Raw genomic sequence first — 142443 nt, 5'->3', positions numbered from 1 at the left:
TCACTTCTGGTGACAATTTTAAACAGCACATATAGAAGGTAGGGAGGGCCGAGAGCACTGAGTTGACAAGAATGAGTTTCCCATTATAGGACATGAATTTGCTGATGCCAGCCATTCTTCTTTCTGTTCTGCAGATGAGGGGACTAAAGTCTTGAACTGTGGGCTTGGTTATCCCTAAGGGTAACCCTAGATAGGTGAAAGGCATACTGCCAACTTGGCATCCAAATGTATTGGCTAGATGAAGTGCTTTCTCAGTACTCATATTGATAGGTACCAGAAATGACTTTGCAAAATTGACATGCAGCCCTGTTGAGTCTGAGAAGCTTCTTAGTAGCCCTTTCAGGTTGAAGAGGGTTCTGGCGTCCCCTGGCAGGATGAGAAGGGTGTCATCCGCATATTGGATGATTGGAAAATCTTCCCCAAAGTTGTCGCAAAGTGGATGTTTCAGGATGCCTCTCTGCCATGCCATGTTTACTATGCTTTGTAATAGGTCAGCAGCTAGGACAAATAGAAGTGGAGAGAGTGGGTCTCCTTGTCTCACCCCTCTCTTACACTGAAAAGTCTTTCCTGGGATGCCATTAAGGAGAACCGAGGAGGTTCCTATGCTCAAGATGTTTTTGATCCAGCCTAGCCACTTTTCTGGGAATCCCTTATGTTTGAGAACTTCTAGGATAGTCTGGTGCTCTATCTTGTCGAAAGCCTTCTCAAAGTCTAGCTTCAGAATAATTATCTCTTTTTTGGAGTGGTGACATAAGTGTAAGAACTGGAATGACCAGGCAAGACAATCTTGGATAGTTCTACCTTTTATGAAGCCATATTGATTTGCATGTACCAGCTGAAGGATGACATTTTGGAGTCTTGTGGAAAGAATTTTTGTGATGGCTTTCAGAGAATAGTTCAGCAGAGAGATGGGTCTGTAATCGTTGACGCCTTTAGGGTTTTCCTTTTTTGGGATCAAAGTAATCACTGAGGAATTGATACTGCTCAAATCGATATTATCGTTGTAAAACTCATGAAACAACCTGAAGAAGTCTTCTTTGATTGTACCCCAGCAACTTTTAATGAAGTACCCATTAAAGCCATCAGGGCCTGGAGCGTGGCTGTTAGGCAGAGCTCTGATGGTCCTTTCGATTTCATCTATACTGAAGCTTTCATCCAATGAGGGCAGCTCATGACTTGTCAGTAAGTCAGCTAGGTTATAGCTTATTCCTTGGAAGTTGCTAACTCCCATTCTTTCCTTGAAGGCATTCCAGAGGATGTTTGCTTTTTGTTCATGGTCATAGATAAGATTATGATCAGAGTCAGACAGGGATACTATATAATTTCTTTTATGGGCAATGGTGGCCATAGTATGGAAGAAATGGGTGTTTTCATCCCCAAGCTTGACCCATCTGACTGTATTTCTCTGCTGCCAATATTTTCTTTTGGATTCTAATAGATCGTTCAGGTGACTTTTGACCAGTCTCCTGAAGCCCGATTCTAAACTGGAGAGGATCCTTTGTTCCTCTAGTCCATCTAAAAGAGCTAGAACCCAATTGCAATTGAAGATCAATTTGTTTAGGTAAGAAAGATTTTTGCTCCAAGTTCTTAGACCACTTCTAACCTGTTTGAATTTGCTGGACAGGTGTCTTGCTGCATTGGCGTAGAAAGGGGAATTATTCTAATGAAGGGTCACTGTTTCTGCAAAACCGGGGTGGTCCACCCAATAATTCTCGAATCTAAACATATTCGATTTAGGTATGGTTGTGCCGATGTGTAGGACATATGGAATGTGATCAGAGATTGGTTTTGATAAGGGTTGCACAAAAGTTGCTGGGAAAGAGAGAGGCCAGCTGGAGGAGGTGAAGACCCAGTCCAGTTTGACCAGCAGAGGGTCGGCCTGCATGTTGCTCTATGTGAAGTTTCTGCCACTGAAGGGGATTTCAAAGAGATCCAAGTCTGAAATGAGATTGTTGAACATGTTCATTTCAATGGTGTCCCCTCCTGGTTTATTTCTATTTTCAGGGCTTCTGATCAGATTGAAATCACCACCTAGAACCCAGTCATCAAATCCATTGGTGTCCAGGTTTGTGAGCCAGGTGATAAACCCATGTTTCTGCCTGGGGTTGGAAGGCCCATAAGTATTCGTGAGGTGAAAGGAGCTATTATCAATTCTGCATGAAAGCTTGACAGTGAGGGCATAAGAGTTGCTCTGAACCAAGGTTCCCTCAAAGATGCTACTGTTCCAGATGGTCAAGAGGCCTCCCGAGTTTCCAACAGAAGGGGAGAAGACAAATTTGTCTAGAGATCTCAGACAGAATTTTCTGATGTAAAAATTGTCAAAAAGTTCTATTTTTGTTTCTTGGAGGCATAGGACTTGGCAGGCACTTTCATTGATTTTCATTCTTATGGCATCCCATTTGTCTTGGGAATTAATTTCTCTTATGTTCCAAAAGAGAATTTTACTCGATCTGTTGTTGCTGGTTTGATTCATGGGTGTAAACGAGGTAGAGGAAGGGCATGTTCACACATCCAAGTGGCGAACAAGATATGCAGATACCAAGAGAACTATACACAGCGGGTTTTAGAGAATCATAGGGGAATTTGATCAGCATACAAAAGTAAAGCGAAAAGCACACATGGATATAATATGCCAAAGTATTACCAAGGTTCCAAAGGTTGTAGAAGCAACTATTACAGCACTTATTAAGCCAGTACAGACACTGGATACGAAGACAAGATAAAAGATATAAGTTCTCAGTCACCCTAAACGGGCCAGGTGCTGAGCCAGGGCCAGAAGCTTTCTTAATCATCAAGATCACTGTTGTCAAAGAGTGCAGCAGAAACCGTCACAGACGGGATCTGCAGGAATCCATGGCCAATTCCTTCAATAACATCCCTGGGGAGGTAAGGTGCCACTTCTGGAGCAGTTGGTGGAATCATGGCCAGAGGAGTTGCATCCATGAGCTCGGAAGAAGCTTCTTCTGGGTTCACTTGGTTCTTGATTTCTTTGTTCTTCTTAACTTGCTTAGTCCTCTTGGATATCTTCTTTGCTGGTGTTTTCTTTTCTGGGGAGAACTGGCATTTTCCTTGGACTTGTAGCCAGCAAGCTTCTTTGAAACTCTCTTGCTGCGCCTAAGGAAGGAATCATCTAGCTGCTCTTTGACTTTAACCACCTTTTTCTTTTTTGCAGTTAGGAACACCTTGGGAGTGGCATCTAGCAGCTCTAATTCATCGTCCGATTCCTTTGTTTCACTTTTCCCTATGTCATGCTGTTTGGTCATCTCCTTTTCAGTCTCCATCCTCTCTATTTTCATCCTTTTCTATGACAATTTATGGGTCTTCTTCTTCATCCTCATCAAGATAGTCTCTGGTGATTTTCTCTAGGGCCTGTCCGCCCAGCTGAGGAGGAAGTAAGAATGCAAGATGGATCAGGAGATTAGTGTCATTGAAATAAGAGGGAATAGGTGTATCATAATTAATATCAAGAGTGGAGATGAATCTGAAGGAGGTAGGGAAACTTGATAGAGGTACTTGATTAGTTACCTGTTTGATCAGATCCTGATGTAGAGCGAGTAGGAATCTTTCCTTTTGCCCGACCGGATGTAGAGGGGCCAGTAGGAGGAGGGGCAGGAGGAGAGTTCTGTTTCAACCCTCTTGATGCAGAGCGATGAGAAGCAGGAGGAGGAGGAGGTGGAGGTGGAGGTAGCAGAAGAGCCTGCTGAAGAGGGGAAGTCTGGTGACAAGGAGGAGGAGGAGGAGGAGGAGGAGGAGGAGTCTCTTCACGAGGGGGAGAAGGAGCCATCCTCAGGGGTGATGGCAACTGAGAGTTATGTCATCTGCTTGAAGATGTTGAGCGGTGAGGCCAGAAGTCACATTCGTCCTCTTCGTCCAAGGACAACTCATGGTCAAGCTTAATAAGCCGCTTGTGCCAGGCCACATGAGCTCCCTTGTTTTGGACAAGTCTCGTCCTGTCTTGCGATGTAGGGTGCTCGATTAATATCTTCTTGTACTTCTTGTCAAGTATCATGTCGATGGTCACTTTGGCGAACCCCTGTGGAATTGGGCTTCCATTAATGGTCCCATCTCCAGCAGGCCAGGCCTAGCCGAGCGCTACCTTGTCTTTCGCCCATTGCTGTCGGACGTATAGCTTGACACTGACCGGTTCACTGATGTTGTCCAGCGGATGAGGCACATTCATGTCTTCTTTGCCAAAAGGGGTCGAGCCACAACTGCTGCGACCCCGATTATACTATGCAAGGTCCAGTGCCTTCTCTAGTTCCTGAGACGCCAAAGCTTGCTTGACTTTAGATCAAAGAAAAAAATTGCGGGCTATCAAAAATAGCGCTGGCTGATTCTGGCCGCTATTTTCCGCTATAACGCCGCTATAGCTCCGCTATAGCGACCGCTATACGACGTAGCGGTCGCGCTATGGCGCCGCTATAGCTCCGCTATAGCGCCGCTATAGCCCGCTATTTAAATACAGCACACACCAGATGAAAAGTTTAAAACTAAAATCTCACAAGTGACAAGTAACTCACAAGTCACAACCCATGATCTAATAGTCTATTTATTACAATCCAAAATTCCAAATTCAAAAGCAAAAGGCATAAAGCCACAAGTGCCATAGTTCGACAAGCAACTGAAAGTATGAAACATAAATGAAATGACAAGCACTAAGCACACAAGTTACTGCATCTCTTCATCAGAAACAGAAATGGAATCAGAATGCATCATAGTGTCATTTTCTCCATCAGAAGATGAAGCAAATAACTCATCATCACTAGTAGGAATCAGTCTCTTTCTCTTCCTGCTCTGGTTACCTCTCTTCCTTGGTGGTGGTGCAGCTACAACCTCTTGTGAGGTACCTCCAGTTCCTCCTTCCTCATCCTCTTCCATTTCTGTTTGCTCAACACCAGTGATCCACTCATTGTCTTCATCTTCTAAGACATCACTAACAGGTTTCTCAAGTGGATCTCTATCCTTGTTGTCCTTCTTTTGTCTCAGTTTTGAGTTGAATTTGACAAACACAAGATCCCTCATTCTGTCATGCAGCAACCTATTGCGTCTCTTGGTGTAGACCTACATACAATTGGAATCAGTAAGAGACTAAGAGTCTAAGAGACTAAGAATGTAAGAGTAAGAGTGCAAGACCAGTTCTTACTTGTTCAAATGAACTCTAGCATCTCTCACAAGCTGATGAACTGCATGTCAAACTGATAATTCTAGCAGCTAGCTTTCTGAGGGTTGGTGCACTACTTCCATGATTCAGCCACCACTTAGCTACAATACAGCAAAGAAGTGGAAAATAGAGGACAATGTAAATTATTTGCCAACAAAGAAATTTATTTGCTAGAGGTAGAGGACAATTTTTCATACCAGGATTAAAATGAATATTTTTGCACTGCCTTTTAGCAATTTCTTTGCCAAAGGATCCTTCAGCATCTTGGAACTTTTGAAGCTCTTCAATAATCTTGTCCTGAGTCTCTATATCTGGAACAAGCTTTGTAATGCAAGTTATGACACCATCTCTAAATGTTTCATTGTCCTCTATAGCCACCTTGTTTTGATAATAGTAGAAAGGGTTGAGGTAGTAACCAGCCCTATGCAAAGGAGTTTTCAGCTTACTGTCCCACCTCTTGTCAATGAACTGAAAAACTTCCTTGAACTTTCTCCTGTCATTATTGAACCTCTTAGAGATCTCATTCTTAGCCTCCTATAGATACCCATATAAGAAACCCATTGCTGGCACATCACTGTCCATTCTCCTCAAGACATGAGCTAATGGCTCAAAGTAAATAACAGCAGTCTCAACATCTCTCTAGAAAGTTTCAGATTTGGCAACCTTCTCTGCTTTCTTCCCTTTGGCACTCTTTAGGTAGCCTAGATCATGGAGCTCATCCTCCCTAAAAAGCCTTTGCAATTGCTTCTTGTTTTCTAGCATGCTTTTCAAGTTGAGATAAGCTGTAGCAAACCTTGTAACACCACACCTCACCAACTCTCTAGAAAGGTACTTCCTCATCAGGTCCAAAACTCTAGTATGGGCATAAAGAAAAACAGTCAAGCACTTTGCTTTGATAATTGTTGCAGCAACTCTGGGCATCTTTCCTATACTTTCCAACATTAAATCAATGGTATGGGCTGCACAACCATTCCAGAAAATAGAGGGGTGCTTTGCTCTCAACAAACTAGCCGCTGCCTCATTTGGTCTTGCATTGTCAGTCACAACTTGAACTACATTTTGCACCCCTATTTCCTCAGTACACTTATCAACCAACTCAAAAATGTATCTGCCATCTTTCTTCATAGCTGAGCAATCCACAGAATCAAGAAAATAAACACCATATGCACTGTGAACTACCAAGTTCATCACACCTCTACCTCTCTTATCTGTCCAAGCATCAGTCATAACTGAGCATCCATGTAAGACTCTTTGCGAGCCTTTACTAATTCTTGCACTTTCCTCTTCTTTTTTTGCAAGAATTTCCCACTCATCTCATATGGAGTTGGACCTCTCAAGCCCCTGCCAAAGTCTCCAATAGCCTCAAGCATGAGCTCAAAGCTTGGAAGTGTCGTCACATTGTGTGGGATGCTAGCATCATAAAAAAAATTACAGATGTACTCACATGCTCTGTCCCTCTTCTCTTCCCTTTTTTCAGTTGATATCTTGGATTGAACCTTCTCAGAAAGAACACCTTTGCCCTTCCTTGCAGCCACTATTTCTTCTGTTGTTAGTCTACAGAATTTATCAATAGGACCTGAATGACCTTTGCTACTCATCTTCTTCCACAATAACTGAATTTCCTTCTGCATCACTGTGTTCCTCTCCTTCAGAATGACTCAAATCAACTACAACTCTATCTTCTTCTTTCTCCTCAGCCTTCTTTTGCTTGTTATCTGACTTTATGGCCAGCACTTCAAGGATTTCTTGTTGCACATCAGATGGAACTTTTTTACACTTTGCAACATTGGATTTAGGAACTTTACCAAGGTAGTACTTGATTCTTGTTATTCCACCATGATAGATGCCGCTACAGAAGGTGCACTGGAGAGAACCTTTCTTGTTCACACCTGGCATTGTGCAGTACTTCCAAGCTGGGTCAGTTGGTTCATTTGATTCAATGCCCGTGGATGCAGTGCTAGATAAGCCTACAAAGTGGACATAACAGGGATAATAAATGCTTGCTCATTGTAGGACTAACTGAACTGCAGTAGAACAGGGGAGATTCGGGAACTTGCCTACTGTTGGCGCTGGCGGTGCACTTCGCTCAGGGCTTCGATCGTTTGCACCTGGGGTATTCATGGCGGAGTCAGTCTGCATCCTCGGTCGTGCTGGGTGGCGAATTGGCGATCCTTCCTCGATCCGGCTGGGTGGCGAAGGGCGCTCGCGCTGGGGCGATCCGGCTGGCGGTTGCGCTGGACCCCGCGGTCGCGCTGGAGCCGAGGCAGAGCCGACTGGCGGTCGCGCTGGGGCGATCCGGCTCGCGATCGTGCTGGGCGGAGGCCGCGGGGTGCGGGGGGCTCGCGGTCGCGCTGGGCGGAGGCCGCGGGGGTGCGGGCGGTCGCGCGGGGGGGGGGGGCGGGCGCCGCCGCGGTGGGGTGGAGTCGGGGGAGGAGTTGGGGGAGCAGAGTTACTGAGTGTTGGATATCAGGTTAGGGTTACGTTTTGGGCTCCAGTTTGGGCTAAAGTTCGGGCTCAATTTCGGCCCAAATGCCACTTCAGGCTTAGCCGATATAGCGGTTTAGCGGCGCTATAGCGGAAAATAGCGGAGATAGCGCTGATAGCGGGAAAATGACTGATATCGTCGCGGCGTTTTAAATATCCCGCTATAGCGGAAAAATAGCCCGCTATTTTTCTCGGTGCTTTAGAGTCAATGATCGCATTAATGTGGCATTCAATCTTACTTCCGTCTCCCTAATCAACCTCCTCGTCTCTTCCTCTCATGCCTCTTTACCCCTTTTGCGGCTTTGGTAACTATCGGCCTCATCCAGTAATCCTTGTAACCAATTAACAACACCAATTCCTCTGGTGCGGTCAGCGTGCTCCTTGTTCCCAAGTGCTTGGGTGAGCACGTCGTTCTCCCTATTAGAAGTGTGAGTCCCTTGCTTCACCTCATCAGTTATCTAGGAGATCCTCTGGATGATGGCGCTGACCTTCGGATCATCTTCATTGTTTCCCTGTGCAACATTCACACCAACCTTCCCATGCCGACACCATACAACATAGTTTGGCATGAACCCCCTCATAACCAAGTGTGATCGGATAGTCTCAGGATTCAAAATCTTTCTAACATTGTTGCAATCTTTGCATGGGCAGAAGATCACGTTGCCAACCCTAGCATGAACTTTTGCAGCATCGATAAACGTTTTGACGTCTTTTATGTATTGGATGTCTGTTAGAGACAGATTCATCCATTCTCGATCCATCTGTGCTCAAAAAAAATGTAGAGAAATTAATAAGTAGTGGATTAGCTTCATGAGCAATATTATACACTAATTATGCAAAAATTGAAATGGGTAGCTAGCTTATAGCCATATATAAATTGAAAACCATATATAGCAATGTGGATCCAAAGAATGTGTCCACTAATAGCCCCATGTAAATAAAATTATTGTAAACTAATAAAAACATTATTCTACTCAATGGAACTAAAATTGGAGACACTATTATACTTAAGTTATCTATATCAAAAATTAAATTGGAGACTTGATCAAGAACACCATTGTAGCTCCAAACAATATGTCAACACCTAATAATATTGTAAAGTAATCTACTCTACTCCTAACATGAACTAATTGGAGCATCACATACTAACAATCATCTTGATCAAACCATAAAATAGCCTAAGATTTCAAACTAGGTGATGATATTTAGACACCAACGTAGCTTCTTGGATGATGGATTCCCCAAAAAGAGCTTGGAAGCCTTGCACAAAGTCCCCACCGAAATTGCTCTCTAGGATGGAGGAAGAACAAGAATGAGAATCAAGCAATATAGCCATCAAAACAAAGGTAATTAAGCAACAAAATCAAAGGAATGGATGGTTGTGACTAACCTTGAAGCAAAAGAATCAAGTCATTCTTCAAAATTAAAGCTTTAGCATTGTTCCTGCTCGAGACATCACTACCGGCTCGAGACACGACCCGGCAGTGATGTGCATCAACACTACGGGTGCCTGCACTCCCTAATGCAAGTCTTGTCTGTTAGTGAGTGGCACTAGCAGTGAAGACTCATCACTGCTGGTTTTGCCATTTTCGGCAATGATGAGGTGGGCAATGATACAACAATGTAGTAGTGACATTGTTCCATTAGATTTTGATTGTGCCCTGGCATATGCAAATTATGGACAATTTTATTTAGTGACAAATTATGTAGTAGTGACATTGTTCCATTAGGTAGTTTATAGTTGACAACTTTTTCATTTGAATCCATCTTGTCATGCACAACTACGTTTGAATTTTAAAAATTGAAAATTCAAATTTTATAAACTACCTCAGATGGAGAAACTTTCTAAATGAGAAGTGTATATCTTAAAAAATTATGAAACTTTGTAGTTAACAACTTTTTTATTTGAATTCGTTTAGGGCCTTAAATAAGCAATTTACACTCGGTTTAGTATAATATGCAGGAAACTGAAATGACTTATAGACATATGTGGGTGTGTCTAATAAAAATTTGCGGTGCATGATAAAATTTTTTAATAAGACGAACGATCAAACAAAAAGTCAAAAAGTTAAAACGACACTTTCAAGGGAGCAAGTAGAACTTTAGATCACTTTAACTCATTTTTGTGGTCTAATAATATAGTTTAACATATTTTGAAGGTTTAGCTAAAATTTATGTCTAATTTTAGACAGGGTCTGTTTGGTTTCTTTTACCAAATTTTAGCTAACTAAAATTATTTGAGCTACTCTTGAATAGCTAGTGGAATAAACTATTTTAATTTTTTTTAGTCAATGTGTTTAGAAGTTTAGCTAAAAGTGGCTAAAGTTGAGTTCACCCAAAATTTAGCATGCTTGGAGACTTCTCAGCGATGAGGCTATAGTTGTTTAATGTAGCATCAACTATTTCGAGTACATAGTGGTATCTGAATCCATTATCTCATCTGAATCCATCCCTACTTCCGCCGGGGCTCGGGGTGCAAATCTTGGTTTCTTGGAGTTGAAGCCGCTGTCCGCGGGTCGGCGGGTGACCGTCAGCCAAGCTGTTCCTGTGTTGTGTCCTGCTGTCTTCATAAGAGTAGGGCCTAGGCCTGTTCGGAAACGGAGAGGAGAGGGATTCTTTTCGCACGTCGCTAGGTCAGCTGCCCGAAATCCCAGCGAGGCGGCGAGTTACGGGTCTTCGCGGACCGGTAGAGATCTCTCCACAATCGGAGTCCCAGGGACCAACTTCGCAGCTACACCCTCTCGCACTCCCCACTGCTCATCGGCATCGTCCCCAGCGCCAGCGAGTCCCCCTCCGACCATGAATCTCGACGAGACTGCACCAGTGGAGCTCTCCTCAGGGGAGAGGGAGATACAGACGATAAGGGAGCTGGAGATAGACAAGGAGACTGAGGGAGCGGTGACAGAGGCGGCGGCGGTAGCAGAACAGTTAGTGACCCCGTGGGAGGTGTCCGCTCCGGAGGGGGGCGTCGACTACGACAAGCTGGTTGACAAGTTCTCGGGTGCCAGCGCATCGACGCCGCGCTCGTAGACCGCATCGCGCACCTCACGTCCCGGCCGCCGCATCGTTTCCTCCGGCGTGGGATCTTCTTCACCCACAGGTGACGCTCTCAAAATTCAAAAACTTTCCCCCCACAATTCTGCAGCTGAAAAGGCGAATTGTTACAGTCGATCAGCTATATATCGTTTATTAAACTGGCCGATTTGCCTGTGCGATTCTACATATCTTAAAATACCCCTTCATCATCAGTTTTATAATAAGCCAAATATGAAAATTTCCTGTAATGGAGCCGTTAGCCTCCCCCCCAACCTCCCCCGCACCGCCGCCGGCGACTCCCCCTCCCCCGCCTAGATCCGCCGCCGCCGGCCAGCCAAACCACTCTCCCACGGCCGGATCCACCAATTCCCACACCCCCTTCCCGTCTGGCGGCGCCTGACACGCCCAAGATCGCCCGTCCGCCCGTCCGCTCTATCATGGTGGTCTCGATTCAGATCCAGCTGGAGGAGAGCACCTTCCCCGTCCCGGGCATCCTCCACGCGTTGGGTTTCCTTCTCCACTGGCTGCAGAGTCAGCCATCCCCTCCACCGACGCCATTACTCCCCCCCACCAAACCGCCAGAATCCTAGGCCCTGCCGCAGATCTGCCATCACAAATGCAGCTGGAAGCGTATCCTATAGCAAATCGGCTGATGCAGTCTCAGGTACAAGCACTTATGAGATGGTTCCTTCCCAATGCTGCAGGGACACGACGGCCAACCACTCCGATGGACCGGACGAGGGGGACTGGTCCACGGTTGGCCTGAAGTACTGGTGGCGCCGCGGAGAATTTACTCCGCATCGACGCCGACCTGCATCAAATGTGCACCACCTGCCCATGGCAAAGAGGATGCAAGGTAAGTGTCTCCGCTGCCTTGGCAAAGGACACTCTGCTGCCTCCTGCACGGAACCGAAGAGGTGCATCAACTGCGGCTGCATCGGCCATAAAGCGCATGTCTGCAAGTCGGCCACTCCACGGCGCCCACAACACTACCACCCTCTGCTCCCCAATAGTCGGCCACCCAAACTGTCTCCGACACCTCCCCCTAACGCCAAACGCCCCCACCAAGCCATGGCACAGCTGGGCGACCTAGAGTACCGCCCCTAGGAGACGTCGGCGGTGGCGGCGACAAACGGGCCCATGGAAGAGGCTTTGGTGCACTACTCTGCACATGCTGTGGTGGCATGTTTGTTCCAGGACCGCGACGACATCAACACCGACCACGTCAAGAGGGCAATTTGCTCTCGGATGGGGGTCCGCGACGACGACGTCAAGGTGGCGCGTCACAAGCTAGAAGACTTCCTCATCGTCTTCCGACACCCGCACCACAGGGATGCGGCGCTTGACAGGCGCAACCTAACTGTGCGTAGCGGCCACATCAAGATGCTTCCATGGAGGACCCTCCCCTACGGTGATCACTGCGACCTCAAGTACCACATGCACCTCTGCTTGGAAGGCATCCCCCTCCATGCGTGGAACGAAAACATCGCCAAGAGGGCGGTGGCAAGATCATGCGACCTAGACTACGTCGAACACCGTTTGTTGCGCCGCGACGACAGGGCACTGTGCCCGGACGACACGAGGCCCTCTGCTTATGGGCATGGACGTACAATCCTTATGATATCCCTAAGGTAACATGGCTGACTTTGACAGGCAACGTGTTGATATTTGGTAACGCAATTAGGAATTGATCCGCAAGCGCACGGATATCGGTGAGCACTTCACCCGAGATGTTATCCAGAGTATCGTATTTATATTTTTACCACTAGGAGAAAGCGTGCATCTGACTAACCCGGTCTATTACTACTAACCTTTAGGCTACAAACTATGTGACTCGATGTGAGTGATGTATAGAGAAGACTACAACCGCACTCTCGTTCTAACCTTGGTAAGGATGATCTACTGTTCTGTTGGGAAGGCTCACGGAATCTAGACACCACAGAGGATGTTCGACCCGCACCTATAAACCCTATCGATCCTACTAACGGGATATGGGCTACAAAGGTAACTCGGAAATATCATGTTCCTCGCTACTACCACGGTCCAGCTAGTCAGGGGATATCTATGAGTATCCTAACCCAAACATCACATTTATGCTAGAGATGATTACTCTAAACTCTACGCGAAGAGATCAAAGTAAACTCATAAACCAAAGAACAATAAAACAAAGAACTTACTAGAATTTAGAAGTCGAAATACTAAAGAATCCTAGGAGCAAGCCTCGGGTTAGGAGACTTGATCCCGCAGGTACAACCTCGGAGTAGACACCGACAGGCCGGGCTTTCTCCGATCTACACCTCCACTCTATCTCTCTTAATCTAGTATAACTAGTCTACTCTCACATTGGATGCTACGCCCTATGAGGTGGGAACCCTAAGGAACCTCTCTCTCTGAATCCTCTCTGGAAAATATGCTAATGAATAATTGGATTCTCTCCTACAGAGGCCAGGGGTGAAAGGTCCTAATATGGCTAGAGGGGGGTGAATAGCCTATTTAAAAACTCTACAAAAACACTAGAGCAAGAGGTTAGTAAATAACAAAGTGAAACTTTTTGCTCTAGCTCTAAAGGGGTGTTTGCAAGCCACCTACCCAACAATTCTAGTTGCTATGATCACTATGCACACAAGAGCTAAGTCTCTACTTACACTAGAGAGCTACCTAAAGTTTCTATTCAAGAAGTAAGCTACTCTAGTTTGCAAGGAAGTAAGAGAGAGTGTTTGAACTTTATACCACCGAGTAGAGGGGATGAACCAATCACAATATTATGAAGTCCAATCACCGGGAGAAATCCAATCATCAAACACAAGGGACACAAGATTTTTCTCCCGAGGTTCACGTGCTTGTCGGCACGCTACGTCCCCGTTGTGTCGACCAACACTTGGTGGTTCGGTGGCTAAGAGGTGTAGCACGAACCTCGTCCTCACTAGGACACCACAAGAACCTACCCACAAGTGAGGTAGCTCAATGACACGAGCAATCCACTAATGTTGCCTTTGGCTCTCCGCCGAGGTAGGCACAAACCTCTCACAATCACCGGGAGATGGCCACGAACAATCACCAACTCGTGCCAATGCTCCTCCGTTGCTCCAAGCCATCTAGGTGGCGGCAACCACCAAGAGTAACAAGAAAACCGCAGCTAGAACGATCCCCAAGTGCCACTAGATGCAATCACTCAAGCAAATGCACTTGGAATCACTCCCAATCTCACAAAGATGTATAATCTACGAAGGAGATGAGTGGGAGGTGTTTGCTTAGGCTCACAAGGATGTCAAGTATGTTAGAATGCCAAGAGTATAAGCCCCAAGCCGGCCAAACACGTATTTATAGCCCCTCAAACAAATAGAGCCGTTGGCTCTTTCACTGGGCAAAACTCGGGGTCACCGGACGCTCTTAAAGGGGCACCGGACGCTCAACACCTGCGTCTAGTGCTCCAACGTCAGCCGCGTGTCAGAGTCTAACGGTAACCTGCAGAGCACCGGACGCTGAGCAGGTTGGCACCAGACGCGTCCGGTGCACACCGGACTCATGCGCAGAGAGCTCCGCAAACTGCAGGGTCACCGGACGCAAGCCACCGAACGCACCCTTAGCGTCCGGTGCTCACCGGACCCATGCGCAGAGAGGGTCGCAAAACGCCCGCACACCAGACGTGCACCACCGGACGCTCAAGCCAGCGTCCGGTGCCTATCGTCCGGTGCCTTACCCTAACTGGGCCAGGCACTGTCTGCACCGGACGGTCAGACGCAGCGTCTGGTGCTCCAGAAGTCAGCGTCCGGTGAGTGTTTTCTCAGCGAGAAACACTCCCGCGACTTCTCCAAATTACCCACCGGCGCAATAGAAAATATGCACTTCATTTTCTCAAAAAGCACCGAATCCCACCTCGCAAGCTCGGCGGGAGGGAGAGAGGAACCCATCCTCTCTCTACTCTTCAAACTCCACCTCCTTCTCAAAGTGTGCCAACACCACGAAGTGTGTACCAACAAGTGCACGTGTGTTAGCATTTTCACAAACATTTTCTTTGAAGGAGTTAAGTTAGCTCACTAGGTTCTAAATGCATGCACAAGAACAATGACACCTAGTGGCACTTGATAACCGCTTAGCCAAAGAATTCCCCTCTTTATAGTACGGCTATCTATCCTAAATGTGATCACACCCTCTTTGGTGTCTTGATCACCAAAACCAAAACCCTAAGCAATACCTTTGCCTTGATCTCCATAGGGTTTTGTTTTTCTCTTCTTTTCCAAGTTGAGCACTTGATCATCTTGTGGTCATCACCATCATCACCATGATCATCACTTGCTCCATAACTTGGCATGTACCAACCTCATTTTGTCTACACACACTTAGTATAGAGGTTAGTACTAGGGTTCCATCAATTATCCAAAACCAAACTAGGGCTTTCAAGGGGGGCCTTGCTTATATAGTCTTTTCAAATGAATCTAGGCCGTCGGATCAAACCGACATTGATTGAACGGTTCTCCTTGATCCTTTAGGTCGGTGGAGCATAATCCGCGAGGTTAAACGTGATTGGCCACCAGAGGTGGGCGGGCGCCCTGCCCCCGGGCCCGATCACCTTCCCGTTCGTTCCCATGGCTTCTGGAGTCTTTTAGATGATAGAAAATTGCGCGGCACGTTAATATCTCTATGTAAACCCGACGTGTGGGCCTTTCTTCCATATTTCCTGATAACCCCCTATAGAAATAGATAAACAACAAAACTCGTGGAATTCTGTCAGATCAAACCCTAATTCTAGGTGTTGTTTGTATATTGGTCCTTTTCTTTATTTATTTTATAATTAAAATTGATACTTAAGAACCGTCAACACAACGCAGTGGTGGCCCACGATGACCCGACTCCACCAAGGGGGCGACGCGGCCTCACCTTCAGGGTCCTTGTGCACCTGGACTACATCGAATCACCGCTGGACGACTACGGCCGAACCTCGACTCACGTGCTCATATGGCGGCACGGTGTCGCGGATGGGGAACGTGAGCCTTGACTGCGACGTGTCTCCCCTTCCCCAACACCTAGGGCCAACCGCCAGAACAACGACGACGACAACGACCGCGCAAGGCGCGGCGACAAGGGCCACAACTAGGGCGCCATGCTCTTTAGGAGCCTGTCTCAAGCCCCGGCAAGGGAACGCGAGCGAGAGCGCTCGCGGTCAAGACACAAGCGCCAACAAGAGGGCCGCTCGACCCGCGACGACCGCAGGTGCCAGCAGACTGACGCGGCCGACGACACCACTACGGCTGTGGAGGCCACGGAGCCACGGGGACACACCCAGGAAAGGTCCACCAACCATCGCAGGAGCAGAGCGCGACGCTCCCCTACACGCTGCCAACCCAAAGAGACCACCGAGCCGTGATGATGCTGCAGCCCAAGGTTCCACGCTACGAACTCAGATCGACACAACGACGGCCCACAGGGATGTCTACATCAACAACTCATGACTCACCTGCACCTGAACCCTCTCCTGTGCGCAGGGACATCGAGACGCACAGGGAGGAGGCCATGGCGCCTCTAGACCAGAACTCGGCGTCAGCGCCACCTCAACTCGCACCGGCCCTTGCAACTCCTCTTCAACATGCCAGAGTTGTGGGACGCTCCCCTGGTCGGCTTGCTCACCGATTCAGGCCGGGCATCGTCTAAGGCGTCGGCGTAGCATGAGCACACAACAGCAAGTGGCTGCAGCACAGCAGGCGAGCAATAGCGATGTTGTGGTCATGTTGGCCTAGACAGTATTGCGCTCCGTCCGGACACCACTACTCCAAGCGCCCCATGCTCCACCAGCAGGGCGCGCTGCACAAGGAAGCCAACAACATCCACTCGCAGAAGCCTTAGCGAAGCGATTAAGGCGATGACAGCACTATGTGGCCTCGGTGAGGCGCCCACCATCGACATCACCTAGCTCTAGGCATCTGTTGCTCCACATCGGGTCCCTACAAAACTGCTTATGTTACTTAGAACTAATTGTACCAGTCTCCTCGTCGATTTTAGTGTCGGCTCGCCATCCCCTTGGATGATGGTGGTAGAAGCCAGGGGTCATACACCGCCTCTGCATCCAATGGATATGCAGGCTGGTTTAGTCTGTCATCTTCAGTGTCTAGGGAACTGCACCCCTTTGTATCTGCACTTCCTACAGGCAGCCATCGGCCTTCAGTTTTGCCTGCCTAGGAGTTGTCTCTATATGTTAACAGCTACAACTCTTCAATCTCAGCAATCTGAATCAAACCAGGGCTCGTGTCTATTTCCTTATGGCACAAAGTAATTGTCATCTTCTCAATTGGAATGTAAGGGGATTAAATGATAATGCCAGGAAGGATGCTGTCAATGAACTAGTAAGAGACTCCAATGCCACAATAATATGCCTTCAAGAAACCAAACTGTAGGTCGTCGATCAAGCCACAGTGTTGTGCACTCTAGGAGCAAACTTTGTTAACTCCTTTGCAGTGTCACCGACTGATAATACCAGGGAAGCATCCTACTGGTTGTCAATGCAAACTTCTTCGACCTCGCTGATGTGGTGCTCTCTCCGCATACCATCACAACAACAATCAAGATGAGAGTTGATGGAGTGCAGTGGCAAATCACCATGGTCTACGGCCCCAAGGAGATGACCAAAAAATGCAGTTCCTCCAAGAACTCCAGAACATCCAACTGCCCAACCATGGCTGATGGCTGGTGCTAGGGGATTTTAACCTCATCTACCAAGCCCAAGACAAAAACAACACAAACCTAAACCGTCGTCTCATGGGCTCCTTCAAATCAGCACTAGACAACATGAGCCTAAAGGAGATTCGACTTAATGGGCGCCGATTTACCTGGACGAATGAACAAGATAGTCCCACCATGTCTCGCATCGATAGAGTATTCTGCACTCCAAAATGGGAAATTCTTTACCCGTCTTGCTTCCTCCACTCCCTACCCTCGCTTATGTCAGACCACACACCTCTGCTCCTACATGGCGAAATGGAGCACAAAAAGGAACCGTCCTTCCACTTCGAGAATTTTTTGACATCTATGGACGGATTCTAGGAGACCGTTCAAAAGGCTTGGAACAAGCCGGTCGACTCCTCAAATCAAATAAAATGACTGCACACTAAATTGTCCAGAGTAGCCAAGGCACTCAAAAGGTGGCGAAAAGAGAAAGTGGGGGACACTAAATTGTAGCTAGCCATACTTAAAGAGATCCTTCTACAGTTGGAGGCTGCACGGGAAAGCAGAGCACTTTCGCCATAAGATCTTGACCTGAGACGTCGCCAAAGATCGAGGCTCACATACATCCGCGCCGGCGACCGGTGGTGGACTTTACTCATAGCAATTATCTTGGATCAAAAATATTACATTGAGGTTCACTACTATAGTTTTTTAATTAGAGGTGGTCGTTTTTCATTAATGGAGGCGGGCTAGGGCAACCACCTCCAACAATATGTCACGGTTAATCATGACTTAATGGAGGCGGTTGCTCCTGCCCGCCTCCATTAAAACCTTAATAGAGGTGGACGCCATAATGCAACCGTCTCCGTTAATAGGCCTTTAATGAAGACTGACACTATACTAGGCCCACCTCGGTTAAAAAAATCTAGATTCTGAAGCTAACTAGCTCCAGCTTCTAGAACCTTCTCCAGATTCTAGAGCCACCGTCGTCTAGGCCGTTCTTTCCATGGTCATGCCAGCTCCCAACAACATCGCGAAGGTCGCTCGTGCACCACTGTCCTCCTACTTGCCGCCGTAGTCGTCCTCGCTCATGCCGGTTCCTAGGGCCCGCCACCGCCATCGTCTGTGCGGCTCTAGCTAGCACCAGATCTGCAAAAGGGGAGAGGGAGAGTGAGTGAGGGAGATAAAGAGAGGAAGATAGAGAGAGATAGGGAGACTATACCTGCCCCATCGGCGACACTAGCGCTGTCCTTCACCAGATCTGGACGACCTTCATCAAATTTGGCTGCATTACACTAGATCTGGCTCATCTCCTCCTCACTGCTGTCTTCGTTGCCACATAGAGAGAGAGAGGGAGCAGAGAGGGAGGCATTCATGGCCGCTGGCTTTGTTGCCGCACAGAGAGGCTATGGCTCATAGATCGAGAGAGAGAGAGAGAGACTGTGTCTCCTTTAGTTTGTGTTTCTTTTTGTGTCTATGACAAGTGGGCCCCATAGATATGTAGCGAGCCACGAGTGGCCACTAGTCCCGCTTCTAGATCGTTGACGTGGAGTAGCACATGAATCCATTAATGGAGGTGCTTATTTTATAACGATCGCCTCCGTTAATGGATTAATGGAGATGGTCGCCTTAAAATGTTTGCTTCCATTAATGGAGGCGGTCGTTAATATCTATAATCGAGGCGGTTATTTTAGAATCGAGGCGACCTTCTCCGTTAATATCTATAATCGAGGCGGTTATTTTAGAACGACCGCCTCCATTAATGAATTAACGGAGGCAGTTGTTATTATGCAACTGTCTCAGCTAATCGATGATTAACGGAGGCGGTTGTTTTAAGACGAGCGCCTCCGTTAAAGTTTATCGAGGTGGGCCTTTGGGAGAGCGACCTGGTTCGGAACAATGGAGGTGGTCGAGTGGTGTGCCCGCCTCCGATCAAAAAATGGTAACACCACGCAAAAGAAATTTTGTAGTAGTGGTTGCACGAAATTGATGGCACATGTATGAAACTTCACTGTAGTTCTAGGACTAATGATAGCTTTGTGGAATGGTAGCTGTTTTTGGCTAATATATGAAAAACATTATCACTAAAGTTAAATCTGTAGAAGTTGCCTACGCTATGGAAAGAAATAAAATTAGATAAATATGTTGCAATTATATACACAATATATCATTTATATTGATGTTTTTTTAAAAAATATCACAATCATGTTCATCTTATTTAAGCATGTCTGTTTTTTAGCAATTAGCAACACAACAGTATAATATTACACAGCTACATTTCATGATCGATCTGCATCTGACTCAGGAGTACACATCCTAGAATGGAAGTATGACCATGCCGCTGCTAAGACGCCAGACACAATTACAACTGCAACTCTAAGAAGCCAATCCTTAAGGTATTGCATGACCAAGGGAATGCTACCGGCTCCCCCACAAAAGCCGTCAGTGCTAGATATGGCACGAAACACGTTGGATCCGTGTTTGGGTCTTGAAGTGCACGATGACGTGTGTTGTTGCCTGCACCTGCTGGCAACGGCAACGGCAACGGCAAAGGCAAAGGCAACGGCAACGCGTGTGGGTCTCCCGTGATTCTTCCCGTCCGAAACGTGTGCAGTGCTTTTCCGCTTGATTCCCATACGAGGATGTAAGCAGGCAGGCGTGATCTACATACACACGTGACAATTTTCTAGGTAAGTACGTATGTCTCTTTTTTTCTTTTTCTTTTTCTTTTTCTTTTTTCTTACTTTATTTCCTTTACTTTTCACTCCTGCCTGTTTATTTTCTTTTTTTTTTGTTTCTTTTCTATTTTCTTGGTACTTTTTTTCTTTATTTTGTTTTTCTTTTCGTTTCTTTTATTTTTCTTATTTCTTTTTTATAGCTTCAACTTATTTTTCTTTTCTTTTCCATTATTTTCTGATTATTTTTTATTTTCTTTTTTCAATTTATTTTTTTGCTTATTTTTTGTTTGGTGTGACCTTTCATTATTTTTTATTTTTTATTTTCTCTTTTCTCTTTAGGTTTTCTATTATCTTTTTTTGTGATTTTATTTTACTTAATTATGTTTTATATTTAATTTTTCTATTTTCTATGCTCATATAGTATAGATGTGATATTCTATTATGTTTTTTGTGATAACCACGTGATTATAATATCATGTTCTGTGATATTTTTTGTAATGTTCATGTAGTATACATGTGATGTTTTACAATATTTTATGTGATACTCATGTGTTACAAATGTGATGTTCTATTATTTTTTTTATATTCACGTGGTATAGATGTGATGTTTTATGATGTTTTTTGTGATGTTCGTATAGTACACATGTGATGTTCACATAATATATAATAATGTTCTATGATGTATTCTATGATGTTCATGTAGTATACATGTGTTGTTCTATTATGTTTCTTGTGATGTTCTATATTGTATTGAGTGATGTTCACTTAGTTCGCATGTGATGTCCTATAATATATTTTAGAATGTTTGAAAAGTATCTGTATTGTATTCTTTTAAATTTTCTCTACTACGTATTTTTTATTTTTTCCTTATGCTTTGCTCTGGATTTCATTAATCTCTATTTGTATTATGTATTTATTTTTTTATTTACTTTTACGTATATTACAGTACTAATTTTATGAACCTAAACTGAGAACATTCTTCTTACAAAGACGGAACATTATTTTTTGAACCTAGAACATTATCTACTGTTTGAAAAATACTATTTTTCTAAACCGAAAATACTTTTCCGTAGACGGAATGTTCCTTAAATCTAGAACATTCTCTCTACTCAATAAAAAAAATTATGTTCATAAGAGAAATGCTCGTTAATAATTTTTTGTCTAAATATATTCATGTGGGATCTTGTTTCAAATGATTTATTGTAAGAAATCTGATGGTGAAATCGAAATTTAATTTGGATTTTTAGTTTTGGAGTTATGACTTTTTTTTAGTTTATTAGAAGCATACGTGCATGCGTGAGCAGGCTGTTGAGTGAGGTAGATTCTGCGGCATGTGTCAGTATCAACTTTCTACATGCGTGAAAAGTTGAAAAACAGTTCAGACAGACCTAGCTTAATAATTCAGATGCGCAGCACGCGACTCGGCGGGAAACAGTCCTTGGCTCCGCTTAAGGCCCGGTTTAGTTCCTCACCTAAAAATTTTTCATCCATCTCATCGAATATTTAGACACATGCATAGAACATTAAATGTATATAAAAAAATAAACTAATTACACAGTTTGGTTGAAAATCGCGAGACGAATCTTTTAAGCCTAGTTACTCCATGATTAGCCTTAAGTGATACAGTAACCCACATGTGCTAATGATAGATTAATTATACTTAATAGATTAGTCTTGCAGTTTCCTGACGAGCTATGTAATTTATTTTTTTATTAGTTTCTAAAAATCCCTCCCAGCATCCTTCGGACACATCCGATGTGCATCAAAAAAAAATTTCATTTCCAATGGCCTAATAATTCGGATGCGCAGCAGACGGCTCGGCGGGAAACAGTCGCTCAGCGGGGAAATTGCCGGAGCGAGAATTGGGTTCGAACGGCCGGACCCAAGAGCCCCCCGGGTCTCCACGGACCCCGACCTCGCCGGTGGCAAGCCCTCCGGGTTCCGGCTAGTCCCCTACTCCCCGAACCGGAATCCCAGGGACCCAACCTCGCCGCTACACCCTCTCCCACTCCCCAGTCCCCACTGCTCATCGGCATCGTCCCCAGCGCCAGCGAGTCCCCTCCGACCATGAATCTCGACGACACTGCACCAGTGGAGCTCTCCCCTGGGGAGAGGGAGATACGGACGATAGGGGAGGTGGAGATAGACAAGGAGACGGAGGGAGCGGTGACAGAGGCGGCGGCGGTAGCAGAACAGGCTGTTTCGTCCTAGTGACCCCGTGGGAGGTGTCCGCTCCGGAGGGGGGCATCGACTACGACAAGCTGGTTGACAAGTTCGGGTGCCAGCGCATCGACGCCGCGCTCGTCGACCGCATCGCGCACCTCACGTCACGGCCGCCGCATCGTTTCCTCCGGCGTGGGATCTTCTTCGCCCACAGGTGACGCTCTCAAAATTCAAAACCTTTTCCACCCCAATTCTGCAGCTGAAAAGGCGAATTGTTACAGTTGATCAGCTATATATCGTTTATTAAACAGGGGCCGATTTGCCTGTGCGATTCTAAAAGTAGGGTCACAACATTATTAGGAGTTAAGCAATAGATGAAAGCTAGAATTACCTGTGTACCACTAAAAGATGCCCAAACTATTGGTTTGTCTCCTTATTGGTTCCTTTCGTGCCACTAAAATTTTTGCTGTTGCTAAAAATTCATTCAAAGTTCAGTTTTAACTGATCTGTTTTGAAAATTGTTATCAAGCCAGAAAAGCTCTTGACACTAATACAAAACCATTTTTAGTGTCGAGGCTATGTTTCATAGTTGTGTCCGTCGTCTACAGTTGGGATAAAGCCCAACACTGCAGTGGCACGTGGATAAACCCCGTTTAAGGTCAGTCTCAATGCATGTTTTATGAGAGTGTCATACACATTAAATAGGGTGCCATATAAGCAAAATTGCTGACTTGGCAGAGTCATTAAATGAAGGAGTTTCTCAGGTGAGAGAGAAGTTTCATCTCCATGAAACTCATGTGGCTCGGTTACCTAGTTTATAGTCTTGGTAACTGTGCCACGAAACTATGTATTGAGACTGGCCTAAGGTCTGACACTAAAATCAATAGCACTGTCAGACATTGCTAACATCAATGGCAGTGATATTTAGGCCTTGTTGAGATCCAAAGTTTTTTTGATTTTGACACTGTAGCACTTTTGTTTTTATTTGACAAACATTGTCTAATTATAGAGTAACTAGGATTAAAAGATTCGTCTCGCGATTTTTACATGCAAACTGTGCAATTAGTTTTTGTTTTCATTCATATTTAATGCTTCATGTATGTGCCGCAAGATTTGATGTGACGGGAAATCTTGAAAAGTTTTTGATTTTTTGGATGAACACTACACCACAACACTAGATTTGGCGTCGGATGATCTGACGCTGAAAGCTGCTACAACGTCATGCGGTCTGACACTAAAAACATATAGCGTCAGACTTCTGCAGACGCAGTAAGTGCTGACGCTAAAAACATATAGCGTCAGACCAAACTTTTAGCGTCAGATAGTCTGTTGCTGTGTAATTTTTTAGCGTCAGATAGTCTCATGGCAATATTTAGTGTCAGACACTCACTGGCCAAACATATACCGTCATATCATCCAATGGTCTACATATATATAGCGTCAGATTGTTCAACGGCACAATTTGAATATCAAAAAAATAAAAATTAAAAATATTTAGCACATCAAACCCACGTTCAAGCTCAATTTCCATTACACATAAAGATATAAGGTCACACATGATATGGAGGTCGATACATATATATTGTACCATACAATCTTATCTTGCACATTACATCACACTACATAACCAATAAAGTCAAGCATACAATCTTGTCTTGCATACTACATTATCCAACAAAAGCTTACATGAATGCACACCAGCAAGCAATATATAGTAGTTTGTGTTTGATATATAATACTAAGGTTGGTGCATACAATAGGAAATAAAAACCCAAAAGCACATCCACCAGGTTGTGGAGAACCATTTTCCATGAACTTAAGCCAAACACTTGTGCCCCACACTTCCTAAAAAATATAATATGTAATTAGACAAGTAGAGACAATAATGTAAAGTTGTTGTACAATAGTAGTGTACTACTAGTGTGTGAGTACGATCATCTGTTCAAAAGAATATCTCTTCTACTTGCTAGCTGAAATCTGCTTGCTAGCAGATCAGTCGAGTGCAAAGGCCTCTACCTAGCAGCAATGTCATGTTTTTTATGAATAGCACTGTCATGTGACAAACAAGATGACTAAGGCCTAGAAAAAATAGGCTATTGCTACATACTAAATATCTAACTAGAAACTTCCTTCGAGGGTCAAAACCTTCACACTTTTTTTATAGTAGTACAGCAGTAAGTTAAATGATTACTTGAGGATGGTCACTAGGTGCTGAATTTAGTCAGTAGGTTTTACAGGTGGTCAAGAGACATACATGTAGTGCCCTTGAGAGGTGTGCTAGATGCATTCTTGTCTTCCCTCTTCTTGCATTCCTTTATCTATCACAGATAGGATTAATTAGGAACATTGGTCATGCATCACAGGTCAAGAGGAAATGAAAATTATGTCAAATCTAGTACATTACTTTATTGAATGGCCATGCAATGTTCATGCCGTCAGCACTAGCCATAGTCAGCATATCGCCGTAAGTCCAAGGCAGCAAAGCATCCCTTTTTATCACAACATTAACTACTACTTCACAGAATTCATTACCAAGAGGCATAACTGGAAATGCATAAACTGGAAGCAATTATTGGAGAAAGATTAGGTAATTTGAAGTGTTCTGAAGGAAGTCCAAATCCCTGGACATAGAAGAGCTGAAAGGAGCTGCCTATATCTGCAAACTTCTCTTGTGTACTCCACCAGAGAAGGAAGCAACAACACAGCAAGGGCAAGACAAACTTTTGCAACTTGCAACCTCTTTGAAGAAGACAAGATGTTTTCACCACCTCTGCATCAACTGAAGCTCGATATCACAGGACCGTTGATTGGTATATATATATCCTGTAAGGAGGAAAAGAGTTAATTACAAGATAAAAACTTCAAATTTGTCATTAGGGAAGGTCATATAGAACTTAGAAAGGCGGATTTTTTTCTAACAATCAGATGACGCTTGCCTACGCAAGGATTGAAGGCATTAACAGAAATAGCAGCCTAAAGATCTTGATATTTTCTAGCTGAAATCTATAGACTATTAATCTCAGTAAAAAGGCTTCAAAAGTAAGCTAACCACATCTTCATCACAGCCGCAGTACAAGCACGGAGGCCGCCTTGAGCCGAGGGCCACCAAGCTCGTGCCGGCGGAGCTGCGTGCGCTCAGGGGCTGGCCGCACACGCGCCGTGGAGTTGGCTGAACTAAACAAGGCCTTAGTGTCGGGAGTTGCTGATGTCAGTAGCCTGGCATGGTGTTTTTTATTTTTAGTGCAGGGTTACTAATATCACGCTAAAAATCAATACGGTCCAACATCTTCATTCCATCATTCACGCCACCACACTTGTGTCTATTTTCCCTTTTTTTCTGTCCTAATTGGCCGCCTCCTCTTCCCCCCATACGCTCCCCTCACTCAGATTCCTCCAACCCTATGCCATGCACTACCACATAATAGTGACGATTCTATGCTAACACGTTACTAATATTAGTAGTAGGTAATTAAAAAACACACTAATGATTTAGTTCTGAACTTCATGAAAAAAAAGTCATCTCTAATATTTCTACAATCATAGACGGGATTAGAGAAACAGGATTGATGATTTAAAAGCAGACACTGTTGTTGGACTAAAAGGGACCGATGTTAGAAACTCGTTATTAAGGAGGTGTTTGGTTTGGATGTTAAAAGTTTAATAGGTACTGTAGCAGTTTTGTCTTATTTGATAATTATTATCCAATCATGCACTAATTAGATTTAAAAGATTTGTCTCTTAAATTACTCTCTAGCTGTGTTTTTAGTTTCATAAATAGTCTATATTTAGTACTTCATACATGTATCCAAATATTTAATATGGCGGACGGTAAATTTTTACAGGACAAACCAAATAGTAAACCAAACAGGGCCTTACATGCGTCACTGTTGTTTGATTAAAAAAGATGGATATTGGAAACCCATGACTAGTAGTGTACATCATCATATATATGGCGTTACAGAAACCCATCACTAATGAGTCTCCATCTAGGACGGGCTGTTTAGCCTGGGGATTCATTATTTTTATTATTTTTACCTAGACCTTGTTTAGTTTAAAAAAAATACAAAATGGATATTGTAGCATTTTCGTTTGTATTTGACAAATATTGTCCAATTATAGACTAACTAGGCTCAAAAGATTCGTCTCTCAAATACAATTAGTTATTTTTTTATCTATATTTAATGTTTTATGCATGTGCAATAAGATTCGATGTGACGGGGAATCTGAAAAAATTTGTAAAATTTTTTGAAAACTAAACGAGGCCCTACTTTGTCACCGTAAAAAGAAAGGGGCACCTCCTGACCATCCTTCCATAGGCTCGTGATTGTAAGAGCATCTCCAGCATTGCTACCTAAAACACAGGCTACCTAAATGTTTATTTAGGTAGCCACCTATTTTTGTACTACCTATATTTTACCTTCAACTCCAACAGTACAACCTAAAACATGGTTCCTAAATTTATTTTAGAAGTCTATGACATACGGAACCCACTTGTCATCTTCTTCCTTGAGCTTCAGCCGCAGCGCACCGCGCGCGTCCTCCGCTGCGCCGCCGCAGTCGCACCCCACGACTGCCTCGCTCGCGGATGCCGCGCTGACCCTGCCAGGACGAGGAGCAGTAGCACGGCGAGCCACGCCAGCGACACGGGAAGAGGAGCCCGAGCTCGCGCGGCGTCCATGGCGTGCGCGTGCGCGGTGCGGCTGGGGAGGGAGAGGACAGAGGAGGGAGTCGGCGCCGCGCGCTGGAGGAGTGCCGCCGCCCGCCGGGGTGCAGAGGGCCGGCGAGCAGGGGAGGGCTAGAACGCCGTCGTCGAGTAGTACAGTTGGGTTGTGTGCGTACGAGTGCGGGGAGAGAGGAGCGTGGGAGAGAGAAGTAGTAGGCATGTTTGTTGGCTCAACCGATCTAGGTAGTGGGAGGAGGAATTTGTTGGGTCAACAAAAGTAGGTAGTGTTTTCAATTCGTACTTTGCTTCACATGATCTTGAGATTGAGCAGTTAGATGTGAAGACTGCGTTTTTGTATGGAGAGCTTGAGGAGGACATTTACATGGACCAACCGGAAGGGTTCATAGTGCCTGGCAAGGAAAAATATGTGTGCAAGTTGAAGCGCTCCTTGTATGGTTTGAAACAGTCCCCTCGTCAGTGGAACAAGAGGTTTGATTCATTTATGCTGTCACATGGTTTCAAAAGATCTAAATATGATAGTTGTGTTTATATCAAGCATGTTAATGGATCACCTATATATCTGCTGCTATATGTTGATGATATGCTGATTGCTGCCAAGAGTAAGATTGAAATCACTAAGTTAAAGAAGATGTTGAGTAGTGAGTTTGATATGAAAGATCTTGGTAGTGCTAAGAAAATTCTTGGTATGAAAATTAGTAGAGACAGAAAATCTGATTTGCTATTTCTGAGTCAACATAATTATATCAAGAAAGTTCTTCAGCGTTTCAACATGCAAAATGCTAAGGCTGTTAGTACCCCTATTGCACCTCACTTTAAGTTGTCAGCTGCTCAGTGTCCTAGTTCAGATGCAGAGATTGAGTACATGTCAAAGGTTCCTTATTCTAGTGCTGTTGGGTCTTTGATGTATGCCATGGTTTGCTCTCGTCCAGATTTGTCATATGCTATGAGTCTTGTTAGTAGATATATGTCTAATCCTGGCAAAGAACATTGGAGGGCAGTTCAGTGGATTTTTAGGTACCTCAAAGGCACAACATATTCATGTTTGAAGTTTGGAAGAACATATATGGGACTTATTGGATATGTGGATTCTGATTATGCTGCTGATTTGGACAGGCGAAGATCACTTACTGGTTATGTGTTTACTGTTGGCAGTTGTGCTGTGAGTTGGAGGGCTACTTTACAGTATGTTGTTGCTTTGTCTACTACTGAGGCAGAATATATGGCTATTTGTGAAGCGTGCAAAGAGTTGATTTGGTTAAAAGGTTTGTACGCTGAGCTCAGTGGAGTTGAATCTTGCATAAGTTTGCATTGTGATAGTCAAAGTGCAATTTACCTCACTAAAGATCAGATGTTCCATGAGAGAACTAAGCACATAGATATCAAGTATCATTTTGTGCGTGATGTGATTGAGGAAGGTAAGCTGAAGGTATGCAAGATTAGTACTCATGATAATCCTGCTGATATGATGACAAAGCCTATTCCTGTTGCTAAGTTTGAGTTATGCTCAAGCTTAGTAGGTTTGATTGAATAGTCCAAGAGACTATTGTTGGCACCACTGGTTTTCTATCTTTGTTGTTCAGGATGATAGGTTCATTTATGATACAAGAAAAATTTGTCTCAAGGTGGAGTTTGTTGGAGTTGTTCCAAATTCACTTCAGGATAATGGCCGGGCTTCTGACGGAGCGAAGCGGAGGCCCGTCGCCGGAGGCTTGGGCGGTACGGTATATACCCTTGCTAGGGTTTCGTGGAGACTTGATTTCTTGTAAGCCGCCGCAGGCGTGTAACCCAAAACTCTTGAGATAGTGAGATCATTGCTGGCTGGTGCCCGTGGTTTTTCCCCTTCGCATTGGAGGGGTTTTCCACGTAAATCGTGTGTCTCTGCGTTGATTGATTTCATACTCCATACGTCGTTCATAACAGGTAGTCAGATAGGTAGCCTGCTGGAGTGTGTTTTTTTGCTCTCCACTACTCAAATATAGGATAGGTAGTGGATTTAGATAGTCTGCTGGAGATGCTAACAACAGAGGAAGAGGAAGTTTTGGTGCGGCCGATTGCAAAGCTAACCTTCTGTTTCGAAGAATGGTGAAGGAGGACCAGTGTGCCCTTATGCTTGGAAGCTCTGTGTTAATGGAAGGGATGGCACTGTCAAGGAGGCAGTAGCGGAGATGGCAAGGGATTTATGGGACTGGAGTATAATATTCTAGGGGATTTGGAGAAGATAATTAAAAAAAAGGAGTTGGAGGCGTGCCAACAGGGGAACCTAAATGATGAAAATGTAGCAAAGGAGCAAATATTTGAAGTAAAAACTAGAGAAGCTTGAAGAGAACAAGCATATCTATTGGCGCCAACGCGCACATGCTCATTGGTTGAAAGGGGGTGACAGAAATACAAAGTTTTTGCATGAACAAGCGTCAGAGAGGAGTAGAATTGGTGGAGGAGGATAGGGTGTGGTGACGGAGAATAATAGAGAAGTACTGGAGTTGATTTCTAACTACTGCAAACGTTTGTTCCAATCCCATGCAGGAACCAGGTACAATGAAATACTCCAACATTCCAACCAAGTGTAACCCCTAAGATGAATCATATACCGCTAGTGCAAGGGGACTAAACAAGGATGGGGACGGTGCTCCAAACAGGTATCCGCGTCTCTAGTGTAACTAAATGAACTGAAAAAAATAAGGAAAAGAATTGCCTATTTAGTTCATTAAATTACACTAGAAAAGAATTTGGAGGGTCATTCCCATCCTTAACTAAACTGATGATGAAATTAAAAGGGCTTTGGATGATAGCGGTGATCTCCAAGGTGGATGGCATGCCCTCTCTGTTCTGTATGTCAGTATTGGGGGGTGGCTGGTGAGGATGTCACATGGAACTATGGAAGGTGCGTGATTTCTTGCGAGGGGAAATGCCTGACGGGTGCAATGAAATGGTTGTGGTGTTTATCCCAAAAGTACCACAACCGGAGAGGATGTACTTACGACCGATTAGCTTGTGCTTGTGCACAGTATACTCAATTCGTTCCAAATTATAAGTCAATTTAACTTTTTTTTACATTGATTTTGCTATATATTTATATCTAACAAAATAGATATATCAAAAAATCAAAGCGACTTATAATTTAGAACGAAGAGAGTGCAAGATAGCATCCATGGTGGTGTCCAACAGGCTGAAGCATGTCTTACCCTAAATCATCTAGCTGAACAAAGTGCATTCATCCGGGGCGCTTAATAACAGACAATATCTTGCTCGCACATGCGTTTATATAAAACAGAAATTGCCGCATTGGAAAATGTTACAAGTGCTTCATATAATGTCCATCTCTCAGGCATACAAATGTGACCTCTCAGTAAGGAACACTCGAAGGAAAAAGAAAAAGAAAAAAAAAAGACACACAGCATGGTTTTCACTCTGCGGGATCAAATTCGTGGAAACCTTGTTTGAAATCATCCACCATTTTAATCTCTTCTTCCTTTGAAATCTTGCAGTTCCTCCAATCTGCGCAATCCGCCATGCTTAGCAGTCCTGCTAACACCTGTGGCCATGAAAAGGAAAGACAGCCAGCTGCTTAGTTTACTGCAGTTTCATTACTTCCACCCCGATTTCGACTAGTCTGTCGTTTCAAGCTAAAAATGGGTCAACGACGGTCATGTCATACCTCGCGTCCAAACTGCACAGGGAACTTCTCATTACTGTCGATCATGTGCAGGAGAATTCTACCTTCCGGGAGCTCAACATAAAACATGCCTGATTTGCTTTCGCACTGAGACATCAATGATTCTCTAGCTGTTTTTGCACCATCTGTAAAAACAAACCAGACATTAATTTAATGGTAACAGAAATGGAATGCGTCCATCATTTACTGAGGGCCAAAGCAAGAAAGCATCATAATCATAAGTAATGAAATTGAATCGATATAACTTCATGGACACATAGCCGGCACCCCCACCCCCACACAGATACACACAAAGAAAAAAAGAACGAGCTAACACATTCCAAAGCTAGTTCTTGCCATTGCTAATTAAACCACCAACAGAGAATGTCGAAGCAACTGGTCATCGTACTTCATAGCCCAACAAAGAATATAACAGTTTGAACCTTTACTCCTGTGAGCATCGACAATGAAGGCTATCTTAACTCTTGACATAATGTATTACAGTAATATATCAGCATGACATACTAAATAATGTTGAACGAGTATAAGATTAAATTATCAACCATGTGTGACAAGCAATGTGTTATGTTTCAGAAAATTGCAAATTTTGACTACTATGTAATGAAGAGCATAGTTCTTCCCTATTGCATGTGGTCATGTATTTTCTTTTGTTTAATCAAACAACCAAAAGGCGGAACCAAAAAAATGCATAAAGAGTCACCTGGATTCACCATAGAGAATTCAAATCCCAGTTTTTTTGCTGCTAGATGAAATATCTTATTAACAGCGTCTGCTTTAGGCAATGGTACAGGAACAACCTATGCAAGAAATTGGAAGGATTACCATGTAGCATAATCATGGCAAAGGTTCTGCACAGATATAAGTTCCATATCAGGTGAGAATCATCAATACCTGCAGGTTTGCATGGTGGGAGCGCGGTGAAACCCACTCAAAGTAGACTGCAGTCTTTCCTTGCTTCTCAAAGTACTTACCCAGAGCAATTTTATATCTCCCAAGTTCTGCCTCTGCTTCTGGAGGCATCATCAATGTATTGGGGCAGTGTTCGACGGGAATCATTAGAACGTGATTTGGAACAAGCGGCCCCTTTGCAAGTGTGCAGTAGTAACCTTCTCCAATGCTAATGACAAGATGTGACTCAACATCTGGACTCGATAAGCAGAACCAGCAACTGCTCTCCACACGTCTTCTTTCACTGGAGTTTGAAAATTATAGATGAGGTACCAGAACAAAAAGCATGCCTAGTTGCCTACAGAGTCAGACTGACAGAAAGAGAGAGATTGTGTACTGCTTTTCTCACCTACGAGGTCTTGCATCTCTTAGGGCAGTCTCCCCTGAAAGGCTGTGAACAAACTTGCACTCTGGACCCCTCTCACATTTCCCTTTGTTTAGAAAATCAAAACAGACATTTCTCTGATAATGCTCCAGTGCCTCCTCATCATGCCTATAATTGCATTTACTCCCTCGTTGACAGGATCCTGAGGATGTAAATTTGAAACACAACCCACCTCCATCAGCTTCACCATGCCTTTGCCGCTTGACATCATAACGCCAATATTGCGAATCAATGTTCTCAGCTGGACGTTTTGGAGCTTCTTCAATAGGAACTGATTTTGATGGACCAACATATGGTGACAAAGTAGCATTTGGAGGCTTGGCATGGATATCAGCACTGGACATGACAGATGCTGGAGTAGGAGAAATCGCATGAATAAATTTCTGAAAAGTATATGCAATAAGGAGTACACAATTAATGACTTAAATTGCTAGGTAATTACAATGTATCACTGAAGCAACACATTTGAAGTAGAATTTTTTGGCTAGTAGGTAACATATAACTGGAAAGCAATTAGTGCTTTGACACATGTACTGAATTACTGATAATAAGAATGCCTGAATGATATTTATAGCATGGAAGGAACAAGGAAAGTCTTGAAACATACCCCTCCAGTCATAAATAAGTGATGTTTTGGGTTGTGTGCAGTCTACTATTTCAAAAATTGATTCAAATTTACCCTTTTATGTGTTGAATTTGGATATATTTGAAAATGATATGAGCAGGTCTGTCTTCAAAAGTAGTTTCAAAACAGATACTTCTGCTGTGCTTTATAAATACATTACAACAAAAAAATAGTAGTCAAAATTGCATTCTGAAGACCATGCCCATGTCCAAATCACTTGTGAGTGTGACTGGATAGAGTAGTGTACAAATTATGATAGAGCATAAAAAGGTAGTATAAACATGAACGAACATGTTTTTCTTTATTTTTTGAATAAGAAGTTGGTTTGGTCTGTATATAAATACCTGCTTCTCTTTGTTTCCAACATTAGCAAGTCCAATAAAGCGGGTAACATGCGCAGCAGAATCATTGACATATGGTTCCCTTGAATAAAAGACACCTTTAGTACCAGCAATGTGATATCTGCATGAACCAAACGATGTCACAAATCTGGATCAACATACATTCTGTCTTCTGCTACATAATGCACAAAACACTTATCTGGTTAAGTTAGTAGTCAGCAACTTAGTATATATTATAATAATATCATTGTACAATATCAGCATTACAGAAACAGAATGTTAATGCTTTAAGTTGACTTTCTCAGTAACTATTTCCTTTTTGTGTATGAACTATGAAGTCAGAACCAAACCTTGGCTTAATCTCAGCAACCAATTCAGCAACAATAGGATCATACCCAATAGGATCCAAAACCTGGTTAGGCACATTGGAAGTGTCAGCCCCACTGACCACTCCAGTTGGCCATTCGTTAGTGCAATCTCATTACTGTCAAGGGAACCCCAAGTTTGATGCATCCAGAATAGATGCTAACACAAAGCAACTCAATATTAATACTAGCACTAGCAGGCAGTGGAAGTAACAGTAATGAAAAAAAAAGGATATGTCAAGAACAGATCGACGATCCCTGGCTCTTCTGCAAGAGCCCGCAGGGCATCCACGTCATCCTGGCTGTAGCAGCCAGGCCCTCCTAGTCCCTTTCTCCCTGACAAATAAACCACCGACAAACCTACAAACAGAAAACATTATGTATGGATGTGAGGAAAGGTGAGACTAAATCAGTTCGCATTCAGCCTTTCAGGCATCACTACACATTGTTCAATGAAGTTCCATATCACTCTTAAGGATGTATGTACAAGTAAGGTTTTAGTATTTTGAACCACGAGAGGCGACTCCTGCGAGTGTGATATAGTGCAACACTCGATTAACTCCACAGTGCTCTATGACAAAAAAAAAATTCTAGCCGGTAGCAAATTTTTTGGCCTCAAAGAAATCAATTAGCAGCAGACTAGCCAGAAAACACACCGTGGAGGGTGAAGCGGTTGCTTCCCCTAAGCCAGAAGAGGTTGGGGCATATCTCGATGCCTCCGGGCGCGAACCCGCGAGCACCAGCGGCGGCCTTCGACAGCAGCCGCGGCGCCGAGGGGCCGTAGTCGCCGGTGAAGTAGGTCGGGATGGGCACGGAAGCGCGCCCCTCGATGTAGTCGGCGACGTCCCCCGGTGCGCCCTCGGCATCCCCCTCGGGAGAGAAGAACTGCCCCACGCAGAGCAGCGCGTGGAACGGCCCCGTCGACTGGTTCACCTGCGGGCGGGCAGCGCACGGTGTCACGGACCGGCGGCACCAGCGGGAGGAAGAAGAGAGAATGGTAGGAGGAGGGGGTAGCTACCGATTTGACGCGCTTGAAGAGCTGGTGGAGTCGGCCGTGGGCATCGCCGGCGAGGAGGATGCGCGGCGGCGCCGGGGCCGGCGGGGTGGCGGCCATTGGGGCTGGGTTTTGGACTCTTGGGCACGACGAAGGGGACACAGTGATAAACTTCGGATCTGCAACAAGTCCTTTGGGCCTGTGTCTTGTGTGTTTACTGTAATTGGGCCAGGCTTCCGGCATTGTACACCCAAATTTGATTCGGCCCACGCCATACGCTTTTCTTTTTCAAATCAAAAAGGAAAAAAGTTCACATTATCTATCTCAACTTTCACGAAAGTCTATTCCTCATCAACTTTTAAAACCATCATCTTACCTCCATGCAGTGGCAGACCCAGGATCTTAGCATAGGGTATGCCATACAAAATTTTTCTTATACAATTTGATAAAATCATTTCTAATTTGTAAAACCATATTCCAATTCGGTAAAAACCACAAGCATTAAGCTAGAAACTATGACATATTACGATGATATAAATAGCAAAAAAGAAATACAACCAATAAAATAGAATTATAATATTACATGTCTGACTTGTTTACCCACCGCTTTGTGATGACATGAATGTCTTGATTATATCATCTTCACCCATTTAGAAGAAAAATCATGCTTACTAAATGTGACTAGACAACTAATGTTAGACAACTAATGTTGGAGTTCAGACTTTGTAAAGGGAACATGACATTATACATAGCTACAGATTTCCATCCCATACAACAAAGATCTGATCAAAAAATGCAAAATAAATGACAAAATATATTATTTATAGTTATAATATCTATAGGGGAATACAAAAATGAAAAAAAAAACAAAAACAAAGAAACATGTGAGGTCTTGTGGGACAAATCAGGAGGGGATGAAAATAGAAAACTAAAGGATGAAGTACATTATATATAATTATTTTTAAAGGAGATAAAATTAAATAGAAATTAAATTTAAAAACAACATTGTGCATAGCTTGCAACTAAGGTTTCACGAGACATAAGAAGATGAGATAAAAAGAAGAAAACTTAAAGAAAGAATTATATTATCTATAGTTAGTTTTTAAAAGGGACACAAAAATAGAAAAAAAAATGATGCTAAGGGGATTTGAACCAATGACCTTTCACTCAAACAACAAGATGCTTACCCCCACACAAATAGGACACATCAAATATAGTGCTGTAAATTATGTTATATAATAGATGATAATATAATTTTCAGTACAAGACTAGCCCACACGGCATACCCTGTGGGTTCGCCTGGCTCTATGCGGCCTTCAAACTTCTTATAACCGCTAGTTAAGGGAGATGTTATGCCTAGCTTTGGAGTTTGGAGAGGAAAAGCGGACTTTTGCTAAAGTTGAGGGAGATAATGTGGAGTTTTTTCAAAAAAAAAAATAGGGATCTTGTAAATACTATTGTATTGTACTACAATAGATCTCGAATTTGAGTGGTATATTGGCAAAAAAATGAGCTAAGCCTTAATTTTATTATTGAAAACAATAAAATTACAGAGTTTATTGCATAAGCCTTCATGACACAAGGTATCACCATACTATTCTAAGTCGTAGCAACTGGATTTCTCTATCGATTAAAACACTGCACGGATGGCTCAATAAAATTAAAAAAACTTGGATTACTTCTAATTTCAAAAGGTAACATAAAATAAGATCTGCCTAATGAAGATTCCAAGGATAAAAAGAACTCCATGCTCACTTCATTCAAGAGAATGTCATTTTGCCTTACTAACTTTGTTTTTCAACAATAGCCAACCAACGCAGAAATGGAACCTGATAATAAAGGGGCCGAAATCTTATATGCAGTCATTTTTGAATTGGTTTTTTGTCCTACCGCTTTCGGAGCTAAAAATATCTGATTTTTAGATTGAACAAATTAGATAAAGAAAGTCTCGACTAAAAATATCTACTACCCCTAGCTAGTGAAAACCAAAAAAACTCATGATTAGTCGGCAACATGATTGTATCTGTCAAACCCTATAAACCAATATACTTCTTCTATATCTATAAAGAAAGTCGTTTAAGATAGTAACATGGTCTCCAAAGCCTAACTTTGACTCTTTGTTTTTATAAAAAAAATTATTAAAAAGTGGTATATGTATATTTTATGAAAGTATTTTTCAAGATAAATCTATTCATATGATTTTTCACATTTTCAAACTTAACAACTTAAAACTTATTCATGATTTATATTTTCAATGTTTCACTCAATCTTTGTCTAAAATGACTTTTTTATATAAGTATAGAGGGAGTATCATATTATGTATGCTCCAAAATATATGACGCTCTAGTTTTGCCTAAAATTAAGTTTCATTGACTTCATCTACTATTAACTTTATCATGTGAAAGAGGCTTAATTAATAGTCCCCAGGTTGTAATCCAGTCGAAAGATGTGTGGTACGGTCATTCTTGTAGGACTTCAATTTTAATTTTGTAAACGGTGACTTGGTAGCATTCGTTCAATCGCGCACAAGTGTTTAATTTGTAGATTTTAATTAATTTTGCTAGTACTCCATCCTTTTGAGTTACACAAATCTCTATTGTCTAGCTAGTAGCTACCACATATATGCACTAATTGATTAGATACTTGACGCACTAATGGATTGATGATACATTGAATCCTCATAACCATGCATGGTGGTACGACCTTGTTTAGTTTTCGAAAAATTTTGTAAAATTTTTCAGATTTCGTGTCACATCGAGTCTTACGGTATATGTACGAAGCATTAAATATAGTTTTTGCCTATAATTTGTGAGGCGAGTCTTTTGAGTCTAGTTAGTCCATAATTAGATAATATTTGTCAAATACAAACGAAAATACTATAGTGTTCATTTTGTAAAATATTTTGCATGACACGTACTTCTTCGTGCTTTCACTCTGGACAAATAAAAAACAAGAGTTAATTAAAACAGGTGACACACACTCTGGACAAGCGTGGCAAGAGTAAATCAAACTGAATATGCATGGAAGAAGAGTCGACACACAGTTGACCAGCGCGTACATTCTAATTAATTAAACCTTCATTCCTGTGCTGTGATAAACATGAGCAGCTATTTAAACAGAGAGCAGGGTTGAGAGGCTAGCTAACAGCTAACTCATGTATGTCTCATGGTGATGGCGCCGGATCAAGGAGATGACCATATGGTCCATGGCAACGGCAGCAGCACCATACGTACCGGCGTGTGGTCCTGGTCCATATGCATATTGTCCACCATCTGCGCCGCCAAATTAAAGCAATGCAAGAAGCACTAGTGTATGTATGCACAATTAAGCGCACAACTAGCTCCACTTGGACCTGCATGCATTTGATCCATCAACATGCATGTAAAGGCCTTGTTTAGTTTGTAATTTTTTTTGGCTTTGCCTACTATAACACTTTCATTTGTATTTAATAATTATTGTCTAATTATAGATTAACTAGGCTCAAATTAAATATTCATTTCGTAAATTACAGGTAAACTGTGCAATTAGTTTTTATTTTCGTCTATATTTAATGTTGCATGCATGTATCTAAAGATTTTATGTGACGAGAAATTTAAAATTTTTTGAAACTAAACTAGGCCTAAAGTATAGAGTACTACTGTACAAGACACTACTCGCTCTACTAACTTCTAAGCATTTATTTAGTTATTTATTTTGGATTTAATTAGTATAAATTCGATCGAAGCAGCTAGTGGTAAGGTCAGTCTCAATGCATATTTCATGAGAGTGTCATGTACATTAAATATGGTGTCACATAAGCAAAATTGCTGACTTGGCAGGGTCATTAAATGAAAGAGTTTCATTAAATGAGAGATGAGTTTCATCTCCATAAAACTCATATGACCTAGTTTATAGTCTTATTAACTATCATAAAACTATATACATTAAGACTGACCTCAGACCAGCGGCGCGGGTGGCAAGCTAGCTAGTTTTTTTTTTTTTTACAAGATCAAGCTAGCTAGTTGATCGAATAAATGTCATCATGAAATCGATCCTGCCCATGCGCGATTCAAGAAGAAAAGAGTAGTAGTAATTAACACAAGGCGTTGGATGTGTGATGGTATATATAGGCATGTATGCATATATATTCACTCCGTATATAATTTAGATGTCGTTTAGCACAACGACATAGTTTTTAGAATACAATTTTAACCTCTTGTTTTATAAAAATATTTAGGAAAAAATTATATATATATATATATTTATAAAAATACTTTTCAAGACAAATCTATTTATATAATTTTCACATTTACAAATTCAATAATTTAAAATTTATTAATAATTTATATTACCAATGTTTGATTCAAATCTTGTCCAAAACGACATCTAAATTCTATACGAAAGGAGTATATAGCTAGGTCGTAGGCAATTTAAATTTTCATTATTGGAAATTTAGACCGATGGAATGAAAGACGCGCGTACGATACAGCAGAGCAGTCCCAATACTAAAAATTATATGTAGTTCTATATTCCCTTTATACCCATAAAGAAAATCATTTTGGCTAAGATTTAAGTCAAACATTAGGAATACTAACAAATATGCCCGTGCGTTGCAACAGAAGAAAAATATTAAATAGTCATATAAATGATGACATAATATTACATATCTATTTATATTTATCTTTTTATAAAATTTAAAGTCCATAATTTATTTTATTGATAACCATAACACCTATGGTATTAGATAGTTAATATTTACATAATATATAGCTTGGAGACATATTTATTTAATAATAAAAATAGAAATAAGTCAAATCTTATCTTACTCTAATATTACCTCTTAATATATCTTAGTATCCCGCTATAAAAGAGCGAGTATTTTTTGAGAGGGCTCTCTCCTATAATAGCCGTTCGATCCAGACGTCGTGCTATATGAACCCTTTGTCATCTATGATCTTATACATATAAGATGTAAGACTCCTAGCACAATACACAAAGAAAAGGTTTGGATTGGTTCTTTTTATTTAGAATAGAATTCCTATAAAATATGATATATCAGTTAAATATATGTAGATTATGAATATATAGGCTTATGAAGTGTTCATATGACATAACAATACATCGTGCAAAAGTAGTGTAAGCATCCTCAAGCATAAATTATGTTACTCTAATATTACCTCTTAATATACCTTAGTATTATATTAAAACATGAGAAGTTTGTTGCTAGCTTTTTTGAATATTAGTTAAATGTATGGGCTTATGAAGTGTTCATATGACATAACCTATGTATATTAGTTAAATGTATGTAGATTATGAATGCATGGGCTTATGAAGTGTTCATATGACATAACAACACATCGTGCAAAGGTTGTGTAAGCATCCTCAAGCATAAATTTAGGTAAATTAGTAAATTAGTGAAATATGCAGGAATGGTGCTAAAATTTTTACCATAAATCAAGCATCACATTAAATAGATTACCATAAAATTTTCATAATAATTGGAGCAAGATAACTACAATTTTAATTTTACGCTGAAAACATAGGCAAACATCTTAGCAAAAAAATATACTAAAATTTGTAATATTTTTTGTTTACTGCATGGATCTACATATATGGAGCTGAACAAAAATTTGTTTTATAATTTTTAGATTTTTCTATGATTTACTACGCATTTATCAATTTTCAACCGATCAATTTTACACTAAAAACATAGGCAAGTATCTCCAACAACAAAAATATAATAAAATTTTTGATATTTTTTATTTATTGCATGGATCTACATATGTGGAGTTGAACAAAATTTGTTTTGTAATCTTTAGATTTTTCTATGAATAATATGTATTTATCAATTTTCAGCCAATTTAAATAATGAAAGAAAAATAAACTAATAGGATAAACACTTTGTATTTAGGACCTGTACTTTCTTTATTTTCAATGTGCTATAATGTATAAAGGAGATTTTTGCATAAACTTTTATTCTTTTTGTTTTCCTTCTGCCAGCGTTGAAGCGACGATTCGATTAGGACGGACGCGCGGGGGACCGACGGGAGCAGAAAAAAAAATTTAGGAGACTGGAATTTTTATAATTTAGTAGTAAGGATAGATAAATTATGAATAATTTTTAAGTTGTTAAGTTTGAAAATATAAAAACTATATGAATAGATTTGTCTTCAAAAATACTTTCGTAAAAATATACATATATAATTTTTTAATAAATATTTTTATAGAAATAATGAGTCAAAGTTAGGTTTTGGACACCGTATCGTTATCCTAAATGATTTTCTTTATGGGTATGGAGGGAATACCTATTAATTTTTGTAGACACTATATATATAGAAACTATGATCCCAATGTATAGTTTCTATAGAATAATTTTTTATCCAATCACATTCATTCTCTCTCTATTCTTAACCAATCGTATCACTTCATGTCTTAGATCTCGTGTAGACATATTTCTAACTTAGACCGGGTTTCTATAATTTTTGTTCCTCTCTTCAATAACTACTTTGCCACATCAGCAAAATGCTTAGGTGGCACTACATTAATGCCTATAGAAACTATGATGATTTCTGCATTACAAGTGTCCTAAGGTAAGTCTGAGTGGTGGAAGTTTTACGTGAGTTACATTCATATTAAATAGGTTATCACATGGAGTAGACATTTTTGATGACATAGTTGTGTATTTAAGAAGAGATAGAAGAAATGAAACTCTCTTGGCACGATTACCAACTCTTCATGAATCTTGAAATTAAATGTTTACAAAACCATGAGATTAAACTCTCCATTAATAATGGATGTTTTATTCAGGTTTCATTTTGTTCGTCGATACGACTTATAAGATATACGAACTGTAGTCTTAAAAATAACACTATGAAACTTCCCATTAAAATTGGTCCAATAAACATGTAGAGCGAGGACCATAACCCGATCCGATCCGAGGAGTAACCATGGACTAGGACGATGCATATGTGCAGTAGATGTGGATGACCCTGTTTAGCTGTAAATCTTTTTGCAAAAATATCTACTAACTAAGTTTAAAAGATTCATCTTACAAATTACAGGTAAATTATACAATTAATTATTTTTTATTTATATTTAATATTTTATGCATGTATCGTAAAATTTAATGTGACGAAAAATCTTAAAAAAATTATAATTTTTTTTAAACTAAACAGCCCCTAACTTGTACTGCCATGGCCAGGGCCACGGCGATGAACTGCCTGCCCCCCATGTGAGATGTGGCTTTCCCTTTTCCCTGCCCTGCCGGCTGCCGCTCATTTACAGGCCACGCCGTGACACACACACACACACAGCGACCGCATTTAATTTACGACCAGCACGTACGTATCTCGCGTCGTCGTCGACGTCGTATCTGCTGCGCGTGTACGACGACGAGACGGCGTACGACGGCTGTTTGTCGTTGGCATGCATCCGTAACGCGTAGTGCCGCGTGTTCGTTTGAGCTTATCAAACAAAAAATTAACCTAAGGGTCCGAGGCAAATGGCAATGGTAGACGTTGTCGACTCCAGGTCCAGATCGGAGCTAATGGCCGGCCGGCCGGCCGGGCGTAGTTTCCTCGGATCCGATCCCCGGCGGAGGATGGAGGTTGTGTTCCCCGATCCAGCCGTAGTACCTGCAACTACATGGATGGAATGGAATTGAATTCCGTGGCAGGGAGGAGGTTGCCAATTACCCCACACCAGTAAAACAACGCAACGCCGGACGGCTTTGGAATCTACTCTGACCCCTTTGTCGCAGTGGGAGAGCAAGATGAGCAATGATTCGTAGTATTGCCGACCCGACCCTGCCTGCCTGCCACGGCGTCAAATGTGGAGCCTGTGTGGGTGGGTGCGCGGCTGCTCTGCCATACGTAGATCGGAGCGGAGCGGCCTAGGCATGGCCCATACCCATGCATTGCGCGTGGCAGTTCTGTTCTTCTTCTGCTGCAGGAGATCAAAAGTGCGCACTACAGAAAATTGATTCTTTGTCGAGCGACCGCGGTTTTGCCGAGAGCTAAGATCTTTGCTGAGTGCTAGACCAAGCACTCGACAAAGTCTTCTTTACCGAGTGCTACATATAGTCTTTCGGTAAAGTTATTCTTTGCTGAGTGCTTGAAACTCAACAAAAGTAGACTGTTGGCAAAGAGTAACGGCACACGTCGCAAGCTCCTTTGCCGAGTGCCTGCCGCGTTTGGCACTCAGCAAAGGCTGGTTCTTCGCCGAATAAAGACACCCTTCGCCGCATGCCATCCCTAGCACTCAGCAAAGAAAATTTGTTTTTTTTTTAAATTTTGGGTTAAGTTTTTTTAGGCCTTGTGACACTATTTCAAACTCCATTTTAAATTTTTGGCCTATTTTGACTTTTTTTTGCTATACTTAACTAATTTATTTTGTTTCTTTGTATTTTTCTGAATAATTCAAATTCGAATTGCATCTGCATGAAATATCGCAATGCAGTGATTCAAAAAATGATAGTCATGGTATTTGATGTATTTTGAGTCCGTATCCAAGACCTCACATGAAATTTCGACCATCTCACTAAGTAACATGTCGAGTTACATGCGGGAAAAGTGGATTAAAATTATATAAAATCCAAACGAAGTCTGAAAATCACAAAACTTGACGACGTGTCGTGTTATCGCATGTGGATGCTATGGTTAAAATTTGAGAAGATTTAGAGCAAGTTGCAACGCTGGATGTCTAAAATCCACACATCTCCATATGTGACCACAATTAGTTAAATATAGCAAAAAAAGTGAAAATAGTCTAAAACTTTAAAATGGAGTTTCAAATAGTATCACAAGAGCTGGCACTTGGCAAAGACAATTTTCTAAAAAATATTTCCTGTTCTCCGCACCCCGCCCTGACCCCCCTGCCCTATCCCAAACCACAGTGCCCCCCGACCCAGCGCCCCGCCGGCGCCCCCACGCCGCCCCGCTCGGGCCCCACCGCTGAGCCCCCGTGCCACACCGCGCCGCCCTCCGATGGGTCCACCCGCCCCGCCTGGCACGGCCTCGGCATCATCCCGGGTCGGCCGTCGGCGTCGGCCCTCCCCATCCCACCAGGACGAGGACGAGGACGAGGACGAAAGGAGGAAGAAGAAGAAGAAAGAGTAGGAGGAGGAAGAAGAAAAGAGAAGAGGAGGAGGAAGGGGGAGGAGAAGAGAAGGAGGAAGAAGGGGAAGAGAGGAGGAGAAAGGAGGAAGAAGGGGTGCGCCCGGGTTCGTCCAAACCATCGTTCCCGCCCTCACCGGTGAAGATGGTAAAGCCCTAGGGTTGTCGGCCATCGTGCCGTATGTGTCCTTGACGGCCTTTGTGTCGAGTTTCTAGATGTGTGGCCCTCGTACCGTATATGTGCTATCGGCCATCGAGCCGACTTCTTTTTTGTAGGTTTTGGAAACCAGGTTCTGCCAAATTTTTGTACTTATAGTGTTGTTTTTCTTGTTTTGCATAGCAGGACCTGTCGGAGGGGACTCGAAGCACCTCGACACAGCGCCGCCTTGCCACTACACCGACTCGCCACTGTGCCGCTAGCCTGTCTTCACCACCACCCTAGGTATAATTAACCTCCATCCCTTATCGTTGTCATACTTAGGTCGCGTAACCCAGTTAGGCGTCTCCCATCCAAAAAAGATACGGTTGTTGGTATACATGTCTGTGCATATTCGTCGACCATATCTGCTTCGGATTATCCATGTTTTTTGGACAGCTATGGATGCGTAGATGGTTAGCTTCCATGTTCTGCTCTCGTCCGAGTAGAAGTTTCGGCAGCACCTCCCCGTTGTTCTCCGGATACACACTCTCCTTGATAGGACGTGTATCGGGAGAACAGCGAGGAGGTACTGCTGAAACTCCGACTCAGACAGAGCAGAACATAGAAGCTAACCATCTACGCATCCACGAGTGGGATTAGGTCCTATCCTTCACCTATTAGATGGTAGGAACGCCATGTAGATCCAATTGCTGGTTATATTACTCGCTTGCACATATGTATGACAGAGGATGGATAACCGTGAGTGGATTTACAATGGCCTTGCAACTAAGAGCAATGCATGGATTAATGGGACTGTGGGGTTCTTGAAGAAAGCATTTGGTGAGGCTGCTAAAGGGTCGCAAAGGATGTCGTGTCCTTACACAAACTATAAGAACGAGAAAAGAAAACGCCAAGATGATGTAATACCCGATTTTAAGGATAAAACCAGAAAAAAATCTCACATATAGATACAAATAAGGGGTAATGTCAAAGGACAATGCATAAATATATAACATACTTAGTATAAAAGAGATAACCTTCAATATCAAACAGCGGATAAACAACCCCAAACTTCGGGTATTAACTTCTCTCTACAGGATCCAACTGACTGGTTGATCACAAGCCCAAAACTTCTCCTGAGGTGTGGGGGAAATTGCAAGAGTGAGTCCATATCGAACTCCACAAGTATAGCAACTAGATTGTATAAATCCCACAATCTCATGATCAATGTGACATAAATAATGTAAAGCATTAAACAATAAATAATGAGTATTTTAACACAACAAGAATCATCACCCTTAATGCAGATGTCCCCAAGGCCGCTCCTGACCGTGAGCTCGGCTAGTATACTAGTTTTTAACACTCTGCAGAGGTTGTACATCTTTACCCATGAGTCATGATTTACCCTTTCGCCCGAGGTGATCAGCCTCTTAACCCACTACCAAGGTAGGTCGGTAGGGATCACTATAAAGCCTTTCAAAAGTTCGTCTAGGGCCGCAAGGTTTCCTTTGCGCGCAGATATAGAGCCCCCCTTCTGATGGCACAATGACTCGCAGCCTATACACATACAGACAGAGGCCACACTATACCAAAACGGTTCAGCCCCTCCACCCTTTCGGGTAACCTCTAACAAGCTAGAAAAGGTCTTCATACTGAGCTAAAGCCAGAGCCATTATAGCCCTCATGGTTGCACTGTTGTCCCGGGTGATCACGTACAGACAAATTATCAAGTGCCTAAAAAGTCATTTTTATCATTTATTACTTAACATTAATCTAGTCACAGGATCATGGTCACAGAAATAAAACCCAAATGCTATACTTGCCTTAATCCAATTGCTCTTGCTGATCCTTTTAGTCCTGCTGGTCTCACTTGTCCAAGGCTCTGATCTTGATCACCAAAACTACTTTCCGACTAAACTCGATCATCGATCATCGATCACACAAACAAACAGAAACAAACATACACGAAGCAAACAAGAGAGCTAAATTAAAACAGTACACCAATTCAATAAAAAGGTTTAAAAACTAATCTATGCATTACTATGAACACACGCGAAAAGCATGTTAATCGGAGCTACGGTTTCAAAGAAGCGACTACCGAGACTTTTATATTATATTATATTAAAGAAAAAGGCTATATATACTTGATGTATTATTCTAATTGAGCAAGACGATGTAAAATGTTATTTAGATCAGATTAGATAAAACATAATTTAATTTAAAAACTCGGCCAAAGCTACTCATATTTATTTATAAACAATGTCATATAATTTAATGAAGTTATACTTTATTTTTCCAAACGAAAACAAATATACGTGAAAGCAACTAAAGCAACGTGTTTAAACTAAGAAACTTAGAATTTGGAAACACATTTTTATAAACAACTAGTCACAATAATATTTTATTTATAAATTATTGAGATATAAAACCATCTATATGTCTTTTTATCATAAATCCGATTGCATAAACATTAATACATTTAGCATTTAAATTAATTAATAAAATCATAAACACATGATAGTAGGATAAACATTATTATTAGTGCATAGATTACGTCATTATGAACCCAACGCAACTTGAATGCATTTTAAAACGAAGTTAAAACAGAGAAAATACGACCTAAACAAGCTAGCGTATTTCTATTGTATTTTAGATTTATTTTTCTAAGGGGAAACGGCCACAAAACATATCTATGACATACAAGCTAGCCAGCACAATTTGAAGCAGAGCACATGCACGGGGAGACTCCATTGCCGGCAAACTGGAGCTCGCCGATGATCAGACTACTACGACCTACAAGTCATAATAACGCGAACCGAGAGCATAGCAGGCAACAGCGCGCTCGTCTAGGGCATGCAAACGGACAGTAACAAAGAACCATGTGGTGGTAGTCATGGCCGGCGGCAATATCTTGCAGGCACGCACGGACTCTAGCCCTGGAGGCCAAGAAACAATTCGGGAAATTAAACCACAGGATGGGAGAGGTGAACATGGGGTTCTCACCGCAAAAGAACAATGACGCCGCACCGGCGCCGAACCAGAGATGGCGCAACAGGAGTGGAGGTCAGCACACCCCACGGCAAACAATTGCAGACGATGGAACGGTGGGCGAAGTCAGCAGCGGCGAACTAGGGCGGGCTTAAGGCGGCGCAGTTGATAATAAGGTGCGGACGGAGGACATCTCGGTCTTCTTATGGGAGCGCTAGACATAGCGATTACGGATCTCGGAAGAATCAGATCCAGGAAATCGATGACCAGCTTCCAAAGGGCTCCGCTTGCCGTGACTGAGGACGCGGGGCCGCACCACAGAGAGACAAGCGTCGGTGGCCTGCTCTGCTAGGCAAGCATGCCATTCAGCCAAGAGAGACGGAGGAATTCCTCTTTTTTTTGTTCTAAATTTCAAAGTCATTTTCAAATTAAATTTTTGAATCAATTTAACCATAGTTGAAAACCACATCGCAGAATAAAACAAATGCACTAGCATGAATGCACCAACAATGTTTCCAACTCCTATGATGAATTTTACTTCAATTAAAAAAATAATACTATTATCCTATGTTTCATGAGCACAAAAATACAAAATTAAATCATTTTAGCCCTATTTTAAAAGGAGCAAATTTTTGGGTGTTACAATTCTACCTCCTTAAGATGAATCTCATCCTCGAGATTTAGAAGAGACACGGATTCCAAAAGAGATATAGGAAAAAGATATTGGCCACTATTTCATCTTCACAGCTGGTATTCCAAAAGTAAACACTTATGTCTCGGGATCACAACTTGTGAACAAAATTTTCATAAAATGTCTATTTTTCGTAATTGTTCAAGGTCCATCTTGACTACCAACTTTTTGACTTATACAACTCAAGGACATTAACTTAGCATGGATATGCCTCCTCAGGCAGGAGTGGACCACCTCGATACTCAACTCTTCCTTGATGGCGTGGTTAAGAAAATTTTTCACGGGGTAGCATAGATCACTCCTTTGTGTGCACATAACTATGAGATATCTCAAAAGACAGTTATCGCGTCATGATAGTTTAAAATGCATCTTCCAGTGATATCAAGGTACTACCCCCCTTAAGACGAGGTTGGTTGGGGGACATTAGGGACTAATTCTCCTATCCTTTTTATACGCTACACATCATAGTCTTTTAAATTCCTGGTACCAAGTCTCTTAATCCAAGGTTGGTTTCAACACTAAGTTCCATCTATTGGTACCTTTATCGCAATTAAATTGTTCCACTCTCATATTGTACATATAACTTCGTAAGCTTTGGTGTCATCTGATCCTCACAAGCATCACTCTCAATCTATGAGTATCAGCCATGACATAAACCTCCAATGATGTTCTCCAAGTGGGGTGATATCTTGAAACAAAACCAAAGTCACAAAGCACTTGATGTTCTTATGTATGATCTAACTTTTACCAATCATTCTCGTTGTACCTCCTTTAATTAGGCTACCCCCCTTAAAAAATGTAAACTATGGGGCACAAGAAAGGTAGCTTGCACGTTTTCCAGACAAGTTAACTAACATTGAGAATTTCTAACATCCAAAGATCTTATGTGCAAGAGAACAAACAGGTATCCTGAAATTTTCTCGTGATATGAAAAACACCAGCGTAGTAAAATGGACATAACTCTTATTATGTAAATCCAATAGAGTTGTAGCTTATACCGTTAGAAACCTTGTGAAATTCCCTACAACTTTTATATAGAAGACTTCCTTAGATTCTGTCTTTAAGCTTAGGTAAAACAACCAAACATAATATCCTTCCTGATAATGTCTCAGCAAAGGTGCAGTAACTTCCAGAAATTGTATCTCGAGCTACTTAACTCATCTGGAGATGATCCATATATTGTTGAAAAGATTATGAAATCCTATTCAACTTTAGTATACAACGTTTTCCCAGATTCTGAATTTAACTTGGCTGAAAATAGGGAATACCAAATCTGTCCAGACTTTGATACAGAACAGAAACATCCAATTGTAAATATCATATCTCAGGTTATACTTAGCCAAATAAGTGCCAGCTTATACCGTTGGAAAGATTAGCAAATTTTCTATAACTTTTCTATAGAATACTTTTCCAAATTCTATAGTTATATTTGTCTCAAACAGTAAGTAACCAAAACTGGTCCAGATTTCTTGACAGCACATATGTATCATCTTGTGATTTTTGTAACTTCCAAACCATAATAGCTATGAGGGTTATTCTTGCGGTCAGAGAAAGATCTTGAAGTCTAGTTGTTCCCAGAAAAATTTGATGAACTGTGCATGAACAGAATTTGATTTGTACCAGAATTATTACAGACTGCTCTAGAAATCAGCAAGAGATAGAAACCGGATATAACCAAACCCAACTACTTATTTCACTACTCCTTATGCCTTAGGCCTATAAACTAAATGATATTGTAAAGAATCCCCACAAAATCATTGCACTCATTACAAAGATCCAAATCAAGCATAAACATAATAACAAACCAATTAAGCATTGAAGGTTCACACTTCACTCAACTTGCGATACTATCGTTCTCTTCATAGTAAGGAGTAGAGATCCTAAAACTTATATTTCAAAGATGCAAGAAGGTGGTAAGAAAAGGTTCTAATAGCATACCAAATCAAGGAGTGAAGGTGAGAACAAGTACTTTTAAAATAAGCAACAAGGTAGAGACAAATAGCAAGGATAGGGATATAGTATGGATGAAAATACCAAGGTTTATAGAGCAACGATTTTATGACAATTCCAAAACCTTAAGACGACCAATTTCTAACTAGGCTTGCGTCGTACAGTCAGCATTGCTTTGATACCACTTTGTAATACCCGATTTTAAGGATAAAACCAGATATGCACCATATGTGAGTTTTAGAAAACAAATCTCACATATAGCTACAAATAAAGGGTAATATCAAAGGAGCCCTAGGTAATCTTCATGCAATCCATGCTACTTCCCTATTAATAGATTGCCAAAGTCGTAGGTCTTCGTTCTCGATATCGCTGGAGATACGTCGTTGCAGTCCATGGAGTCAGGAGTCTTATTACGTGTAGCACCAATATACTCCCTCCATCCCAAATTGTAAGTCATTCCAAGAATCTTGGAGAATCAAACTTTTCTAAGTTTGACCAAATTTATATGATAAAATAATTATTATTATGATACCAACTAAATATAATTAGATTCTTCTTTAATTATATTTTCATAGTATATTCACTTTACGTTACAAATCTTAGTATTTCTCTCTATAATTTTGGTCAAACGTGAAAATGCTTTGACTCTCCAAGATTCTTGGAATGACTTACAATTTGAGATGGAGGGAGTATATTGGTGCTACACGTAATAAGACTCCTGACTCCATGGACTGCAACGACGTATCTCCAGCGACATCGAGAAAGAAGACCTACGACTTTGGCAATCTATTAATAGGGAAGTAGCATGGATTGCATGAAGATTACCTAGGGCTCGACGGGTGGATGATCGCTTCCTGCGTGGGTTCGGTGGAGAAGCAACAAGCGGCCACGGCAACTTGGGCGGACAAGTTTGGCTACTCGACATGATCAACCGAACGAAGTTTGGCTACTCGACATGATCAACCGAACGGTGGCGAACACTTAGTGACTCCGTGACTTGATGTTTAGCTTACTGAATGAATGAGAGATCAGGTACTGAACGGAAAGAAAATAAGAAGCAAAACAAATGATGAGTACTGAACAAAGAGCGAGTCACACACCAGAAGAGACAACGATGATGATCACAGGCGATGGACTGGAGAGATGACGAAAGAAAAATCTAATTTACTACCGTGGAATTGCCAGACTAGGGGCTCCATTTACGGTATTTTTGTGTTTCTCCTAAGGGGTTGGTATATATATATATATAGGGAGGAAAACTCTCCACATCTACACCAACTAGCAATATGGTACTAATTAATGTTGCACCTTCCACCTTTACTAATAGGCCTAATTAATTATTAAAGCCCACTAGTAAATAAATACATTGGCCTTTGAGATCGTGGCTTGGGCGTTGGGGTAAAATGAAAGATTTATTATTTTCAAAATTAATTATTCTTGTGAATAAAATATTTCTAGAAAGTCCAGAATTATTATTTAAGTCATGTTTATATTTCAAAAGCTCTGAAAATTTGGAAAAAATTCTCGGAGATATTATGAAACATGAGGAACCCAGATAAAGTATTTGGAACTCATGACAAGATAATTCGGAGCATCTAAAATTAGATTATGCTCACAGCCAAGTGAGAACAAGTTTCACAAAAAGTGTTGGAATAATTCTTGGTCAGTTTTTACAGATTGGTTGACGGATAAGGAACTGGAAGGAGTGATTTGGGTTACAAAGAAAAGATTTTGAGAAACTCCAAATGAAAGCATAATCTGAGAATCAAGGAGTTTGATTGTAGGAAAAGAGAAAGATGTGTCAGACAAGTATGATCGACCTACTAATTAAATGCATTTTAAAGATTTTTTTTCTCACTCTCAATACACAAAGGAGCAACAAATAAACATCACATTAAAATATATGCACCAGCATGTATGCACAACAATGTTGCTAAACCTTATGATAAATTTTAATTTAATAAAAAATATTTTTTTCTATATTTTTATGAGCACAAAACTACACAATTAAATTGTTTTCTTCTATTTTGAAAACTTGCAAAATTTAGGGTGTTACAATTGCCGCCTGTTGGTAGACTTCAGGGAGGCACATGACAATGAAGTATTGGAGCCCGAGGATCTAGAGGAAACCGCAAAGGCGTTCTACCATATGATGTCTTCGGCACAGAAGCCCCTTCATGAGAAAACATTAGTTTCGCAGCTGGATGCCATTGGGTGCCTATTACATTTGAAGTCACGGTTGAGCCTCAGTCGAGATGGCTTTGATTTCTTATTGATAGTTCTCGGCACAATGCTTCTGGAGGGTCATGTCACAGAACCGACCAAATTATAAGAGTTCAAGTGCAGAAACGATCGTCAAACAATCAAGTTTCTAAACTTGAGCCCATATAATCCCGGTAGTCAATCGAAATCACGAAGGACTTCAAACCAACTCGCAACAAATCAAGATCGTAATAGTTCAGCATAAACACAACAGATGTTACATAGTCATTCATTGCCGACGAAGCGGCACCACATCGGAGTATTAAGTTATTACAACACTTGTTCGAAGTAGCGGAAGCAAAATAAGTACACACACTTGTTCAAAGTTCAGTTCACAAGTTTGTTACTGCCAGAGTCTAGGTCATCCTTCCAAAAGCATCATAGACGAGAAGAGTAGAGAACCGTGCCCAACGGTTAGTCCTCATCCCCAGCGGGATGGAGACAGGTCTTGCAGAAACCGTCATAGAAGATATCATCTGCAACAGGTGGGAATAAACCCTGAGTACGAGGATGTACTCAGCTAGACTTACCCGTCTAGTAAAACACAAAAGACACCAAGGATCATGCAAGGCTAAATTTTAAGTGGAGCTGGTTGACTCACCTTTTGCCAAAAGCTTAACTTACATCTAAGTCATTTTAAGAGCATCATATTTATTTATCATCAGCCTACCACTAGATTAGCACCTGTACTACAACACATCATTTGATTATTACAGACAATAATAACCATACCAAATTCATCATATGTTCTTCTTGCTATCATCATTATCATGAACCATGTCCATTAGTGAATGCTACGTTTGCCGCTGCTCTGTCAAGTTCTCACTAACCGGGAGAGACGGCGATTCGAATCGAATTCCTATCCAGCTGGAGGTTTATTCCTAGCACTCACCCAAGCATCCCCTGCCGGAGAGCCAACGGGTCACCTTTGGTACAACTCAGGAATCGCGGCTCCGATCAGCGCCGCACTCCCAGGGCTACCACTCTGCCAGGGAGGTCAGGAATTTTAACTCACCTGCCTTTGGACTTACGCCAATGGTCCCCCGCACACCGCACTTCCTCCGGTAGTGCGCACTTTATACTTGCCGGTCTTCCGGCCTGAGTCATACTACTCGGCTTCGCGGTCGGAACGAGTTATCCGGCCAACTAAGTGTCAGGCATGCGTTCAACATGACAAGAGGACGTACAACGATCGGTCCTTAGCTGCCACAGACGGAGTCACTACAAACTTGCAAAACTCCGCCCGGCTTAAATCAATTTAATCAGGTTCCATCCACGATAGCACATATAGACCATCGCGACACGACACAACCCTATATCGCGCGGATGACAGAATATCACCCGGCTTCTACCGGTTAAAGCATAACTAAGCTGCTACTCGGACCTAACTCTACAACCGGGGAGGGTAAGTTATCTGGACAAGGATAGGGTAGAATGCAGCAACATTTTCATCACAACTCCTATACGTAATGCATCAATAGATATAACGTATTAAGTAAACTTTCGAAAATAGAGGAGGCTTAGAATGCTCCGGGGCTTGCCTTTCACGAACGATGCCGGCTCGTGATTCGGGCACTCAACTTCTTCTTCGGGCTCCTCGAGTCCGGCTTGCTGGACCTCCACCTCCTGGCTGCCTTCCTGGCCTTCGGGGTTCGCTTGGAGCTCGAAGGAAACTGCCACGTCCGGTGCACCTATTGCATGCTCGATGAATGAGAAGGTGCACATGCTACAGATGAATGCTTAACAACACAAGCAACTCACTGGACACTCATTTACGGAGCAAGAGTTATACTAACTCACATGAATAAACAAGTTAACATAACCCAAAAGGAAAAAGTCCATATAACCCCCTGAAGTATTGGCACTTTCTCACATCATACCCCGAACTTTGAAACCGTCTAACGACCACATTAAACTATGCCAAACCGTCTACTTGACCCCCTCGGCCGGTTTTGCTCCCTGGTTTTGCGTACGTGGTGGCTGAGTTGGACAGTGGTTTCCACGGTGGCCGCGGGACCCCACTCGTCAGGCCGCTGGAGGGTGAAATACGCCTCCCCCTCCCTCTTTGCTGTCTTCCTCTCGCTCTCACTCCGACGGCACCTACCGGAGCTAGGGTTTCCGGCGACGCAGAAGACGGTGGAGGCGGAGGTGAAGAGGGTGGAGGCGAAGCTCGGAGCTGCAGCGGTGTTCCCATGGCGGAATCCAGCGCCCGTTCTTCCTCGCGGCAATCTGGCTCAACCGGCAATGGTGGGGGCGCCGGTGTTGTGGTGAGTGGCTCTCCCATCCGGTATCGCGTCGGCCCCTTCTTCTACGAACCACCGGTGAAGTGCAAATGCCGCAACTCGAAGAAGTGTCCACGGTGGATCTCCTGGAGCGTGGACAACCCCGGCCGTCGCTACTACCGTTGCCAAATGGCCAATGTAAGCACCTTTGCTTTCACAATGTTCTTGCTGTTCTTGGGGTGTTTGTGTGATTTGGTGTCCATGTGATTGCAGACGAGTGAGGATTGTGGTTTCTTTGAGTGGTTGGATCCACCCTGTTCTCCATGGATGAGGGAGGTTTTGCTGGACATGAAGGCAGAAGTCTTCAAGTTGAAGAGGGAGAGTGGACAAGCTGTTGGTGATGAGGAGATTTCAGAGATTCAACAGATGAACCAGACATTGCAGAGGCAACTGGTGAACATGGATGCAGACCTGGAATCCCAGAAAGAAGAGGTGAGGAAGAAAGATGGGGAACTGGCTCTGAAGTGCTTGGAGTTAGTTGAACTGCAGTTGAAGCTGAAGGCAGCAAAGAACAATTGGAGCACTTGTTCTGTGTTTATGATTGTATTTGTGATGGGCATTTTCTGTGCTTTGTTTGGCAAGATGATGTAATGGCATGTAATATGTGGTAGGTAATGTTGAACTTGTAGTATGACATGTAGTATGTGGCAACTATGTTTTGCATTCCTTTCAATTCTCAGCAAATTGTGTACTGTCTGTGTCAATCATGATAAGAAATTCTGGAATTGAATGGCAAACTCAGACAGCATTGGTTTTAACTGAACACATTACAAACTGTGAGTTTTCAAGCCTATTGGCATACACTCATTGTTCAGATCATGCCAATACCAGATCAAGCTTACTAGCTAGTACCACCACTGGCTACTGCCAAGTGCATACATGACCAATCCATTGTTCAGATCATGCCAAAAGACAAAAGCAAACATGTTTATGCTTTACTTACCCTAGTTCACTAATTGTCACCAAACAAGAGATGTTGAAGTCTTCCCCTCCCTGCTCCCCTCCTTGATGGTGCTCTCCTTGCTGGTGGTTGGCTTGAACTTGCCTGCCTCTGCCTTGGGGACCTCCTAGGAGCTGGCTGGCTTGAACTTGGCTGAGACTGCCTTGGGGACCTCCTAGGAGCTGGCTGGCTTGCACTTGGCTGGCTTCCTGGTCTACTACGACGCTGACTTGGCTGACTAGCACTTGGTTGGCTTCCAGCTGCCTGGCTATTGCCTGCCTGAGTACTTCCTTTAGCCTGAAAACACACAATGGGTTAGCTGAGGCACATTATCACAACAAGAAAAGAAAGCAAGGTGCTCCAGGTTACCATTTTTGTCACCACAGGATTAGCAGAGTCTGGGTTAGCAGAGTCTGGGTTTTTCCTCTTCTTTGCCCTGTCCCTCTTAATATGAGCATTTTGTTTGTTGCCTGCCTCAGGATTTTTGGGGCACCTCCTTGAGTTGTGGTCTGATTTCCCACAGAGCCTACAAGTCATCTTTACACCAACCCTGCTTAACTTTGTCCCCTTAGGCTGTTCCCACTGCTCTCTGGTCCTCTGAGTCTTAGGCCTCCCAGGCATTTTGACAAAAGCTGGAGGAAGAGGCTTAGGCATCTCTGCAGTAGGCCAGTTTTCAGCTCCCTCCACTGGCTGCAACACATGGGCATATGTAGCCATGTAGGCATCAATACTAAAGCATGGAGCAATGTAGTCCTCAATCTTGTGTGAGGCTTTGTAGATGGCACTTATGGCATGGCAGCAGGGCAAGCCAGAAAGTTGCCAATACCTACAGCTGCATTGCTTTAGTTGCAAGTTAACAGTGTACCTCCTGTCTTCTCTCTCTTGCACCTCAAATCCATGCTCTCCATTCCACAGGACAATGCAATTTCCAGATAGTTGAATGCTCAACTTCAGTTTCTTGAAAATATTTGGACAGATTTTTCCATTCCACTTCTGTGCCCTAGTCCTATTTTCCTGAATCCTGACCATCAGTTTTTTCCTAATTGCCTCACACATAGAAATGACCGGATAGAATCTTGCTTCCATGATAGAATTGTTGAAGCTCTCACACATGTTATTGTCTATAGAGTCACAATTGGAACCTAACCTGAAGTATGCTCTGCTCCAATGCTCTGGTGATGTGGTCATCATGTCTGCAGCTCCTTCTGGTGTTGCCTCTGCCAACCAAGCTCTGTACAGGTTGAACAAGCTTGTGTTTGAAGCCTTGGCACATCTCCACCACTTTTTCTGGAGCTTTTTGTCTGTATATTTTTTCCTCCAGTTGGCATAAATGTGCCTTGCACACATCCTATGCTCTGCATTAGGAACCAACTCCTTCACTGCCTTGAGTAAACCCTGCAAGCATCAAGCAAAGTAGTTAAATGCAATGGCCACTACATAAAAGTGACATAACAGCAACCAAGCAAAGTAGTTAATGCAATGGCCACTACCTTCTGTTGATCTGAGATTAGGACCCATTCAGAGCCTCCATCAGAGATGTTCAGATCCTTTTGAAGAAGTGAGATGAACCAATACCAAGTATCATAATTTTCAATGGGCACTGCAGCCCAAGCCACAGGGTACATCTGGTTGTTAGCATCTCTGCCTACAGCACACAACAAGTTACCATTGTTGGCCCCCTTAAACCAACATCCATCCAACCCAATCACTTTCCTGCAGCCAGCAAGGAAACCTTTCTTCAGTCCATCAAAGCAAACATACATCCTCTCAAATATTTTTTTCTCCTCCTCAACTGGATCTAGACAAACAGCAACTGTTGTACCTGGGTTTGATCTTTCCAGCTCAAGCTGGTAGTCAAACACCCTGCTATACTCCCCTTTCATAGCATCAAGACATTTTTGCATCACTAAAGTCTTAGCTCTCTTACACTTGGATATGGATACATCTGCAAACAGGTCCTTCAACACAGCTGCCTTGATCAACCCAGCTTTCCAGGTAGGGTTGTCCTTAATCTGCTGATAATAATGCTTGGCAATTAGAGTTGAACTGACTAGCTTGTTGTCCCTCCTTGGTGGACAGGTGTGAGCATCTACATAACTAACCACTTTGAACCATTTAGATCTGGTTGTTAGTGAGCCATAGATTTGCCACTCACATCCTTGCCAGTCACATATAGCTTTCACTCTGCACTTCTCATCTTTAACAAATTTCAATGACTTGTGAGCTTTCAAACCATACTTGACTAGTGCTTTCTTGAACTGCCTACTGCATCTAAAGGCCATGCCTAAACAGAATACAGGGACTTCAGCTTTACTGTCAAACCTATTCTCCAAGCTTTTCCACCTTTGAATTTCTCCATCACTGTCTTCCCCATAAGAGTATTCTTCACTTGAATCTAGATATGGACTGCCAGGTTCATCCAGATTTGGAACTTCATCAAAAAGAGCATCAGGACAAATCTCTGGAACTTGGACACCCCACTTCTTAGCTTTTATATTCTTCTTCACCTGCTTAGCATATGCTCTGAATTCATCTCCTTCTTCATCTTCAGCAGAGCTGTCCTCTTCTGGAGGCTGCTTGTAGTCCTCATCAAGACTATCATCACTTCCACTATCCACTTCTACATCATCAATGCCTACTGCTTTCTTGCCTTTATCATCTGCTTTTGTAGGAGACCTATAGAAAGCCATGAATGATTTAAGATCCTGATCACCAGCCTCTTGTCCTTCATCCTCTGCTCCCTCTTCCTCAGAAGCCTCTTCTCCTTCTTCCTCTTCCTTACCATCCTCTTGTCCTTCCTCTGCTGCATCTTCCTCACCACCCTCTTGTCCTTCCTTGGCTGCCTCTTCCTCACCACCCTCTTGTCCTTCCTCGGCTGCCTCTTCCTCAACACCCTGCTCTGCATCATCATCACCAGCCCAGATGTCTTGCTCATCTGCACTAATCTCTGCCACTTCCTCAACATACATGTCCACTACCTCACCATTGGGGTGGTCAGCAAGCATCTGCACACAAGCAGCATCATCTGACAGCAATACCAGTCCAGTATCTAAATTCTTCCCAGGCTTGAGCCAATACATCCTGATGACATTGTTGGAAGTGTAGTGATCATCTAAGTAGCCCTTAATCTCAAAGTAAGAAACCCTGTCCCTGTCTATCCAACACTCAGCTCCATCACCACCAACATAGAATGTGGATCTTCCAACCTTGGTAAAAGACCCAGCGTAATGAAATCGAACAATAACAAAGTTGGGGTCATTCATCCAGTTAGATTCATGGGGTTCGTTCATCCTGTCAACGAAAAAGCACTACAAAGGTTCAATTTTACAGAAACCCTAAACAATTGAACCCTACAAAACTGCGTACGTGGTAGCATAACTTCATACCCCACCCTAGCAACTAAGAAAACATCATCCATTTTATCATCTAAACCCTAACAATCACCGGAGCAAGAAACCCCAATTCCGCCCAAACCCCACCGGTCCAATCCAAAACAACAAACCGCAAAAATTCAAATCTGGAGATAGGGGAGCGACTGCGGACCTGGTTCCTGAGCAGCAGTTGATTCACCGTTTCTTGCTCCCGATCATCCACTCGCCGGAGAAGTCACCGGAGAAGACGGAGGGGCGGAGAGAGCGGGCGGGAGCGAGGAGTGAGAGGGAACGGAGGCGGCTTCTGAAAAGGGGAGGCGTATTTCACCCTCCAGCGGCCTGACGAGTGGGGTCCCGCGGCCACCGTGGAAACCACTGTCCAACTCAGCCACCACGTACGCAAAACCAGGGAGCAAAACCGGCCGAGGGGGTCAAGTAGACGGTTTGGCATAGTTTAATGTGGTCGTTAGACGGTTTCAAAGTTCGGGGTATGATGTGAGAAAGTCCCAATACTTCAGGGGGTTATATGGACTTTTTCCTAACCCAAAACCCATCATGACACTAAAGCAGCAAACGACACAAAACATGTATGCTCAGTAAATAAATCATAACTAATGGTAGGCAGATCCAACAAACATGAGTGAAGACATTCTGGAAAGCTTAGGAAATTGTCTACAACTCATCTTTAAACATGACAGCAAGATTCAAATATTAAACTAGCCATTTTAACAAAGTTCCAGGTTCTATCCCAGAAAAACAGAGAACCCCTATTTCTGGAACCCAACTTGGAACAGCTATAACTTTTAAACTACTTGGCCAAATGACCTCAAATTTAAACCACAGTTAGTTCAACAAGTTTAAAACAACTTTGTTTTATACAAGTTTCACAGAAAGTCAAGTTATCACTAAGCAAAGTTAAATTACTCACTTGCTGTCCAGAATAGCATTTAACCCTATAGTTAATTATTTAATGACATGACCAAAACACAAACCATGCCAACCATATGACTCATGAGCACAAACATATTACAAGGTCACCAGATCATCAGTTGAAAACCCCAAAACAATTACTTAACAAGGCATTTATTAATTAACTTTAGATAAGGCATATTTACAAGATATTAGTTAAAGTGCTCAGAAAAATCTACAAAATTTACAGAGGCACAAGTATAACATCAGATTACCACCATAAAATTTTCAGGACCAATACACATACCAAATTAAAGATATGCATTTAACATGTATCAAGGCATTTATTTCATAAATTCATAGACATGACTTATATAGTGTCAAACAACAGATTTCAGATTATTTATATCTTAGGAATACCATAAACAAGTTTACCACCAAAATAGAGCACCAGCATAAGCACCAATTATTTTATGTGATTTAATCAAAGAAATAAGCCATATTTCAAACACAAATTACATATCATAACTGCAGTGCTCCAAAAATCATGAAATAATTATCAGAGCATTCTAATGCCATGCAAAGACCACCATAAAAATTTCAGAGCAAACTAATTAGTAAAACCAGAGATATGCATTTATCCATAAATAACAAGATTAAATCCTTAATAAATAATTTCTCAGAAAACATGATTCATTTTATATTTTTATTAAATACTAGCCATCTCAAGAAATAACACAAAATTTGTTTCACAATTTTTGGATCTCAGAAACAGGAGATATGATTTTTGCAAGAAAGCCAAAATCAGGATTTTGAATAAAAGAAAAGGAGGGAAAGAGAGAGTCGCTGACAGTGGGTCCCACCCGTCAGGCTCTTCTTCCTCACGGCCGAGGCGACTTTCGCCGGCGATTTCTCCGCGACGGCGAGGTCTCCGGCCAAACCCAGGGCATCAACGTGATCCCCAAACCCTAACGACTCGATTGACCCCACTTTTGCCGCGGCGGAGCCACCGGAAGGGGCTCACCGTCGGCAATGGCGGCTCGGCGGAGGTGCTCGGCGTTACGCCGGAGCCCTCAGGCCGGTAGAGCGTGACCTAAGGCCTTCTACAGCACCAGCAGACTAGGGCGAAGCTTCCTAGGTACGCGGCTTGGCCTGGATCCCCGTGGAAAGCGCTGGCCACGAGAGCACCCAACTCCGGCGGAAGCACGGCGGCGCTGCGCACCGTGTCCGGCGACGGAGAACCCGGTAGAGCGTCCACCAGGTGGCGCAAAAGCACGCTAAGGACCTAAGCTACCTCTAGGACCTAACCAAAGACGACGAGAAGTCTCACAACGCTCGGCATTGAGTTCGCCGGAGAAGAAGGTCACGGCGGACCGATTTGGGGGAAGAAAGAAATGTCGGCTCACCGGTGGGTTTCTCGGCGAGTTAGAGGGTGGAGCTTGGAGAGTGGCTCACGGCGGAGCTTTGGGTGGAGTTTGGCGGACGGAGACGCAGAGAGGAGCGCACACGAGCTCGCCGGAGTGAGCTCGCGGCGGAGAGCTCGCTGCGGGCGAGGTTCAGGCGAGAGAGGGCGAGGCAGAGCGAAGTGGACGCGTCCACTCGCTCGGGGCGTCGCCGTGGAGGTCATGCACGCGACGAGGGCTGACAGGCGGGGCCAGGAACGGCGTACGGGCGCCAATTGTCGCCGTTGTGCTGCCGCCGGTCGGCCACGTCGGCGAGGTCCAAAACGATTCAGGCAGCGCATCGGCCGACTGACAGAGCGACTTCACCGGTGATTATCTCCCAAACCAGAGCGAATTAGGAGATGGCGTAGTTGACAAACTTGGAGTACTAGGCGAGATCTACAACTTTGTCAACTAGAGCAAAGGCTAGATCGGCCTGGATTGAAAGATATGGAGTTTCCAAAATCGATCGCGCAAACTGCAAAGCACCCAGGACTTAGAAAATTTTCTAAGTGTTGAAAACAGCCCCAAATCTGCCTTGTGGGCCACTTTTGAGCTATTTGTGGTCATTTTCATGAGATGGCCATAAAACAACTTTTGTTCCTTATAAAATTTGCTACAACTTTGCTGTAGGAAGTTTTGACATGCAAACATTTTATGAAACACTTTTTAAAAGCCTAAGCAAAAGAGGTTTCTAGGGCCTATTTGCATAAGTATGACTTAAGTGATTATTTTGGAGAAGTGATCAACATGAACATTGTTCCCAAGGTTAGGTTAAGCATAGATAAGCTATTTACCAAGGCATTAAGCACAAACACAAGCATTGTTCACTCAAACATAAGCATAGGAAGCCTATTTAAGCCATTTAAAACACATTTTTGCAAAGAATGACATGTCTCAAGATAGATGATGATCATGGATGCTTTGAATAAATGATGATGCTCATGCTATGCACATGTTTGATGCAACCATAACACTGGGGTGTTACAGGTCACACGCTGCCTAAGAACACGTACAAGTTACAGAAACTCCTTCGTGCACTTAAGATGTCGTATGAGTCAATCCATGCTTGTCCCAAGGGGTGCGTCCTATTCAGGGGAGACCTTAAGGCAGCAACGCACTGTCCAAAGTGCAAAACCTCTAGATTTGTGGAGGTAGAGGGCAGTGATGGCCAGAAGAAACAGTCTAATATCCCCGAGAAGGTCCTGCGGTACCTTTCTATCCAACCGAGGATCCAACGTTGTACATGACAGAGGAGTTCGCAAAACTGATGACATGGCACAAGAATGACAAAAGATATAGTGACAAGATGAACACCCATCGGATGGTGAAGCATGGAAGTACTTCGATGAGTAGCATCCTGGCAAAGCTATGGATGCTTAGAATGTACGTGTAGCGATTAGAACAGATGGGTTCAACCCGTATGAAATGTTGGCGGACCCGTACACTTGTTGGCCCGTGTTCGTGATCCCCCTCAACATGGCCAGGTGGCGTTCCTCAGCACCCTGTAGGGTGGCCGTACAACTATGCACAATAGGGGTGGCAAGGTGAGGGCTCTTCACACTCTGCGGGACACGGGGAAGGCGGGTCGCAGCCGGAGCAGTGATGGAGTGAGTCGTTTGTGATATGGAGATGTTATGGATGTTGGATGTTGACTTCGATGGATGTTGGATGTTGCATTTGTGACTATATATGTTGATTTGTGACTATTGATGAATCAATGTGTGGATTTATGACTATATATGTGGATTTTTATTATATATGTTGTGACTATATATGTGGATATCTATTATATATATTGGTGCTACACGTAATAAGACTCCTGACTTGATGGACTGCAACGACGTATCTCCAGCGACCTCGAGAAAGAAGACCTACGACTTTGGCAATCTATTAATAGGGAAGTAGCATGGATTGCATGAAGATTACCTAGGGCTCGACGGATGGATGATCGCTTCCTGTGTGGGTTCGGTGGAGAAGCAACAAGCGGCCACGGCAACTTGGGCGGACAAGTTTGGCTACTCGACATTCGACATGATCAACCGAACAAAGTTTGGCTACTCGACATGATCAACCGAACGGTGGCGAACACTTAGTGACTCCGTGACTTGATGTTTAGCTTACTGAATGAATGAGAGATCAGGTACTGAATGGAAAGAAAATAAGAAGCAAAACAAATGATGAGTACTGAACAAAGAGGAGTCACGCACCAGAAGAGACGACGATGATGATCACAGGCGATGGACTGGAGAGATGACGAAAAAAAATCTAATTTACTACCGTGGAATTGCCAGACTAGGGGCTCCATTTACGGTATTTTTGTGTTTCTCCTAAGGGGTTGGTACATATATATATATAGGGAGAAAAACTCTCCACATCTACACCAACTAGCAATATGGTACTAATTAATGTTGCACCTTCCACCTTTACTAATAGGCCTAATTAATTATTAAAGCCCACTAGTAAATAAATACATTGGCCTTTGAGATCGTGGCTTGGGCGTTGGGGTAAAATGAAAGATTTATTATTTTCAAAATTAATTATTTTTGTGAATAAAATATTTCTAGAAAGTCCAGAATTATTATTTAAGTCATGTTTATATTTCAAAAGCTCTGAAAATTTGGAAAAAATTCTCGAAGATATTATGAAACATGAGGAACCCAGATAAAGTATTTGGAACTCATGATAAGATAATTCGGAGCATCTAAAATTAGATTATGCTCACAGTCAAGTGAGAACAAGTTTCACAAAAAGTGTTGGAATAATTCTTGGTCAGTTTTTACAGATTGGTTGACGGATAAGGAACTGGAAGGAGTGATTTGGGTTAAAAAAAAGATTTTGAGAAACTCCAAATGAAAGCATAATCTGAGAATCAAGGAGTTTGATTGTAGGAAAAGAGAAAGACGTGTCAGACAAGTATGATCGACCTACTAATTAAATGCATTTTAAAGATTTTTTTCTCACTCTCAATACACAAAGAAGCAACAAATAAACATCACATTAAAATATATGCACCAGCATGTATGCACAACAATGTTGCTAAACCCTATGATAAATTTTAATTTAATAAAAAATATTATTTTCTATATTTTTATGAGCACAAAACTACACAATTAAATTATTTTCTTCTATTTTGAAAACTTGCAAAATTTAGGGTGTTACAATTGCCGACCTGATGGTAGACTTCAGGGGGGCACATGACAATGAAGTATTGGAGCCTGAGGATCCAGAGGAAACCGCAAAGACGTTCTACCATATGATGTCTTCGGCACAGAAGCCCCTTCATGAGAAAACATTAGTTTCGCAACTGGATGCCATTGGGTGCCTATTACATTTGAAGTCACGGTTGAGCCTTAGTCGAGATGGCTTTGATTTCTTGTTGATAGTTCTCGACACAATGCTTCTCGAGGGTCACACGCTGCCTAAGAACACGTACAAGTTACAGAAACTCCTTCGTGCACTTAAGATGTCGTATGAGTCAATCCATGCTTGTCCCAAGGGGTGCGTCCTATTCAGGGGAGACCTTAAGGCAGCAACGCACTGTCCAAAGTGCAAAACCTCTAGATTTGTGGAGGTAGAGGGCAGTGATGGCCAGAAGAAACAGTATAAGATCCCCGAGAAGGTCCTACGGTACCTTTCTATCCAACCGAGGATCCAACGTTGTACATGACAGAGGAGTTCGCAAAACTGATGACATGGTACAAAAATGACAAGATATATAGTGACAAGATGGAACACCCATCGGATGGTGAAGCATGGAAGTACTTCGATGAGTAGCATCCTGGCAAAGCTATGGATGCTCAGAATGTACGTGTAGCGATTGCAACAGATGGGTTCAACCCGTATGAAATGTTGGCGGACCCATACACTTGTTGGCCCGTGTTCGTGATCCCCTCAACGTGGCCAGGTGGCGTTCCTCAGCACCCTGTAGGGTGGCCGTACAACTATGCACAACAGGGGTGGCAAGGTGAGGGCTCTTCACACTCTGCGGGACACGGGGACGGCGGGTCGCAGCCGGAGCAGTGATGGAGTGAGTCGTTTGTGATATGGAGATGTTATGGATGTTGGATGTTGCATTTGTGACTATATATGTTGATTTGTGACTATTGATGGATCAATGTGTGGATTTATGACTATATATGCAGATTTCTATTATATATGTTGTGACTATATATGTGGATATCTATTATATATATTGTTGTATTTGTTTAATGTGAAATACCTGAAAAAACAAAAAAAAAACAAAAAAAAATCCTAGCTTTGCCAAGTGTAGGCACTCGGCAAAGCTAGGCACCTGCCAGTCCAATTGCTAGCTTTGCCGAGTGCCTGCCACGTGGCACTCGGTAAATAATTTTTTAAAAAAAATTAAATTATCTTTGCTGAGTGCCTTTCAAGGTGGCACTCGGCAAAGAGTCGTCAGCTCATGGTTGTCTAGTGGACTCGGCAAAGCCTTTTCTAACCGTATAAGTGTCTTTGCCAAATGTCTAGGCACTCGGTAAAGCCTTATAATCCTGTAGTGGTGTGGGGTTGGACGTGGGTGCACATTTTCAGCAGGACCTTCGATCGACGGCCGGAAGGGAAACTTTGCCAGCAGTCTAATCTATCAATTGTTTTTCACTTTTTCTCTCTCAAAAAAAAACAGCGAACAGCATGGCTAGCTGGACCCCTGGACACAGACTGCTCCCTCTTAACTTTAGGGAACTCCAGCCCGATAGTTTCAGCTGCTCCTGAATCGGTTTAAGCGATTCAGGTAAAGATTTCTCACGCCACGGGATTCTCGGTCCATCGGGGGAGCCAGAACAGGAGCAGAGCCACACCTCAGTCCTCACACCTGGCAACCAAACCAAACCGGACGCGGACGGCTATCTACCAGCGTAACCACGGGCCAAATATGCTTGCACCTAAGCTGCTCAGATTAGTCCTGCACGTACTGCTGCATGCTTATCATCTAGTTTGCCTTCTAGCTATATATATACTATGTGACACGTCATACTCCCTCGGTTCACAATATACTTTAGGAATTTTATAATAAATTGAGATATAATATAAAAGATGTAGGTACTCTTATTTTATTTTCTAATTATATGATATCATTAATTTAGTTAGTGGTGATTAATTGATAAATGAAAAGTATTTATAAAGAGCTGAATTGCTGAAAGACCGGCCGGCTGCCTTTTCGTTTCACCTACCTAATTTTGGCGGCAGAGCATGAATGTACTTAGGGCACTCACAATGCAAGACTCTATCATAGAGTCTAAGACAATTAATTACATATTATTTATGGTATTTTGCTGATGTGGCAGCATATTTATTGAAGAAAGAGGTAGAAAAAATAAGACTCCAAGTCTTATTTAGACTCTCCACGTTGTTCGAGGTAATAAATAACTTTAGACTCTATGATAAAGTCTGCATTGTGAGTTCTTTAGGCGTATACCGCAACATACATGCATGCATACATACATGCATGCCTGCCTGCCTGCCTGCCCGCCCTTGTGTGCACGCGCGTACGCTCTCTTGCATTGCATTGCACCGGCGCGCGCAAGCACATTAGCACAAGCACGTGAAATGAAACGGACACGTATATAAACACCAGCCACGTACTACTAGCTAGAGTACCTGCAACAGCATGACAGCAAATTCTTTAAAAAAAGAGAAAGAGAAAAGGAAAATTAAAATAACAGCAACATGTGGATGCATGACAATGCAAGTCAGGCGATTGGGACGACGTACGTACGCACGACAACAATATGAGCGATGGATGCGGACGGCACAAGGCATGATCCATCCTATCGTATCCAGCCCTTCTTTTGGGTTTACATTTGAGTATATTATATAAGTAGTATACTTTAGAGTTGGTAGTGTTTAATCTTTATATGGCTTTCATTGATAAATGCACCACATTGGTTTTGCTAGCTTTTATTTGCTCGACTCGATGTCGAGGCCAGTCTATAGTTACGGTTATGTTGTGCAGAGAATACAACGCTGTGCCAGCAAATCTGGTCTAACTCGTTTGAGTTTATCTATTGAATGTGCTAATCATTCAACAATGTTTTTCTCTCACAACAAATCAGCAAAAAATACTTTTAGCCATGGCTTATCAGCCAAATGAATAGAACAGTTTTTTTATTGGGTACAATTTAGATCCACACAATCCACACATTTTGTATTTACACACGCAAAGAAAAGATTAAGAGACATCACATCACACGTAGGAGCATATGTCTTTGAGAGCAAAAATAACTTTACTATCCCACGTAGACATAAAAAAAATTAGGAGATGTCCTCATCTGCGGTGTGCGGGAAACACACATTACCACTGACCTTGAAATTTTTAGAATTGTTCCAAAAAATATGCAATCACCAAGATTTAAACCGTGCTGGTTAGCCTCGCTACCACTGGACCCGTCTCTGTCTCAGATCTGAGACGAGTTAGTACACCATGACAAGTATTATCAGCTGCTCGTCGACGTTGGCGCGACCACACGGGTGCGCAGCAGTATCTTGCAGTTTGCATCATAATCAAACTAATAGCATATCATTAGCTTCATTGCTAATTCTTTCATGATATTAGCTCAGATTACCAATAATAACAAAATTGCCCAGGTGCTTTTCTTCATAGAGGTAATCATACTAATATGCTAGACCATTTGGAAGGCAAGGAATGACATGATTTTTCGCCAAATCAATTAGAATCTTCAAATGTCAAAGGAAAACTTCAGAGGTGAGCTCCAGCTTCTACTGTTGCAGGCAAAAAGAAGCTACTCTCCAGGAATTAATCAATGGATTGCCGGTTTAACTTAGCTTGGTTCTGCTTTTTTCCTTTCCTTCTTCGTCTCTTTATTTCATTCTCCTCTTTTGCTCTAAGTTTATTAGTAATGTACTGTTTGTTTTATTAATAAAACTGATGTAGGAGTGCGAACCCCTCCAGTTTCCATTAAAAAAATAACAAAGTTATAAAAAGACTCTATTGTACATTAATTGCATGCATGGTCATAGATATATACTTGATGCTTTCATCAAAATCCAGTCAAACTTCTAAATACTTTGACCATCAATGCTTTACAAAAATTTTGTTTGGGAAACACAAAAAGTCGCGGGTATAGATTTATTTTGTCTTAAAATAGTACTCTCATACTTCCATGCCAAAAGTTTAGATGCCAAAAGTTTTTGAAGTTTGACACTGTAGTATTTTAGTTTGTATTTGATAATTATTGTCTAACTATAGACTAACTAGGCTCAAAAGATTTGTCTTGCAAATTACAGGCAAATTGTGCAATTAGTTATTTTTTATCTATATTTAATGCTTTATGCATGCGTTCAAAGATTCAATGTGATAAGAAATCTTATAAACTTTTGAAATTTTAAAGGTTAGTTTGTGAATAATTTTGGGTTTCGCTACTGTAGCACTTTCGGCTTTATTTGACAATTATTATTCAATTATAGACTAACTAGGCTTAAAAGATTTGTCTCGCAAATTACAGATAAACTGTGTAATTAGTTATCTTTTTTATCTATATATTTAATACTTTATGCATGTGCCGCAAGATTCGATGTGACAGGGAATCTTGAAAAATTTTGGAAACTGAACAAGGCTTAAAATTAGCGGCCAAAAAGTAAAACCTTGAAGACCATAAGATGTCAACAGGCCGGGTCAAAGTATTTATGACCGACCGAACAAGTAATACTATGGAAGAAGTGTTAGATAACACAGGAAAAGATTGTGACTTTGTGTTAAAAAAAAAGGGTCACATATCAGAGAACACAGTGACCACCTTTCTGCTGGTCGTCCTTCACAATCACGGGTCTTAGTGGGCCTCCTCGTACTTAAAACAGCGAGCAGGAGGGAGGATGCCCTCTCCCTTTCGTCGTCCCAAATCTGCAGACACCTAAACAGCCCATTAAATCCTACAGTTGCAATTGCAAACAAAAAGATGCCTGCATCGTACGGTTTGTTTGTGATGATTGCTGGAACACTCTAGGTTTCACGCTCACGGATGATGCAGGAAACAGATAGAAAAATGAAAACAAACATACCTGACGTTGCTAAAAACGTGATAGTACACTTTAAACTTTTACTGTTGACAACTTACAGGGCCGGCCGGTCCCAGGTTGTAGGGCAACGAAAAGAGAGCAAACCTAACACGGTTAAGGTAGCCGGTGATACTTTAGGGGTCTCACTCATTTCTTGTGCATCGATCAGGTTGTTAGCTGCAAAACAGACGCCGCCGGCAGTACATCAGTTGTTAATTGCGTTTCAGTTTAGAGCTCACACGTTTCTGGTACACTGCTGAAAGGTGATAGTATAACAACTGTTTGATGGACAAGGAAAGCCCAACCCCAGCACTGAGTGCCTGACAAATATATGAATACATACATGATGATGATGATGATGATGCCCACTCCACTCAGATCACTAACCAAATGAAAGCATATAACATTGAATGTCACTTATTGTCTTTGCCGTTGTCATCAATACATTTAGTTGTATTTAATGACAGTAACCTTATACACTCCATGTTCGAACAAAGTACTCCCACCATTTCAAAATCCTAAGACTTACTAGAAGTTATTAAAAATACCAAGCATTGTAAACTTTGACCTCCATTAGTCAAAATATACACATGTTTAGTGTAAAAAGATGCAAATGCCTTTTTGTTAGCTGTTGGTTTTATAGTGATTGATAAATATTGGTCAAAGTATACCTTTAAAGAAGTGGTTTAACTCCACCAGAGAGGAGCATCTGGAGTCATTTTAGAAGCCCCATCAAACAAACCCTTAATGTAGTTGTTAAAATGCATGCATCAGAATAACAGGAATGTTTGTCAGAAATAAGAAGTATATACTACGCAGTATGCATTCTATTCACCATAGAAATCTAGTTTGCATGGAACTGAAATATATACTTATCAGATGACGAAGCACACGACCTTGAATTGAGCCATTTTCTGTGCATGCAAACTTCCAGGAGACTTTCCCACGATCTTTCTTCCTCCTGAAAATGATGCTCTCTGATGTCAGGACCCATTTTCTACAACCCGGTGCTGAAAACAGCCACACATTTCCTGCTACTGGCATTCTGGTCTCATGGATGGATGGCAGTACGTTCCATTTGAAAAAACAGAGCAAGCAATCGAGGTAAAATAATAAAAAAACAATATTAACTCGTTGGCCCAACCAATTGGCAAAAACCACAGGTACGGGAAACCAATAAAGAAATGACAGAGTAAAGAGAGAGAGAGAGAGATGCCTGCCATTGATAAACGCAGGAGGGCCCGGAGGGGCGCCATTGCCGCAGCTTTGTGAGGGTTGGTTGGTTGATGAAGTCCATAAATCCCGGTTGTACCGGGCAGTGCTCCCTCAGCAAGCATTCAATGGCCCTTACTGCAGCTGGTGAGCTCTCTTCAATGCGAGCTCGGGCTCAGCCAGCAGCCCAGCAATCTGATCTGATGTGGCCTGCAATCCTCCAACGCCCGCTACATAAACCAGCTCCAACGCTACTAGCCGGGTTGAGACTTGAGAGGTGGGGAGCAGAGCAGAGGCTTCAAGTCCGGGAGGGAGGAGACAGGTCCAGTCCAGCAGCTCACCGTTCTCTATTGCTGCTCGAGAACGAGAAGAGCTAGCTCTCGTCTTGCTTGCTAGAACTTGTCAAGGTTCAGTTCAGTCCAATGGCGTCGAGCAGCAGAGCCGTGCGCTTCTTCAAGCTGCTGCTCCTGGCGTGCCTCCTCAGCCTCTGCGAGCTGTCCCAAGGTGCGCCCGCGCGCTTACTCTGTTTCACCTTCCGATACTGCAATGATGCGTTCTTCTCTCTTCAGCTTCTGGTCTCTTGATCCCTTCACACTCTTGATATGCGTTGCGTCTCTTTCGTTCATCTTCTTGCACTGTAGTACTTACTTAGGATGTTGTTTTCCCGTCGTGTCGTTACCTGTTTGTTGGTTTCTGCCACTACCGCTTCAGACTGCTGAAGTGGCACACCAACACCACCGCTTGTTAGGAAGAATATGGAATCACTCGCAGCGTCATATATCGAATAAAGTAATGGCATGGTTTGGAAGAAATAGCAACAGACAAGAATGTATATGAAAGATATGTACCTGATATGCCATCCAGGTCCATGGTGGCACGATGTCAGTCAGAGCCTGATGATGTCAAGAGCGCACGTAAGCTCAATCAGATCAAAAACATGTTCTGCCAGAACTCAAGAAAAATACGATATGAATATGCCAAAACTCTATAGCTTTATTACAGCAGAAACCAGAAATAATCAAAGAATGATGACGCAGAGGCTTTAATAACGGTAAATAACTAACAGTGCGTGCATCTGTTCGTCCTCCGTCGCAGGCAAGGACAAGAAGCCATTCTTCACCTTGAAGAACCTCCCGCCGCTCCAGAAGGCCAGCAGCTACCCGGCGGGGTGCGCGACGACGTACGACTACATCATCGTCGGCGGCGGCACCGCGGGGTGCCCGCTGGCGGCGACGCTGTCGCTCCGGTACAAGGTGCTGCTGCTGGAGCGCGGAGGCTCCCCGTACGGCAACCGCAACGTCTCCTACATGGAGAACTTCCACATCGGGCTGATGAACATGGCGCCGGACTCGCCGTCGCAGGCCTTCATCTCCACCGACGGCGTCATCAATGCCAGGGCCAGGGTGTTGGGCGGTGGAACCTGCATCAATGCCGGCTTCTACAGCCGGGCCAGCTCAAGGTATTCCTGCCATGATATGTTATATGTTCTGAACCATTATGGAGAGACCATAGTCTATACTGGGGTGTGATAGCTCCCACTGTGCTGTTGGGCATGACAAAACAGGGAGATTTTTGCCCCCAAAATGAATCCACCCCTCTTTTTTCTTTTACTAGCATTGCCCACAATGGGAAACATTAGATTCACACAAGAAGAACACAGGGCACAGGGGGAGCCAAATCCTCAGGTTGGAACCAAAATCAATCAAGTTTTGTAAGCAGTATATTGTGGCAGTGCCATCATTCAATCTGTGTAGGCATCCAGCAAGTAGCAATCTGACCAGTCACTTTTGCGACTGTAGCATCAGTTCTAGGGTAAACAGAGAGCAGTGGTAGCGACATCCTCCACTATCTGCTACTATTACACTATCTGCCTTTAGCAGTGCGCAGAAAAATTCAGCAACAACAAAAAAAAAACGCCTATCAACATATCACTTTCCACAATAGCATTCAATTCAATTATCCACATATTTCTGGCACCTCAGGCTATATAGCCTACAGGCACTTGCATCGACTTCAGTAGCTCAATCACACAGAAAGAAACTACCAAGTGAGCCAAATGCATGCTAAAGCAGCTAACGACCATACTGAAACAAGGCACTCAAGCATTTGAGTGTACTATCTCCTACACTTGAAACACACTGCACTTGACTATGTCTTGTCTTGGTCTCCTGGTTGGGCATGTTCTAGTTTTCAGGCACCATCACATCGACAATTCTAAAATCAGCTATAGTTCTTATTCTTAAGAAATAGCATACAAAAGTGTGTTAGGTGGATAACCTGATGACTTCAAGAGAAACATTCAGATACTTAGGCCTTGTTTACTTACACCCAAAAACCCAAAATTTTTTAAGATTCCCCGTCACATCGAATCTTTAAACGCATGCATGGAGTATTAAATATAGACGAAAATAAAAACTAATTGCACAATTTGGTCGAAATTTATGAGACGAATCTTTTGAGCCTAGGCCTTGTTTAGTTCCGAAAAGATTTCGGATTTTGGTACTGTAGCATTTTCGTTTTTATTTGACAAATATTATCCAATCATGGACTAACTAGGTTTAAAAGATTCATCTCGTGATTTACAGTCAAACTGTGTGATTAGTTTTTGTTTTTGTCTATATTTAATGCTTCATGCATGTGCCGTAAGATTTGATGTGACAGAGAATCTTGAAAACCTTTTGGATTTCGGGGTGAACTAAACAAGGACCTAGTTAGTATGGTTGGACAATAATTACCACAAACAAACGAAAGTGCTACGGTGTCGCGAAATTTTTCTCTTCAAAAATTAAACACGGCCTTACTAGATTAGTGTGCATTGAAGGGCTTCACCTCTGCCTGTAACACATGCTGTGGTTCTCAGAATAAACCCTTATTAAAGACCACCTCGTGTTTCTTGTCAGTCATACTGCAGCAGCGAACTATAGATTCAGAAGAGGCAACAAACAATATCACGTGGGGTCATAACTGCTTTGACACCATGGGCTATGGTAACTATGTTGACTGGGCAGGTTGAGAAATAACGAGCCCTTGTGCAGCTCAGGCCAGCTACAACTAGGATCAAGATCCACCTACCAATTATTTTTTATAGTTTTCATTGATTTAATTAGGAAAATTCAATAATCACAAGGTGCATATTTTAAATAATAATACTGTTATGCCAATAATCCTGTCGCTTTACAACCCTGTGTTCTTGTACCTACAGCTTTATCCAGGAGGTCGGCTGGGATGAAGACCTGGTGAACAAGTCCTTCCCTTGGGTAGAAGAGAAGATTGTCCAGTGGCCTAAGATCGCACCTTGGCAGGCCGCGCTACGGGATGGGCTGCTACAAGCAGGTGTAGCCCCTTTCAATGGGTATACCTACGATCATGTTTCTGGAACAAAGGTGGGTGGCACCATCTTTGACGAGACTGGGTACCGCCACACGGCTGCCGACTTGCTAGCAGCTGGAGATCCTAACAACCTGAGGGTGCTGCTCCATGCTAGTGTGCACAAGATAGTGTTTGACTCGCGACAAGGTAATAATCACCCATGTACATATATATGTAAGCACCCTTCCGTAAACTGGTCATGCTAAAAGGTAGTCGAGTTAGTGAAATACGTAGAATAGAAAGAGTGAAAACTACAGAAAATACGTACCGTTTTCAGAAACATCATTCTGATGCAGGACGAATGAAGGCAAGAGCCATCGGAGTCCAATTCACTGATGAGAATGGGAGACACCACCAGGCATTTTTAAACAGCAACAAAGATAGTGAAATAATTGTATCTGCTGGTGCGATCGGTACCCCCCAGTTGCTGCTGCTCAGTGGGATTGGACCCAAGAATGACCTCAAGAATCATAACATTCCAGTGGTTCTCCATAACAAATATGTGGGTAAAGGGATGGCTGACAATCCCATGAACTCCATATTCATACCAACAAGAAGCCCTCCTCGGCAGTCTCTCATTGAAACTGTTGGAATAACTGAAGAAGGTGTGTTCATTGAGGCCAGCAGCGGGTTTGGTCAGTCATCAGAGAGTGTCCACTGCCACCATGGAATCATGTCTGCTGAGGTCTGGCGTCTCTCTTGCCTACAGTTCCAAATTGCACAGATCCATTTTTTTTACAAGCTTCATTTTGCACTTTGATGCTTTGTGTGCAGAGAGTAGAAGAGTAAAACAGATAGTTTGCAGCCAATGCCATACACAATTAGAAAGCCTGCTTCTTTGTGCTGAATCAAGTATATCAACTAGGCAAAAGTTCTGAAGACTATAACTGAGAAACTAGAGCCATTCATTGCTACCAATGGACATGCATATGCATGTCATAGTACATTTTAAGAAATAAGCATGTTTGAGTCAGGTTTTATATTTTTTCCACGTTCTTATGTTTCAGAACCCTGCCTCCACACCCCCCGCCCCCCCCAAAAAAAAACTTGAAACCCTGATGGCACACATGAGCTGAACTCATGCAATGCACTCGCAAATGACACCGTAGCTTTCATGATTATGTGGAATTCATTGCCTGTTTTATCTCATCATTAGCCTAATATGGTACCACACTGCATTCCTGCAAAATACAGATTGGACAGCTTTCTACCATTCCTCCGAAGCAAAGAACCCTGGAAGCAGCCCAGAAATACGCTCATAACAAACTTAATCTACCCAAAGAGGTATTCCACGGTGGTTTTATACTTGAGAAGATTGATGGTCCGCTGTCCACAGGCCATCTGGTCCTCACAGACACTGATGTCCGGAACAATCCAGCAGTTACCTTCAACTACTTCAGTCATCCACAGGATCTCAATCATTGTGTCTATGGTATCAAGACCATTGAAAGGATACTCAAGACAAACCGTTTCTCTGAACTCTCTGCTGATGGTGCTGGGTTATCAATGGAAAGGGTGCTCAATATGAGTGTGCAGGCTAATGTGAACCTGATACCCAAGCATACAAATGACACAGAATCCCTGGAGCAGTTTTGCAAGGACACTGTGATCACCATCTGGCATTATCATGGTGGGTGCCATGTAGGGAAGGTGGTTGACCAGCATTACAGGGTGCTTGGAGTTTCAGGTCTCCGGGTGGTCGATGGCTCAATATTTTCTAGATCACCAGGGACCAACCCTCAAGCTACAGTCATGATGATGGGCAGGTACAGTACATCACGCAGATGAAACTTCCTTGTTTTACTACAAAAGTTTAAATTCTAAGCGAAGAGACTGAACAGCTTTTTGCCATACTTTTTGTTCAGATATATGGGAGTGAAGATCCTAAGGGAAAGGCTGGGACGAGCAGCTGGAGTGTAGTCGATTCCTGGACATTAGCTTTTTATTATGTGTGGCCTAGGAAAGAAATTACTAATTTTTTGTGGGATCCAGAATGATTCGCTGAAGAAAAACAAGCTATGTGTTTCATCTGTACCCAGTAATGATTTGTCTAATATGATATTGCAGACTACATGGTTGACTGAGCCCCTCTTTCTTCTTTTTTCTTGTTTATTAAGTGGATTTCGAGAAACAAACTCTCATGAACCGCTCCCTCATTAAAGGAAAATTGAGGTTGTTGAACAATATCACACCAAACGAAATAAAATCCATGGCAGATTGCTGTATATCACAAAAGAGAAGAAAATCCATTCACAAATTCAATAATCTGACTTTATTGCCTCAGAAAGTGTTTGGTGTAACTTTGCTACATAAGTTTCCTCTTTGAGGGGGAAGAATGAAAAGGAAAATCGCAATGCATCGAGAGCTCAACAGATTACATCTGCTCATCATTTTACTCAGCTGGAACTAAACTACTAAAGAGACTCCGAAATAATCAAATTAGCAGCACCCAACTCATGAAACAATGCATTTGTTCCAATAATAATAATAATTCTAGAGCCTTACAGGTATGCTGAGACCGTCATAACTAAGCTGGATATCAAGACCCTCTGTTTCCATCAGCCTGGCAAGATCACTGTTTACTTTCTCATGGTCCATCAAATGCATCATTCCTGAAGATATCATTCAATACAACTTAATCATTGGCAAGACCAGACAAACTGTATAAACAATGAAATATGGGACATTAGCCTTGTAATGAAATCGGGTCAAATAATTATAAGCATCAATGTCTATAAACAAGAAAGAATATCACTTGAGCTTCTAATGCTTCAAGGATGGGGAAAAGGGGGGAATCATAAATGCTAACAACAGTAAGTTCTCAACAGTGATGGTGATGGATGTATATCTAGTCTTATCTTTCATTAGTATTAGGAAATAGTATCAAATAAGGGTAAAAGTTTCCATTTTCCAATATTCTCAGAGTTAAATTATGAAGTACGACTATCTCTATATTCTTGCTGTGGCATAACTGTAGTCACAAAGGGATTGTAGTTCAGTGGTTCATTGGTTCAACGCACCCAAGCAAAGGCAAACACATTTTCATGTTGCCGACTTATAAAATAATCATGCAAACTTTTTCTCTAGCAAACTAAGCAGTCTGTGAAATAGTGGCCTTTGTACTCGTACAACCATTGGGAAACGAAATACAAGAGTTAACAAATTTTAAAACAAAAGCATGTGTACAAGTGGTCAGTGAGTTCCTACCAGTAAAGAGTGTTTTCTTTGGTTTGATTTTCCTAACTTCCTCAAGGGCCTGCACAGTTTAAGGATACATCAAAAGGATTACAGTGAACAAGTTCGGAAATGTTATATTAAAGCTTTAGAACTAACCCTTGGTAGTCCAAAGTGTGTTGATGAAGAACGATCAGGTCTTAGAGCATCCTGTACAAAGTTATCCATCAAACTTAGATGCAATCAGACATTAATAGTTGAGAAAGATACACAAGAAGATAATAAGAAAAGCTTTAGTGCTTTCCCGTAAATCCAATAACTTTATGATGTAAATTAAGAAGCAAATAATTATTATATATGATACCATTATAAGAAGTTCACAGTTTTCCAGAAGCTTGTATGTTTCTTCAGGTATATCACTGACATCACTGCATCCATCATAGGAATTCAGACAAGAGACCTTACAGCAACACAGTTCATTGTAGTAAAATTAACCTTGCACTGAACTTGGTCTACCTTATATAGCATACATCACCGAAACGAAAACCAAGCGAGCGGTAACCCTGACCGTGCCAAACAGGTAAAGGAATCACCTGAGATGAAGAAACCGTAGCTTCAGAAAGTAACATGAAGCACTTCTATCTTTTATACTGAAATACAGTTAGTATGCACCGATATAGAAGGAAAAGCAAATGAATGGGAAGTTACTTTAAAGAACAAATGACAGTTTCATGACAGGTCTACTAAAATTCACATGCTGGCAAGTATTGCCAGTTTGCTTCTGGCAGTCATTCTAACCCAAATCACTGAAAATAGGAGCTCAAACTGCTCATTTACTAAAGGGAAATGCTTCAGTACATCCCATTCAATTTTATTTATAAAATTGAACAAGCACCCAAGCTTTTGAACCATTTGATCAGTTTGTTTCTGCCAATAAGTTCTATTTACTTAAACATTCTCAATTAATTAATTGAACCTATCACATGATAATTCACCAAAATAAGGCAATAAGCACAAGTTTATAACTGTGTATCCCAATCCCATACAGCATCCACTGAGTCGAGGCGGGTACTTTGCGATTATAAAACATAATGACACAGGTAGGGGGACCTTATTTCCTTACATTTACTAGTTGCAGTTTCCTATTACAAACCTCAAGATTGTGAACCATAAATGGTTCCTCTTTTATAATGTTGAATTGCAATGCTGAAACTGCCGCTCCAGGTATAACTACACTTGTGTCGATCAGATAATAGTGGGTCATCTTCATCACCTGTGACAGAAAAGCAATGAGAAAGAAAGAAAGCAAATAAGCCAGCTTTTGTGATCAAGATAAAAACAAAAAGAAGGTAATGATCTTTTTAACAGAGATTTCACTTTTCATTTGCTACTGCTATAAAATGACCAGTCAACAGGCTAGACAGTTGTCCCTGTAATCGTAAAATTTGTCTTGTCTTCATACAGTAACAAAGACCAAAAGGGGGGGGGGGGATCCAACCTCATAATCACGTTCTGCCACATAAATTGGAATTGATGACTGAACATTGTTCGTCCAATCACGAAGACAGTCAAGCCCTGCACCACAGACATTATCTTCCTTATTCTTTTTTTTTAAAGACAAGATAAAAAGGAACATGGATTATATTGTCCCAACTGATACCAACACCATTGCTTTAAGTTAAACAGTTACAACAGGACCAAAAAGTAGCAAAGGTTACAGACCTCCAATGGCATCAGCATGAGAATGGGTAATAATGACACCATCGATCGTCCTCAAACTGAAAAGTAGGAATGAACACTTTGCATAACCAACTTTGCAACCAAACAAACTGAATATTGTATCAGATCAGATCAAAGACAGCACCCAAACGTGGGGAACCACTGGAGTGCCGAGTGGTAGAAGAACCTGGGGAGAATATAAACAAACCATAAGCTAGTTACTCGGGTCAGTGAAGAATGAAGCAAAGCGAGTTGCAGTGCCCATCCATAGCACATACTTGCCGGCATCAACAACGATGTTGGTGGTGCCAGACGGGGTGGCGTGGCGCAGAAGGATAGAGGTGTTGCGCCTCCTATTCGGGTTCCCTGGCTCAGCCGCCTTGCTACAAACCTGCATGCAGGACAAGACAAAGCAAGCTACAATGAGCAACAAAAAGGCAGCATGGACAATGCAATGCTATTGGGCAATATAGAGATGGTGAACGACCATACGGGGCAAGTCTTGGTGGGATGGGTGAGGCAACTGACGCGCGGGATGCCCTCACTGGTGCCCGTGCCGAGGAAGATGAGCTCGGACTGCAGCCGCTGGTCCTCCTCCGACGTCAAGGAGCCAGAAACGGTGCCGCCACCGGAAGACGCACGGGCGACGCCGCTGTAGAAGGAGCGCGCTGGAAGAGAAACAAGCAAGCAAACGAGAGAGGGAGGCGTTACGTCGAGCAGCTGATACGCAGCCGCGCGGGCCGTAAGGTTTCGTACAACTTGGCGCGCTTGGCGCACCGGATCGGAGGCGCGGGTGGAGAGCAAGCCGCGGCGAGGACGCGAACGAGGAGGGAGCGAAGCGCGTCGCGGCGGCGGTGGCGAGGCCGGGGAACGCGCGCGCGATGCGCGACGCCGGCGGCGCCATGTGCGGGGCCTGCGCTCGCAGGAACGCCGCGGCGATCGCGCCCGTAGCGGCGCGGGGCATCGTCGTCGCCGGCGGTGGCGGTAGCGGCAGCAGCAGCGGCCGAGGCGGAGGCGGAGGCGGGTGCGGGTCCCTGACCGGCGTCCGCTTGTCGCGGGGCGGGCGAGGGACGCTGGCAGGTGGCCCCGGGGTGCCCGTGCGCGTCTGGTGGCAGAGAAAGGTCCAAAAAGGTTTGTGTACTGTGCTCGAAAAAACGTACGTCAACTGACAGGTGGGCCTAGTATCATCCGGTCCCACATGTCGGTGGATGGGCTTTGACAATGTGAACCACCATCCACTGGGCTCTGGACTCGTTTGGGCCGGGCCGACGAATATACCCATCGCTTCATCCGTTTCCTTTGCCCAAAGCCCCAAACGTGCGGTGTCTCTTGATCTTGCATCTCTGCACCTCCCCGGACAATCGACTTCGCCGGCAGCCCCGCCGGCGACGACAGGCAAGTGCCGCCCCCCCCCCCCTCCTCCACCTCTCCCTCCAACTATCCCCTGCTCGCTCCTCTCTCTCTCTCTCTCGCTGATTTTTTTTTTGTTGGCATCGACGAGGACCAACTTGAGACATGGTGTTCGCTTGATCTTGGCACAGTGTAGGCCGTAGGAATGATTGATTCCTATCAGCGCTCATGCTTCAATTCACGATATAGAGAAAGGAAAAAACGCCTATTGGATGGATGAATTGGTCATTTGGTTGTGTCCGTAACCGAGCTCCGAGCATTACATCAGTTTGCGTTACCGAATTTGGTGATATATCTGTAACATATGGCGGGGCTCCCAGATTCACTGCCTCGAGAATAGATGAAAAAAACTAGATTCTAAGATGAGCACCCTTGCTGATTCTGAAATATCCAACTAGAGCACTGGTTTCTTCCCTATGCAACCTATGCTCTGTAGTGGCGACGGGAGGTACTCATTAAATCACGTCAGTTTTATGCATATTTGCTACTGGTTTGGTGGCTTATTTTAGGCCTTGTTTAGTTCCGAAAACTTTTTGGTTTTCGCTACCGTATCACTTTCGTTTGTCTGAGGTAAATATTGTCCAATCATAGACTAGCTAGGGTCAAAAGATTCGTCTCATGATTTACAGGCAAACTGTGTAATTAGTTTTTGTTTTCGTCTATATTTAATGCTTCATGCATGTGCCACAAGATTCGATGTGACGAGGAATCTTGAAAAGTTTTTGGTTTTTGGAGGGAACTAAACAAGGCCTTACTACCAAATACTCCCTGTGATTCAAAATAGATGTCATTTTAGGATTCCTTCTGGTCAGTTCTTTTGTAACTTTGACACCGTATGGGAATTGTGTACATTGACAATGTATGATAGATAGAAATTTCTATGTTTATTTAACTATCACGAAAAAGTACTTATATTATTTAATTATGTTTATTTTAAATGCTATGTTTTTAATAGAAATTTCTAGTCTGAGTATCACTTTGTTTGTTAAAGATGTTGATGTCTTGCTCAGAACTCTCAATTTACTGTTGGGTGGGTGGTTAATCCTTGTAGTGTAAGCTGGCAATCACCATTTTCTTCTGTTGCAATGAACCGTGCGAAGAGTTAAATGTTTGCACTGTGGTTTATATGTGCCCATTCTTCAAGTGAAGGTCACAATTTTTGACTTGTTTCTCCTGATGCATGGGAGTTCTTTCATTTTCAGGCACAGTGGAGCACGGAGGAGGAAGTACCCTGCTGTGAATGGGTAATTCCACGAACAAAGACAAAGTTCATGACAAGGAAACTCACGGAACAAGTAGCAATATAACTGAGGAGACGTCTGTGGAAAAGGTGAAGGCTCCAGATCTGCTTGAGCGAGCAAAGGAAGAGATCGAGGCTCTTGCCGGAGCTGTTCATACTAAGATGGAGCACCATTCCAGTCCCCATGAGAAGAAGGGAGGTAAAATTATCTAGAATGATGTTACTTCCCCTTTACTACCCTGTATATTAAATATGAAAAGGAATGGAGAGCGATAATCTGGAGTATAAGAAGAAAGAAAGGACAGTAATGGTGCCTAGAATCAACTCGCATCTTTGCACTTTCATAGTGTTTTTTATAGTATAATCTTTTACCCTGCGTATTGTTCATCTTTACCAACTGAAGCTAAGTACAACTTTAGCTACATACGAATAGAATGTGTCATCCTTCATACCAAAGACATTTTGGATGTAATTCACCAAAAAAACCATTCAGCCCATATACTATAGCTTGACCTTGTCATTTATGGACGTCATTTGCAAACTATAATGACATAATGTGATTCATGATGAGTTGATTTTACAGTAAAACAACTGCAAATGTGAAAGTTTGGGTTGCTTCTCCTTTTAAGAGCATGTGCTGTCCCTTTTTTTGTATTAATGAAAAACATGTCTTGTGCATTTGTCTTAACTCTTTCACTGTTTTTGGGAAAGAGTAGGTTTGTTCAACATTTTTAACCCTGAAAGATCACAAAAGTATGACCGAGAACATTAGCATGCAGACATTTTCAAACCTGCAGAAAGGACTTCTGAGCATATTGAGTTCATAATGGTTGTCATTGCCCAAGAACTAAAATTTACTGCTTCGTAATCATAGAATTTTGTGTACATCCTTTCAAGTATACAAGTACTCTTAGCTATACTAAAGCACTGCTTTTTAGATGCTAATTGTTCAATGGTTGTTTAGAACCTTATATAACATCTTAATTCCAAGTTTGTAATGCTATTTTCATCCTTGGTGGTGACTTTGAATCATAATACTAACACCACTTCAATTGAGAGCTTTATCCTCAGTACGACGCGGATCTCTGAAATCTGAATACATGCAGAATCACATAAGGAAGACAAGGAGGGGAGCCTGCACAATATAAAAACACACACGAATGAAACTCACGGAACAAGTGATGACATAAATGAGAACACACCAGTCGACAAAGTCAAAGGCCCGAATGTGTTTGAGCGTGCCAAGGAAGAGATTGAAGCTATTGTCGAAGCTATCCATCCGAAGAGTGGATCAGACAGTAAGTGAAGACTGAGACCCCTGGGGCTGTTCTGCCTTAAACTGGCTGCAGAAGCCTTAACATGAGGTCATGAGCTACCAGATAGACACATGCTTTCAATGACGTCCACCCAGGTGGTGTTTTGTATACGCGTTCTGGAGCTGTAAAAGCTAAGAGCTGACTTGTTTTGTATGCTACACTGTTCTCCGTTGTGCCATTGTGGTTTGTTTGAGCAGAGGTGTGTAGGTTCAACGTGGAATTGTGATGCTTCAGGCCTCGTTTGTTTGGCCTGGATTGAGGCTGGGAACTATTCTAGCTAATCAATGTTAATACAAATAAGTCTTATCATTCTAGGTGGAACCGTTCCTGAGTAAACGAATGAGCCCTAAATTGTTGTGCTTGACAGGGCATACTTGTTTTGCCAACTCACCATGCTCCCGAAGTTGTAATAAGAAGAGTAATCATGAAATAGAACGTAAATCTATTACTTCTTTTTTTAGTGGAAGCCCATTACTAGGTTGTGGTTGTCTAAGAGATCAGTGCTTATTGTTTGAGGGAACCACAAAATTGCCAGTGCTTTGAACCATTATTGCAATTTGTTATTAGAAAAAACTGCAAATTCTTTCATGTTTTGTAGAGCTAAACCGAATTTTTTTATGAGTGCTCTGAAATTAGACAAGATTTTAGAATAATTTTAAATTGCATAACTCCTGACAGGGGGATGCTTTTTGAAGTAAATCATTTTTATAAAATCTATTTGTTCACTAAACTTTCAATATAATCTAATGAACTACCGTGTACATGGTTGACAGGGCTCTAGGTAGGGCGACTGATAGCTGCGCTAAAACAGTATAAGAGCATCTACAAGAGTTTTCTAAATTCCTTCATAATCCTTGGTTTTAGCAAGATGAAAAAGAAAACACATCTCCAACAACTCCTAATCCATCCTCCTGAGAAAAGTCACCCTATTCCGCGCTTAGGGCAAAGCCAACGCAGGCAGCTCGCAAAGTTAGCTTCACAAAAAAGTTAGGCCCTGTTTGGTTCCACCAACTAAATTTTAGCTAGCTAAATTTTAATCACTTTAGTAGCTAAAGTTCCAAACACATTGACTAAAAAGAGCTAAAATAGTTTAGTTCCATTAGTCACCCAAGAGTAGCTAAAATAATTTTAGCTAGCTAAAATTTAGTTGGTGGAACCAAACAGGGCCTTACTGTCCACGCAGACATAGCCTAAACGAGGCTAATATTCTTCCCAACGCGAACTACTAGAAAGTCTACTCCTTGCTGACCTCATGTATCTCTCTCTTTCTTCAACCTAACTTGCTTTTATTCTCTTGTCCCATTGGGGCTACTGCATGCTCAAGCTCCAATGCGCGTTCTTGTACTGCCTCAACTTTTTATCAGATGTGGCCATAGTATCTTATGCAAGCTACACTGTGTGTCTGCGAGGCTACCACTTTAGCCTATTCGGATTTGCTGTGCAAACGTGGCGTCTGAGGCAGTACTCCAGCATGGAGCGTTGGAGAAGGCCTATTCTCCCCCACGCGTGTGTTGTGGGCCAATCTAAAGGTGGAAGGGCGTGAAAAGAATAAAGAGTGGAAAAAGTTTCTAATGCAAAATGTACAAGAGATAAAAGAATATATAAAAGTGGTTAGAATAATTTAACAATAGTATAGGATTTCTGATATAAAATTGACTTCTATATTTTAGGAGTGAATTATTAGAAGTTTGTTTTTGAGATGATCTTCTTTATTTATTTCAATACTTTTTTTAGAAGTTGTAAAACTTAAATTTTTAGGAAGAAAATATTGGGTACTCTTGGAAATGCGTAAAAACATCTGCAATCTCCTACATACAACTAAAAAGACTAAAGAGTGGACATTTTTTCGTGCAACAATCCATCTTCGTTCGTCCGTCTGCCGGGTCTGCGACGCTCGCTCCCTCCTTCTGCTCCGCCAATCACGCCCTGCGACCATCTCCCACACGCTTTCTCCATCCTTGCGCCCACATCTGCTCCTCCCCTTCCCTGCGACAACCCCTAAACTCCCCGTCCTCACTTCCTACGGCCGCGTACACCGCCGCGCTCTCCATCCCTGCAGTCACTAGCTCGGCCACGTACGTCGCCGCTCCCTGTCCGCGCTCCCTGCGGCCGCATATGCCGCCGTTCCCCGTCCCCGCACCCATGTCACTGCAACACCATCCCCATCGCTCCTCGTCCAGGTCCAAATCCCACGGCCTTCCTTTGCTGCGGATCCCGGTAGAACTAAGCGGCTGCAGCTGAGGACGCACATAGCAAAGGGGAAGCGACACTTAGGGTATGATGACGCGACAGAAGCAGCGCCAGTGATGGAGCCTCCGTTGCATGAGATTCTAGCCTGCAAGCCCCCGAACCACATCTACGGGTAGCTCTCCATCGTCCTCTCTGTAGTGTCCTGCAAGTTCTCTGGCATTAATCTGCGCTGCTATTGATCTTTCTGGATTATTGCATTGATCGATTGCATTCTTTCCAAGGGTCTGCAGATGTGTCTTCTTTAAACTTTTGTTGTTAGGCATAAATTCAGAAACACACATGTTCAAATAAGTATGTCAGAAATTAAAGGATATGATATTCCTCCGTACACAGTTAGGGCAATTTCATCCTTTTTGTCGATGTTACTTCATAGTGCAGATTGCATATGCAGGTCTTCTGATCCATTCTGAATCTTGTGTGATTATTTGAGAATTTTTGGTCAATTAATGAATACCACACACCTTTCATATTTAATGACACAATGTATCATTTTCAGTCCTATGAAGTCTCTAGCTGATTTTTTATTCATGGTCGATTTCATATGTGCATTAGTTGTATAAAAATATTTTCACAAATATGCTCTACAAGAGGCATTGTGTCCGGTCAAAACTGAGAGAGAAAGGTGGAGTTATCCTTTTGAAACTGTATACATTAAAAAAATCATGAGCATTAGCTGTCAGTGCTTATGTTTCTTTGCCCTATTTGAATATATACAATTTTGGATTGCATGTAAAGCACCTTCTCTTTCGCATGTAACTTTAAGTGAGTTTGCTTGGCATAGATATTTGGGTTTCAGCTATATCAGTTTCATTGTTTCATCTGAACCTTTTGACTCATGTCAGGCCTCCGACAGAACCATAGGCCCTGCTCAGCATCAAGCCTCTGCCTGCTCGACAAGAGCTTTAGGGGCGGCTAGCAGCGAGGAGCAGCCACATCCCGTTGTTGATGCAAAAGCTGATCTGCAAACACAAAGGGCTAATACCCGATTTAAACGTTAAGGCGTGCCAGCCGATTTGACCTTACTATCGGCAAAGGTGATAACTCGAATACTTTGGTCCCGACATGTAACACCCGGCCCAGGGCTCAATAGGATTAATAGGAGACTCATACCAACAAGTTGCAACTTCTTTTCCGAAAGCCCATCTCCAAAAAAACTCTAAAGTTAAGCGTGCTTGGCCTGGAGCAATTTAGGGATGGGTGACCGACCGGGAACTAGTTCCCGGGTGCGCACGAGTGAGGACAAAGTGTGCAGAAAAGACCAGTGTTGGTTTGTGGGGGCTGACTATGTCCTAGAAAAGCTGCCAGATGTAAGCGGGCCCGGCCTCGTGGAGGCGGGACGTTACAGAATGGTATCAAAGCCGACTCTCGCGGTTTCACGGGCGCGTGTGTCGCAGTTGCGCAGGCATGGTGTGCATGGCTGGTGTGGACCCAGAGTGGTCACACAGCATGGCACATGCGCTGGCACTGGATGCACGGACGTGGCTAAGAGAGGACGTTCCTGGCTTGGGGTTGATCGACGAGGACGTCGATCTCTTAAGGGGGTGAGGATGTAACACCCGGCCCAGGGCTCAATAGGATTAATAGGAGACTCATACCAACAAGTTGCAACTTCTTTTCCGGAAGCCCATCTCCAAAAAAACTCTAAAGTTAAGCGTGCTTGGCCTGGAGCAATTTAGGGATGGGTGACCAACCGGGAACTAGTTCTCGGGTGCGCACGAGTGAGGACAAAGTGTGCAGAAAAGACCAGTGTTGGTTTGTGGGGGCTGACTATGTCCTAGAAAAGCTGCCAGATGTAAGCGGGTCCGGCCTCGTGGAGGCGGGACGTTACACGACAACAGCGATGCGCCCGGATGCCACGGCCAAGAGGTATTCACGCGGAACTTGAGAACACGCCGAGCTTGAGTCGAGAGGTATTCACGCGGAACTTGAGAACACGCCGAGCTTGAGTCGACGAATTCCGAGAAACTCGTAATAAAAAGGAAAGTATGACGAAGTCGTCGAAAAAGTAGATGCTGGAATATGAGTAAAAACTTGTGTTTGATTGATTGATAGATGTCTCGATTACAAGGCCCTAGGGTCTACATTTATACTCTGCTCAAAAGAGCTACAACCAGACATGACTAGAACTCGAATTCCAAATTAAACAGAATTCGTATACAAAACGATTTAAATAACTAAGGAAAACATAAAACTATCTTTCCGTGACAGTCTGGGACGCCACCATAGACCAATCGGCAATCTTCAAGTCTTCCTCCCGCGTCATCAGCAGATTCTTCACCGCAATCACAGGCAGAGGTTAGTGCTGGCCATCGGCACAGACATATCACCATCCATGGACTTAGCCACATCCAGCTGTCTTCTCATCGGCAACCACCCTCATCGGCAACTCTCCTGCAGACCAGCTACCTTTGCCCTGTCCTGCCGATCTATACTCTACCGATCCTGGACACGCGCCCAAAAACGGTGTCAACACATGCCCCCCAGTTTCGGAGTATGAAATCATTAATGCTCCGAAATTCTCTGCAGTAATGATTCCTTTCCGCAATTAATTCTCCCGATTTGGTAACCGACAACCTTAATTTGAACAACCCTGGTTTGATTCCTCCGTATATCCCTCGAAATCCTCAACCTTCCAAACGGACATTTCCACTCTATTCGCCCATCGGCAATGTTACCGTTACAGAGACCTACCGATGGACTGACCAGGACGTTCTGTTTAGCAAAGTATCTTATCCTCCCAAACGGATATCCCCACTTTATCCGCTCATCGGCAATATGACCGTTACAAGGCGCTGCCGATGGACCGATCAGGAAATCTCGCGCAGTAAAATATCTCCAGATCACGACCGCTTCCTGTCAAATCACCAGTGCAATCTCTTGATTACCGTGCGAATAGTTACCATATCTTCCTGAGTATCCTCGGATTTCATGGATACGGCGAAGTGATAAATCGGATTTACCCTCGCCCATTTTGTCCTATAAATAGTTCCTTCTCGGGTACTCCTTCCCCATCACATCATTCTACAGCTCCAACTCCACTTTTCCGGCGGCGGCGCTGTTCGAGAGCTCCAAGATCTCCAACGAAGCCCCTTCTTCACCAACTCCGAAGCCTTCGATCATCCTCTTCGTGAAGAGATGGCCATCAACTTCACCGTCCCTGAGGTTAGCTCTTCATTCCACCTTTTGTGCTTTTTCCCGCATCCCTGTTCATCCGCAATTTATTTTACTGAACATTTTTTCTTTTTCTTTCTTTGTTCTTCTTTTTCCTTCAAAACCATTAGGATCTGTCCAATAACATCGTCATCCCTACCGATCAGCCACATCTCCAATGTCTTGGTCCGTTAGAGAATCCAGATCCCACCGACCTTATTAACGTAGAAACCAACATGATCCTTTTTAGAGCCGAGAACTTTTCTTTGGATCTGTGGAAGGACACCTTTCGTTCCTGGCCTAGTTCTACCGTGGGATGGAAGGATTGGTTCTTGAGAGTTAGCCACTCAAATGAAGTCCAATGAGGTGAGAGAAAACTGGACCAATGCATCAGGCTGTCCATTGCCGATATGCATAGGAATGAGTCACTGCTGATAGCTGCATCATATTTTTGGTCAGACACACTCAATGCCTTCATGTTTGGCCATGGCCCTGCTTCCCCAACACTTGCCGATGTGGTCATGCTCACTGGCTTAGATGTATCCTCTGCCGATAGCACCCATTTTTTCGACACCAAACCTAGTGCTAAGGTAGAAACTCGTGCCATCGGCAGTTGGTCAGGGTACATCCAAAAATACAAACGAACAGGCCCTGTTAACATAAAAGGAACAGACCAGCTTCCTAAACATGTGATTGGACAAATTCGTATTCTGTGGTCGATCGACAGGACCAACTTCCGTCTATCTAGCAGCAGCAGAAAGATTAGCCAATGGTGGCCGATTTCCTCTCGGCCGATACCTACTTGGCGCAGCTTACCACCTCCTCCACCAAGTAGCTAAGAAACTCCTCCTCGGCCAGTCCATCGGCAACTTGGGGGGTCCCTGGTGGTTTATCAACATGTGGCTTAGCCTCCGCATGCACAAGCGCCTCGAGTTTAACCTCTTCGCACAGCGCTTCCCTAGGGATATAGCTGAGGATTATGAACTGGATGAGGAAGAATCGGCAACTCGCCCTACTCTGAACTTTGGCGAGGCTGCCATAGTTCTGCCTGGTACAGGGAGTAATGCAGACCAGGTCAGCCGATTCTTCCAAACCCTGTATGAAGGCTTGACCAGAGAACAGCGAGCATGGTTGCCTTATGACGATCCAGACACTATGTTTCCTTTGGTCTTCCACCCTTCAACGATGCTCTCAACAAGGATCATGAAGTGATGATGGCACTGATCACTCCCAGAGTTATACCAGTAAACTTCTTTGGCAGTGGGAAAACCTCCAACCAAACCTATGAATTTTATAACCCATCGGCACTAGCTCGTCAATTAGCTTTCGGCCAGCTGCCGATTGCACTCTGTTATGCCGATGCGATAAAACCCAGGGAAGCCATCACTAACCTCCTTGAGTGGATTCGAGTAGCCCAACTGCCACCGAGTGCCGATACAGATGCAGATTTATCAGAGTGGGTCCCGGCCGCCTTTATCACTCAGGCGTACAAGCAATGGTGGGAAGAATTGAAGGAGCACTTGTTCTGCAGATCGGCCCTTACATACCGTGGCATGATTGATCCCCAATACAAGGTCCCTGATGATATTGTAAGTATCTCCAAACCGATGCTCTACCCCTTTTATTCTCATTCTCATCGGTAACTCACTTTCTGTGTTATATTGCAGGTTGATGACACTCCTCCATCAGTCAGCAGGAGTGGCAAGCCGATTGATCTGCTTCCATCAGGTCCGATCTCTTCAATCGGCAACAACGCTCCCACTCTGGCCGCCATCATGCATCGAGGTGTACGCCTCAAGAAAGTTACACCAAGAGAACTCAGATATCCCCATCGGTAGCTACCTCTACCTTAGCACAGGCGTTCAAGGTACATTTTCAAATTTTTCATACCGATCTCACTCTTATATCTGTTGCACTTGTACTTACGAATCTTCCTTTCTGTATCAGCACACCAGCGCATCGGCAAGGACCAGAAGTAAAAGTGCCGATGCCCCCCAGTCCAGTCAACTGAAAAGAAAAGGTACCCAGAGTACCAGAGCACAAACGAAGCGCCAGAGAGTAGCAACGCCTCCTCCTCCCCCGGTATCTCCAATTCAGGTAGAATCTTCTCCCTCTCCTCCAGAAACACAGACACAGCAAGTACCATCCCCTTCTCAACCGCAAGGAGCACCACAAGCGGAAGAACCCCAACTAGAAGAGCCTCAACTAGAAGTACCTCAGTCAGAAGACACATCGACTGATGTGGGCGAGCAGACTACCGATCCAGCAGGTTCAATCATATCATTGGTAGTTTCTTCAGTCCAGACAAGCACTGCTCCCCCTCAAGGTAACATATTTTTATGAAATTATTGCAGATGAACTTATCCTCTCTGTCTTGTAATTATTTATGTTATTCCTTCAGCTGACATTGTTACATCGGCAACCTCAGCTGATCAACCTGTAATCCCATCGGCATCTTCCAGTCAAAGGCGAGAAATTGCCTTGAAACAAGTAAGCTATCCAATTTCCATCAGTATCATTTGTCAACACTTGACCATGGAATGACTCACTTTATATTTCTTCCAGGAGCAGGACTCTCCCGACAGCTTGTTTTCCTTTGCCATCGACATCTCTAAAGACGAAGGTGAGGAAGCCAGCTCTTCTCGAGCAGTCGGGATCACGTCGGCAGAAGTTAGGGCGAAGTTGGAGGAATTATCAGCCCTCCTTCATCAAGATACAGCCCAACTGGTCGACGACTCTGACCCGGCCAAGGCTTTGTTCAGGACCCTCAGAGGCCAGATTCCTGCCGATGCCGAAGAAATCCTTTTTCAGGCTGCGCACCTAGAAAGCCGTCAGTTGCAATATCAGAAGGCTGTCCAACGTCTCGCCGATAGATCTGCTCATGCCCAACTGTCTGAAGAGATGATGAAAGTGAAGCTCCTTGCCGATGAGAAGCACAAGAACATCGGAATCTTACAGTCTTCAGGAGATGCATTGAAGCAGAAGATTTCTGATCTATCGGCGAGAAGAGAAGCCCTGTTGGCAGAACTCAAGCAGGTAGAGGATGCCCTATCCCAAGCCCGGCAGGAAGAAAGCCAACTGCCGGAGACAATCAAGCTTCTTGAGCAAGAACAAAACATTCATGGCCGTAAGGCGCTGCAGATGAAGAAGAAGCTGAAGCCGGTGGAAGGCTCTGCCGATGACGACATGAAGGAGATAGAGGAAGCCAACCAGATCCGTCTACGCGCCATATCGGCGATCCAGGCGCTGTTGAACACATGAGCTCTTCATCGGCAACACATCCTCGCCCCTCTACTTTCCAGCTCTCCTAATATTTGGTCTAGCCGATAGGACTGTTATCGGCGCTTTTAAAACACTGAGCTTTACCCCCAGACACATTTTGATCCAGCCGATAGGAATGTTATCGGCACCTAACTTTTATGCATCGACCCATATGCTGGGGTAGTACTTCTTTAGATATTTGTCATTTAATGCTCTGGGAAATTCAGCTCCTTCGAGAGTTTCTAGAATATAGGCATTACCAGGAGCCGATCGACTTATCCGATAGGGACCCTCCCAATTGGGAGACCACTTCCCAAATTTTGAACTTTTAGTCCCGATCGGTAAGATCAATTTCCATACCAAGTCTCCATCGGCAAACTCCTTAGCCTTTACTTTCTTATCATACCATCTAGCAACTCTCTTTTTATTCTCTTCTATACTCATCAAAGCCCTTAGCCGATACCTTGCTAGATCATCCAACTCGTCTGTCATCAAAGTAGCGTAGTCATCGGCAGTCAACTGATCCTGAAAAGATAGCCGCCTAGACCCAGTCTTAACTTCCCAAGGCAACACTGCATCATGCCCATATACAAACTGATAAGGTGAAACCTTGGTCGATCCATGACAAGCCATCCGATATGACCATAGAGCTTCGCTTAACAATATATGCCACCTCCTAGGATTTTCTTCAATCGTTCGTTTAATAAGCTTGATAATCCCTTTGTTAGATGCCTCGGCCTGCCCATTAGCTTGAGCATAGTAAGGAGAAGAATTTAATACTTTAATTCCCATACCGATTGCAAATTCATCAAACTCCCCTGATGTGAACATGGTGCCCTGATCGGTAGTACTTGTCTGAGGAATTCCAAATCGGTAAATGATGTGTTCCTTCACAAAATCAATCATATTGGCCGATGTAACTTTCTTCAAAGGAATAGCTTCAACCCACTTAGTGAAATAATCGGTGGCAACCAATATGAACTTATGCCCCTTGCTGGATGGTGGATAAATCTGGCCGATCAAATCAATAGCCCACCCTCGGAACGGCCAAGGCTTTATAATAGGATTCATAGCCGATGCAGGTGCCCTTTGAATATTTCCAAACTTTTGACATCCTTGACACCCTTTGAAATACTTAAAGCAATCCTCAAGTATAGTCGGCCAATAATATCCATTCCTCCTAATCATCCACTTCATCTGAAAAGCCGACTAATGTGCTCCACATACCCCTTCATGGATTTCTCCCATCAAACTCTTAGCTTCATCATCACCTAAGCATCGGAGAAGAATCCCATCAATAGTTTGATAATACAATTCATCTTCGAGGAGCACATACTTGGTGGCTTGAAACCGAACCCGTCTCTCAACTTTCCTAGATGGATCCTTCAAATAATCAATGATTTCTTTTCTCCAATCATCGGCACCGATTGCCGATATTGCATTAATCATAGGCTGATATCCCGAGGCATGCTGAGCCAACCGATTGGCCTCTTCATTATGCAATCGAGGAACATGCTCTAATCGGAAATCCTTGAATTCCTTTAACAGTTGCATACTCCTTTCGTAATAAGTTATGAGGACTTCACTTCGGCATTCATAGCTTCCAGCCAATTGATTTATAACTAGCATAGAATCCCCGAAGACCTCAACAACATCAGCATGAACTTCTCTTAGTAACTCCAATCCTCTTATTAAAGCTTGATACTCAGCCTGATTATTTGTCGACGTGGCAACAATCGGCAAGGAAAATTCATACTTCTTTCCTCGAGGGGAAATTAACACGATGCCGATTCCTTCCCCCCTGTCACACGTGGATCCATCAAAGAAGAGCGTCCAAGGTACAATCTCCAAAGTCTCTACCGTACCACAATGTTGGGTCACAAAATCAGCCATAATCTGTCCCTTAACCGCTTTAGCCGATTCGTAACGCAGATCGAATTCTGATAGTGCCAAAATCCACTTACCGATCCTGCCACTCATGATCGGCATAGATAGCATGTATCGGACCACATCATCTTTACAAATAACAGTGCATTCGGCCGATAGCAAATAGTGCCTTAACTTGATACAAGAGAAATACAGGCACAAGCATAGTTTCTCAATAGCCGAATACCTGGTCTCAGCATCAATCAACCTCCTGCTTAAGTAATAAATCACACGCTCTTTCCCTTCAAATTCTTGAATTAAAGCCGAACTGATGACCGTCCCATCGGTAGACAAATACAATCTGAAGGGCTTTCCTTGCTGAGGTGGAATCAGAACTGGAGGATTCACTAAATAATTCTTGATTTCATCTAGAGCCAACTGTTGTTCTTTCCCCCAAACAAATTCTTGATCGGCCTTTAACTTAAGAAGAGGACTGAAAGCACGAATTTTACCAGACAAATTAGATATAAATCTTCTGATAAAATTTACCTTGTCGATCAAGGACTGGAGCTCAGTCTTGTTGGTAGGGACAACTATTTTGTTGATGGCATCAATAGATCTTCGACTAATTTCAATCCCCCTTTGATGCACCATGAAACCAAGAAACTGTCCTGCCGATACACCAAATGCACACTTATTGGGATTCATTTTCAAACCATGCTTCCTTGTGCATTCCAACACCTTTTGTAGATCGGCAAGATGCTTTGTGAAGTCTCGAGACTTAACCACCACATCATAAATATAAATCTCCACCAGCTTGTCGATGAACTCATGAAATATAAAATTCATGGCCCTCTGATAAGTAGCACCAGCATTCTTCAAGCCAAAGGTCATGACTATCCATTCAAACAACCCGACATGACCAGGACATCTAAATGCAGTCTTTGGAATATCCTCTTCAGCCATGAATATTTGATTGTATCCTGCATTGCCATCCATAAAGCTAATAATCCGATGCCCAGCCGCAGCGTCAACTAGCAGATCGGCAACTGGCATTGGGTAGCCATCCATCGGTGTAGCTTTGTTAAGATTCCTGAAATCAATGCAGACCTGAAGCTTCCCGTTCTTCTTGTAAACCGGAACAACATTGAAAATCCACTCGGCATACCGACACTGCCGAATAAATTTGGCTTCAATAAGTTTAGTTATTTCGGCCCTGATGTCAGGAAGAATATTAGGATTACATCGGCGAGCTGGCTGCTGATGTGGCCGAAATCTAGACTTGATAGGCAACCGATGTTCAACAATCGATCGGTCCAAACCAGGCATCTCAGTATAATCCCAAGCAAAGCAATCTTTATATTCCTTTAACAAATCAGTTAACTGTTGCTTACACTCAGGACTTAACTTAGCACTAATAAAAGTAGGTCTAGGTTTATCACCACTACCTATATCTACTTCTACCAAATCATCGGCCGATGTGAACGCCTGGCCTAACTTTCCATCATCGGTGTGGGGGTATAAACCCCTATACCCTTACGGCTAGACTTCAGCCAGGAAGCTTGGCCCACTACGAGACGAGTTCAAGGCTTGATCCGACAGCCCGAGTTTCGCGCAAGGAAACAAGACGTGGAGATCAAGCAGGATTCTAGTCGGTTAGAATAGGAATTGATATCGAATTATCTATGGCAATTGTAACCGACTAGGATTAGTTTCTAGATCTGTAACCCTGCCCTCCAGACTATATAAGGAGGGGCAAGGGACCCCCCTAGGACATCATATTCTCTCAGCACAAATCAATACAACCAGACGCAGGACGTAGGTATTACGCCAACTCGGCGGCCGAACCTGGATAAAAAGCTTGTCCGTGTCTTGCGTCACCATCGAGTTCGTAGTTTGCGCACCGTCTACCGATAAACTACTACCGTGGGTATACCCCAAGGTAGACTGCCGACTAGCTTTCGTCGACAGTGGCGCGCCAGGTAGGGGGTGTGCGTGCAACTTTTCCGGCGAACAAGATGGTCACGATCCCAGCTTCCGCGACCGTGCCCGAAGGCCTCACGTTCACCGTCGGCCAGATCACGTGGACGACGTGCAGCGACGGTTTCGCGACCACGGTTCCGAAAGAGATCCAGATCCAATCTGAGATCACGCCGTCTCCGACCACACGCATGACGGCACCAAGCTCCCGACCACCGTTCCCGCTCTACAAGGGAAAGGAGATCGACTGCTCGGACCTCCTCCAAGCGCTCGATCGCGCTGACTCCAAGCTATTCGAAGTCTCCCAACTAATAGATGGAGTTCTGCGCCGGCCCGACCAAGCTGCTCGAGCGGATTTTTCGAAATTCCGCCGGCCAACTCGTGTCGCCACACACGAACGGCTGGGAACGTCCCTGACGATAACCTCAACCCCCTCAGGACGATCCGTCGAGCTCAAAAAGGAAGACTATCCCTGCGGCCTGAACAACTCGGCCTCTGTTTACTCACAGCATGTCCAATCCGTTTTCAGCAAAGCGGGCTGGTCGCCGACAAGGAACAATCGTCACCATGTCAACATGGTGACCATCCGAGAGCTACGGGACGGCCAGGTTTCCAGCACCAACTCAAGCACCGGCTCCGTCCCCACCGAGGTTGTGAACACCGAAGACGAGGACTACGACCTGGATTTTCCTTCACACCCTCCGGGTTTCGACCGATTCCCAATATTCCCCCCCCGGCGAGGGGATATTGTATTCAATGTCAGCGCCGACGAACTGGCTGTTGACGGAGAAACAGACGACCAGAGGCAACTCCGCGAACAGCGTAACGCCGAGCGCGCCCGACGGCGTGCGGACGAGCAACAACAGACGCCACCAGGTAACCTCAACGATGCCTTTGACATGGTCGGGGACCAGCCGGTCTACAAAACGCCAAGCGCCAACGTGGCTGTCGCCATGGCCAACCTGGATCGGCTCCCTGACACCCCCGAATGCCAGGGAGTCCGGACCAGTATCCGAGCACACCTGATCGCCGCAATGGGACAGACAGCCACTCTGCTCAAGAGAGTCCAGGACGTCTCTTATACGGAAGCCGCCTCCGACCAGACTCATCGTAGCCGGGCCTCACCCAGCAGGCGTCGCCGCAGCCGCTCCCCCGACAACCGTCGAGGGGACTCACGGCACGATGATGGTGGTCGGGACGCCGATGGCCGCCGCCAGCAGGACCGCGCACGCGGCCAAGAAGAAGAAGATCAACATAGGGATCTCCGCCACAACATCCCTCCCAAAGATGCCCGGGACCGCATCAACAGGCGCGCCGCAGAGAGAGCAGTCCACGAAAACCTGCGCCGCATCGAGTACGACGCGACCCACGGTCCTCCGGGCCTAAGGCAGTTCTCCTCACACCTCCGTCAGGTCGTGTGGCCCCGCAATTTCAAGCTCGAAAAACTTAAAAAATACGACGGCAAGGAAAATCCAGAGAACTGGATCACTCTCTATGAAATCGCCGTCCGGTCAGCGGCAGGAGATGAGCACGTCATGGCTAATTACTTCCCCGTAGTCCTCGACCAGGCTGGTCATCAGTGGCTTCTCGGCTTGCCCGAGGACTCCTTCGACTCTTGGGAAGAGCTACGACAGGCTTTCATCGACAACTTCATCGCCACATGCGAGCAGCCCGGAAACAAGTATGACCTTGAAAGGATAAGAGACAGGAAGAATGAACCTCTGCGCGATTACATCCGACGATTCTCGGATATGCGCCTCAAAATCCCGAAGATCTCTCATGACGAGGCCATATCAGCCTTTATCAAGGGTTTGCGTTTCCATGAAGCGCTGAGGAACAAGCTGTTGCGTAAGCGCCCATCAACGGTAGCAGAGCTCCTCGCCACGGCTAAAAATTACGCCGATGCTGATGACGCAGAAAAACTAATCCGAGACGATGCGAGAGGCCCCGACCAGCCCTCCCGGCGAGATGACGGTCGCGGTCGCTACGACAACAGAAATCACCGCCGCTCCGACAACCGCGATCACCGAGAGGGTTGGGATCGGCGGCGCGACAGCCGCGACGACTTCAGAGGAAAGCGCCCTCGCGAATACGACCACGAAGTAAACACGGTCAAACGTCCCAATGGACGACGGGACTACCAAGACGACTACAACAAAACGTTGAAGGGACCGTGCCAGCTACACCCAAAGTCTAACCACACCATGGAAGAGTGCCGCGTCCTCAAAAGTATCTATACACGGCGGGCCGCCCAAGAAGACACCGCCAAGAAAAGTAGCAAACGCGACGGGCACGACCACGAAGATGAGGACGAGGACCAAGACAGGGACCCCCGACACCAATACGTCAGCCCCACCGACGTGGTTCACTCCATTTTCGGGGGCAAGGTCTCCACTGAGTCCAAGCGAGAAAGAAAGCTGTTAAAGAGAGCCTGCCTCAACATAGACAGCACGGACGGGCTGATCGCAGATCCGAAATTTCCCGCCTGGTCCCACAGGGAGATCGCGTTCAGCAAGAAGGACCAGTGGGCCGCTATCCCAGAGCCGGGTCGTTTCCCACTGATTCTTGATCCCTGCATCAATAGCATCAGATTCGAGCGCGTGCTCGTGGACGGGGGAAGCTCCATCGACATCCTCTTCCGCAACAGCCTGCCCTCCCTCAAGATATCACCGGCGCAACTAAAACCTTACGACGCCCAATTCTGGGGGGTTTTGCCAGGTCAAAGTTCGGTGCCCCTCGGACAGATAACATTGCCTGTCCGATTCGGCACACCCGATCACTTCCGGACGGAGTTCATCAACTTCGTAGTCGCGGACTTCGACGGGACCTACCACGCCATACTGGGCCGCCCATCGCTGACAAAGTTCATGGCAGTCCCGCACTACTCATACCTGGTGCTTAAGATGCCCACGGAGAAGGGTGTCCTGACCGTCAGAGGCAACGTCTACACTGCGTACACCTGCGAAGAAGAAAGTTTCAAGATCACCGAGGCAATTGACCTCTCAATCCGCATGGCGGAAACAGCAAACCAAGCTGCACAGCTGCCCCCCGACCAGCTCCGATTACCTGAGCAGGAGACAGCCAGAAAGAATTCGAAATCCAAGGAGTACAAAGAAGTGCAGCTGGTCGAAGGCAACCCCGAGAAGACAGCCCTCATCGGGGCTAACCTGGATCCAAAATAGGAAGACGCGCTCGTCAGGTTTCTAAGGGACAACGTGAGCGTTTTCGCATGGAAACCCGCAGACATGCCCGGTGTCCCACGAAACCTGATCGAGCACTCCTTAAACGTCTCGAAGACCGCAAGACCAATCAAGCAAAAACTGCGACGGTTCGCTCGTGACAAAAAGGAGGCTATTAGGACAGAAATAACACGGCTTCTAGCAGCCGGATTCATAAAAGAGGTGTATCATCCCGATTGGCTCGCCAATCCGGTTCTTGTACGCAAAAAGAATAATGAATGGAGAATGTGCGTTGATTACACCGATCTCAACAAACACTGTCCTAAAGATCCTTTTGGTCTTCCTCGCATCGACGAGGTGGTCGACTCAACGGCCGGATGCGAACTCCTCTCCTTTCTAGATTGCTACTCTGGTTATCACCAGATCTCGTTAAAGGAAGAAGATCAGATCAAAACATCCTTCATCACACCCTTCGGCGCATACTGTTACACTACCATGTCTTTCGGACTTAAAAACGCCGGGGCCACTTATCAAAGGGCCATCCAGCAATGCCTCCACGACGAGATTCGCGATGACCTCGTCGAGGCCTATGTGGACGACGTGGTCGTAAAAACAAGGGACGCGAGCACCCTAATCGACAACTTAGACCGAACCTTCAAGGCACTCAATAGGTACAAGTGGAAGCTCAACCCCAAGAAATGCATTTTCGGCGTTTCTTCCGGTCTACTGCTCGGCAACGTCGTCAGTTGCGACGGCATACGACCAAACCCTTCAAAAGTCAAAGCCGTACTCGACATGCGACCACCGAAGAACGTCAAGGATATTCAGAAGCTAACCGGATGCATGGCCGCCCTCAGTCGTTTCATCTCAAGGCTGGGAGAAAAAGGCCTCCCTTTCTTCAAACTATTGAAAGCGTCAGAAAAATTCTCCTGGACCGAAGAAGCCGACGCTGCGTTCACTCAGCTTAAGACCTTCCTCACTTCACCGCCTGTCCTCACAGCGCCTCAGCCCAATGAAGACCTGCTCCTTTACATTGCTGCAACCGACAGGGTTGTTTCCACGGCAATAGTGGTCGAGCGAGATGAACCAGGTCACGTCTTCAAGGTCCAGAGACCCGTTTACTTCATAAGCGAAGTTTTAAACGAATCCAAGGCCAGGTACCCACAAATACAGAAGCTTATATACGCCATCCTGATAACGTCAAGAAAACTGAAGCACTACTTCGACGGCCATCGAGTCCTGGTGACAACCAGCTTTCCTCTCGGGGACATCCTGCGCAATAAAGACGCCAATGGCAGAATCGTGAAATGGGCAATGGAATTATGTCCATTTTCCCTGGAGTTCCAGAGTCGCACCACTGTCAAGTCCCAAGCCCTGGTCGATTTCATTGCCGAATGGACGGATCTCAACGAGCCTTCCGTTCCCGATGTCTCAGACCACTGGTCAATGTTCTTTGATGGGTCCTTGAACATCAACGGTGCAGGCGCTGGGATATTGTTCGTATCACCCAACAAGGACAAACTCCGCTACGTCCTTAGGATCCTTTTCCCGGCGTCAAACAACGTCGCCGAATACGAAGCATGCTTACACGGCATACGACTAGCCGTTGAACTGGGGGTCAAGCGCCTCTACGTCTACGGCGACTCCGCTTTGGTCATCAACCAGCTCAACAAGGAGTGGGACGCAACCCACGAGAAGATGGATCTCTACTGCAAAGAAATTCGCAAATGGGAAACTAACTTCTATGGCATAGAGTACATCCACGTGGTCCGGGATAAGAACCAAGCAGCAGATGCGTTGTCAAAGTTAGGCTCATCTCGGGCCCAGATCCCGCGGGGTATTTTTGTCCAGGACATCCATGAGCCAAGCGTAAGCCCTCCCCTGGTCGACAAGCAACCCACCGTGGCAATGCTCATAGATGACGCCACTCCGACAACCGGTGGGCGTGACTGGCGTACCCCGTTCATCAAATACATATCAGACGGGACAGGCTATCAGGACAAAACAGAGAACGAGCGCCTCATCCGACGATCAAAGAACTACATCCTGCTCGACGGAAAACTCATGCGGAAAAACGCAAGCTCCGAAGTACTGCTCAAGTGCATACCCCAAGATGATGGTATCAAGCTCTTGGAAGACATACACGCTGGATCCTGCGGCAATCACGCCGCATCTAGAACGCTGGTCGGAAAGGCTTTCCGAGCAGGTTTTTATTGGCCAACCGCGGTCGGCGACGCAGAAAAACTGGTCCGGCATTGCGAAGGATGTCAGTTTTTCGCTAAGAGGACCCACGTACCTGCCCATGAAATTCAAACTATCCCGTCGTCTTGGCCCTTTGCTTGCTGGGGGCTTGACATGATCGGACCATTTAAACCAGCCCCGGGCAATTTCAAGTTTGTCTTCGTGCTAATCGACAAGTTCTCCAAGTGGATTGAATACATGCCCCTGGTCAAGGCAACCTCCGAGAAGGCCGTGGAGTTTCTCAATCAAATCATACACAGATTCGGCATCCCGAACAGCATAATCACCGACCTGGGCACTCAGTTTACTGGCACCACTTTTTGGGATTTCTGCGATGACAGAGGCATAGTCATAAAATATGTGTCAGTAGCACATCCACGTGCCAACGGTCAAGTCGAACGTGCTAATGGAATGATCGTTGACGCCCTAAAGAAGAGGCTGTACACCGAAAACGATAGAGCACCCGGTCGATGGATGAGAGAATTGCCGGCAGTAGTCTGGGGCCTCCGAACCCAGACCAGTCGAAACACAGGGGTGTCTCCCTACTTCATGGTATACGGTGCAGAGGCGGTCCTGCCGTCCGACATACACTTCGGATCTCCTAGAATCGAGCACTACGACGAGGCGACTGCCGACAACGCCAGAGAACTCGAAATCAATTGCATGGAGGAAAAGCGTTTAGTTTCATGTCTCCGAACAGCAAAATATCTCGCGGCAGTCAGGCGATACTACAACAGGAACGTCAAGGACCGTTCCTTCGTGGTCGGCGATCTGGTGCTTCGATGGAAAACAAGCCAGGAGGGAATGCACAAGTTATCCACTCCCTGGGAAGGACCCTTCGTGGTGACCGAGGTCACACGACCTACGTCCTACAGATTGGCCTACCCAGACGGAACACGAGTGCCTAACTCTTGGCACATCGACAAACTGCGACGTTTCTATCCATAAAGTTTTAATGACTTTCTTTTGTAAGTATCTTATAATTTTTGATAATGAAATTCTCTATTTTTCGCCTATACCTTGTCACACACAGCACTCGGCAAAACTCCTGCAATGGATGCTCTTGGCGACAACCAAGACAAATACGGTGACACGTCACTCAGATATTTTTACAGCGCTCAAAACAACAGTCATGACAAAAAAGAAAACTTTATTACAAACTTTACATACAAAGTTTACAATAAATACCCTGACGGGCAGATACTAGTCTATTCCTACAGACTACTTTATTGGCCTAGCTGCTCGGGCTGATCACCCGCCTGGCCCTGCTGCCCGGACGAAGGGGTCGGGGCCACCGGCGCCTGGCTGGTCGAGACCGCAGGCGTCGACCGCCCATCTCCAGCAACGGACGCGCCCGACAACTCCCTGGCCGACCTATCTGAGCTCGGCTGGTCTGGAGGAGTGGCCGTTCCGCACAGGTTGATGTCGCCGATCACTGTCGACGACAAGTCCAGCAGACTACCCCGAAGTTCGTCCGCTTCCTGTGGGCCGACTTCCTTCGGGTACCCCTTCTCCAGCCTGCTCAAGTCGACCAGGGGGTAGTGGGCGCGTACCATGCTGAGGACGTGCGCGCCGGCAAACTCCCCGGCGTCCTTCACAAACTGCTGGAGCCAGTCCCACGCCCGTTGCGCCTTCTCGACCGGGGTCAACTGCGGCGCGCGGGGCTGGCTCTCCGGGAGCTCGGGACTGATCAGGTCCAGGACCGGGGACACTCCCTTCCAGATCCTGCAACAGTTGACCTTCCAGGAGTCCCGGTCCTTGATCAGGTCATCCAGGTGCTTTTTGGTGTTCACCTTGAGCACTGCAAACGAAACGAAACGTTACTTTCGGCATATCAGACAAGCAAAGGGGCAGGCAGCAACCAACAAGGCGGCACCCATTACCAGCTAACTCCCGGTCTTTTCGACCCAATTCCTCTTCCGCTCGCCGCCCGGACTCCTGTGCACTGGCGAGCTTTTGGCCGAGCTGCTCCTTCTCTTGTTGGAGGCTCGCCACCTCCTCCTCCAAGTCTGCGTGAATCCTAAACTGGTCAGCAAAGCAAACTATACAAGTACGCGAAACTGCTCGGAGCGTGTGACTAACCTTCCTGCAGCCGGTACTGGTCGGCCAGACGACGAGCGAGGTCGAGATGACGCTCCTTTTCGGTAGTCGCCCAGTCTATCAGCTCGGAACTTCAAGGACTGCACCGACCACCGAGCACTCGACGCTCGGGGACTGGTCGCCCAGTCTATCAGCTCGGAACTTCAAGGACTGCACCGACCACCGAGCACTCGACGCTCGGGGACTGGCTGCCTAGTCTATCAGTTCGGAACTTCAAGGACTGCACCGACCACCGAGCACTCGACGCTCGGGGACTGGTTGCCTAGTCTATCAACTCAGAACTTCAAGGACTGCACCGACCACCGAGTACTCGACGCTCGGGGACTGGTCGCTCAGTCTATCAGCTCAAAGCTTTAAAGCATGCACCGATCACTGAGCACTCGATGCTCGGGGACTGGTCGTACAGTATAGTAACATGTAATTCCAAGCAGCACACTAAGTGCCTGGGGACTGGTCGATTGGTCTTTTCGATTGCAGACGAGCATGACATGCTCGGGGACTGGTAAATTCAATTTTTTAGACCTTGCTACAAGGCTCATACTTTGCCTTCCAGCAAGCTCGGGGACTACATCGGTACGATGCATCTAGCGATGCATCTCAGTCTCAAAACTACTTTGGGGAATTTTCTTTTGACCCTGGCACCACGTGCCTACGCCACCTACTACCAGGCTCGGGGACTAAGTGGGCACACTTCACCTAGCGGTGAATTTGCTTGCTTTTTTGATGCTTCTACCTTTCAGAAAGGCAAAGTGGGCACACTTCACCAAGAAAGAAATTTTTTTTAGAGCACCATGCATTCTTCGAACAACCTGCTTCTTCGATGTCAACGTTGATCAACTGTCTTTCGAGTTGGTCAAGGAACCGTTGCAACTGTTTGGGCGATTTCCCCGCTTATTGAAGACGACAAGCCTCGCTGATCGAAGAAGCTCAAGACGGCGTGTTGCATCACAATACATGGCGCTCGGGGACTAGCTGTGGGGGTATAAACCCCTATACCCTTACGGCTAGACTTCAGCCAGGAAGCTTGGCCCACTACGAGACGAGTTCAAGGCTTGATCCGACAGCCCGAGTTTCGCGCAAGGAAACAAGACGTGGAGATCAAGCAGGATTCTAGTCGGTTAGAATAGGAATTGATATCGAATTATCTATGGCAATTGTAACCGACTAGGATTAGTTTCTAGATCTGTAACCCTGCCCTCCAGACTATATAAGGAGGGGCAAGGGACCCCCCTAGGACATCATATTCTCTCAGCACAAATCAATACAACCAGACGCAGGACGTAGGTATTACGCCAACTCGGCGGCCGAACCTGGATAAAAAGCTTGTCCGTGTCTTGCGTCACCATCGAGTTCGTAGTTTGCGCACCGTCTACCGATAAACTACTACCGTGGGTATACCCCAAGGTAGACTGCCGACTAGCTTTCGTCGACAATCGGCGAACCTATCCATTAAAAACCTTCATCAGAACCGACTGCTTGGATCGGTGGAATTTCATAATCGGCAACTTTGAGAAAATCTCTTTCCCAGACCTCTCCTGAAATACACCTAGTTCTTTCATAGGTGTCTGCCTCTGCCGATGCAATAACATAGGGAGAATCTCCCGGGACAATTTTAATCTTGTCACCTACCCACTGAACCAAGCACTGGTGCATTGTAGACGGGATGCAACAATTGGCATGAATCCAATCTCTCCCCAACAGTAAGTTATAAACACCCTTTCCACTGATCACGAAGAAGGTTGTCGGCAAGGTTTTACTGCCGATGGTCAACTCAACGCATACGGCTCCCTTGACTGGAGACACGTTGCCTTCAAAGTCCTTGAGCATCATATCGGTCTTGGTCAAATCCTGATCTCCTTTCCCAAGCTTCCGATACACTGCGTATGGCATGATATTGATAGCAGCTCCACCATCAATCAAAATTTTGGTCATCGGCTGACCATCCACTCTTCCTTTGACAAATAGAGCCTTAAGATGTTGCCTTTCATTGTCGGCAGGCTTTTCAAAGATGGCGGTCATTGGGTCCAGAGCCAACTGAGCTATTTGGTCGGAAAACTCCAACTCATCATCACTAGACGGCGCTAGAATTCCATCGGCAACATAAATACCATGTTGACGTCTGCCGATGGCCCTTTTCCCTTAGGATCCGATTGCTGATCCCCAGATTGGCTAGAGTTCTCGCCCTTGCTTAACTCCTCTCGCCTCTCGCGCTGCAGTCTTCTCTTCTGTGTCCTGGTCAACACCTCTGGACACCATGGAGGAAGTTGTTGCTGCCTCATCGATGAGCGATGATTCTCTCTTGACTCCATCCGATAAGTATTGGCGTCCTGACAGAAAATGAACTCATCGGGAACCCGCGCATTAGCCATCTCTTCGAGTTCCTCCTGGTTCCTGGGAAAATACTGAACACGATCGCCAAGCCTGTCGTGCACACTGAGCCTGCCCCCCAGCCGATCATGAACGGACGCTCTCCCCCTAATCGGCCCATCAAATCGCCGATCACCATCGTGATAGCGCCGATCGGATCTGTCATACCGATCATAACCGTTGCACTCAGGACAATCTCTGATAGTTGGAAGCTTGGTATTCTCCTCCCAGCAATGGATGAAGAACGGACAATTCCAATGATCTCTGTGTCGATTCCACTCTTGTCGGCGTCTTTCTTCTTCCCGATGGTGTTCTTCCTGTCGGCGCCGATACCGGTCCTCACGTTGCTGCCAAGTCTCCCAAGGACTTCTGTGAGTTATCACAATACCAGATCGGGAAGGCCTTCCTGGGTTGATTCCTTCCTAGATCAAGCCTTTTCCCTTAGCATCGGCAGTAGTGTTCTCATGCTGAGGATCCACCGATGCACTTCTTTCAGCTGCTTCCGATGTTAAGACCTTGGCCTTTCCCTTAGCATCCAACATATTTGTTGGGAAAGGGTGCTGATCAATCTTCATCGGCTTCTGAGTTTTGGAGCTGTCAAATTTGATCCTCCCAGATTCTATAGCCGATTGCAGCTGCTATCTAAAAACTTTACACTCATTAGTGTTGTGAGAAGTTGCATTGTGCCACTTACAATATTTCATCCTCTTCAACTCCTCAACCGACGGGATCACATGATTGGGTGACAATTTGATTTGACCCTCTTGAAGTAGAAAGTCAAATATCCTATCGGCCTTAGTGATGTCAAACGCGAACTTCTCTGGCTCTTTATGTCTGAAAGGACAAGACATCGGCTTTTTATTTTTCACCCATTCTGCCAAGCCGATGACTGGTTCTTCATCAGAGTCCGAGCTTGCCGCTTCATCCACAAATGATACCTTTTTATTCCATGCTCTCTTGGGCTCGAAAGGCTTGATATCTTGATTAGAAATCCTCTGCACCAAATGACTTAAGCTTTCAAACTCCTGAGATGCATACGTGTCCCTTATGTGTGGCAATAAACCCTGGAAAGCCAAATCGGCTAGCTGCCGATCATCTAGAACCATGCTATAGCATTTGTTCTTGACCTCCCATATCCTCTGCACAAAACTTTCAACCGATTCATCATTGCGTTGCCTCAATTTGACCAAATCGATGATCTTCTTCTCATGGACACCAGAAAAGAAGTATTTGTGGAATTGCTTCTCTAGATCGGCCCAAGTAACCACTGAGTTGGGAGGTAATGATATAAACCAAGTAAAAGCCGATCCAGATAATGACGATGAGAATAAGCGAACCCTTAACTCGTCCCTGTTAGCAGCTTCTCCGCACTGGATGATGAACCTGTTGACGTGCTCCATGGTTGACGTGTCATCCTGCCCAGAAAACTTAGTAAAATCTGGTACCTTGTACCGATTTGGAAGCGGGATCAAATCATATGCGGGAGGATACGGTATCCGATAAGAGTAAGTGTTGACTTTGGGTTTTATCCCAAATTGATCTCTCATCACTTCAGCAATCTTATCGACCCAATAAGCATCGGCGTCTTGCCGATGAGGCAGTTGCGGATCTGGCACCTGCTGGTAAGCTTCCACGTGTCTGTGCGGCGCACGATCTGTATGGAACATTGGGTTAATCATTTGGCCACCCACCTGGTGACCACCAAACTGCTGTGCGCCGATCTGGTGTCCGCCAATTTGCTGCCCAAGATTCATTGGCTGGTTGGGTAGTCCCTGATTATGGAACCCGGGGTAGATCTGGCCTTGCTGGAACCCTGTAGCCTGATGATTCTGTTGGGACGTTTGCGGAAAGACTTGCTGCCCAAGCCATCCACTATTAGCATTCATCGGCATAGGTCCTGCCGATGACTGGTAATTGAGCATCATCATTGAATTGACATACCCTGGCTGAGTCATAAACCTCTGTTGCATCAGAATTGAGTCTGCCGATGCGTTAGGCATCTGGAACGTCGGAGCTTCAGAATTCCCAGTGTAAGGTCTTGCAGTAGTAGTTGTAGTATACTGGGAACTCTGATTCATCGGCATACTTGGGGGTGCCGATGCCATAGGAGTCTTGCCTCTCACATCAGTCGTCTGGGATGTACCAGGTGTCTTCAATGTCAACTCTGGAGGCATACCATAACCCCACCAGTTAGGAGGAGGGACTGATCCCGACATTGCCGATGCCAACATATCTATAGCAAGCTTAATCTACCCGTCCGAAGTTGATGGATTGGTTGTCATCGGCTTAGATTGTGCATTAGTGACTCCTAACGTGCTTGGAGGAACAGGAATTTCCGTGCCCGCAACGGCTGTAGCAGCCGATGGAGCTGTGACCACTGGTGATCCTGGCTGATGATGAGAAGGGCCCACATAATTTGGTGGCAACTGCCCTTCCTTGAAAGTTCTAGCCACGGCATTGAAAACCGTATTGGACAGCACACCAGCTTGGTTGATCAAGGCACGGTTGACAGCACTATCGACCATGTCTTGGAGTTTACCAGGATTGGCTTCAAAAGTAACCTGCCGAGGCATCGGCAGTGCTTCCTTCTGGATCACCTCGCCACTCCTGTTTACGCTGAAGGCCTTGAGACATTGCTGCTTATAATCCTCCATAGCCTTCGCGATAGCCTGCTTCTGCTTGTCTTTGAGACTATCTTCTGTCACGGGGATAACGTTCTCCAAGTCGAACTCAGTATTCGACATGTTGATCCTGGTCCCACCGGGCGTGCCAAAAGATGTGTTGATGCAAAAGCTGATCTGCAAACACAAAGGGCTAATACCTGATTTAAACGTTAAGGCGTGCCAGCCGATTTGACCTTACTATCGGCAAAGGTGATAACTCAAATACTTTGGTCCCGACAACAGCGATGCGCCCGGATGCCACGGCCAAGAGGTATTCACGCAGAACTTGAGAACACGCCGAGCTTGAGTCGACGAATTCTGAAGAACTCGTAATAAAAAGGAAAGTATGACGAAGTCGACGAAAAAGTAGATGCTGGAATATGAGTAAAAACTTGTGTTTGATTGATCGATAGATGTCTCGATTACAAGGCCCTAGGGTCTACATTTATACCCTGCTCAAAAGAGCTACAACCAGACATGACTAGAACTCGAATTCCAAATTAAACAGAATCCGTATACAAAATGATTTAAATAACTAAGGAAAAACATAAAACTATCTTCCCGTGACAGCCTGGGACGCCACCATAGACCAATCGGCAATCTTCAAGTCTTCATCCCGCGTCATCAGCAGATTCTTCACCGCAATCACAGGCAGAGGTTAATGCTGGCCATCGGCACAGACATATCACCATCCATGGACTTAGCCACATCCAGCCGTCTCCTCATCGGCAACTCTCCTGCAGACCAGCTACCTTTGCCCAGTCCTGCCGATCTATACTCTACCGATCCTGGACACGCGCCCAAAAACGGTGTCAACACCCGTCGAGCAGAAGCCACATCCCGGAGGAGTCCTCACACATCAGGCAGCTTGGCCTCACGATTTGCAACTGCTCCGAGGACAGGTCCTTCATCGTCCGTCCATTCGTGTGAGTACAACCTTCATACACTCTTCTCTCCCTTCCATCTCGATCTTGTTTTATGGATCCTCATTTTATCTTGATAAATTATCAGCAGAATCCTATGTAAGGAAAGTACCAACCATAGATTCAATTAGGGAACCTCCCCACTGACAATACTTTCTAGGCCCTGATGAAAGCAATTTAGAAATTCGAAACCATTTTATGTACCCCATAGAGATAGTAGGTTGTATGGCTTACTGATCTGATACAACTAACTATTGTAGAAGCAAGACATGATTTTTGTTCATAAAAACGTGACACTGTTGACAGCCTTGCAACATGTGTTTGCTTCTCCATAGGTCTTCCCAATGTCTATGTTTGAATAACTAATGTTTGCTCAGAAAAAAATTCATTCACACATTATTTGATCTTTGGTCACAATTTAGAAGCTGACATACATTTAAAAAAGTGTACAATCTAAAGAAGAAAAGAGAAATAGAGTGGCATCTCAGTGAATAACTTCAACAAATGAAGTTAATGTCTCACTCGAAGAACTATTTCTTGATCTAGGCAACAAATTATCTACAAGACGTTTTTTATTTTGTTCTGCGAAATATGAAATTGACTTAACTCTGAATTTTACTGCATTAGTTCACAATGCTTAGAGTTTTGTTAATAAATCATTTAGTCTATTGACTCCGCAAGATATTTTCATTCTAGCTTTTTGGTACAAATGGAGAAAAACTAAGCTTACCGCAATAGTGCAAGATTTCCTAAGCTTTTTAGACAAGTTATGTTAGAAGGTATTTTTTGTGTTGTCACTTTTTATTAAAGGTAATGTGATCCTCTTTCTTGCATTTTGCATTTTGACACAGGAAAGCTTCAAAAGGGCCAGAATATGGCAACATATTATTTGTGATAGTTTAAGACATTTGGATTCATTATCTAATTATTTATTTCTTTATCAGTTTGCTATGCAATTTAGGCTGCAGACATTCTTAGACCAGCCACCAACCTGGTCTATCAACACGATCAACTAAATATCAAATCTGAGGTATGCGTTTTCCCCATTTACATACATATTTTTTTATACTAATCACCATCCTGGCTTTTAGTACAACTAAATGATGCATGTTTAAAAGTGCAGTACCTATTGAATGTTGCAGTGCCTACAGTTTTTTTTACTACTTCTGATCTGAGGCTATAATAACTTAGCCAATGCCTTTGTGTCCACTTTCTACCACTGCCAATTAAATCGTATTTGATCTGCTTTGTATCCATGGTTTCACTAGCTTCATGACATTTGACATATTTAAATAATGTAAAGTTTATAGTTTTAAAGACTTTTGCCTACTCGTTGCTATTCGGTTCCAGACCTTAAGGTTTATGCATTGTGTACAGATGTTTGCCTAATCGTAGCTATCTGCCCTACCCTGCAGCCACGTCCACGACAGTCAGACGCCTCCTCCTTGTCCTTCCCGACTGCCTCCCCATTCTCCCTGATGATGCCGGAGGCCTACCCCTGCCTCGTCACGCTCACGCCACCGCCCTCCGTCGTCCTGCATCTCGCTGCCTTGTGCTGCCGCCGCACGCCAGGTGCTCAGATCTTCGTCGGGCCCTTTGTCGGAGACGAGCACCCAACAAGTATGCCCACCCTTCTCTTCCCTTCGTCACTACTACAGAATGAGGCATTGGTCGATGCCTAAAATGGCCAAAAACCTCGGCCTTTTTGCGGTCCGGGGTTAAAGACCCCTTTAGCACCGGTTCGTGTTACAAACCGGTGCTAAAGGGTCCTGCCCAACGGCTACTGACATGTACTGTCGGGGCAGGGACCCTTTAGCACCGGTTTTTAACAAGAACCGGTGCTAAAGGGGTCCCTTTAGCACCGGCCAGAGCCACAGGCCGAGGCAAACCCTTTAGCACCGGTTTGTGTTACAAACCGGTGCTAAAAGGTAACCCTTTAGCACCGGTTTTTGCTCTGAACCGGTGCTAAAGGTCCGGTTTATAGGCCGGCTCCCTCCTCCCCTCTGCCCATTTGAAACCGAGAGCACCATTGTTGTTCTTGGAGCTTCTTCTTGCTTGTTCTTCATTTGTTCTTCATCTCCAACGCCCATCGTTGATCTTCTTCGACTCCGTCATCGTCTCTTCGCGCTTAGAGGTGACTAACTTCAGCCTTTCTTGTCTTTTTCATGTTGTTTTTGGCTTGTGATGTTCCCATCATTTTTTAGCTCAAATCCACTTTGTTATTTTGAATCATTCACATGAATTAGTATCCATATATATATATATCATATTTCATGGTTGACCTAGTTTTAATATATTTTGCAAGAATGAATTATAGTATATTTTTATGATCATAGAAAGTAGGATAGTTCAAATTAATTGGTTTGTTAATATCACTTGATTTAATTTTATTACTACATATAATGTCCATTGTATCATACATGTTTACTAGTAAATGTGGAATTTATAATTGTTTTAAAATTGAGTATGGATAGTAGATGGCAACCGTGACCGGGTCTTCAGTCTCTCAACGGGTTCAAAAGCGATACCGTCCGGAACTCCCTCTCATTACTTGTGGCAAGTGTGGGCAGAAGATTTTGATGGAGTACAAAGTGTCGAAAGAGGGAGTAAACAAGGGTCGTATATTCTACAAGTGTCCAGATCGTAATGTGAGTTATTTCCAGACATTTGCTTATATATGTGCATATTTTTTAAATGATATTAATTAAACTTTTGATTCTCTCTTTTAATTTCAGTGGGACGGTACCGGCGGATGTACAGGTTGGTACTGGGAGGAAGAATACATTGAACACTTTAAGAAATCTTTTGCACAGGTGGTTGAGGCTGAAGGTGGTGAGGCAGTGAGCCGACGAAAGAAGTTCAATGATGTTGATCAAGCGAATGATCTATCTATTATAGTTGGGATCGGACGCGAACTAATTATGTTGCTTAAGTGCATTTTAGTTTTGTTTTTTTAATGCTAGTTGCGATTGTATTTGTTGTAGCCAAGCTTTTCTAAATTAATCAACTATGTATCTTAGACATGTTGTGCAATAAGATGAGAAACTATATGTGTGCATGGATTTCTCCGCGACCAAGTGATCAATCCAAACGGCGAGTTTCACTTCAACGGCAACGAAACTCTTATACCAAACAACGATGATCATTTGTATCGTTTGTAGACATTGGGAGAACAAACTCTATGTATATATGTGTTACGAATTTTGTACATATAAAACTATATATATATAAAGCTTTTTACATATATATTTAATTTTTGATGTGGTCTATTCATTTTATTATAGGCAAAGCTTAACTATTAAGCTTAGCCTATAATTTTCATTTATATATGCTTAATATACGTGTAATATAAATATATTATTGTATCAGCAAAACATGTATTGAAAAACCTATTATTATATATTATATATAAACAATAAACAGAACCGAAGAAGTGAACCAAAAAAAAAGAAAAAGAAACCCTTTAACACCGGTTGGTAATACCAACCGGTGTTAAAGGGTCCTGCAACGTGGCAGCCCTGGCAGGACCCTTTAACACCGGTTGGTGTTACCAACCGGTGTTAAAGGGGGGGCTTTAGCCCCGGTTAACGGAACCGGGACTAAAGGGTGGGCCTTTAGTCCCGGAAGGGCAGCACCGGCTCGGGAACCGGAGCAACAGGCCCTTCCCGACCGGTGCTAATGCCCGAACGTGTGGCAGTGCGTGCTGTGTGAAACAGAGCATCCTAAAAGGTCTTTGTCGGACCCTTCAATGATTTCACTTTTTTATTTTATTATGGAATAAATTTATCTTTCTGAAACAGTGATTTTGTTTTGTATAAAAGAAAATGATCAGTGCTAACTAATATGCTGATTTTTTTGGCTTATCGAAAAAGTGTCAGAGTATTCAACTCAAAATAAAATAGATCTTAAATAACATAGAACCATGTGATTCTCTAATGTATAAAAGAGATGTGTGCCGGTTATATCGTTTGTACTGTTGAGGTATCTTAGGACCACTCAATGGTGTTCTTTGATCTGTGCTTATGATTTTTTTGTTTAAAAATGCGATCTTTTGTGCTTGTAGCAATGCATAGGCCAATACACATACTACATTAACTCTATTTTGCAGATTGGAGAAGAAAAATGAAGGGGAGCAATGCATAGGCCAATACACAACCCATCCCTGACTCAAATCATATATTTGTTTTATCTGGTTGCTTGCATGGATAGGTTGAATCTTGTTTGCATCCCCATGGTTTGCTCAATAGTTAGTACCGAAGAAAATTGTAGGTTTAGTAAAACCCATACCATATTGGATTGTGCTATACTGTTAGGGCTGCTAAATTTTTAATACTAGTGGCAGGGCGCGCCCTCGCGCGCCATGGCAGGTGTATGGTGGAGGATGTGAAAATTGAATGTGTCTACAAATGCACATGCATTTACAAATATGGAGACTGGATTGGTTTGAAATATCGCGTAAAGTACTTGTGGATATTCATAATATGAGTGAATGGGAAAAAAATGATTGAGACACATATAGGATCCTTAGCCTTTCTTTCGCCTAACTCTGGACTACAGGTAACAAAGTATAGAGTGAAACTTGGAAGGAAGCTAAGACTGCCCATTTTGTAAGTTTGTAGGAAGCACAATAAAATTGAGTCCATTTTCGGCAGAGGTCGCATCTGTGCTTTGTATTTATTAAACACCTGAAAAAGGATGAGATGGACAATTAGAAGTGCTGAATAGCCTAAAACATGACTGTGATGCGAAATTAGCACAAGAACATTTAGCACTCCACTATGGACATTGCATAAGGATCACTGAGGCAACAGTAGCAGGTAGACGTCGATCAGGATGTACCTTTGAACTATGTAATTGCAGCAATGAATATGAATCATAGTCCGTAACCAATCAGAATAAATTAAGTACATAACAAGCTAGGAAAAATCACCATAGGTTAGAAGCATGTGCACATATCGATTCTACGCAGGTATATAAATAATTATGTTTGAAGAATGAGGAAAAAAATATCATATGCAGGTAGGCATATCCTATGCAGGGGCAGTAACAAAAAGGACTTGACCAGAATATATATGATTCGAAACCCCACAAATATGCCGGTTCCAACACAAGAGCACTAACTATTGAGCAGTCATAGTTTTAATTAACTTTTCATACGAAGATAGATGTGTGTACCTAACTTTTCCTCAACAATTAGAAGGCACGTATCTTTTGGGGAACTATCATAGCAGCAGGTAATTCATGCCCATTATCACACAACAATATGTTATTTTTAGGACACACGATAGATCAAAGAACTTGCTGCCTGTAAATCTTGTCACTATCTTTGTTTCAAACAACAAATGCACATTGCTTAATCTGTCAAATACTTTGCATCATTTTGGACAAGAAACACCTCCGTAGAACCTAAAATTTACAAATGCCTTGAAAAATAGAGAGGACTGAGGAAGAATAGGGATGTGAACATATCAATGATCAAGGAACATGACCAGTGTTGTGTCTAGCAGAATTCATTGGCATTCCCAGAATAACGTGTAAAAAAAGGCAGAGAAAGAGGACAACTCACTGAAATGATGAACTGCACTTGGAAGGTGGTCTATACAGGATTGACAAAATGTTGTCCCTAGGTCGGCAAGGGAGGCCAACCTAGAAAACAGACATATCTTAATTGGATTGAAAATTATCATGGAGATGTTAAAGGAGTATTTATGTTATAGGGAAGTCAAGAATAATAGGAGAAGTCAATCTACTATGATAATACCTCTGAATCCACAATAAAAAGATAGCCTTCGGTAGCATGCTAAAATGCTGAAGGTGGGTGCAAGAATTTGATTGACCCAAACTCTCAATCTTCAAAGTTTGGAAGATCCAATATTCAAAGTGAAGGAAAAAATGGCAATCATCATTCTGCATGGATATAAACCTTGTGGTCATATAAATAAAATCATAACTCAAGGTACCAGGAAGCTATGCTTGCATAACCTAAAATTGTCCCACGGTTGTTGCTACTGATGACCCTATGCTGGTTCCACAGATAAAACTGTTATCCCACCTTTATCAACTGATATGCATGCTTGAGGACATTGAACTATAGAATATCACTTTTCTAGTACATATAAGGTTACCTTCACAAGGAACAGAGCATTCATAGATACACCTACCTAAGCGACCAAACCACAACTTTATAAATAGGTAGATGCATAGTAGCAATCAAGGAATTCTGATGGTACCATCTAGAGTAAATCACCATATGTCGCTGTGTTACTATGGCCATCAGAGGTATTTAGAATGGCACTATGATCAGCATTCCACATCCATACATTACAGTCCTCCGATCTTGCAATTATATTACCAAATGTCCCCAAGGGTGCCATTTAAGGTTTTGGTGGTTCGGTATATGAAGTTTGTGCCCAGCACTAAAAAAATGTTCAAGGTGATAAGGTCCTAAAACAACACATATAGGAAACAGGAAAAAACAAAAGGTACGAACCAGTCAGTCATCTTTTCTTTGAAGGTCATTATAATTCTAAATGGGTGCTTACTGAAATTTCGATTTCAAAAAGGGACTAACACACAATACATCCATGTGTAGAGTAAACATATATTTGTAATTATAATCATCAGAACTAACAATAGGGCAAACACATCCATATCTATATTATGTAAATATGGCATGTCAGTAAACAGCAAAAAATCAGTTAATGTTTGGTCAGCTGAAGATGTGGATGTGGGAAGCTATTCACTCACCTAGCTTCAAAGGCACAACAGCATTCTTCCTATTACGCTGCTGACCATGTATATATTTGATTCTCAAATAAACATGAAGAAATAAATGGAACATTAATTAAACTAACTTGAAGAAATAGACACAATCTGAGTTGCAAAACCCTTGTCCATCTACTACATGAAGTTTGAATTTTTTTTTTTTATTCTAATGAAGCTTTCTCCATTTACAGGTATAAAATAATAGTCTATAACATGTATGTGCTTATTTACGGGAGCAGAGGTGAATAAAACTTAATAATTTAAATGCGCTCATCTACAATATAGTTGTACTTTTCTTATATGTAATTTATTTAGTGTCAATGTTATAATAGGTTTCACACTTTGCTGGAGTAAGATGGATCTTTAGACAATACTTTGGACATCAAACAGTGAAATATGCTAGAATTTTATAGTGGTTTTTTGACACAACTGCCATAGCATGGTTCCTATCAAGTAAAAGTAGTCTTGAAATAAGGAAGGCCCAATTTCAGTATCAACTAAATAAGCTACTCTAGCAAACATTGCACTGGTTGAGAAGGGAAAACAGCTCAAAGAGGAATTTTTACCTTTGGCGGTTCAGGAAGCAACAATAGCCTACATAAAAATTCTGTTCTTTAGTGAAGAGCTTGCATTAGGACCTCAAAAGAATATGATAAATGCAGTTCCCATGGAAAAAAAATGCAGAAGTTGTTATTAACAAACAAAAGATAGCAAAGGTAGCTATTTTTATTAAGCAAAGATCTCTAAATCCATCATCTATGATTGTTGTGTAAATTAATCTAGCAGAACAACTCTAGATTAAAAATGTCCATGCTCAACAAAGATGCTTGAACAATGTGATAGGAATAACATACCAAATGAATATCTAGCTAGCATATTGCTTTAGGGAAGCTGAGGAACTTGAACACAGCTAGAAGTCGACGAAACAATAGAAAAGTTTGTTTCTAATGTTTCAGTATAAAAAAGGGAATTACTTCAGTTAGAGGTATTACTTAATCTTCTTTTTTCATGGATATAGCATTGGACGTTAAGTGCACAATTAAATAATGAAAAATATGGAAAAATATGAAACATCACCGATTCAAATTGTTCTCTTTATCAAGGCCAAGAACAGAAGAACCCAAGTACCTGCAAATTAACTGTCTATGCTATTGATCCAAGTAGTGGCGGTCAGTGCACTCGAGGCCACCAATTTGATGTGATGGGAACCTAGGCCAGGCTGAATCTAACAAACACCAATCTGCCATGGACATAGAAACCCTAGAGTAGAAATCGAAACTAAAATCGAAGAAGGCCGCTAGGGTTTGACATATCACAGTAGTAGAGGAAGACTGGAGGAAGAAGACAGGCCCAGGGGTGCATGCCGTCGGCGGCCACCGGTGGGGGTCACGGCCGGCCCGCCCATGTGGTGCGAGGGGCTGTAGAGGAGAAGGATGGGCATCGCCGCGTCAACGACGGACACCACACTGCTGCCCTGCCCGCACCCGTGTCAGGAGAGATGGGAGAGGGAGGGAGGGGAAGAGTAGAGGCTGTGGGGACTCACCAGCGCGGGAACGGAGGGGAAGGGGGCCGTCGGTGCGCCGCACATGGGGGCGACATCGCCGTGGTCGCCGTCACCTTGGGAGAGATTGAGAGCGGAGAACAAAAGCGAAGGCAGAGACCGACTGCGATGGGGCCGAGGAAAGACTGTCCGGGAGCGGCAGATGCCAAGACTATATTGGGCAGACACTGCGAATCAGGCCTTGTTTAGTTCCCAGAAAATTTTGCAAAATTTTTCACATTTCCCGTCACATCGAATCTCTAGACGCATGCATAAAGCATTAAATATAGACGAAAATAAAAACTAATTGCACAGTTTGGTCGGAATTGACGAGACGAATCTTTTGAGCCTAGTTAGTCCATGATTAGATAATATTTGTCAAATACAAACGAAAATGCTACAGTGTCGATTTCCCAAAATTTTTCGGAACTAAACACGGCCTCAGTGTGAAGCCGGCAGCAACGTCGGCCCACCAAAAGAATCAAGAAAATCAGGTCTGGAGCGGATAAACCTGCTTCTAGAAGCTAACAGTGAAACTAATCTAGGCCTCTAATTAGGCAGATCAGACGACTGACTATATTTAAGCTAACGTGGATGGTGCTTCTGCGCAGGGAGAGTTTTAAATTTCTGTAGTGGATTTTCCACTTGTTTCAGACAATATTGGCAAACTATTTTATTCTGTGTTCTCGATTTAGTCTCAGACGCTATTGCATATCCGGTTATAGCCCACAGTAATACATCTGATTCTTAAAATGTGATCGCAAAAATTCAGAAGTTAATTTTCAGTAACTTATAAGGGGCATTACCTTCAAAGTTCAACAATTGAATTTTTTACTGTTGAACCTCGATGTACTGCTTTATTGAACATCCATAAAAATTATCATCTTCAAAGTTCAACAATTAAATTTTTGTTATGTTTATCAGGTCAATGATAGTGGGCACTTCTATGGCATGGCTGAGATGGTTGGAACTATTGATTTTCAAAAGGACATGGACTTCTGGCGTGAGGATAAATATCACACTGCAGAATAATTAAAAAAAGACTGTCACACAGCAGATATACACAAGAAGTAAGTTGGCATGTCCTATTTTGCATCGAACTTATTTTAGTACTGTTAAATTGTTAGATTTTAGGAAGTAGTTTTTTACTTCTCTCCAGCATTTCAGGAAACCTATTAAATTATTTGTTTGGGTGGCATAAACAAAGATATTTTTTAGTCCATAGAAAAGTTTTGGATTTGTTCGAAAAAGCATATTTGGTAGCTTTTGAAACCATTGGCATATTGCAAGGTTTTCTTCAGCCTCAGCAGCCTATGCTGTCCAAAATCAAGAGTCGAGAGCAACTACGCCATATCGGATATCTGCAACAGTAGAGAAGATGGTGCTTGATGTTTGAATATCTAATATAAATGGTAGAGAGGATCTCACTGACCGATGTATCTTGAGTCCACTAGACATCTAGATAAAGCATCAGCTAATTGGAAGCTCTAAGGCCACCATCTGAAGATAGTAGAGCTTGAAAACCTGAAGCCTTCTTGCTGCCTAGCCATGTGCTCCTCTCTGGAGATGTATTTCTTCATGCATATCTTTCGGGCTACTGGATTGTTGTTGAAGGTGCAGTACTTGAGTAATTTTGTTTTGGCGGTCAGCTTTCTATTGTTGGGTGCAATACTAGAGTGATTTTTAATAAAGTAGTTAATTGTGTTTGGTAGTAAAATTGTTGCCAGAACTAGCAATATCTTCTTTGGGCCTTCTGTTTATAACTACAGTTCTGGATTGCAGAGCTGAAGGCTTGCTGATGTTTGTTGTTGGAAAATATTTGAATTGCTTTTTGTATGAATTATAAATATTTTCTCAATCTATGTTTGATTACTAAAAGATATTTGTTGGTTGTTTGATTTGCAGTGATAGATATTGTCGTAGCGTTAGCATGGGCAATATACTATATCACTAAAGCATTGTCACAAGTATTTGATCCCTGAAACTATTGCCTTTCATCGAGAGCAGATGTTTCGGTAGGTAAAGACTATGAGGTGACATTCATCACTATTGTTACGAACCGTTGACCAATAATGAAATCATCTAAATTTTAGTTCCTCTTATAACATGCACAAAAATTTGCACTGCAAAAATGAGAGAAACATTGCATTCACAAAACCAAACGATTCAAATGAAATAGGGATGCAAATCGAGAAATACTCCGGGTGGTCTAAATCCGAAACAACGTCCCAAGTGGCACACAACATACAAAGACGCTAGCACAAATTAAGGTTCAAGCATTATTTGTTTCCGTTACAATGCATATAAAGGTCTATAAAGTAAAGTTGGTGAGCCTGCGACCATACCTTTTACGACCGTGTTAATTTTACGAACTTTACTTTTTGATTAAATACCACTTTAGACATGATATTTAATTTCACTGCATTATTATCTTATCATGCGATCTTTGTGTTTTTTATATAAAAGTTTAGTTGTCCCGTAGCAACACGCTAGCTAGTGAAATGTAAAGTTTAAAAGGTGGGTCAGAAGTGTTGAGGTCTTGTTTAGTTCGCAAAATTTTTCAAGATTCTCCGTCACATCGAATCTTTGGTCGTATGTATGGAGCATTAAATATAGACAAAATAAAAACTAATAACTACATAGTTTATCTGTAATTTGTGAGATGAATCTTTTGAGTCTAGTTACTCCGTGATTAGACAATATTTGTCAAATAAAAACGAAATGCTACAGTAGCTAAAAAAAATATTGCGAACTAAACAAGTCCTGAAAGTTGAAACAAGCCCAGCCTTGAGCCGCCGTCGCTTTCACCTCCCCGTCGGGATTGTCCCCGACTCCCTTCCCTTCCCGAAGCAAACAGCGCAGCGCGCAGAGCAAGGCGGCCATGGCGGCGGCGGCGGCGCAATCTCATCCGGCGTCAATGGACGCGCGAGGGTGGGACGAGGCATCCTACCGCCGCGGCATCCTCCGTGCCCGCGACCTCTCGTCCCGCACCCTCTTCCGTGCCGTCTTCTTCGACCACAGCGACGACCCGGACCCCGACGTCCTACTCGCCGCCGCCTCCAGCGACGGATCCCTCGCCTCATTCTCCCTTTCAACCTGCATCTCCGCCGGCTCCGCTGCCTCCCAGGTTCGTACCCTTGGCAAAAACTGATTTTGGGGGGGACGCACGGCCAGAGAGGCGTAGGCTGAGTTTTTCTTGGTCTGGTTCGCAGGTGGAGACCGCCGCCGTTCTGGTCGATCCTGTCTGCATCGTGCAGGCGCACAGCGGCCCCGCCTACGACGTCAGGTTCTACCCCGATCCGCAGCAACCGCTGCTCTTCAGGTGACTGACCGAATGTTTGACCTACGCTGCTTCGCTTCTCCATAGCAATGCTATTCATTTGGTCGGAGACGGTGATGGGTTAACGGTGATGTGGTTCTTTGGTTGCTTACTTCCTTGTGGTAGCTGCGGGGACGATGGACGCATCAGGGGCTGGAGGTGGCATGAGATGCAGAGCTGCCTTGTCCCGCTCTCCCTGCAAGGTGCTGCATTCGAACTTCCATTCTTTTTTGCTTCTTTCATGAGTGGACATTGCTACTAGGGCATTGCTTCTTCCATTCTTTTTTTATGCTTTACAAGCCACTAGGGCATTGCTACGCCAGCTAGAGCACAAGTGCTCAAAAAAAGGCGCACATCTTTTACAAAGGTGTAGGTTTGATGTTAATTTCGCCTTCACAGTGGAATTGTTCCGGGAGACAAATAAAATCTAGAATCTTGCCAGTGCAGAGCATGATTCATTTGAAAACATTTCATTGCTGCTGCTCATTTTATCTATGAAAATGCATCCTTTTTTTTTTGTGCCTTGAATGCTTGAACCAGCGCACAAGTTGATAATCTTTCAATTTTGAATCAATAGTTGTGTTGATACAAGAAGAAAGGGGAGAAAGAAACAAGCATCTCTGTGGAAATGCGCCTAAAATGGCACAGCATATCTTCTACATTTCAGTTACTTTTATTGGTTTTACCAATTGTTCTGTTACCTTTTTTTCACAGGGGATCATCTAGAACCAGCACTTGACTTGGTGAACCCTCAGCACGAGTAAGGTTCTATGATAAGACTGCACATCTCAGACGTTCCAGTTTACACTGTTTATTCCAACAGCTGTACCATCCCATGAATCTATCCTGTTTCAATTGTTGTTCAGTTGTTGTTTCAATTGTTGCTGCTGGCAATTTTGTAGGGGTCCTTGGGGTGCTCGGTCTCCGATACCTGAAAATAATGCCATTGCAATTAATAAACAGGTTAACGACTGAAACTTTTCATGTTTTTACATCCTCCAATAAGTGTGACGGTCCCAGATGTCTGCTCCTCATTCATATTGCTTGGTTCAGCATATCTTATTTGCTGGTATCCTTGTCCTTCCAAACAGGATGGATCCATTTTGGCAGCAGCGGGTGATGCATGTGCTTACTGCTGGGATGTGGTATGTATTTTCTTAAGGTAAATGCTACCTATAGGAATCTTGAACACACATAGAAGGAACTGAAGTTCTGCTTTAGAGTCTTTATCATTATAAGCTTGGATAACATCAGTGTTTTGCTTGAGGAGGTATCTGAATCTAGTGCTGATCATTGCTGCTTCTCTCAGGAGACTGGTAAATGTAAAATCACATTCAAGGGGCATGCTGATTATTTGCACAGCGTTGCAGTTCGTGAGTCAAACCGCCAGGTTATTTGATTATGTTGGTTTTCCATTATTTGATGTTTATCTTGCCTATATTATGTACCATATGTGATATGGTTACTAATTGATTTATTTTTTTTGTCAGGTTGTAACAGGATCAGAGGATGGGACAGCTCGTATCTGGGGTGAGTGATGGTTTCAAATCCATCATTTTTTTTCTTGCCATGTGCATCACACGTAGCTTAATTTTCTTCCTTTATCTGAATTGTATAACAGAAATTTGCAAATTCAGCACAATGTTAAGAAGTTTACCTGTTTATTCTGTACAAAGGAAAAACATGAACATGCTCTAGCAGCCTCTGGTCTACTGACTATTTTTTTTCTTTCCTGCACATAAGATCTTGTTTATCCATTTTAGTTAAATATTTAAACTGTTTATTGCCATTTAAAAGCTACAAGTGCCCGATTTTTTGTGTCATGCATGCTCTTGCTGTTTTTGCACATTGTAGATTGCAGAAGTGGGAAGTGCATGCAGGTTATACATCCAGTAAAGAGCAAGGCATTTGATAGTTCTTGGGTCAGCTGTGTTGCCATTGATGCAAGTGAAAGTTGGCTGGTATAACTTCTGTCTTTAGACGTTTTAAAATGCTTTAAACTTGTAAATCAAGTATCTTGCTACTTATAACCAGTTTGCTTTCCTTATATTCTGTTCGTTATATACATTTTTTAATTCTCATTCACATCATCTGCAGGCCTGTGGCACGTCTAGTGGTATATCAGTTTGGAGTCTTCTCTCAAATGAGTGCATCTTTAATTTGGACTGTCATGCTCCTGTTCAAGATTTATTGTTTGACAAGAATCAAGTGAGTACTTGTCCCTCCATCTCCATTTACATCCTATCTAAACTAGCATCTAATAAACATATTTAGAATTTAGATATATCATTTTGACATTTGTGTTGTGTTACCAAGCTTAGAGGGTGTAGCGAGTTACTGATCCACATATTTGATCACTCAAGTTATTTTTATGATCTCATTTGGTTAAGGTGTATATACAGTATTTCTTTATTGTCCTTTTCCAAGCTTCCATTAACTATTTGACAGCAGATCTAATTAGGTTTATGAATTTATAAATCTGTGCAGATCAGAAAATTAATAGTTCATGTCCTTAAGGAAAGAAAGCTATATGTTTGTGTGGAAAAAATGCAAACAAAATAGAGGTTATTCATAGTACGATTTAGCATGCAGCTTTCCACCTTTTGAAGCTTTGCAGTTTTGCTGGATATGACAACACAATGGGAACAAGAGCTGACTCTTTCATCTTTCATATGGATAGTAGGATTTAAGTTGTACTCCCTCCGCACAAAAGAATGCAATTCTAGCATAGCAACAACGTGTTAAAGTATCTTGAGTTTGACTACCTATAAATAAAAAGAATATTAATATTTGTAATATCAAATAAATAACAATATGCAATGAGATATACTTTCCTACTATACTTAGTTAGTGTCATAAACATTAATATTTGGTCAAACTTTAAACACATTAACCAAGAAAATGCACCTAGAATTGCATTCTTTCTTGGGCAGAGGTAGTAACACTATAGCTGAACAAGCCCTTATTCTTCATAAGAACATGGTATTCGTATGCTCTCATTTACTTGATGGGTTGAGGTTTATAGGATCCATTATTACTAGACCCTTGTTATACAAAAAACATACTAACTGGTCTTTCGCTCCCCTTTTCATTTCATTTGCATCCCTTCAGATTTTGGCAGTTGGTGCTGAACCTGTGCTCTCCCGTCTCACAATAAACGGGACAGTCCTTTCACAAATAAAATGTGCTCCTCAGTCGGCGTTTTCTGTCTCCATGCATTCATCTGGGGTATGTGCCTATCTTCTTGCTGATCCTCATTTGATTTTACTTCTTGGTTGTGTTCTCCCCTAATTCTGGTTCTATGCAATCTGTTTGCGTCGCTCAGATAGCAGCTGTTGCTGGATACGGAGGTCTGGTGGATGTGATCTCAGAAGTTGGGAGCCATCTGTGCACATTCGGTAGCCGGGGCCTAGACAAGTAAATGTCCCATAAGCAACCATGCTCCCTCCGAACAGCGCAGAGAAAAGATCACATTTGAGTCTTGCTACGCAATGTAAGGGTTGTATCTTTTTGCGCTGCAGTTGCACATGTTTCATGCAACGTTGTAGCTGGCAATGACAATGCTCTACTGACCAAGATAGCTAGACGGTAAAAAACATTTGCTACTAGTTTGAGCTAAACAAAGTTCTGTTTCTGATTCTCACTCGTTTACAAACGGATCCAAAAACATCTGCTGACATCTCTTGAATTGGTGCACCTGTTGCATTCCCTCTTTTTGATGTATGTATTGAAATTTCGAACATCGGAAAAAAAACAGTCGGAATAGGCTTCCATGACCCAGGTCTGAATTTTCAGCAGTATGGGTTTGGGTGCCAGTTTCCCGTATAAAACCAAGGAAACAATCCCCAAGTGGTCTAGAATAAGAGAACAAAATAACTGAATCCACAGAATGATAAATAGACTCGGTCCATAACCACTAGGAGAAGACATGCAAATACGTTCAACACACATTACACGGATTAACACAATTTCTGCTACATTAATTAAGCAAATAAAAGCTACAGATTTACAGTACTAGCACATACGTTGTTGAAGTCGGCTGATTTCATCTTCCACCAGACCACCACTGACCCTATGTACAACACACAGATAAGCATCGCATCCACATCCACACCCACACCCACACCCACACTACCAACCTAGGTATCCAGTTTCTGGCAGTATGTACACCAGATCCTATATATACAGGAACCAACATAAGGTATCAAGCTACCATCACCAAATCAACAGACTACCGTGGAAGAATTCCAAAAATCTGCCCTTTTTCACTCTCCATGAAGCAGAGACTCGGAGCTGGAGCTTACCTATTGCCATTCAATTTAGTTTGCACAGGAGGCATTTGTCCTGTCACCTTTATGGTCATATCGAAGATGATGGAACTTCCAGCTACGGCAGTAGCCACCCAAGAGTCCAGCCAAGAAGCAATCCAGCACCAACAAGACCAACACCAACAGCAAATGCAACGGCATTGCAGAGGCCACCTTTCCTGTTTGGCCTTCTGCCTTTCTTCCTAGTCCCGTCATTGTGCTCTTGAGAAGGTGCTACCTTTTCCTTCACCACCATCCAGGGAAGGTCCGGGAACATGGTTGCTATCTGGTGTTCTTTGAACCTGAGCTGAAGGCATATGTTTTCCAGCTGCAACATTTTCAACCACTGCTTGCATGCAAAGAGGTGTGAGGCCTGACGGAACAATAGCTTGATGACATGGTCTTTCTCGTCATAGGCTTTCTTGGCAGCTATCTCAGCTTCCCTAGCACGTGTTTGTGAATGACGGAGAGCATCTAGTAGCTTGGCCCTCTCGGAAGCATTCTGATATGTTGGCTTGCTGCCTGGTGTATTGATGGTGGAACCATCAGAATCCTGTGCATCCCTGCAGAATATGATAATATTTAGTGCATGGGCAGGGACCGGAAACAAGACATGGACAAATAGAAGACATCTAAAGCCTTCCAATGGAGATGCATCCAAAGGATACCTACTATCTGGTCCTATGATTGATGCACAGATCACTTCAGACAATCACACATAACTTTTCATTGAAAAGAAGTAAGTAAATACTGAATTGGACCTTGCATATAAATAGACAGCAGGGAACAGGAGGATATCACCATTGACACAAACTAGAACTCGTAAAACAGGGAAACTATGTTATTAGTCTCTTAAATTCAGTACATGGAAACTATGCTTCATCTAAGTTTTTCCATCAGTGAGGAGAACTACATAAAACAGGGAAAACCCAGTGGAAACCACACAAGGAAGACACATCATTGTATTTTTGGACTTGTGGTTATTTCACTGCTTGTTGAAAGAAAATAACTTACCCGGGCACATTATTTCTTTGATGTTGTTGCCAACGTCCCCCATCAGAAGAATACGTGTCATTGGTGGTGCTTGAAACACTGTAGCTATACTCCATAGTGTCATGTACAGGATCTGGCTCTTTGCCCACAGAAAGAGCAGGCAGCCCGTAATCATCCTTGTTTTCACGACCCTTCACTTCAGCTCCATGAACACGGACTGTCTGAGTGGGTCTTGGTAGATCATTGTTAATAATGTTTTCCATTGCTCTTTCAGCGACAAGGGAAGCCAAACCATCGACATCAGCTACTTGCCACCATGGCTGAGATTTCTTGGTTTGTTCCCAAGGGGCATGCATTTCACAGTGTTCCTTTTGCGGCTTCTTAGGAAACAGAGGATCAAAAGCTTTGAACTCTGCAGACTCTTTATCCTCGTAAATACAGTTGTTGGCATTTCCTTTGCACTTGAGGCTCACTGGGGTATAGAAAGCAAGATTCTTCAACTCCTCCAAACCCGTCTCAGGTGTTTGCTTCATGGAAGCCATCGAAACGATCCACGGAGGCTCAAAAGGATCTGCAGCATTCTTTGCTTGGACATCCTCAAGTTTGGATACAGGCGCTGCTAAACCCTCCATTTTCTTCTCAGCGGCGTCCCCACCTACATAGTTGAGGTGGTCCCTAGCAAGGGCTGCCTGGCACCCAAAGTTGGGCTGCAACTGGAGCCACCACTGGGTTTCCATGGGCAGACTGGAGTTCATCAGGTTCCAGTTGATGGGCATAAATGTAGGGGAATGGAGGTCTTGCGGACTCGGAGGGCTTCCATCGCTCGCGTCGTGCGGTTGCAGGGGCGGCGGGCAGCAGGCCAGCTTGGGAGCTCGCTTGGCATCCTCCTGGACCAGGCAGCGGTTGGCGGCGCGTTGCCAGGCAGCCCTCGCTTCGGCGGCCGCCATCACTCCCGCATGCTACTAACCTGTGTCACAAAATCATCTGGCCTCGGATTAGTACGCAATTTACTTGTGGGAAGGACAGGGACAAACAAAGAATTGCAGCAAACAAGTGTTATTGGGTGGGCCTAATCATTACATCCATCAATGATTGCTTAGCATCGAAGGAGTGTAATAGATGGTACAAGGAAGCTAGATACGCAGAATCCATAAACAGACAACAAGTGTCTTGTCTAATTTTTTTTTAAAAAAAAAAGAAAAGAAAAGAAAAGAAAATACAAGATGCTGAGACATGCAAGCAACGTTGAAGTGCACGGTAGATCATCAAGAAGGAAGGCCAATTTCAGTGTGGCAACTTCCAGAACGATTGGAGAAAACTAAACTAAAAAAAACATGTATTGCGCGGTTCCTCGACGGTGTCCCCGAACTGCGGGCAAGCAAGCAAGTAAGGGCACAGGACAGGAGTCGGATCTGCCCCCAAAATCGAACGCTATACTGATACACGTCTGAGAGTTGATTCATTTTCAGTAACAGGACGATTTTTCACTGGACGCACGAGGAAATCAAGACGCGCGGGCAGCAACAGATCAGATCATCGTCGGATCGATCCGACAGGTGCAGAAGGATCCGACGCCGCCAAGGGCAAGGATCAACCATCGCAGGAAAGGAAGAAAGAGATAGAGAGAGAGAGGAAGTAGTAATCAGGCGCCTCACCTGGAAACCCGACTCCACAAGCAAGAACCGCGGCAACCGGCAAGGGGCAAGGAGGCCTCCTGCTGCTACTGGGTGGCGAAGAGGTCGTCCCCGGCACGTGAGGCGCTCCTCCGGATCATGGAGTAAGGCGCTGACTGAATCTGGCCCGGCCGTATCCCGCACCGCACCGCACCGCAGAAGCGAGGGAGGGAGGGAGGACAACGAGACGAGGACGGACGGGAGGGGAAAGAGTAGGAGTAAAAAGGACGGAGGGGATCTTTTCTCCTCCTCGCTACTCTTCCGGTTCCGGATAACGACGTGGAAGGAAGCAGGCAGCAGCAGGGGTTGAAGTGAAGAAACCGCAAGTAATAAAATGATATTTCTTGCCCCGCACCGCAATCCTTTTCGTCTCGTCGGATAAATAAATAAATAAATAATAATGCTAGTTTTGGATTACTAGCTTTCAATACTCTATACTCTCGGCTATGGCGAACAAATGAACGTCCGTCGTGTTTTTCTTTTATAATAAACTAATTAATAGTAGTAAAGCGAGCTGCCGTCCACGACACGCACTGCTCACCTTCTCTGACAGCGCCCCTCGTCTCCCGCGTCGTGTTCTTTTTTCCGTCCAATTACGATCGGGGCGTCTCTCTGTAGAGTTTAGTTTCTGAAAAAAATTTGTAAATTTTTTAAGATTCTCCGTCACATCGAATCTTTAGACGCATGCATGGAGTGTTAAATATAGATAAAAATAAAAACTAATTACACAGTTTGGTCGGAATTGAAGAGATGAATCTTTTAAGCCTAGTTAGTCCATAATTGGATAATATTTGTCAAATACAAACGAAAATGCTACGGTGTCTATTTTCCAAAAAATTTTGGAACTAAACAAAGCCTTACTGGTCCAAGAAAGGGTGCCAAGGAATTATTTTCGGAATTTGATTGGAAAGGCAAGGGGGCAAATAATCCGTGCGTGCCGTCTCGTGTGAGCATTCCTGAATCCCTCCCGACTTGCGGGCCCGTGTGTGTCTCTTTCGGCAGGAAATCTAGGGCCTTAGTTTCAAAAAATTTTGTAAAATTTTTCAGATTTCCCGTCACATCGAATCTTTAGACGCATGCATGGAGTATTAAATATAGACGAAAATAAAAACTAATTGCACAAATTTGATCGGAATTGACAAGACGAATCTTTTAAGCCTAGTTAGTCCATGATTAAACAATATTTATCAAATACAAACGAAAATGCTACGGTACCTATTTTGCAAAATTTTTTGCAACTAAACAATATCCGTTCGCATTTCCGGTGCTCTGCTCCCTCTCAGGTTTGCTGACACGCTCGGTGACGGTGGTGTGGTGGGGCATTGGGGTCAGCAGCGTGGCGGCAGGTGTCCCGTCGGTCATACGGCCACCTCACTCTCAGCTCCCACACCGAACGTCGGAGCCCATGGTGCTGTGCCGCTGTGCGTGTCCGCCACGATCACCATGGCCTTGTTTACTTCACCCCGAAATCCAAAAAGTTTTCAAGATTTCCCGTCACATCGAATCTTGCGGCACATGCATGAAGTATTAATTATAAACGAAAACAAAAACTAATTACACAGTTTGTCTGTAAATCGCAAGACGAATCTTTTGATCCTAGTTAGTTCATGATTAGACAATATTTATCAAATAAAAACGAAAGTGCTACAGTAGCGAAATCTGAAATTTTTTCAGAACTAAACAAGGCCCATGTTCCCAAAACCAAAAGCATGGGAGCATTGGAAAAATAAATAAAGGAAACAAAGAAAAAAAGAACACTGCCCCCTCCCCCCCTCCTTCCTTCCTTTTTTCCACGTGAGTGCCTGGTTGACTCTAACCAAGTTTTATAGTAAAATCCATTTCAAAACTGAATTTAGCGAAACTACTCCTCCATAAAAAAAAATACACCTCTCGCTTTTGGACTAATTCTAGATTCATTAGTTACATATATAAAAACAATCACGCTTTTTCTAAATTTATTAGTTAAATATATACAATGGAAGTGCTAATGCCTACGACGTTACTAGGTATCATCATTAGATTAATACTTTAATACTCGAAATTAAAAAGTTTAATTTAGAATGAATTTAAAGTAACCAAGATATGCTTTGGACTACGGAGTATATTTTGATAATAAATATAGTTTAGCCCCTTGAAATACAAGATATGCGTTCGTTTTGAGGTGGGGTGAGTAGATTGATGTTGTAGGTATTGGTAGAATTTTTATTATAAATAAACTTACTCGAAATTAAAAAGTTTAATTTAGAATGAATTTAAAGTAACCAATAATTTTTTTTTTGACAACAAAAGTAACCAATAATTTAGACTAGCAGCAACACTCAACTGACCGGGCTTCTCTTACAAGAAACCTAATGGAATGACTTTACACTGAAGCGATCGACGACGTGTATCACACTCGTGTCAAGCAAAGGGCCAAACAGCAAAAGCGGCCAGTCAGTTCAGTGTTGGGTTTACAAAAGGGGAAAAAGAGGAGAGAAAAGAGCTGCAACCGGGCGCAACCCTGAGCACCGACGCACACACTTCGCCCTCCCGATTTCTTCACAAAACCGCCGCCTTTGGTTGAATTCTGCCCACGGATCATCACAAGAGCGAAATCCTGGATGACAGAAAAGCCCCGAACTCGTTAGAATTCTACAGATCTTCAGAGACCGTAGGTTACATGAGCAAAGAAAAAAAACATAGGAACTGACAGTATCCGGAGTTCCGGACACGTAGATATTTTTTATTTCGGTGGGATCACAGGAAATAATGAACGGATTCATCAGAACATTAGCACAGTAGTATTCCCATACAAATACAAACTTCTCCACGCATAGTCCTTGACTCTGGAAACAAGTGGACAAAAGAACCATTGTCGTGCGTGAGCTACATGCTCACTTCCCCCTTCCTATTCGAGACATAAAAATTGCAGGAAATCGATACTGTAGCAGACAAATATTGTCCAATCATGGACTAACTAGACTCAAAAGATTTGTCTCGTCAATTCCGACCAAACTGTGCAATTAGTTTTTATTTTCGTCTATATTTAATACTCCATGCATGTGTCTAAAGATTCAATATAATGGGGAATCTGAAAAATTTTGCAAAATTTTTTTGTAACTAAGGCCCTGTTTAGTTTCCCACCAAAAATTTTTTCATCCATCCCATCGAATCTTTGGACACATGTATAGAACATTAAACGTAGATAAAAAAATAAACTAATTACACAGTTTAGTTGAGAATCACGAGACGAATCTTTTAAGCCTAGTTACTCTATGATTAGCCTTAAGTGCTACAGTAACCCACATATGCTAATGATAGATTAATTATGCTTAATAAATTTGTCTTGCAGTTTCCTGACGAGCTATGTAATTTGTTTTTTTATTAGTTTCTAAAAACCCCTCCCGACATCCTTCCGACACATCCGATGTGACACCCAAAAAATTTTCATCCCCAATCTAAACAGGCCCTAAACAAGGCCTTGGTTCATGTCATAAACATTCCATTGCCTTGCTCTGTGGCAGCTGGAAACTCGATGACGATATTCATGATACCATGTCACATGAAAATTGACACAAGGAATTCCCTGTGGCACTAATCTAGCTGCACATTAGTTTACGGTGAGAATGTGGAATAAAGACAACTTAGCAAATCGACACAAAATTGGGGGCGAACGAGACAGCAATTCAACTCGTGTATTGTTATGGATCATATGGCTTCCAACGGAATACACACATTTCAAAACAAGAAACAAGAGAAACTAAACTCATGCTTACCTATATGCAAGTCATACCGCAAGTAGGCCAGGTTATGCTACGTAATGTTATGTTGAATATAAGATCGGGCAGGCCATAGGCCCATACTGTCACACCCTGGCTTTTAAAATAAGACCAGAGTCGTCATATGTGTGCCCAGGAAGTCCACACATATAACAAAAGAATAGAAATATCAGAATCAATGTTATATATAGCGGAAAACATATTTATATTAACACTTACAAAACATCAGAGTACGCGGAAACAAAAGCTAGAACTTCTGAGGCTCCATTCTTCTCAGGGACGGTTGACTGGGGGCTCCGTACGCCAAGCACTTTTGATAAGCTTCTATAAAAACTCCATAGCATCTATGTCCTTCTGAGCAGCACTTTACTACACACTGGGGTGTGGGGGGAAATAGCAAGGGTGAGTTCATGTCGAACTCAGCAAGCACAGACGAAAAGTAATGACATGCAAGGCTTAAAACAAGGTAAAGCTGGCTTGGTTTGACTGCGGTAGCATTTTAGTTGATCTCTTTTAATTATGACAATTATTAGAACAACCTATTACTAAATATGAGTAGCATAAACCCAACCCTTAATTAGTGTAGGTAGCAATTAGCATGTTTTAAAAGACTATCCTAATTATTATAGTAATCCAGGGATTAACCCCAATTATTAACACAGGATAGCAATCCTGCCAACACGGAATAGCCATTCCGCCAAAACACGAGGTAGCAACCTCGCCAAGTTCCATCTCCAAGTAACCAGTGAATCCAATTTGCTCATCAAGTGAGGGTCTGGGCCGCTCGTGACCGTGAGCACGGCTGATATATCAGTTTTACACTCTGCAGAGGTGTGCACGTTCACTCCAAGTCGTGATTCCCATTTGCCCGGGGTCGCGACTCCCCAAAACACTTCCAAGGTGAGCAGGCAGGGTTTCACTACGAGACCTTTCACAGGGTCCAACTAATAGGATGCCACTCGTAAGTTTTTGCCGGGGCGCGCGGCAGCCGTGCCCATAGCAATGGGACCCCGAACTGACCGACCTCTTAATATGAATACCCAAGCTACATTCCTTACGCCTACCCGGAAAGTAACACCCTACCAGTGGAGGTCCTGCTAATTAGTCAAGCCAGAGCCCATATAGCTTGGAGCTGCACTGTAAGTCCCAGGGGGCCGCTCCCTGACTAAGTCCTTACGGAGAGCAGAGACGGGTACGCCCGGCAAACCGGACCACCAACGGTACCCGCTCCCCCTTTCACCACCATCATCACGATGCTCGTAAGCATCCATCATCGCCATCACCACAGTGACCAAAGGTTCAGCACAATTTAAGCATCAAGTTGAGTAGAGAGTAATTCTTGTTTGAACATGTGTATAAGATGAGTAGGGCAGCTAAGCAAACCTAGTATGGCCTAGTCTACCCATATACATAACCCCAGGTGAACAAGGAATAGTAAGTAAAGCTAGTCATGTCCTTAGGGTTTTGCATTCATTGGACACATGCATATAAAGTAAATGACATTAATGAGTAGGTTCAAAATGATCAAACGGTGTCTGCACTTGCCTTAATTCCCAGTGTTTAACTGCTCAGAAATCTTTGACTTCCTTCTTCTGATCTCCAACTTCTGCTTCGACTGTCGGTCCTCAGCTCCTGGTCTTCACTATTGACGAACCACGCTTCTTCTACTCGTAGCAACCAAGCAACACAAACAGACAAACAAACAATCATGACTAAGAACAAGCATCAATCAAAAGAAAAGCTTAGAAAGAGCGCACTAAACGACACGACTTATTGCTACGATCGTGACAACGCAAGAACGATTGAGAACGGAGCTATCGTTAAACGGACACAACTTTCGAGGTTCGTAGTGTAACGGAGAAGACGACTATACGCTGGTCGTATTTTTATGAAAATAGGTGATGGATTATTCAAAGAAATATCTCGAAAGTTGAGTTGACCAAATTATAAAGAATTATAAAGGTGAGGGTTAAATGTTAGTCATATTCTATTCATAATTAATTATATATCACTGAAGCCAATCAAACATTTATAGTTTTAAAAAAAAAATAGAATATATGAAAGCAACTAATCGAGTGATCATGTTTAAACTAATCAAGTTATAATTAATAAAGAATCATTAAGGTTGATATTAATAACATGGGCATTTATTTATTTACAAAAGATCAAAATTATAAACATAATTTACTTTTAAATCAAAAAGACTGGACAAATATTACTAAATTATTTATGTGCTTCATGTTTAAATAAACAAATTATAATCAAGAAGTATTTAAGTTCACATTTGATTATAAAGATACCGAAGTGTAAATCCTAAATTGTTTTTAAATTACTTAAATAGTAATGCATTCAGAATATTAATCAGATTAGAGACAATAAATATAGCACTGCTAATATGTATATTACATCGACATAGTCACAATGCAACGAGAACCGAATTACAACCCTAGATTGTTTCAAATTTAAAAGCTATTAATCAAATTATATTTAAATCAATAAATTTAGAAATAAGTTACATGATAAATATTTATACTACTGCGTAGAGCGCGGCGATATGAAACTAACGCGACAAGAACGGGCTCAATCGGAGTTAAAACACGCATTCTATGGCCAAAACTAGATCAGTGGCAAAACTGTGAATAAACTGAACTATTTTTCGTATTTTAAATAATTAAAACTGAATTTTAAAAGCATAAAGAACTAAATCTTTAAATACTAATGGATCCAGGGACTAGACTGCTAAAAACAGGACTTATTTCTAATTATTTTTGAAAGGCAGTGGACTGCGGGTTAATTATGGAAAACTGCAGGGGCTTTTTCGCAAAACGGCCAGGGCTGACCGAGAACCTTGACCAGTTGACTTGGTCGTGCTTGCGTGGCGCACACGTGGAGGCCACGTGGCCGCCAAGTCAGCTACGCTGACTCCGCGTTGACCGCGGTGGCAGGGCAGATCTGAGCCGCTCGGCTCAGATCGGACGGCTGGGAGGGGATGCGGCCGATGGGGTCGTCGGGGCAGTGCCGCTCGCGGCGGCGCGCCATGCGCGGCAGCGGCGTGCTCGCCTGGACGGCGTTGCGGGGCACCATCGGGCGAGACGCGCACACGGGGCGACGCGGTGTGACTAAGCGGGCTCGGTGTGGGTCGGCTCGACGAAAGGCGAAGGCCGGAGCAGCGCTGCGCGCGGCGACGCCATGGATGGCGGCCGCGAACTCGTCGGAGCTCAGCCAGAGGGCGCTACAAGGGGCGAAGAGCGAAGGCGAGGGTACGGGAGAGTTCCTCACCTCCTTGCGAACATCAGGGTGCCATTCTTGTCGACCGGGGCGCAGCAGGCGAGGAAACCGGCGGTCGCACGGAGCTCGGGACGGCGGCGGCTCGAGTACAAGAGGCGGCGGCTGCTGCCCTAGGGTTCCGAGGGGGGCGCGGGGCTCTAGGCACGGCCTTTATAGGCCCGGGAAACCTCGGGAGGTGCGCGGGGAAGGGATCGGGCGGCGGCGGCGGCTCCCGCACGATGCGGGCGGAGGTTGGGGACGCAGCTGACGTGCGGGCCCCACCTGTCGGTGGCAAAGCGCGGGTGCCGGGTGGAGCTGGGCTGCGTCTGCTGCTGCGATGCTGGGCCGGCTGCTGGGCCAAGGCCCAAGGGCGGTTGCGCGAGGAGAGGGGGAAAGATGGGCCGAGGGAGTGGTGGCCGGCCCAGGGAGGAGAAAAAAAACTCTTTTCTTTTTATAAAGATTGATTTCTAAACTATTTTACTAAACTAATTTCAACACTTTTTTTTTGAAATCCTATTTTGAGATTATTTAGAAGCTTGTTTTCTTTACTTCTTTTAGAAACAAGGCATATCTTGTTAAAAACACATTTTAAATTATTTTTTTAACTCGAACTTGAATTAGTTTTTAAATAGGACTTTTATTTTTTTTTGAAAACCAAAAGAGACTAAACGTGGCTCGCTAGAAATTTTATATTCATTTTTTCTGAGACAAGCCAAACAAAACTAGGGCACAAAACACACATCAAATAAATCACCCTCCACTTAATCTTTATAAAAAAATTAAAAATTCCACATTTTCTCTCTTTTTGGAATTCAATAATTAAATAAATCTTGGAATATTTTAGAAAAATTTTAAATCCTTATTTAATTTAGTATTTTCTAATAACAATCCAAAATTAAAAATTTTGGAGTGTTATACATACCTTCTGGTTAGAAGCCAAGGTCAAAAGAAGGGCAATCATCAATTAGTGCCTGGATCTTGGGGTCTTTACATGTCAGGGTGTAAGCAGATGTCGATGGGGGGTCATCAAATGTCCCATCCGTTGAACTGTTCTGTGTGGTTGGCTGCAAATGCACAGATAGTAGAATCAAGTAACTAGCACAGTAGTCAATTTGTATTCCTTCAATCACAAAATGAAGGTCTTTTGTGCAGATATGTGAAGCCGGATTTTGAAATTATAACCTTTAATTAATATTAGGTAAAGCGATCTAGATCGACCCAAGTAAACAATACCATTAGCTGATTGAAAAGCGCTATCACAAATCAAGTCTCGTGTTAAAACAATTATGAAACATGTATTGAACACTGAGAGGTCAAAATCCTATATCTAGTACTGTCTTCAGTGCTCTGATCTCATGAGAAAAAACCTGCTGGCAAGAAATAAACTGTGTATGTGCCTCTGTGGGCAGCCCAATAAAAGACGAACCTATGACTTACTGCACGTAACACGGTTATATCACAAATGTAACATGGCATGTTCCGCAGGGAAAATGCATACCTGGTCTGCTGTTCCACTTCCGCCATCTTGAAATCCTGTGTCTGTCACAATGTTCATAACTAGCACATTATCTGTAAAATACAAACCAACATAAGCAGCATTTATTATTTCATCTATGTTCTATGGCAATCAAGCTTTACAAATTACAAATGTACAAAGTAGTACCACTAGAACTTCCAGAGTGCTGATTGCTTGAATCTAGTTTCTGTCCTTTTGCATTGGGCATGTTAGATGCTAAGGTATCTACCATGGCCAAACCCAGACCCTCAAAAGCAGCTGGTCTCCTATCAAATATCGTTGAAGTAAACATTTATCAGCTCTTCTATTTTCCATGTTGCAGCTTAGCTGGTGTCCAGAAATTTCACATTCTAGGATATAAATATTAGACAAATAAATTCTTACCTGATGTTTGGATCATCATAAGTTGAATAATTGTTTCCTGATGATTCATTCCATTGATGATCCCTTACTGAGTTCTTTCGTGGCAGAGTTTCTAAGTTCAAACAACATTGTATGGATGAACGAAGCTGGGTAGCAAAGTGAGATAATCCAGAGGTCTCCCTACCACCAAATGATCTGTTTGAATCATCAACCACTGAGTTTTTTCTACAATTCACATCAAAAGCAGTCCTTGACACAGAAGATGCCACTGAATGTGCTTGTCCAGATGGAGCGCTTTGGGAAATTCTGACTTCTGCTGGGGGCTTCATGATGGAAAGTATTTGGGATGCTACAGATAAAGATGCCATTTGGTTAATATAAAATACATAAGTCTAAATAAGCAAGAGTAGTTGTACATCTCACCAACACACACCTAAGGGGGAAATGTGTTCCATCAAAATGAGGCTTGTACTTAAAACATGATTATTATAGCATCATGCATTTATAAAAAAAATCATGATTTAAATCCAAATTTCTCATTATCGAACACGCGCAAGAAAAGTGAAATGAGCATGATGGAAGCATAACAGCAGGATTTCCAATTTATTAGACTTGAGATTTGAGAACTATACTGATTGTTTACTACTCACTTTGGCATTGTAAAAGGGCATGCATCGAGACAGTTAGCTTATTTTACAAAGTGATCACTTTACAAAGATTGTGCAACAGAAGCTCACTGGGCACTCATGCCCAAAGTGCTTATCATGATCCTAAGGTAGTCCAAAGCACAACAGCAACTAAATCAATCTGCCTAACCACTCTGCCACTCCAGCATCAACCATGGGGTCCAAAGCAACTATTTTTCCAGTTTCCTTACACGGGAATCATGAGACAGATATTCAAGCTAGAAATAAGTTAAGATGTACAAACCAGTTCGTACTGAATGATCCATGTTACCAAAAGTTGATTTGCCAACCTCTCTCCTGTCAAAACTCCTGGGGCATCCTGCCTGAAGATCTGTAGATCGTGGAGAAACATGGGTGATGCTGCATGAGAATATATGACAACCAGGAAGTAGAACTAAATGAACATAATATTGTAACATTAAGCTCCAGTACCATGAAACTGTGGCAGATCCCTGGTAGAACTTAATTGGCCAAATGCAGGACAAGGATTGGTAGCTGTGGCCCTCTGTATGTCTGCAAAAGCAGTAACGTTGCATAAAAAACGTATAAGAGTATGGAAAGTATAAATGGAGTGTAAAACTAATGATTCAGTAGATCCATACGACTAAATTTAAGCGGATCATCCATGATACCAAATGCTGATTCACTACAGTTAGCCCTTCTATTGACATTGCAGTCTGATTTACTCCAAGGATCTGAGAGTACCGAAAATGGATTGTAGTTGAACTATATTAAGCTATATGGGAGGCAGGAAATAGAACTAATGGGGCTTAATGTTAAGCTCTTGTACCATTGAAATTTGGTGGAGCATCCAAGTTACTGGAAGTTGGGCCAATCTGTGGCCTATTGGAGCTTGTAGTGCTTTCCCAGTGACGCTTCCGAAGATCTGCAGATTTTGAAGACAAATGAATCCTATAATACAGCAAGCAAATTAGTTGTTGCAGAACTTTGCAAACAAGTACCTTGGCACTTGAATGGACTAACAAACTTTGGTGATTTACTTTTTCCACTCTGTTTGTCACTTGTATTCTCTTCATTTCTCAGTCCTGTCTGACTCAAAGCCTCCTTCGAAGAGTGTCTAGGCTCTACACATGTGAAGAAAGTATGAGCAATTCATAAAAAGAGATGCTTAGGCTACCTATTTGCACAAGTACAGCATCTTGTATCTACACATTGGGAACAGAAGGAGAATGCTTGGGTGGGAATATAACTAACCATTCTTCTGATTTCTAAACTCACAGACATCAATAAGATAGTTAGGCATCTGGAATCTCTTCCCACTTTCAACAGATTCAACTGACTTGAGGTATCTGCTGCCAAGCTCTTCACCATATTCATCCAGCAAAACAATCTAAACAGACGGTAAGATTTGTCACTCACACAGGCCCACAGCATGCCAACTTAGATAATCTAACAGGCAACAGCATCCTCCTATAGAACTGAGGGACACCTACTTAGAAAATAAAGTAACTGGACACCAGTTCCTGACCTGCCTTGCGTGTGAGCCAATTTGCATGAGCCTTATGATGCCATCATGGTATTTCTTTGCCTTTTGAGTTAGTTGGGTGGTATACAAGGCATTCCATTCTACAAAGGGTGCACATTTTGTATAAAAAACTATACAAGCCTCAAAATTCATTTTACTACAAAATACAGGTATTAGTGTTAACACGCAGACCTTTGAAATCTGAATCTGCTTCGATAAGGCTCCCTGGTTGGTCAGCAGACACTGCTTCAGCATTGTCAGTCTCTTGCTTGCCAGAGCTAGCAGCGACTTCTGAGTCAGTGTTCTCAAGATCTACACATTACAGAGAAAAAACAAGATTCTCATGGCACTGTGAAGGAAGATGTGGAATATAGCTAAGTGTTCTATAAACTTGAAGCCAAGTACCATGAAATTTATGTGGACTAATAAATTTCTGAGATTTACTCAATGCACCCATTCCCATCTTGTTACTTGTACTCTTCCCATTCATTGGTTTTGTGTGCACCATAGATTCCTCTGAGGTATGCTCTGCATGTGCATATGGCATATCAATCAAGCCACAGTAGCACCCATTCAGTGAGATAGAAAAGAAAAGACATCATTCCGTAATTGAGAAAATGAAACTAGGAAGTCTCATGAGGTGCAGGCCCCCGGACTAATTAAAAGCTTCGTGACTATACTAGAGCATGAGCATGTATGAAGTTACCTTTATTCTGATTTTTGGCCTCACAAATATCTACCAGATAATTAGAAAAATGGCACTTCTTCCCACTTTCAATGGATTCCCCTGACTTGAGATGCCTGCTGCACAGTACTTGGGCATCTTCATCGAGCAAAACAATCTGAGCATTCAGTTCAGAGAACATAACATGACATTTTAGTAAACTGATGATTGCAGGACTATTGAAACAACCTAGGAGGGCCAAAGGTGCAGTGCTTCTTACCTGCTTTGCTTGCGGACCAATTTGCACAAGCCTCACCAAGCCATCATGGTACTTTTTCGCCCTCTGAGTCAGCTGGGCGGTGTAAAGCGCGGTCCACTCTGCAGAACAAAAGAGCGCCCAATTTGTTTACCTCATATAAGCATCCACAGGCCGCTGGTCATGCACTCATGCGTCGAGCAGATGGCGCGCAAACCTTGGAACTTGGATTCCGCCACATCGGCTCTACCAGAGCCCGCTGCTTCACCTTGGCCTCCATCACCGCAGCCGTGGCTCTTCGACGGGTTCACAAACGTGCGGGGCACGCGTGGCGGGAACACCCTCCCCGAGCTCGGAGGGCGCGCCCTGGCGGCACCGCCGCGGCGCGCGTTCCTGGAACCAGCAGCGGCGGAGGCGGGGGCGGAGGAGGATGTATACGTGGCGGGGCCGTCCTCGGGCTCGCCGACGTCGACGAGGTGGGCCTGGAAGGAGAGTGCGGCCCCCGCGGAGATTTCCTCGCTGGAGCGGAGGAATCTGGACTCTAGGGTATCGCCGGCGTCGTCGAGGAGGACGAGACGGCCTGAGGAGGGGTACAGGAGGAGGGCACCGTCCTGATAGGCCTTTCGCTTCTGCTTCACCTGCTTCGTGTACGTCGCCGCCCACCGCTGCGGCGGCTCCGACTCCATCGGAGAGCTTCGGCTTGCCTCTCGCGCTCGCAACGCAATTGAGGCCTTGTTTAGTTCCGAAAAGATTTCGGATTTCGGTACTGTAGCACTTTCGTTTGTTTGTGACAAATATTATCCAATTATGGACTAACTAGTATCAAAAGATTCGTCTCGCGATTTCCAGCTAAACTGTGTAATTAGTTTTTACTTTCGTCTATACTTAATACTTCATGCATGTGCCCCAAGATTCGATGTGACGGGGAATCTTGAAAACTTTTTCTTTTTGGGGTGAACTAAACAAGGCCTGAGCAATCCGGTGGGGGGAATTCAAAAGTTGGAAATCGAGATACGTAGTCTGGGCTATTGTTTAGGCTTCCATACAGCTTGGACTCGTTTGGTTGCCTGTTTAGCTTGGTAGCTAGGCTTTCATAAGCTCATTCCGTACGAATTGAGCGGCTTGCTGAAAACGCCCAATTCGGGCGTTCTCGCGAAGCCTGGCTTGGCCAGGGTCGAGTGATAGTTCTCGTCACCTTCGGTCGGCGAGCCTGGCTCCTCCTGAAGACCCGGCCGGCGAGCCTCCTCCTCCTCCACCCACCGCTCGGCGAGCTCTCCTCCTCCTCCAGCCCATCGGTCGGCGAGCCCTCCTCCTCCACCCCACCGGCCGGCAAGCCCTTCTCCTCCTCCTCACCCATCGCACCGAGCGGCGAGCTCCAGATCTAGCCCGCGCCTAGGACTCCGACAGCCGCGCCTGGAGCAAGGTGGGCGGCGTGGTGTCCCTCCCCATCTGCCCCGCCTTCTCGAGCCCGCCCCTGCCCTCCTCCTCCGCCATCGGCTCCCCATCTGCCCCGCCTCCCCGAGCCCGCCCCTGCCCTCCTCCTCCGCCGTCGGCTCGCCATCCTTCAACAACCTCCGCCCATGGCGCGCCGCGGGCGGTATCACGCGCGCCATGCTCGACCGCGCCCGCCTCACCACCACCTTCCGCTTCGTCGTGCTCGAGGGTCGCGCCCAGCGTTCCAGATCCGAAGTCGCGACTGCCCCGTCGTCCGCGCCCGTCACCGCGCTCGTCGTCTTCCCGGAGCCACGACGGTGAGAGCACCTGGAGCAAGGTGCGCGCCATGGCCAGGGTCCTCGAGCGGGAGCCATGGCCAGGGTCGTCTTCCCGGAGCCGTGACGGTGAGTGCTCACAAACTGTTCGATGTAATGCCTCAAAGAGGTAAAGCTACCGGAACAAGGAAGAGGTGACTGTATTCAAGCTGACCAGACAACCAAACATGATCAAAGCAATCCAGGCTTAGCTAAGGCAAGTGAACCAAACAAGTGCCTCTTGCATTGGGAGAGCCAGGCTTGGGATACCCTGGCTTAGTTGGCTAGCCAGGCCAAGTCGAAAACGTGAACCAAACACACCCATAGCTTTGCTCTAGAAACGTCACTATGAAGCAGCTTTACTATAGAGTTTGTAGAGCAGAAGGTATTGTTTGGCATGTAGCTTTGCTCCATCTCTAGAAATGGGTTGTTTCCATGCAAATAGTCCATTATGCCCCCAATCAAAATTGCTCTTGATATTTTCTGACCAAAATAGAAATCAAATGATGAAGTATTAATAAAGGTCATAATAAAAATACAAATAATTAATAGGGGCGGCGCACAAGTGAAGAGACGAGGGGCGGCACGTGCATGAAGAAATGAGGTCGCAGCATCGGGAGGGATACGGGAATTAATCCGTGATTAATAAGTGACAAGGTGAGTAATTATGTCACAACTCCATGTGGTAATACCAAACTCCAAAAACTGGAGTACCTCTTGAGGTACTCTAGGAAAAACATAGAGCTGACCTCCAACTTCACCTTTTTTATGGAGCGGAGTTCATGGAGCTAGACATGTTTGGCAACACGGAGCTGGAAAAATTAGAGCGGAGCAGTTCCAAACACTCCCTTAGTATGTGAAAAAAAAATGATTCTAAAAAAATAATATGCGAAAATTTTTGGTTTTGTCTAGTATTTTGGTTTCTATTTGATAATTATTAGGGTTAATTAGAGATATGTCATTACAAATTTCACACTTTAGAAATATGTCATTACTATTCATGATATTAGAAGCGTGTCCTTATAATTTCTCATTTTGAAATATACCACTACTTATCTTTTCAACGTGGTTATCATAATTTTTGGATCAAATTGCCCTCATCTTCTTCCACCATCTACTTTCCTTTGTCTCTCTCATATTTGGCACGAGTTGTTCACTGCTGGACATGGCTAGGTATCTGGTCAAAAGTGAGCTGCACCCACAAGCTGTGAAACACAGCTCGTGCAAAATACGAGAGAGCCAAAGGAAGGTAGATGGAGGAAGAGATGAAGGCAATTTGATCCAAAAATTGTGATAAACACGTTGAAGAGGTAAGTAGTGATATATTTCGAAGATACGAGAAATTATAATAGTATGCTTCTAATATTACGAATAGTAATGGTATATAAATCCAAAACGTGAAATTTGTAACGACATATATCCAATTAATCCTAATTATTATCTAATTATGGACTAATTAGATTTTAAAATTTGTATCATAAATTACAGGTGAACTATGAAATTATTTACTCCCTCCATCCCAAATTATAAGTTATTTCAAAAATCTTGGAAAGTCAAAGCATTTTAAGTTTGACCGAAATTATAGAAACAATATAAAGATTTATGACATCAAATAGTTATATTATAAAGATATAATTAATGAAGAATCTAATGATACTTAATTAGTTTTATAAGTGTATTACCTTGTCATACAAATTTGGTCAAATTTAAGATACTTTGACTCTCCAAGATTCTTGAAATGACTTATAATTTGAGATGGAAGGTGTTTTTTTATCTATATTTAATGCTATATGCATATACCACAAGATTTGATGTGACGAAAAATCTTGAAAAACTTTACAAAATTTTTCAGGAACTAAACAACACTAACTATAAAAGAAAGTTGTTTAGACATTGACACAGTCTTTAAAACCAAACTTTGACTTCTTATTTTTATAAAAATATTTATCAAAAAGTGACATATATATATTTATAAAAGTATTTTTTAAAAACAAATCTATTTGTATCATTTTTATATTTTCAAACTAAACAATTTAAAAGTTATTCATGATTTATATTTTTATATTTGACTAAACATTATCTAAAACGATTTTTTTTATGTACAGAGGAAGTACTAAGCTCATAGATGGGCAATTTGGCTAATTTTTTTTATTTTAACTAACTAAAATAAAAAATACTAAAGTATTTAAAATAGGTATAGATCGAACTGATTTTTCATAAACTAGTTTTTTGATGAGTCGAGTCAGAGAACCGCGCGACGTGACTCATCAGTCGTCGCTTGCCACCAGCGACCAAATCTAACGGCATAAAAAAAACTACTCAATTCATCTTAAATTATAAGACATTTGATTTTTTTGACATCAATTTGATTACTCGTCTTATTAAAAAAAT

General features: G+C 43.5%; 10 protein-coding genes and 3 long non-coding RNA genes across 25 annotated transcripts; 5 read left to right on the top strand and 8 right to left on the bottom strand.

Annotated features, from left to right (window-relative positions):
- LOC8054620 lies at positions 5039 to 6082 on the bottom strand. The gene is made up of 4 exons (XM_002460075.2): positions 5825 to 6082; positions 5359 to 5695; positions 5173 to 5262; positions 5039 to 5061 (listed from the first exon to the last, which is right to left on the bottom strand). Exons 1-4 carry the CDS (start codon positions 6080 to 6082, stop codon positions 5039 to 5041), a joined length of 708 nt encoding a protein of 235 aa, XP_002460120.2.
- On the bottom strand, positions 23744 to 24673 carry LOC110432233. The gene is made up of 3 exons (XR_002449644.1): positions 24584 to 24673; positions 24434 to 24497; positions 23744 to 24024 (listed from the first exon to the last, which is right to left on the bottom strand). It is a non-coding gene; the product is annotated as an uncharacterized LOC110432233 (long non-coding RNA).
- LOC8054618 (zinc finger CCCH domain-containing protein 59) lies at positions 30057 to 34379 on the bottom strand. Its single transcript, XM_021452223.1, has 10 exons — positions 34219 to 34379; positions 33857 to 34133; positions 33437 to 33560; positions 33186 to 33305; positions 32839 to 32956; positions 31834 to 32252; positions 31428 to 31728; positions 31237 to 31333; positions 30519 to 30661; positions 30057 to 30395 (listed from the first exon to the last, which is right to left on the bottom strand). Exons 1-10 carry the CDS (start codon positions 34312 to 34314, stop codon positions 30267 to 30269), a joined length of 1824 nt encoding a protein of 607 aa, XP_021307898.1. The 5' UTR covers positions 34315 to 34379; the 3' UTR covers positions 30057 to 30266.
- On the top strand, positions 53153 to 54200 carry LOC8055581 (uncharacterized protein At4g04775). The gene is made up of 2 exons (XM_002462232.2): positions 53153 to 53736; positions 53812 to 54200. Exons 1-2 carry the CDS (start codon positions 53509 to 53511, stop codon positions 54187 to 54189), a joined length of 606 nt encoding a protein of 201 aa, XP_002462277.1. The 5' UTR covers positions 53153 to 53508; the 3' UTR covers positions 54190 to 54200.
- On the bottom strand, positions 67899 to 69503 carry LOC110432518. The gene is made up of 2 exons (XR_002449966.1): positions 69188 to 69503; positions 67899 to 68468 (listed from the first exon to the last, which is right to left on the bottom strand). It is a non-coding gene; the product is annotated as an uncharacterized LOC110432518 (long non-coding RNA).
- LOC8055580 (protein HOTHEAD) lies at positions 69778 to 74943 on the top strand. Its single transcript, XM_002462231.2, has 6 exons — positions 69778 to 70007; positions 70599 to 70962; positions 72706 to 73019; positions 73169 to 73557; positions 74067 to 74638; positions 74738 to 74943. The coding sequence occupies exons 1-6, from the start codon at positions 69926 to 69928 to the stop codon at positions 74790 to 74792; spliced, it is 1776 nt and encodes a 591-aa protein (XP_002462276.1). The 5' UTR covers positions 69778 to 69925; the 3' UTR covers positions 74793 to 74943.
- On the bottom strand, positions 75122 to 79135 carry LOC8054616 (putative hydrolase C777.06c). Its single transcript, XM_002460072.2, has 12 exons — positions 78543 to 79135; positions 78258 to 78433; positions 78044 to 78156; positions 77911 to 77952; positions 77769 to 77824; positions 77545 to 77621; positions 77200 to 77319; positions 76563 to 76639; positions 76411 to 76474; positions 76206 to 76256; positions 76080 to 76128; positions 75122 to 75484 (listed from the first exon to the last, which is right to left on the bottom strand). The coding sequence occupies exons 1-12, from the start codon at positions 79045 to 79047 to the stop codon at positions 75366 to 75368; spliced, it is 1449 nt and encodes a 482-aa protein (XP_002460117.2). The 5' UTR covers positions 79048 to 79135; the 3' UTR covers positions 75122 to 75365.
- On the top strand, positions 79029 to 82052 carry LOC110432517. The gene is made up of 3 exons (XM_021453118.1): positions 79029 to 79160; positions 80378 to 80614; positions 81522 to 82052. Exons 2-3 carry the CDS (start codon positions 80416 to 80418, stop codon positions 81719 to 81721), a joined length of 399 nt encoding a protein of 132 aa, XP_021308793.1. The 5' UTR covers positions 79029 to 79160; positions 80378 to 80415; the 3' UTR covers positions 81722 to 82052.
- Positions 107290 to 117580, top strand: LOC110432920. Its single transcript, XR_002450221.1, has 4 exons — positions 107290 to 107714; positions 108656 to 108741; positions 109127 to 109331; positions 116941 to 117580. It is a non-coding gene; the product is annotated as an uncharacterized LOC110432920 (long non-coding RNA).
- Positions 112133 to 116155, bottom strand: LOC110432919. 8 transcript variants are annotated; one of them, XR_002450220.1, is made up of 6 exons: positions 116020 to 116150; positions 115605 to 115950; positions 115043 to 115070; positions 113473 to 113618; positions 113278 to 113357; positions 112133 to 112396 (listed from the first exon to the last, which is right to left on the bottom strand). XR_002450220.1 is itself a non-coding variant. In XM_021454140.1 (5 exons), the coding sequence occupies exons 1-5, from the start codon at positions 116073 to 116075 to the stop codon at positions 112389 to 112391; spliced, it is 318 nt and encodes a 105-aa protein (XP_021309815.1). In that variant the 5' UTR covers positions 116076 to 116150; the 3' UTR covers positions 112133 to 112388. The 8 variants fall into 8 exon arrangements, 2 of the variants coding, with proteins under 2 accessions (XP_021309815.1, XP_021309816.1); XR_002450217.1 differs by having other exon boundaries at positions 113942 to 115950; XR_002450219.1 differs by having other exon boundaries at positions 115043 to 115950.
- Positions 118818 to 123014, top strand: LOC8055579 (THO complex subunit 6). The gene is made up of 12 exons (XM_002462230.2): positions 118818 to 119143; positions 119229 to 119338; positions 119462 to 119538; positions 120050 to 120095; positions 120238 to 120298; positions 120427 to 120480; positions 120645 to 120725; positions 120826 to 120865; positions 121190 to 121296; positions 121433 to 121543; positions 122447 to 122563; positions 122661 to 123014. Exons 1-12 carry the CDS (start codon positions 118898 to 118900, stop codon positions 122754 to 122756), a joined length of 1146 nt encoding a protein of 381 aa, XP_002462275.1. The 5' UTR covers positions 118818 to 118897; the 3' UTR covers positions 122757 to 123014.
- On the bottom strand, positions 123223 to 126579 carry LOC8055578. Of its 2 annotated transcripts, none has more exons than XM_002460071.2 (3): positions 126291 to 126578; positions 124657 to 125602; positions 123223 to 124205 (listed from the first exon to the last, which is right to left on the bottom strand). In XM_002460071.2, the coding sequence occupies exons 2-3, from the start codon at positions 125580 to 125582 to the stop codon at positions 123722 to 123724; spliced, it is 1410 nt and encodes a 469-aa protein (XP_002460116.2). In that variant the 5' UTR covers positions 125583 to 125602; positions 126291 to 126578; the 3' UTR covers positions 123223 to 123721. The 2 variants fall into 2 exon arrangements, with proteins under 2 accessions (XP_002460116.2, XP_021308970.1); XM_021453295.1 differs by having other exon boundaries at positions 123246 to 124205; positions 124657 to 125619; positions 126291 to 126579.
- On the bottom strand, positions 128560 to 139082 carry LOC110432243. 5 transcript variants are annotated; one of them, XM_021452251.1, is made up of 17 exons: positions 138522 to 139081; positions 138329 to 138426; positions 138091 to 138226; positions 137790 to 137912; positions 137577 to 137696; positions 137388 to 137485; positions 137114 to 137249; positions 136861 to 136983; positions 136689 to 136784; positions 136501 to 136593; positions 136331 to 136411; positions 136143 to 136229; positions 135234 to 135561; positions 134997 to 135115; positions 134832 to 134902; positions 134256 to 134397; positions 128560 to 128904 (listed from the first exon to the last, which is right to left on the bottom strand). In XM_021452251.1, exons 1-16 carry the CDS (start codon positions 138988 to 138990, stop codon positions 134263 to 134265), a joined length of 2313 nt encoding a protein of 770 aa, XP_021307926.1. In that variant the 5' UTR covers positions 138991 to 139081; the 3' UTR covers positions 128560 to 128904; positions 134256 to 134262. The 5 variants fall into 5 exon arrangements, with proteins under 5 accessions (XP_021307926.1, XP_021307927.1, XP_021307925.1 ...); XM_021452252.1 differs by lacking the exon at positions 128560 to 128904 and adding an exon at positions 130420 to 130442 and having other exon boundaries at positions 138522 to 139082; XM_021452250.1 differs by lacking the exon at positions 128560 to 128904 and adding an exon at positions 131613 to 131730.

The sequence above is a fragment of the Sorghum bicolor genome, chromosome 2 (genome assembly GCF_000003195.3).
Source record: "Sorghum bicolor cultivar BTx623 chromosome 2, Sorghum_bicolor_NCBIv3, whole genome shotgun sequence".
In the NCBI taxonomy this organism is placed as follows: domain Eukaryota; kingdom Viridiplantae; phylum Streptophyta; class Magnoliopsida; order Poales; family Poaceae; genus Sorghum; species Sorghum bicolor.
This window is presented reverse-complemented; position numbering and strand designations above follow the sequence as displayed.

Bases quoted from the DNA above. Each gene is read 5' to 3' on its own strand.
- LOC8055581 (XM_002462232.2), top strand. From the start codon at position 53,509: ATGGCGGAATCCAGCGCCCGTTCTTCCTCGCGGCAATCTGGCTCAACC. The intron at 53,737-53,811 runs GTAAGCACCTTT...ATGTGATTGCAG, and splicing joins ACCGTTGCCAAATGGCCAAT to ACGAGTGAGGATTGTGGTTT.
- LOC110432243 (XM_021452252.1), bottom strand. From the start codon at position 138,990: ATGGAGTCGGAGCCGCCGCAGCGGTGGGCGGCGACGTACACGAAGCAG. The intron at 137,913-138,090 runs GTAACTTCATAC...ATGCACATGCAG, and splicing joins GGCCAAAAATCAGAATAAAG to AGCATACCTCAGAGGAATCT. The intron at 137,250-137,387 runs GTCAGGAACTGG...CCGTCTGTTTAG, and splicing joins TTGGCTCACACGCAAGGCAG to ATTGTTTTGCTGGATGAATA.
- LOC8054618 (XM_021452223.1), bottom strand. From the start codon at position 34,314: ATGGCCGCCACCCCGCCGGCCCCGGCGCCGCCGCGCATCCTCCTCGCC. The intron at 33,561-33,856 runs GTGTGTTTTCTG...TTCTGTTTGTAG, and splicing joins CAACCGCTTCACCCTCCACG to GTTTGTCGGTGGTTTATTTG. The intron at 31,729-31,833 runs GTGAGAAAAGCA...TTCAAACTCCAG, and splicing joins AGAGATGCAAGACCTCGTAG to TGAAAGAAGACGTGTGGAGA.
- LOC8055578 (XM_021453295.1), bottom strand. From the start codon at position 125,582: ATGGCGGCCGCCGAAGCGAGGGCTGCCTGGCAACGCGCCGCCAACCGC. The intron at 124,206-124,656 runs GTAAGTTATTTT...CATATTCTGCAG, and splicing joins CAAAGAAATAATGTGCCCGG to GGATGCACAGGATTCTGATG.
- LOC110432919 (XM_021454140.1), bottom strand. From the start codon at position 116,075: ATGTCGCCCCCATGTGCGGCGCACCGACGGCCCCCTTCCCCTCCGTTC. The intron at 115,071-116,019 runs GTGAGTCCCCAC...ATTTTTATGTAG, and splicing joins TCCCCTCCGTTCCCGCGCTG to GCTATTGTTGCTTCCTGAAC. The intron at 113,619-115,042 runs GTAAAAATTCCT...ATATCCATGCAG, and splicing joins TGCTTCCTGAACCGCCAAAG to AATGATGATTGCCATTTTTT.
- LOC8054616 (XM_002460072.2), bottom strand. From the start codon at position 79,047: ATGGGTATATTCGTCGGCCCGGCCCAAACGAGTCCAGAGCCCAGTGGA. The intron at 77,825-77,910 runs GTGCTGTCTTTG...CCTACTTTTCAG, and splicing joins CAGTGGTTCCCCACGTTTGG to TTTGAGGACGATCGATGGTG. The intron at 77,320-77,544 runs GTTGGATCCCCC...TTTCTGTCACAG, and splicing joins TGGCAGAACGTGATTATGAG to GTGATGAAGATGACCCACTA.
- LOC8055579 (XM_002462230.2), top strand. From the start codon at position 118,898: ATGGCGGCGGCGGCGGCGCAATCTCATCCGGCGTCAATGGACGCGCGA. The intron at 120,096-120,237 runs GTAAGGTTCTAT...GCAATTTTGTAG, and splicing joins TTGGTGAACCCTCAGCACGA to GGGTCCTTGGGGTGCTCGGT. The intron at 120,866-121,189 runs GTGAGTGATGGT...TGCACATTGTAG, and splicing joins TGGGACAGCTCGTATCTGGG to ATTGCAGAAGTGGGAAGTGC.
- LOC110432517 (XM_021453118.1), top strand. From the start codon at position 80,416: ATGGGTAATTCCACGAACAAAGACAAAGTTCATGACAAGGAAACTCAC. The intron at 80,615-81,521 runs GTAAAATTATCT...GAATACATGCAG, and splicing joins TCCCCATGAGAAGAAGGGAG to AATCACATAAGGAAGACAAG.
- LOC8054620 (XM_002460075.2), bottom strand. From the start codon at position 6,082: ATGCCCAGAGTTGCTGCAACAATTATCAAAGCAAAGTGCTTGACTGTT. The intron at 5,696-5,824 runs GTTGCCAAATCT...GGGTATCTATAG, and splicing joins AAGGGAAGAAAGCAGAGAAG to GAGGCTAAGAATGAGATCTC. The intron at 5,263-5,358 runs GTATGAAAAATT...GCTGTATTGTAG, and splicing joins AAATATTCATTTTAATCCTG to CTAAGTGGTGGCTGAATCAT.
- LOC8055580 (XM_002462231.2), top strand. From the start codon at position 69,926: ATGGCGTCGAGCAGCAGAGCCGTGCGCTTCTTCAAGCTGCTGCTCCTG. The intron at 70,008-70,598 runs GTGCGCCCGCGC...CCTCCGTCGCAG, and splicing joins CCTCTGCGAGCTGTCCCAAG to GCAAGGACAAGAAGCCATTC. The intron at 73,558-74,066 runs GTCTGGCGTCTC...TGCAAAATACAG, and splicing joins ATGGAATCATGTCTGCTGAG to ATTGGACAGCTTTCTACCAT.